The sequence below is a fragment of the Crinia signifera genome, chromosome 4 (assembly GCF_055691185.1).
Source record: "Crinia signifera chromosome 4, ASM5569118v1, whole genome shotgun sequence".
Classification (NCBI taxonomy): domain Eukaryota; kingdom Metazoa; phylum Chordata; class Amphibia; order Anura; family Myobatrachidae; genus Crinia; species Crinia signifera.
In genome coordinates this window covers 33,560,301-33,704,479 of record NC_139220.1, presented here as the reverse complement: position 1 = coordinate 33,704,479, position 144,179 = coordinate 33,560,301, and the positions used below count along the sequence as shown (strand labels likewise).

The window sequence follows — 144,179 nt, the reverse complement described above, 5'->3', positions numbered from 1 at the left end:
GGGAGGAGTCTGAAGGCTGACTCAATGTCTAACTTGGCCATCAGTGCCCTTGGGCCAAAACTCTTGACTAAACTCAAAACTTCATCAAACAACTGATAACGCACGCTCGCCAATTCTTCTGGAATGGTGTCGTTCACGGAATTGCCGGGGGGGTAAGACAGGTGCTGTATTAGGCGAAATTTTCCCGGGTCTTTCTTTGGCACTACCCCCAGTGGAGAGATGCATAAATCCGGAATAGGCGGGACCTCAAAAGGCCCTGCCATCCTGCCTAGCCTAACTTCCAATTGCACCTTTTCCTTAACCACTCCCGGCAATTCACTGGCCGATTTAAGGTTCCTATTTGTGAAGAACTTGTCTGGAATGGGAAGACGGAAACCAAAAGAGAAACCCTCTAACAAAAACTTAACATCTAACCTATTGGGGTATTCTCTTAAAAAATACTCCAACTGCCGTACATTAATAGGGGAATCAGCCTTACTTAGCGCCAGATGTGCCTTCTCCCGCATCGGCTGCTTTGCTGCTCCTGCAGGATTTGGCCGGGTGACCCGCTTCGCATATTTTGCATTCGTGCTTGAATCGGCACTTTGCACCCCTGTCACATTTCCCATCGTTAAAGGCGAAGCATCGCCCCTTCCCCCCAGACTTCCCCGACGTTTTACCACCTTGAAAGGACTTCTTCCCAGCTGACTCTGTCATGGGCTGACTCTTTCCTATCACCTCCCACCAAATCTCAACGTGTTTGGAACCCATGGGTATGATGGGTGTACCCTCATGACAAAGCCGAAATTTTTCATCATATTCCCTCCATGCCGGACCTTTATAATTCATAAACGTCTCGTTAATGAGATGAAGGTACCTAATGACGTTCAGGTATTCTGTCGGCCTAATAGTGAGGTAACATGATGTAAATGCCAGAAACCCTTTCAACCAATTGTGAAAACCCTTGAAAGAGGCTTCGCCACTGGGCGAAGCTTTTTTAACTTTGTCAAAATCTTTCTTCATCTCTGTGGTAATTGTGAAAAGGTCCACAAACTTGCCTTTTCTAATCTTCTCCTTGACCCCTTTTCTAAGCCCCCTAGCTACTGCTGTGTTGGAGCAATGTGATGTATCCCCCGTTGTTCCCCCTGACGCCACAGGGCTACTCTTTCGCCTGCGCTTCTTACCTCTAACCTCCTTTGCCACTTGCTTAGCTACAAGTTTGGCAAGCTTGCGCGGCCTTTTCTCAGCGCCAGACTCATCACTATCGCCTGAAGAAGCAGAAGACACTGACTCACCCGAAGAAGATTCCTCTTCGTCGCCAACACCTTCCTGAGAAGCAACACCCCCTTCATCGACAGCTGCCTCCTTCTCGGGGACCTTCTCCCTTTCAAGCGTTCCGCCCTCCTTCCCGGTCGTCTGGGAAACTGGCGTGACTTCCTCTGTCGTAGGTTGCGCTGTATGTGCCGATGCAGGTGTTTCGCCCGACGTCACTTCTCTCCGCAGCCGCGGTGAAGTGGGACGTGTCTCAAAAACTGAAATGACAGAACCATCATTAATGGACTGGTTGGCTGCTGGCGCTGCTTGCGCTTGCCTTTCCTGTGAGTCAGATGCTAAGTGTGAAACCACCGAAGGAGCCCTCGATCTCTGAGACTCCCCCACCCTTTCATTCTGCCTAAATAGAAGGCTATGACCTATTGAGGGACTCTCACGTGCCGGCGGAGCCCAGCCCCCATACGGCTGCATAGAGTAGTGCGGAAGATTGTAGGGCCCTTGTGGTGTGGAATGGCTATAATGATTCATCCCCTGGTTAACGGAATGGCCGGGTCCCGATCCCCAATAAGGGTACTGGGGCCCGCCGTAATTCCCAAAAACTTGTGTCTGATTGGGCCACTGACCCTGCCCCTGTTGACCCCAAGGAAAATGCTGTGGGAATGGATTGACCATGCCTCCTGGTGCCGTGTTGAAGTACGGGCCTGGAGGTAATAGAGGTTGTGCTTGTGCCCCGTATCCCTGAGCCCAGGGTGGGAAAACACCGTTCTGTACCTGCCCCCGCTGACCCATCATGGGGTGGTCATAGAAGCGCTCACCTGCCTGATGGTGAGTTGCCCCCTGCCTATAGGCCCCAGCTGCCTCGTGTGCCATCAGCCTGTCCCAGGGCCTGGACCCACCATCACTGTTACCACCATACGGGGGACCGCCTGTGATTTGAATGAGCGGGCTCATCCCCCTGCCCTGACGCAACTCCCCCACATCCCCTTGTGTCTGTCTAGAGGACTCACCCGATGTATTAACATTGGGCACACTTGTCCCCCTCTCTGACTCTGCTAACCGCTGTAACCCAGCCACTGAGGGGTTACTGCCAGCGGGGGGGGGCCCCGCTATCATCCTGCATGGTATGTGATGCACTGGGACCTCCGCCGCTCTGCAGAACGGGTGTCCCAGCGCGTGCTGCGGGCTCCCCAGCTCCCTGCGGTGACTCCTCCATCTCTACGTTGGGCGCCGCCTGCGACACGCTGGCATTAGCGCCGCCCGCCACTGCCCCCGTTGCCGTATACTCGGCAGCGTCTGGAAGCGTAGGAACGGAGAGGGGAGGGAGCGCCTGTACAGACTCCCCGCCCCTCGCCGACGCGCCTCGGCCCGCCGCGCTCTCCCCGGTGCCTGGCGATCCATGAGAGCTGGAGCCAGGCACCTCCCTAATACCTGCCGAGGTAGCGGGAGGGAGGGCAAGCCTGCCCGCCTCCCCGCTGACCTGAGTGCTCGCCCCGGATCCACCGCTCCCGGCCGGCGAGCTAGGCCGCGATACCACAGCCATGACGCCAGGGGACACAGGCCTGTAAGCTCCGCCACCCCCGCGACCAGGGACATGGCTGAGCGGGCGCGCTGCCTCCGCTAGCCAGCGGGGCGGCGGGGCTGATCTTTTAGGGCGACCAGACATGCTGAACAGGTAATTAATTATCAGGACACTTATCTCTGAGTACACAGATCCCACGCAGATCGAAACTCAAAGAGGGATAGTAGCCCTACAAACCCTGATTATATACCCTTGCTCATGGGTGCCAACCCCCAGGACTCCCATTGGTGGGGGCTTCCCGCCCTGTATAACCCCTCCTTCTATGCCTAGTCATTTTTAAACAACTTTATTTAACACAAGCTCAAATTCGCAGTCTCTTAACTACACTTGGGCTTATACAGCCCTCGTTCCACCTTATGGTGCCCACCTGCCCATCATTTTCTTCTGGATCCGCCCCTGCCTATAGCTATGTTCCGGGACTAACTAAAACTGGACCCGGACATCAAAGTCTGCATTCCAGAGCATGTAGTGTCCGGTCCAGCGGGTGTCCCTTCTGGGGGGAAGCATGTGATAGCTTTCATCAGGGACATGGGGAAGGGGAGATTACAGCCTCCCCGTGTGGTCCAGACCATTCCGTTTTTTGCTACATGCCCGGACCATAAAGGGAGGATTTATCCTCTCCCTCCTCCTCTCCCTGCTGCAGGTGTCACAGGCAGCCCCCCCAGACAGGACACCCCCGGACAGGACACTACAAGCTCCGGACAGGACACTACAGCCTCCCCGGACAGCACACTACAAGCTCCGGACAGGACACTACAGCCTCCCCGGACAGGACACCCCCAGACAGGACACCCCCTGCACCAGACATTACAAGCTCCAGAATGACAGAAATTGATGGATGGAGCCTGTCCGGTCCGGCGTTCCAGGGGTACTGTCCGGTTCTGGGTTTTACCAATACCCCTATTTTCCCTAACATGCATTGGCACCTCTATGCAGCGGGACATTGCAATGATCATTTACCTTCCGGCTGGTTTATTGGGGATTTTTTGATATGGGCAAATATGTCTTGAAATAAACACTTTGTTTAGCGCAGCAGGAAGATATTCTAGTCAGTCAGGATATTCTAGATTTTTGGGAGCCGACCACATCACAGTTTTGTTATGTGTTAGTCAAACTGTCATTTTTCAACAATTAATGTTTATCACACAAAAACTAAATTGTTATTTTTACAATAAAATGATCGAATAGGAAAATATACAATATACTGCACCTGCGCATTATTTTCCACATGGTTTTTTAATTTTTCAGCATTATCATAGTTTTGCTGCCCTCGTGTGGCCATTTGTAAAACAGCAGCATTTTATATTTCTATGATAACAGAATAGGAGGATCTATTTAAGAACCAGTGGGCCGAGGCCCGATTCAGACCTGTTCGCACCCAGGGCCGGCGCCACCACTAGGCAAACCTAGGCATTTGCCTAGGGCGCCGGCCACTGGAGGGCGGAAAATGGCGCCCGGGTACCTGTACCTGTCTATTTAAATCTGGCGGCGGAGGCAGCGGGGGTCCCTGCAGTCTATTAAAAATCACGAGCGCTATCCGCCGGGCTATGCGGAAGCGCTTCTAGTGTGAAAACTCTGGCAGCACGGCGCACGCTGATCTCAGCCAATCAGCGTGCTGCCAGAGTTTTCACACTAGAAGCGCTTCCGCATAGCCCGGCGGATAGCGCTCGTGATTTTTAATAGACTGCAGGGACCCCCGCTGCCTCCGCCGCCAGATTTGATTAGAGAGAGCGCCGAACGACAGGTACCCGTACCCCTACTCTACCCCCCCTACCCCTACCCCTACCCCCCCCCGGCACCGGGGCGCCCCCAGCCCGACTCGCCTGGGGCGCTCCGGTGCCTTGCACCGGCCCTGTTCGCACCTGTTCGCTGTCTCCGATGGTGGGGTTTTGTGCATGCGCATAGGTGCTAATGCGCATGTTAAAACCCAGGGGCAGGCGGTGGCGGATGATGTCACATGACATCAGCGCCCGCCCCCAGTTCGCAGAAAACTGTCCATCTTAAAGTAAGTCCAGGCTTTTGGCTGCGAACAGGGGAAAAATCATTTGATGTAAGTAACAATTGAATGATTTTTCCTCTGTGTGGGCGCATGTGAGCGGATGTGTAAGCATACAAATCCGCTCAAAGCGAAGTAAGGGATGGGTGTGCATTCACCAGTGCGGCAGGGCAGGGTTAACCTGCTTACTAGGCTGTAAATATACACATCCCATCGAGGAGGTAACCCTTTTGGAACCACTGTCATCAGTACCTGGCTAAAGATGCAAAGTGCGTCATTTAGCACCACCCCCTCCTGAAAGACCCGCAAATCACAAGGTAATGTGAGGGTAAGGCAATAATAGCCTTTCGCTGTTTTTGTCGCTATTTCGGCTCTCTCATGCGCGATATGACCCGCACACAGTCATTCGATAATCGTATGAATTGTGAATTCGCACAACAGCACAGCCTCTGAGATATGTGCTGCCTGTGGCCCCTGGATGGACAGGGGCCACCGGCAGCAAGGACCTCAGAGGCTGTGTAGTGTGTAGCTGGAGAACCACCAACAACAAACTTCCCATTAAATGGAAAATACAAAGGCCGGTTTTCTCTCAGGCAGAGATTTACTCAGTGTTGCCGACTTTCTTATTCTCCTCTCCGGGAGAAGCCCGGAGAGGAGAGATTCAGTAGCCGCTCAGGGGGCGGGGCTTAAGCGTGACATCACTGAGCCCCGCCCCCATGCATTTAAACCAGCAAATTCAGCGATCTCCGTGGAGGAGGCGGGGCTAAAATTATGCGATTGTGTCATTTTAGCTCCGCCCCCTCGTCTGAGACCCGAGGATTGCGGCATTTTAATGCCGCGATCTGGGGGTCAGCGGGGGTCCCCCCTGAATCCGGGAGGGTTGCCCACCCTTCCGGGGGGCCAGGAGGGGGCCCCGATTTTCGGGAGACTCCCGGAAATTCCAGGAGGGTTGGCAACCCTGGATTTACTGTTTTCTTTTCTCCTTTTATACATGATAGGATCATGGAGGAGAAAGAACAGAGGATCACAGCACGACAAATAACATCATAGGTTTCATATATTAAGTATCACCATATTGTAATGCAGTGGTCAGGGAACTCGGTCCTCATTACCCCACACAGTGCATGATTTGCTGGTAACCCAGCAGGTGCACAGGTGTACTAATTACTCACAGACACATTTTATAAGGTCCGCAGGTGGAGTTAATTATTTCACTTGTGATTCTGTGAGGAGACCTGCAAAACATGCACTGCGTGGGGTCCTGAGGACCGAGTTCCCTGACCACTGTTGTAACGTAAGCTATCAAACAGTAAAGCAAATGCTGCTTTTCAAGCACCAGAGGGAGCAGTGATGCTGAAGTTCTGCTTTACAGACACAAGAGGGAGCATCATTCACTGTCTTCTATTTTCTTTTTGAGAACGTGAAACTGAAGATGTGTTCCTGGATTTTGGTTGCTGGGCAGGTGCGTCTACTCTAGAATAAAGCCAAACAGTTTTTCTGTAAGAAAGCTTGAGGTTTGTAACTTTTGTTTTCAAAATTGTTTCTTATTGCAAAGAATGAGATATAATAATAAAAGGCATCATTAAATGACAGTGTACAATGCATACATTTTCAAATTTCTCTTTCCAAACAATCAGTAGTGAATACTGTACGTCTACAACTAAAATAACAAGAAGAAAAAGGAGGTTTGAATAATTATGAATTATCAGCACTAATAAATGTAAAATAATGAGCGTATAAGAGATAAGTTGTCTAGATATATAATTAAATAGTAATCTCGGTACTGGTGTACTAGCATGGCGCCCATCGGATCGCAGACCCTATCGCATGCTATGTGATGCGACGCGATATCGGCCGATGTTCTACAATGGCATACAATTTAAAAATTGTATGCCATTGTATATGGCATACAATGCCATACAATGCAATGGGATGTGATTATAAATTGTATAAGCACCCTAATGGGTGCTTACAATGCTTAAATGCACCCCCACGCCACCCCCCAAGTATAAACGTGAATCCGAAGCGTGGCGGGCGCAGCGAGCCCGCGAGGGGCAGCGGTACGCGTCCTACGACCTTTTCATACCCCCACTATCCACGTCAGCGTGGAGTTGATTTTATAAAGTGTGGCGAGCGCAGCGAGCCACCGAGCCCGAAGCGTGGCGAGCAGACGCGTATACCTTCACAGGTATACGTATCCCCTTGCGGGCTTCACAGGTATCCGCGTCCCCTCGCGGGGCTCGCTGAGCTCGCCACGCTTCAGGCTCGGCAGCTTGCTGCGCTCACCACACTTTATTGGGGGTATGAAAAGGTCGTAGGATGCGTACCGCTGCGCTCGCCACGCTTCGGGCTCATGTTTATACTTGGGGGGTGGCGTGGGGGTGCATTTAAGCATTGTAAGCACCCATTAGTGCTTAAGAGCACCCATTAGGGTACTTATACAATTTAATTTCCTATATGGGTCAAAATCGCATCGCATCGCATGCCATCGGGTGTATGGCATGCGACGCGATAAAAAATCGGACGACTAATTATCGTGGGCACCTTGCTAGTACACAAGTACCGTAATTTCTTATATACCTTAGTCTTGTATAAACAATCTTCAATAAACAGGAGTACAGATAAAAACTCTAATGTGTCTGTGTCTTTCTTCACTCTATTTTATTTGTTTTTTGTTTTTTATTATGAAGAGAAAAGATAGAGGTACCCTTTTATCAAAGTGCTCAAAAGGGCGCTCACAAACATTTAAGAAAATAAAAAAAAAAAGAGGAAAAATAGAAAGGGGAAAAAATTAAAACAAAATGGAGAAGGGGAAAAGAAAATTCGAGGAAGGGGGAAAGGGAAAAGGGAAAGGCTGCGCACGTCTGGAGAGACTCCCTCACATTATTAATGAGCAATTGGTGGGTCTTGTAAAAGTAGTCTGGTCTCATACCAGAGAGTCGTGTGAAAGCATTTATGTATTTGTCTTTTGGTTTCCACTGGTAATGTGTCTCCAAAACTTTCCCACACTTCCCAAAAAAGTTTTGTATTGGTTTCCTTATGAAGGGTTATTTCGGTCCATTCTAATTTATATATTTGGAACAATTTTTCTTTAAACATAAGTATAGAGGGAGGTGTGGTAGATATCCACTACTGCAATATACATTTCCTTGCCACTGAGGAAACATTCAGCAACAGCTTCTTACAACCGTCTGAAATCTTTGGAGTGGCCGGCAAAAATCCCAAAATGGCCCATTCAGGTGTTAGTAATAGGTAATTTACCAGGTGGTCTATTGCAAATTGTCGGACTGTCAGCCAAAATCTCTGAATAACTGAATACCCCAACAAACAGTGGTACAAATTCGCATCAGAGCGGCCGCATTTAGGGCACGTTAAAGGATCAGTCAAACAATCAAGCTACAATGTTGAGGAGATAAGTATATAAAATATCTTAAAAAACATGTCCTTGTAAGAAGTGGCCGATATTGTTTTCGTATAGTATAACAAGGTTTTTAGGATAGTCTTTTCGTCTAGGTTGGGGAAGTGTGTCCGCCACTTGGTGATACCTGTTTGGAATTGACCAGTATAATGAGGTTCTTTTAATATCTGATAGAAATAGGTTATGGCTCTCCTAGATTAACCTATATTTAAAAAAGCTTTGTCAAGTTGGTTATCCCAATCGACGTCACCCAAAAAAGTTATTAACTTATTGGTATAGTATTGGGCTTGAAGAAAAGCCAAAGTACCAGGATCGAAATGGTTGAACTGCCAAGCCGTGTTGAAAATGAGCATTGCCCAAAAAAGGAAGATGTAAAGAATATGAAGTATGTAGTTTAGCTTTGTTACGTATCGTATGCCATGTAGACCATGTAGACATAAGGAGGGGATTATCTTGTACCTGTTGAGGCAGGTCATATTTAGGCAAGTTTAAAGAGGTTTGTAACTTAAACATTATTATAATTAGAATCTATGCTAGACAAGGGATGTAGTTGCCAGAATCCTGACACCTGTGAGAATACCAACGCTGGAATCCCAGAAGCCAACATCCTTGAATGTAAGCATCTGGGCTAGGCATGCATGCAGGGAATAGGGTTAGGTTTAGGCTGCAGGAAAGGAGGGTTAGGGATAGTTGGGATTTACTGAGCTTTAAAAGTAATAAAATGGAGTGATATACTTCCAGCCAATCAGCTCCTGTTATCTGTAACACAGCCTGTAGCATGTGTTAGGAACTGGTTGGCTGGTAATTTCATACCTTTCAGGATGGCCGAGGAGGGACTCTCAAGTACACTGTCGGCACGTCCGTAATTTTGGGGGCATGGCCTAGCGGGAAGGGGGCCTGGCCTATACTCGTGATGCCCCCCATTTTTTCCGCTGTGTGGGAATGAATAGATGCTGTGCACATGCGCACATCGTCTATTAACGAGTGACAGAGGGGACTACCAACTGCCCCCCCCCCCCTGCAGCGGGACACTGCCGGCCCGGGTGTCAGACGTGGGAATGTCCACAAAAAACAGGATGTTCCACAGCAAAATTTAGAGGCATAAGCGTGCCGGCATAGACACCGTCCAGAGGCGGCTAATACACAGGTGGCAACGGCCGGCTACAGTGCTCTGCTTGAACTGCGATCGGCACAGCTGGTTGTCTATCCTGCAGTCTGGATACTACATTTACAAAGGACCTTTCGTAGCGACACTGCAAGCATAGGGTGGGATTCTTACTATACCTACAGGGGGCCAAATAAATGCTTTGAACTCAATATTGTTTTTGTACATTGCTATGATTTCTTATCCATTCTTGAGAAGTGCATCATTTCTATTTTTATATGTGTGTTTACTTTATATATTTCGTTATATTATATAGTTTACAATAAATATTTTATTATTAACATCCAATCAGTATTTTGGTGCTCCCTTCTATATTTCTATATAGCTATTTATAGAGCTATACATCTCTACACATATAAAATGGTCTAATAAATTTTTATATTTGATTGTGATAATAAACTCTTGTCAATTGACAACTGATTCAAGCACAAGTAGACTTGGCTAAATGTTTCTATTCCAGGATTTGAATATTTTTTCTGGTTTATTTTTTTTAAATAAATGTATAATAAAGGTTATGTTTTAAATTTAACGCGCCACTACAAGACAACGCTGGCCTGTTCTCTTTTCTACTCTCTGGACAATAGGTCTGATTCACAGATAACCTCAGATGACGCTTTGCTACGTCTTGTGCGCAGAGATGGGCACTGCTGGAACCTAAAATCTGTGCTCATGAACATTAGGAATATCGGACGCACACTGTTCAGGAACTTACTTTAGCATTTATAGCGCCTCTTGGGATTTCTTCCAATCAAGGAGCACTTCTAACAGTATAGTCATGCGCAGTGGGGTGTATTCAATGCTTTTTGTGAGCTGTGCAGGGAGCAGTGGTGCCCAGGGGAGCCGAGAGAGGGGGGGAGCAGGTACTAATTACCCGGGCCCAGGCTTGCTGAAGGGGCCCCGCAGGGGCCCTGGTTCGACCCCTCCCTTCCCCCTCCGTCCCTCCCGGGTATCACCAGTAGCACACACTTCTACAGCATGTGCTGTTCTGACAGCAGGCTCAGCATGAGTGTCTCACTGACAGCGTGAGAGGTTATGCTGAGCCTGCTGTCAGCACAGCACATGCTGTAGGTGTGTGCTGCGTCTGAGATTACAGTTTTTAGAGTTTTCTTTTGCGCACCTCTAAACATTTTGGGGGTGTGGCCTAAGTGTGGGAGGTGCCCACACCACACACACTTAGGCCACACCCCCAAAATTTTACCGGGGCCCGGCATTCCTCTCGGCTGCCCTGGTGGTGCCTGCTCACTGTCACAGCCCGCAGGGTCAGTATTCAAGCCTCTATGTTTAGGGGAATCCTCGCTGTCCTCTGACAGTGAGGATTTCCCCGGTTCATTGAATAGGGTGAGTAGCCGGCGTGGGGTTAAAACAGCGAGGATTGCTTGTTTTCCGCGAACCCGCCATTTAACCCCCTCGACGGCTGCATTGAATACGACCCTTTGTCTAACCAAATGCACAAGTGCTTTCTAAAGAGGGAAGGGCATACAGTGTAAGCTTTGGGCACAGGTGATGCCACTGGGCTACCTGCTGCACCACGGCTGGACTTACCATTATACCAGGTACTACACTGAGCAAGTCACCGGCTCTCCAACAGATTGGAGAAAGTGTAGAGCAGTGCTGGGGTGTGGAAGAAGGTTTGGAGGATTATGAAAACCTTCTTGACTGTTAGGTATCTGCTGTCAATGATATAAAACATGCAGGCGGTGGAGTGGTTACTCTTTCTCTCTCCTCGAACCCTCTCCTCCCATCTTTGGAGTCACAGTCTTTCAATCTCGCCCTACAGGAACACAAGGAGAATTTGGCATGTGTGTGAGTACTACTATACATATATCTATCTATATATATCTATAGCTATCTATATCTAACTATCTGTATATATATATATATATATATATATATATATATATATCGAAAAAAAGGAATGGTTCAGGTGTTGCGCTAATGAAAAAATACCAAGCTGCAACTCTAAAATGTCTCTCCTGTTAGTGAAAGACACAAACGAAAGCTAAAGAAAAAAGAATGATCAGAGTGCGCTCAAACTGTACCACCTAGCATCAATAAAGGCGTTTATTCAGATCTGATCGCAGTACAAATTTGTTCTCAAAATGGGCAAAACCATGTGCACTGCAGGTGGGGCAGATGTAAAATGTGCAGAGAGAATTAGACTTGGGTGAGTTATTTTGTTTCTGTGCAGGGAAAATACTGACTGCTTTATTTTTACACTGCAATATAGATCTCACTTCGAAGTAAAACCCCACCCAAATCTAACTCTCTCTGCACAAGTTACATCTTTCCCCCTGCAGTGAACATGGTTTTGTCCATCTAAGAAGGAATTTGCCAGAAGGAGTGAACCAAAATAAGGCCCAAAGTGAGGAATGTAATATTCCAACAGCATGTTCTAAAGTGATACAATTTGACCTTTTAAAGTCTTACACAAATCAAATTTTTTTTCCACAAATATCCACCAATTGGGACGAGAGAACCAGAGGGAGAACCTCGCCAGGGAACACCAGCATCTTAAAGAATCCCAGAGCTAAGTATTCCTCACATCATCATTCTCTCTAAGTTTTCACCTTGTTGACCAAGGCTAAGCGCCATTACACCATACCCACCTGTTTTTTTGTGTCTATTTGTTTTGTTGGTGTAAGGGATTCTACTCACAGTATAGTGCGGCAGCTTCCCCGAGTGAAGCACCAAAAGTGATCCCCACCACCATTTTTTCACTCTTGAGCTGTGACACAGGTTAACCCAGCAAGTTTGTTGCGGCATTAGAATTTCTATTATGAATTTTTCCCCCTAGAAGGCACCGTTAAAAATATATATATATTATATTATCCTGAGTTAAGTTATCTCTAATGTGCTCTTCACTTGCAGAAATATTTATCTTTATATTGCCAGGAATATCCATTCAGATCACAACGTATTACAGGTTGAGTATCCGGTATCCGGATATCCATTATTCCAAAAACCGTGGTTTTTTTGGAATAGTTCGAATTTTTTTTCCTCCCCCCACTGACCCTTTTTTTTATAATTACCTAGTCCTCCGGCGTCCACGGCAGGCTTCAGCTTCATCTCCGCCGTCTCCAGCGGTCCCAGGAGTGCATTGCGTGACGTCACCGGCGCGTCTGGGAACTTGCGCAATGCACTCCTGGGACCGCTGGAGATGGCGGAGATGAAGCTGAAGGCCTGCCGTGGACGCCGGAGGACGTCATGGATGCAGAGGGACCATCGGGGACCCACCAGGGGACAGGTAAGTATGTTATTAAAAAAATGATTCCAAAAACCGGAAAAATCCCTTATTCGGAATGCTCATGGTCCTGAGCATTTCGGATAAGGGATTCTCAACCGGTACTATTAAATTGTGTTTGATTAAAAGAGTAAACACTCCACAACAACCACAAAACAAAACGCATATGTATATTCACCTGCACACAAAAGTGTAATTGTATCTGCAGCTGTACTTTCCCTACCTCTATGCTTGGTTTCCTAGCTGTAAGGATCACCCCCCTACAATACAGGCCAAATTTATGAATGTGTATATTCACATATGTTTGTGAACTATATAAACTCCACAAGACACAGGGAACGGCAGTATATAACCACAGCAGGGCAATGGTAGCAAGATTATCTGGCAATAGTTTTAACTTTTGAAACAAACTTATTATACCACTTTTCCCGAAAAGAAATGGTGCAATATAAGCTATATATGAGAATTTTCCCTCACAATTTCCAGATTTGTTTTTTTGTAGGGAAATTTATATTCCGAGAACAATTAAATATCTGATATTAAATGTCTGTGCTGCTGTTCCCCATTTCAAACTCTGGATGGCACTGTTGTCCACAAGTAACTCTGTACTTGCTAAAGATACTTTGTCTCAGTGCATATCAGCAGCAGTCACTGCTAAAAAATTGTCTCCATCTTCAGCAACTCCTATTGTCCTGCTTCTAATTGTTAAGACAACTTCTGTGACTAGTCTCGGATTAATCCTAGTAAAGAATCCGGTCAGATTTCATAGCATTGGAGGATGAAGTGTGGATGGCAGCACAGATCAGGGACATGGCAAATTATATTTCTTTGGTTCTCTTTCGTCTGTGGCATTGTTACTGCTCAGCTTCAGTATTCGATATATGAAGAGGTAAAGCAAGGATCCATTGTAGGAAATATTGCCAATGACCTGAACTTGAATGTTAAGGATCTATACGTGCGCAAATTCCAGATTGTCTCACGCGGAAGGAAACAGTATTTTAAAGTCAATTTGCAGAATGGAGATTTGTATATTGCAGATCGGATAGACAGAGAAGGTTTATGTGGGGCTCAGCAGTTCTGCTTTCTAACCGTTGAAGCGGTGGTTGAAAACCCTTTACATTTTTATACGATTAAAGTTGAGATACAGGATGCGAATGACAACTCGCCAAACTTTCCGAAGAGCTTCTTTGAGGTCGGAATTAGCGAAACTGCTGCACTCGGAACCCGATTCGCTCTCGGTACCGCCAAAGATCCAGATCTCGGTAATAATTCTTTGCAGGGTTATAAAATCAGCGACAATGGACACTTTATACTGGCTTCCAAAATGGGTACAGATAGAAAAAAGCACCCCGAGCTTATGTTAGACAAACCGCTCGACCGTGAGAAGCAAAACTACTTTGAATTGACATTGACAGCCTTTGATGGAGGAAAACCAGTGAAAACTGGTGCAGCTCTTGTGAAGATCACAGTCCAGGACGTAAATGATAATTTCCCGATATTCAGCCAAGACACTTATCAGGTATCTTTAAATGAAAATATACCAAATGGTTTTTTAATCATTCAGATAAATGCTACCGATGAGGATGAAGGCTCAAATGCAGAAATAATGTATTTACTTAGTGATATTTCTGAAATCACACATCAGCTATTTGCAATTGATCCCTTGAAAGGAGATATTATACTAACAGGAAAGTTGGACTATGAAATAACAGATAGTTATGAGATAACTGTAGAAGCTAAAGATGGAGGGGGGCAGTCAGCTTATTGTAAGGTATTTATACAAATTATCGATGTTAATGATAATGCCCCAGAAATTACTATTACATCTCTGTCGGCATCAATTCCTGAGGATTCACCACCCGGTACTGTAATTGCACTTGTAAATGTCTATGATATGGACACCGGGGAAAACGGGGAGGTTGTCTGTGACATTGATGGGAAGTTTCCCTTTCATCTAGTTTCATCATCCACTAGTTACTATAAACTTGTGACTTCAACCATCTTGGATCGAGAACGTGCCAGTGAGTATAACATCACCGTGACAGCTACAGATCGAGGATCTCCATCACTGTCAGTGGCTAAAACCATAACATTAGTAGTATCAGATATGAATGACAATCCTCCTACTTTTGAGAAAACAAGCTACATTGTCTATATTCAAGAAAATAATTTACCAGGAACTTCAGTCTATGGCATTCTTGCATCTGACCATGACTACGATGACAATGCAAAAATTACCTATTCCATATTCTCCAACAATTCAGAAGACACCACAGTATCATCATATGTCTCCATAAACTCCATGACTGGGGTTCTGTATGCTCAGAGATCATTTGACTATGAACAGCTGAGGGATTTCCAGTTCCAGGTGATGGCTAAAGACAGCGGATCTCCTCCTCTAAGCAGCAATGTCACTGTGAGGATATGTATCATTGATAAGAACGATAATGCTCCTAAGATTCTCTACCCATCCCCAGACAATGAGGGATCAGCATTATTTGAGTTCATCCCTCACTCTGCTGAGAAAGGTTATCTAGTGACCAAAGTGATTGCAGTGGACGCTGACTCTGGACACAATGCCTGGCTCTCCTATCACTTTCTACAAGTTCCTGACCCAACATTACTTCTCATCGGCCAACAAACTGGGGAAGTCAGGATAGGACGAGACCTTCCAGACATGGACTTTTTCAGGCAGAAGATTGTGGTTCTGGTTAAGGATAATGGAGTACCCTCTCTGTCCGCTACAGTCACTTTGAACTTGGTTTTTGCCGAACACTTTCAGCAAGTTGTACCAGAGATAAAGCATCAACCAACTAATCATTCTAACTCATCTAATGTAACATTCTACCTGCTAATAGCGATAGCTCTGATCTCTCTATTATTCATTGTGACAGTGATGGTTACAGCAGTTTTTAAATGCCGAAATACTAGTACTCCGACATCTTTGGGAACTCAAAGAAGAAACGTGTATCCACAGTTCACCCTGGGATGTCCCTCTGAGATCAGTGATGGGAGCTTACCTTATCCATTCTCCTATGATGTGTGTGTGACCCTCGACTCACAGCAGAATGAAGTTGCCTATCTGAAACCGGTGCAGAATGTCCCCACCGACAATCTCATCGACACGGGTGACTCCGCTGCTGGAATTGAATCTTTGAAAGATTGCCTACCACCTACCAGCAGTGTACAGGTAAGACTTTGCATACTGTATGTATGTTACATCATATATGTACTAAAGTTACTTTTTTTTTTGTTTCAAATTTTTTTTATTTCTTATTTCAATTAAACACTGTAACATTATATAGCAGATTGACAGTTCAACAGGTATTCAATCGAGTCAATGTCTGTTTACCTTCTTGTTTCTAGGTGTAAATACTATTGACGTTATCTTGCTATATATTAACACGAGAAGCCTATGGCTTTTTTACTAAGAGTACACTTCAATTTCGAGGACAAGACAAAACATAGGGCAGAGGGGGGGGGGGGAGGGAAAGAGGAGGGGTGTGTGGGAATTTAGAGAAGTATCAGATCGGTAGATGCCGTTTTTTTTTTTTTTTTATGAACAGTCTAACTCGGATTTGTATTGTTGGTGTCTTAGGTCATGGCACAGATGACTGGTTTCTGTCTGGGAGCAACTGTTGGAGAGAGGACATGACTTGGGTATATTGAGTCATCTCTAGTGTTTTAATGTAGGGGTCCCATTTAGTCAGAAAAGCTTCGGTCTTAGAGTACAGCCCAAGCACCACTGAACGTTTGTCAAAGAGTAAAAGTTGGAAAAGTTTAGCTTTAAGCTCGCATAGGGATGGGGCGGATGATACTGTCCAGTGGATAAGTATAATTTTCTTTGCGAGCGTTAGGATGATTGTTATCAAGGGGATATATTTCCTAGAATTAGAAAGTATACACCAATTCTTGAAGTTCATACATAGACACGCTAATGGGTCTGGGTTGAGATTAGTTGAGAGAAGAGCATTGATGAAGTGGAGTACTTTTCGCCAGAATTTTAAGATCTTGGTGCAAGACCAGAAGCAGTGTAGAAATCTGGCGTTGGTCATTTTGCATTTACAGCATTGTCCCGTGGCTTCTGATGTCATATATTTACTCTGAGCTGGTGCAATATATAAGCGATGGATAGTCTTAAAGTGTACCTCTTGGAAATATGAGGATTGCAGAATTTGCATAGTCTTAGTATATCCGGCTAATAAAGTCTGGGGTGAGGTCACCTCGGAGATATCCCCTCCCCATGCTTGAGCTAGGTGAATCAGGTGTTTTTCCCCTATCGAGGCAAGTAGAATGTCATATATATAGCACGTTTTGAATCTGTGAGTGTACAATTTTGTGAATACTGTCTCAAGTGGGTCAGGATGTGACGGGAGTACAATCAATTTTATCATGGGCAAGACATAATGTCTTGTTTGAAGATACATGAAGAATTGATTTTTTGGTAACTCATATCGTGTACTTAGGGTGTCATATGTCAGTAAGGTTCCCCCAGGGTCAAAAAGCTTGGTTGCTAAATCCAGTCCCTTATGATGCCATTCTGAGTAGGTCGTATTAGTTACTTTTTTTTATAATCATGCAGAATTCTTTGTACAGTAGCCATAGTTATATTATTTGGTAAAATGCACATTTTTATTAAGTGAAAAACATTTTTATTAAAAATGTTTTTTTTTTTTTTTTAAGAAATTACTGAATTTAAGAAACATACAGTAAGTTTATGTTCTTATGATGTGTTGCATAATAGTCTTATTTTGCAGTGAAATATTCCTATGCACAAATAGCCACTTGTATAAGTGCCTTTTTATTTTCAAATATATTTTATTGAATGTAATCACAATGTAAAATTAACATATAACAGTTTTCGTCGGAATCACATATACAGAGCAGAAGACAGAAATATACTGTAAATGTATCAAACAACAGTAATACAAAGACGTATAAGTGCCTTTTATAACTTTTTAACTCATATATTCACGTCTAAATAAGTATAATTGTGTGTGTGTGTGTATGGATGTTCCACGATAACTCTTCAACGTTTAAACTAATCGTCTTCAAACTTTGCACACTACCTTATCATTTTAAAGGACAATCTAAGTTCGAAGTTGGGTTTCATCAGATAAGCCCTTAAGGGTGCTGTCATAAGGGTCCATGCTATTTCTGCTGTTTTCATGCATTGTGATTCGTCGTTGGAAAGCTTATGATTTTTCTGAATACAACCGGGGCTGCTGAAAGAGTCGCTGGGCTCTGGTAAAAAGGGGTGTGGTCAACAGGAGGGGCATGGTAAATGGTTGGGGGCATGGCCATGTCCCTGTAATACATTTGCTGAGGGTGTGGGCTGTGTGCTGGTACACAGGCTGCTCCTGCCTCTCTCCCCCACTCAGTACAGGGCACTGAGCAGAGTGTGCTGAGTGGGGGAGAGAGACTGTGCTGTGGCAACAGCTCTGCTCTCTACACCCACTGTCTGTACTCTGCATTGGGGGCACAGAACTCTTTCAGACCCGGGCCCGGGTAAAAAGTACCCACCTCCCTCTTTAAGGCAATGAATACTACACAATAAACAGATTCCCTTAAGTGGACCCTTCACCCCTTGAGTGGTGAGTTTTCTTGGGGCAGGATAAACCTACCAGGGCAGGTTTGTCCTGCCCCAGAAATACTCACCACAGAAGGGGCAGCCGCTGGCTTCTGCAGCAACCCCTGCTCCCCATGGGCTGCTGCTGCCAGCTTCGGCTGTTTGCGGCCGCTTGAAGAAATTCAGTGCCACTTGGGGGGGGCTCGGGAGCTATTGGTAGTTCAGGCGTTCATCTGTTCAGGCATTCCTTTGTAACACGAACAGTCAAGTGCAGCCGACCCTCCCTGAATGGCTCTGATCCTCCTGGAGCAACCCGATCCTCCCTGAGCAGCAATGTGGAGGATCAGCAATGGGGGGAGGGGAGGATCAATGTCAGGGGGCACGGTAATGCACCAGTAGTTTATTGCTGGAGGCACCACTGGCGCACCCTTTCTTTACAATGTCATATAGCAAGAAATAGGACCAACTAGGATATCAGCATGTATAAAAAGGGTTAGGGAAACTAGGGACTCAAAAGTAATTATGCCACTGTACAAAGCATTGGTTAGACCGCTTTTAGAATATGGAGTACAATTCTGGGCCCCGCACTATAAAAAGGACAACATAGAACTGAAAAAAAATCTGAAAAGAGCGGCAAAGCTAATAACGGGAATGGAGAATTTAAGCTATGAAGATAGATTGAACCATTTAGGATTGTTTCCCCTAGAGAAGAGACATTTAAGGAGGGATATGCTTAACATGTACAAATTTATCAGGGGCCAATATAAGGAACTGTCAGGCACCCTCTTTACTGTAAGGAAGGATTCTACAACACGTGACCATGAGTTTAGATTAGGAGAAAGAAGATTTTGTTCCCTTAGAAGGAAAAAATGTTTTGCGGTCAGGGCAGCCAAACTATGGAACTCTCTCCCTGGTGAGATGGTGTCGGCAGACACAATAAATACTTTTAAAATAAGATTGAACAAACATCTATTGGTTAAAAACATCCAGGGGTACAAACAATAATCAGAATTTGTCTTTAAAGATATTAGAATACACTACGTATAACAAGAGATGAAGCTAATAGATTATACTCGCTAAAACCAAGTTTGAACTCGATGGACTCAAGTCTTTATTCAGCCTTAACTGCTATGTAACTATGGGGTAGATTTATTAAGCTCGGTGAAGTGATAAACTGTCTGGTTTTTATCACCGGCCAATCAGCTCCTACCTGTCATTTTTCAAACCAAGCCTGTAACTTCACAGGTAGGAGCTGATTGGCCGGTGACAAAAAACAGACAGTTTATCACTTCACTGAGCTTAATAAATCTACCCCTATGTAACTATGTACAGTGGCATGCCTGGAAATTTCTTGGAAAGCCTACTACTCAGCATGAGAAATTTCCAGCCATACCACCGAACGGGTTAAAGGCATATAAAGGTCCATTAAATTAAAAACATTTTCACTGTACAAAACTTTTGAGAATTGCATAAGCATAAACTTTCACCCATCCATCAGATGGGCCTTTAGACTAGTCAAAAATAAAATGTACGGTGCCTGAAAGCATGTACACTTTTATATAAAAATAAAGTTATAGGGTTTGAACCACAAATGACTGTTTTTAGTAAATCCATACTTACTGTGTCAGGTCTTAAGGTGTGTACACATCAGAGGATTATCGCTAATGATATATACGATAACAATATCATTACCGATATTTTTGTGCATATCATCTAGTGTATACGCACTATATTGTTAACGATGCACGCTCCAACAAGTTGTTAACAATGTCCTCTGTTATCTGTACATGCAGTACAACATAGGATATCGCTAGTGAGGACCATGCCCCCACTCCCCTCCCCGCCATCGTATGTAACTTACGGCATTGGTAAATGGGTATGCATTAGCTGATGCCAGCACCTCACAGGATCCCCGACACTGCCAATATCATTAGGTACACATATTTTTATATGTGTACCCAGCATTAGAGATAACCTTTGTTTCCAACTTAATAAATTGTATAGTTAGTAGCGCTTAATACATTGCATTACCTGAAAATGTGTATTATATTTTTCAGTAATTAATAATGTTTTTCTTTTGCCAGCTCTACTATGGTTTTAGGTACACTGTGCTTATATGTTTGACAGGTTTCTTTTGTACCTTAGGACACAACTTTCTTCAGTAAAATAAAGTATATTTAGCTTAAAATCGTTATTTCTGGTATAAGCTCCTCTGCATTTACTGATGTTGTCCTCTGGGTGTCACTGTTGACCACAAAATGTTGTCTATTCGTAAAATACTGAGTTCTTGGAATGTTTTAGCACTCATACAGTTCACAGCAACTGCAAGCTCTGCTATATTGTCACTGCCTCCGACAGCTTGGATTACACTGGTTATAGAGACTAATGGAATATTCTATTTGCATCTATTCTGGATTTTGTTTTTTATAAAGAGGACACACCTAAACTCTAACATAAGCATAAGAAGATGAAGTGGGGACTCCTGCCCAGAGCAATCACATGGCAAGTGCTATTTTATTTATTTTCCTTCTGGTGTGTGTCTGTCTCTGCCCAGCTTCAGTATTCAATGCCTGAGGAGCTGAGACAAGGGTCTAGGGTAGGAAACATTGCAGATGACCTGAGCTTGAATGTTAAGGATTTATCAAATCGTAAATTTCAGATTGTCTCACATGGAAGGAAACAGTATTTTAATGTCAATCTCCAAAATGGAGATTTGTATGTTGCAAATAGAGTAGACAGAGAAGCTTTATGCGGAACCCAACAGTCCTGCTTTTTAAATATTGAAGCGGTGATTGAAAATCCATTACAGTTTTATTCAGTTACAGTTGAGATACAAGACGTGAATGACAATGCGCCACATTTTTCCAAGACCATCTTTGATCTGGAAGTTAGTGAAGGTTTGTTACCTGGAACCCGATTTGCCCTCGGTATTGCAAAAGATCCAGACAGTGGTATCAATTCCTTACAGGGTTATAAGCTCAGTGACAATGATTATTTTATACTGGGTGAAAAATCAAGTATAGATGGAAAAAAGGACGCCGAACTAGTGCTGGACAAGGCCCTTGATCGTGAGAAACAAAACTACTTTGAATTGATATTGACTGCTTTCGATGGAGGAAAACCAGTGAAAAGTGGCACAGCCCTTGTGAAGATCACAGTTCTTGACGTAAATGATAATTTCCCGATATTCAGCCAAGACACTTATCGCATAACTGTAAGTGAAAATATACCAAATGGTTTTCTAATTGTTCAGCTAAATGCTACAGATGAGGATGAAGGGTCGAATGCAGAAGTAATGTACTCACTTAGTGATATTTTAGAAGTTACACATCAACTATTTGCAATAGATCCTCTGAAAGGAGAAATTATACTAACAGGAAAGTTGGACTATGAGACATCTGATAATTATGAGTTCACCATAGAAGCTAAAGATGGAGGGGGTCTGGCTTCTCATTGTAAAGTGTTTATACAAATAACGGACGTTAATGATAATGCCCCAGAAATTACTATTACATCTTTGTCGGCATCAATTCCTGAGGATTCACCTCCCGGCACTGTCATTGCACTTGTAAATGTCTATGATATGGACACCGGGGAAAACGGGGAGGTTGTCTGTGACATTGATGGGAAGTTGCCCTTCCATTTGGTTTTATCATCCTCTAGTTACTATAAACTTGTGACTTCAACCATCTTGGATCGAGAACGTGCCAGTGAGTATAACATCACCGTGACAGCTACAGATCGAGGATCTCCATCACTGTCAGTGGCTAAAACCATAAAGTTAGTAGTATCAGATATGAATGACAATCCTCCTACTTTTGAGAAAACAAGCTACATTGTCTATATTCAAGAAAATAATTTACCAGGAACTTCAGTCTATGGAATTCTTGCATCTGACCCTGACTACGACGACAATGCAAAAGTTACCTATTCCATATTCTCCAACAATTCAGAAGATACCACAGTATCATCATATGTCACCATAAACTCAATGACTGGGGTTCTGTATGCTCAGAAATCATTTGACTATGAACAGCTGCGGGAATTTCAGTTCCAGGTGATGGCTAAAGACAGCGGATCTCCTCCTCTAAGCAGCAATGTCACAGTGAGGATATGTATCATAGATAAGAACGATAATGCTCCTAAAATTCTATACCCATCCCCAGACTCTGAAGGATCAGCATTATTTGAGTTTATCCCTCAATCTGCTGAGAAAGGTTATCTAGTGACCAAAGTGATTGCAGTGGATGCTGACTCTGGACACAATGCCTGGCTCTCCTATCACTTACTACAAGCTACTGACTCATCCTTCTTTAATATTGATCAACGTACAGGTGAGATTAGGGTCGGGCGAAAGCTGCAGGACATGGAGCCTTTGCAGCAAAAGATAGTTCTTATGGTGAAAGACAATGGAAACCCGTCCTTGTCATCTACAGTTTCTTTAACTATGGTTGTGGCCGAAAGCTTTCAGCAAGTTCTTCCAGAGATAATACCCAAACCTAGTAATTTGAAAACTTCATCTAATATAACATTCTACCTGGTGGTTTCCATAGCCCTGATTTCCCTTTTGTTCATTGTGACAGTGATGGTTACAGTAATCATTAAATGCAGAAAATCAAGTACTCCACCATCTTTTGGGGCACTGAGTAGAAACGTGTATCCTCAGTTCACCCTGGGATGTCCCTCTGAGATCAGTGATGGGAGCTTACCGTATCCATTCTCCTATGATGTGTGTGTGACCCTGGACTCAAAGCAGAATGAAATTGCCTATCTGAAACCAGCGCAGAATGTCCCCACAGACAATCTCATTGACACAGGTGACTCAACTGCTAGAGACGATTCTATAAAAGGTTGTGTATCTTCTACCAGCACAGTCCAGGTAAGACCTCATAATTATGCGTTGTGTGAAGTATTATTATTGCTTGTATTTATAAAGGACCAACATGTTACGTAGTACTGTACATAGAGGCCAACTCTATGGAAATACCTTCGCCGCTCAGATCGAGACGCTTCCACTCTGGAAACATTCAAAAATAGACTCAAGACTTTCCTGTTCACCCAAGCATTTCACTAATGTCCCTTGTTAAGTTTGTTTTGTATTGTGTGCTGTAAAAGGCTAATACGAACTTTGAGTCCTATTAGGATAAAAGTGCTATATACAGTAAATAACATTATTATTATTATCAGTATTACTATGATAAGAAACAGTGGGCACAGAAAAGGTGTCCTTGCCTAAATGAGCTTCCGATCTAAGTGGTGCAAGGAACACCACTTTGTGGAATAACTATTATAGCTGGTGGAGCGGAATTTGTGTGTGGCTGCCAGTGTCGGATTTTCGGAAGTGTTGAAAATGTGTGTTATGTTTTCTGTGACAAATAATGTTATTCTCTTACCAGCTCTACTATGGTTCGTTTTATTTAAATTGTGCTTATAAGCATTACATGGTTCCTATTGTTCCTTAAGAAACAACTTTCTTCAGAAAAGAAAGTAGATTTAGCATAAAATTGTCATTGCTGGTATAAACTCTCCTGCATTTACTGATGTTGTCCTCTGGGTGTCACTGTTGACTACAAAATGTTGTCTATTCGTAAAATACAGAGTTCTTTGAATGTTATAGCACTCTCACAATGCACAGCAGCTGCAAGCTCTGCTGTATTGTCACTGCCTTTCACTACTTGGATTACACTGGTGATAGAGACTGAAGGAATATTCTATTTGCATCTCTTCTGGATTTTGTAACGATTAAGAGGAAAAACCTATACTATAATCTAAGCATAAGAAGATGAAGTCCGGACTCCTGCTCAGATCAATCACATGGCAAGTGCTGTTTTATTCATTTTACTTCTGGTGTGATCCTGTCTTTGCTCAGCTTCAGTATTCAATGCCTGAGGAGCTGAGACAAGGGTCTAGGGTAGGAAACATTGCAGATGACCTGAGCTTGAATGTTAAGGATTTATCAAATCGTAAATTTCAGATTGTCTCACATGGAAGGAAACAGTATTTTAATGTAAATCTCCAGAATGGAGATTTGTATGTTGCAAATAGAGTAGACAGAGAAGCTTTATGCGGATCCACCCAGTCCTGCTTTTTAAATATTGAAGCAGTGATGGAAGGAAACAGTATTTTAATGTAAATCTCCAGAATGGAGATTTGTATGTTGCAAATAGAGTAGACAGAGAAGCTTTATGCGGATCCACCCAGTCCTGCTTTTTAAATATTGAAGCAGTGATTGAAAATCCATTACAGTTTTATCCAGTTACAGTTGAGATACAAGATGTGAATGACAATGCGCCACATTTTTCCAAGACCATCTATGATTTGGAAGTTAGTGAGTTTGTTTTACATGGAACCCGATTTGCCCTCGGTACCGCTAAAGATCCAGACATTGGTATTAATTCCTTACAGGGTTATAAGCTCAGTGACAATGATTATTTTATACTGGGTGAAAAAACAAATAAGGATGGGAAAAAGGACCCCGAACTAGTGCTGGAAAAGGCTCTTGATCGTGAGAAACAAAAGTACTTTGAATTGATATTGACAGCCTTTGACGGAGGAAAACCAGTGAAAAGTGGCACAGCTCTTATAAAGATCACAGTTCTTGATGTGAATGATAATTTCCCAATATTCAGCCAAGACATTTATCAGATAACTTTAAGTGAAAATATACCAAATGGATTTCTAATTATTCAACTAAATGCTACAGATGAGGATGAAGGGTCGAATGCAGAAGTAATGTACTCACTTAGTGATAATTCAGACATCACACATCAGCTATTTGCAATAGATCCTCTGAAAGGAGATATTATACTAACAGGAAAGTTGGACTTTGAGACAACTGATAGTTATGAGTTCAACGTAGAAGCTAAAGATGGAGGGGGTCTGACTTCTCATTGTAAAGTGTTTATACAAATTACGGATGTTAATGATAATGCCCCAGAAATTACTATTACATCTTTGTCGGCATCAATTCCTGAGGATTCACCTCCCGGCACTGTCATTGCACTTGTAAATGTCTATGATATGGACACTGGGGAAAACGGGGAGGTTGTCTGTGACATTGATGGGAAGTTGCCCTTTCATCTGGTTTCATCATCCACTAATTACTATAAACTTGTGACTTCAAACAGTTTGGATCGAGAACGTGCCAGTGAGTATAACATCACTGTGACAGCTACAGATAGAGGATCTCCATCACTGTCAGTGGCTAAAACCATACAATTAGTAGTATCAGATGTGAATGACAATCCTCCTACTTTTGAGAAAACAAGCTACATTGTCTATATTCAAGAAAATAATTTACCAGGAACTTCAGTTTATGAAATTCTTGCATCTGACCCTGACCACGAAGAGAATGCAAAAATTACTTATTCCATATTCTTCAATAATTCAGAAGAAACCACAGTATCATCATATGTCTCCATAAACTCCATGACTGGGGTTCTGTATGCTCAGAGATCATTTGACTATGAACAATTACGTGACTTTCAGTTTCAGGTGATGGCTAAAGACAGCGGATCTCCTCCTCTAAGCAGTAATGTCACAGTGAGGATATGTATCATTGATAAGAACGATAATGCTCCTAAGATTCTCTACCCATCCCCAGACAATGAGGGATCAGCATTATTTGAGTTTATCCCTCAATCTGCTGAGAAAGGTTATCTAGTGACCAAAGTGATTGCAGTGGATGCTGACTCTGGACACAATGCCTGGCTCTCCTATCACTTACTACAAGCTACTGACTCATCCTTTTTTAATATTGATCAACGTACAGGTGAGATTAGGGTCGGGCGAAAGCTGCAGGACATGGAGCCTTTGCAGCAAAAGATAGTTCTTATGGTGAAAGACAATGGAAACCCGTCCTTGTCATCTACAGTTTCTTTAACTATGGTTGTGGCCGAAAGCTTTCAGCAAGTTCTTCCAGAGATAATACCCAAACCTAGTAATTTGAAAACTTCATCTAATATAACATTCTACCTGGTGGTTTCCATAGCCCTGATTTCCCTTTTGTTCATTGTGACAGTGATGGTTACAGTAATCATTAAATGCAGAAAATCAAGTACTCCACCACCATCTTTTGGGGCACTCAGTAGAAACGTGTATCCTCAGTTTACCCTGGGATGTCCCTCTGAGATCAGTGATGGGAGCTTACCGTATCCATTCTCCTATGATGTTTGTGTGACTCTGGACTCAAAGCAGAATGAAATTGCCTATCTGAAACCAACGCAGAATGTCCCCACAGACAATCTCATTGACACAGGTGACTCAACTGCTAGAGACGACTCTATGAAAGGTTGTGTATCTACCAGTGCAGTACAGGTAAGACATCATAATTTCTCAATCATATAACTTAATTTAAAGCAATAAAATTACTACAATATGACATACTACCAAGGGTGCATTAAGAGAGAGGAGAAAGTCATGTGCCGTTTCCATCTGGACACTGCCCTTTCTAATCAGCAGCTCACTAGACCATACTTACCTATGTATAGCTTCTCCTCTCTGGTGGAAGCCTGGAGAGGAGTCTCTCCTGAATGAAATTCAGGTCTTGGTGGGAGGGTGTTTACATTATCAAGCTCCACCCCATTTTAGTAATGCAGTGATCGTGGCTCTTTGGGAGCTGGTGGGGCTAAAATGAAACATTTTGCATCACTTTAGCCCCACCCATCAGGCTAATCCGCAATGGTATGCAAGTATGCACTAGACTCTGAGAACTAGGATGACTAGGAGATGCCAGCGATGTTCCAGTTTGCATTCGCAAATCTCTGGAAAAGAGGCAAGACAGCCATTTTCCCAGGGATTTTTCTACTGCCGCAAGGATTTTGCATATGCATTTGGATAGTGACATGTGCTGTGCTTCTGCCTCTGTAGTTGGACTCTGGAGGGGTAAATATACCCAAGAAATGGGTGCAGAGTGTGTGGTGTTGGCCCTGCATGTAGGATGTATTACAAATTTTCTATCATATTTGAATGTCTTCTGGTAAGACCTGGCAGTTTTGTGCATCTCTCTGTGAATGATTTGTAAATAAAAGTGTATTTCTTTTGTGTAATACGAATCAATCAGAAACAATTAGGTTGCCATTCAAAAATGATTTAGTTTTAGGATATATACATTTTTGTAGTGAGCAGCATGATGGCACAAGTGGTTAGCTTTGTTGTCTCATTACACTGGAGTTGTGAGCAGGGCTGCCAAAGGACAGCCATGGCCTGTTAAATCAAATGAGCATTTTTATCAGCAGGGGTGGGGCATCCGGGAGAGGGCCCGCCCCATGAAAAAAAATAATAATAAAGAGGCAGAGATATTGCAGGCTACTGCTGCAGCTGTCTCAATGCCCAGCTTAGCACACTGACTGAACAATGTGTGCTGAGCTGGGGAGAGAGGATGTGCTGCTGCAGCAGTAGCCTGTCATCTCTCTCCTCAATGTGCGGCTCCCTGCAGCAGACCCAGGCCTGGATAAAATGTACCCACACCTCTTGCCCTGGCTTCCGATTGTGATACAAGCCAGGGCTATATCTGTCTATAGTTTTTATTTTATTTTGTTTATTTGGGTGTTCTTGTTTCCTCCAACAACCCAATCACATACTGTATTGTCAGTTGGCTTCTATTAAAAATTAACTCTTGTGTGTATGTATGTATGTATGTATGTATGTATGTATGTGTGTCCATTTATACATAGATTATACATAGATTATAAAATCATCTAGGACAGTCACTGATCTGAAAGCACTGTAAAGTGCTGCTGAATAGGTACGCACTATAATACCTATTAGTAATAATATTAAGGCAACATTTTAAGTATACAATGTACACTTATGGAATTGCCCTTTCTCCATATTGATGATTAAATCAATCAATCAATGAATCAATCAATTAAACAATCAATCTGCAGATTCTTGAATTAACATGAAGGCACAATATTTAGTATGTGGAATTTTGAGAGAATAAGAAATATAGAATTTGTTTAATTTTGCTCCTTATTCCAGGGGTTCCCAATCTTTTTTGAATCCCGGCACCCTAGAGTATCGGAATTTTTTCACGGCACCCCTAAGCCCCCCAAAAAATTATTAGATTGGGTTTATATGCAATTCTTAGGTTCAGTTATGTGGTAAAGGGCAGGATTTGCTTCTGTTTGTACACATTTTACCATTGGCAGCCACCAGCACTGGTTTTGCCCATTAATCATTAACCATAAATAATTTGAATTGGTCCTGGATCACCAACCCGGGGCACCCCTGCAAGTGTTCCGAGGCACCCCAGGGAGCCACGGCACACAGTTTGGGAACCACTGCCTTATTCGGTGATAGCAAGGGTAAAATAACCTTTATTTTGACCAGGCTTTATAATAGTTATGCAGATAAGATGTAACGAATGTACAATATTTTGTAACTATTTAGAAAGGCCTGCTTGCATTATAATATGAGAATACTTAAGCTGGTTTCACATTGCAAAAACCTGCTTTCAACCCGTTTTTGCAAACGTGTCTTAAAACGGGTCAAAAGCCAGATAAACCCCTTTCATATTGCATGTTGTAAAGGTATATTGCAGTTTCAATACCGTTTTTGTACCTTCAGATTCAACCCATTTCACCCATAGAAATCCATACAATGTAATTTTAAATGTTTTTTCCTGCTTGTGGGCGGGGATCAAGTGTGGTTATCATTTGTAGCAAATACCGTTTCTGAGCTGTTCAGACTGCAGGGAAAACGGCTCTGAAACGTGTAGGATCCTGCTTTTAACACGTTTCAAAATACCGGTAACCGGTAAATTGATTGTGCAGCTTTCATATTGCAGCTAGTACCGTTTTAAAGCAGTTAAAAATCGGCAATATGCCGTGTTAAAACTGCAATGTGAAAGGGGCTTCTCTTTCCTGTTAAGAGTTGAAAAATTGAAATTCATATACTGAATCCTTCTTTTGCAAGTTCTGGGACATATAAAATTCTTACTTGTAAACTGTGTTGCTTTGGTGAACTAGGTACAGTATTTCTAATTTTATATGGTTAAAATGCTTCTTACAATAGCTAGTCTTGTATAATTATGAGAACCGTATTGTATCTTTGCCGTACAATGCAGTGGAAACTATTAGGGAACAACAAGCTTGAATCTTTCAATAGATCTCTGTGAAGCCTCCTCTATTACTCACACCAATGCCAAACATTTATTCAGTCTTTTAGATAATGGCATCTTAAAAATGTATTTCAAATTAATTGGTAATTTCTGAAAATAGCCGTCAGTGTGTGAATGTACAGGTGTAACCCACCATGGTTCTAACTGTGTGGGGTTTGTAAATTCTCCCCGTGTTTGTTTGGGTTTACTTTGGGTACTCCGGATTCCACCAACAAGCCAAAAATATACTTCTAGGGTAATTGTCTCCTGAGAAAAAGATTGTAAGCTCCACTGGAGCAGGAATTAATGTGAATGGTAAATCATCTTTGTATCTGTATCTCTGTGGAATATATGTGTGCTATATAAATAACTGTTAATAAATAAATAAATAATGTAAATGCGTCATTCCTGTATAGCTACTCAGTAGATAGATCTGAAAAATATTGTTTTATTTTAGTCAGATGTAGGTCAATATTCCTAAAAATGCTTCTCTTAACAGGTCTTTTTGTATATTTTAATTATATTAGCATAAATTAATATAATATTTAATTCATAATACAGTATGTCATTTAAATATATTGTACTAGTTAAAAGACCCTCAAAATGACAGCTTTCGCAATGTGCTTTTACTTTGAGCTGTGACAGTTTTTGCTTTCACTTTGAGCTGTGGCAGTTTTAGCCCACAAACTGCCTCTGATGACGTCGGAGGCTCCAATGCACACATAATATACTCCTTTAATTACATCCAGGAAATGCTCATCAGATTTTCAGAGTTAATGCTAAAAATGGTGACATTAGAACCAATGGAATGTAGAATTTGAGGCCACAAAAAATAATGAAATGATGATGGTTTAGTTCAGGCATGTCCAACGTTGGCCCTCCAGATGTTGTGAAACTACACATCCCAGCATGCTTTGCAATAGTTTTAGCATTCTCTAATAGAAAAACAGTGGCAAAGCATGCTGGGATGTGTAGTTTCACAACATCTGGAGGGCCAACGTTGGACATGCCTGGTTTAGTTACTCACTACAGAATATAAATTTAAGTTATACTTATTGCACTAATAAACGCCCATGACCAAGACTCAGGAACCAGTGGCGCAGTGAATTGCCAAATTCTGAATAAGGTACCTTTTGATTTAATCATAACTTCTTAAAATTACCATAAACTGGTAACTACAGCTCCACTGGATAGAGAAAAAATATCTGAATACAATATCATTATGGCTGAAGATAATGGCTCTCCTTCATTGTCTACCAATAGATCTATCAGTTTAGTGATATCAGATGTAAATATCAATCCTCCAGTCTTTCTTGAGAAAAATTACATTGGTTATATCAATTGTTATTTGTGTATAGTATTTGTGTCATTAATGCTTTGTCTGTTATGTGACGTTTCTAATACCAATAAGATTTGTATTGTTTTCTTAAATGCTAATTAAGATGAACAGACAGTTATGAACAATTGTTTAAGATAATTTTGACTTGAACAATAGTCTCATACAATTTATTTTTGCAAAAGAATCTAAACAATGAAGGCTAAGAATTAAAAACAGAACATTAGCCACATTTTTGAATTTGTAAATCATCATCATTAATGCTTTTGCTTTATGAGTTTTATCCCTATGAAAATGCACCATAAACAATAATAACAAATCCAAATAAGCATCTCTTTATTATATATCGGGGTACTTCACATTTATGGTTATATTTATTTAAATTGAGGTAAATGGCCTGAAACCTTTTTTCCTTATTGTATAATCACTGCTATTTCAGTATATAGTTCACGGTTATTTTGGCTCTGAGCTTAGAAAGCTTCTCTATTAGGCAGCTGTTCCTTTGATTTAAAACACCTTTGCTGCTAATATTGTTTATGCTGACCTAGAAATTTGCAATATCCCCTACACAGTGCTGGATTACCAAAAAGGTTAAGTGGCCACTGGCCTATGACCATTTTAGTGGCCCCTCAACAATGAATCTGAATAATATCGATTTGATTTTGAAGGACAATTACAATAAAATGTTCATAAATTTTTTTCCAAAATATAAAAAAAAAATGAATCAACTCAAAGAAACGAAAACTTTATATGAAATTAAATACTATATTAATGAAATGTACCCATTAGCAATTTACAATTTCATAAGCCATAGACATCAGATTTACATTCCAGTTTCCAGGACATAGACTGTTGTTTGGTAAAATGAAAAACATATTAGAAGATAAGTGGCAAGGGGGGCACAAGGTTTAAACAGCATTACAGGCTTTATAATTAGCATCTTTCACTTTAGTCAGTGATTATCTACGGTAACTGGTAGCTAGGTTTGATAAATAGGCCACATTAATCCATATCTGGAAGTGATTTGAAGCTACTAAACCATAATACACTTTTCAAGATATGAATGTGTTAATTTTAGTCTAAAATGGGATCCTGTTTTATCCGCATGTGGTCCTGTAATATTAGATGTATCACATGCGACCCTGTTCCCTGCCACAGAGAGGAGGTCTGAGATAGAGGTCACACCTGCAAGCTAGTCTGACCGTCAACTCTGATTCGCATGAGACTGCGCATCAGATTGGATTGGATTTTAAACATATGAGATTTTCACAGATTTCACTCAATTCCGGCCCATATCGCATAAGTGTATGGGGCCTTAAGCATGTTTCACTTTATTTTCTTTGGACAAAATAGATGTTATTATATTTTTACCATGTTTAAGGGAATCGAAGATTACATATTTTTAGTTATGGTGCAACAAGAAAATGGGATAAATTGCTTATGTTTGTATATAGTGTACTGTGTAGTGTTACAGTTGCTTAACATAGGTATAAACTTTAACATCATAATTTATTGTGTCCTTTTCTAAGTAGTCATTGTTTAAGGATAAATTATCTATAGTATTACATGATTAAATCAGTTTCACACATTTTTTTAAATCATCTCTACCACATAGTTTACATCATTTTAAACAGTAAACATACTTTTAAAGATGCACAGAACTATCACATATGAAGATACATTTTTTTCAAGACAATGGGACAAAAGTGTTAACTAGCAAATTTAAAATTTAATCATCTATGTAAATATGATCCAAAAATTCATGTTTATTACAGAAAACTGAAGATGATTTTATAAACACAATCATATTTAATGTTTATTAATTATTGGATTTCATTTTTTCCATGTAACATATGTAAGGAATTCTAAGTAGTCATTTTAATTAGATCATTACTTATAGGATGTATAATATATAAAATATCAATACAACATGCAAACATGAATTTATGTAACTAGAGTATCTCTTGGTGTTTAACATTAGCATTATTTAAGCAATGAAATTGTAGTTCCACACTTTTGACATTGGCCAAAGTTGGCCAACTTGTTTTACAATAATAAAATGTGCATATTTTTACTTTTACTTTCATCAACATCATCATCAGAATGGTTATTTAGCAGTAAAGGAGAGTATAATTCGGAACCTTTACCACGTGAAGTGCTGGTGGCATATAGGTTAACAGAAATGAAAAATTTATTTTATATACTATATTCTGAAACTCCTGAAATATATGTAATCTGCAAATAAAGGGAAATTACATAAAAGTTAAAACAAAAAAAAACAGTGTTAAAAAGTTTAAAAACCAACTTTATAGTTTGGTTTTCAATGAATTATTTAATTTAATGAAAAACAAAGTATAAAGTTTAGGCTTGCAAATAGTTATAAAATAAAAAAGTTGCTTAAAAACATGTAGGATGTTGTACCAAAGCCACTTATGGCAAAGTTAAAAAAGGCTTTTAGAATGACATTTGATTTAATGTTGTTCTCTACTATGCTTTTCTCCAAAATAGTGATTACTCACTAAATTGTTTAAGTAATGTGTAGTTACTTTCCTAAAATTATATTAAGCTAATTTTTAATATATGGTATTGCAGTCAGCAATTGATATTTGAAGATATAAGGAAGTCACCAAATATTTTGGTTTGGTGTGCTCAACAGAATATTGAATATAGTTCATTTTATTAGATTTCAAAATCTGTTTACCAATTAGATGGAGTTTTTATGATCATTAGTATTATTATTATTATTACTACTAACAATAATAATAATAATAATAATAATAATACAAACAGAAATGTAAACATATTTTTTTATATACATAAGGAGATCCAGGAATCCACTATTGTTTTAGTACAGTTAAATTTCCACTTTTTATATAAGTGTCATGTTTAATATGCCAAAATGTTTGCAGTAGCCTATCCTGTCTTGCATTGCATAGTCTAGTAAGTCCCAACAATCTGTTTTAATTAGTATTAGTCAATGTACAGTACTTATAGTACTTGCCAAAATATTCAACTTCCTACAGTATCTAAAACATAATGCAATATGAGTAGTTATTGTATATGTATTGATATCGTCATTTATTTTATACTAAGTGCACCTGCCACTAATATTCTTCTGTTTTTAAGAGAAAGGCAGTGTCTTTGGTTGTAGCACACCGTTTGGTTGGAAGCATTTGTCATACTTGCCTACTCAAAATGGCTAGGACACCTTGACAAATCGGGTGACAGTCGTGGCCTCTCAGAAAAGTGGAAAAGCATCCAAGAGCTGGTCACTGCTGCTAGTTAACCACCCAATTACTGAGTAAAATGGGTGGTTCCAGCAGACAATTATGCTATTTGTGCTGAATTGTGTCGTCATAGCCATGCCCCCTGCTGTATGGTGCTGGTAATCAAGGCATTGTATAGCATGGTGCTTGGTCATGTTTATGTGATCATGGCCATCATGCCCAGTAACACCTTGTTACACCCTGCCCTGATTCCTATATATAGTAGTGACATGCTACCCCACACTGGTCCCTTCTCTGCTGTGATGACCGGATGTACTCTCCCATAGAGGGAAGCCAGAAAGTTGCCAACCATGGACAAGGCACATTACCAAGCACATAAGACCACACATCTAACATTATACGACTATGGCCAGTATTCAATGCCTCTGATTCTCCATATTTTCTGGGGAATCAGTCAATTCCCCGGGTTTACAGGGAATTTTCTCACTGGAAAAACAATTCGCCCTATTCAATGGACACAATTCTCTGCAAATGAAGAGCGAATGTCTGGCGATTCTCTGTTTGTGATTCTCCGTGATTCGAATGTGGTTTTCAATGGGGTTTTTAGTGGAATTCGCCAAGAGTGTATTCAGTGCTGAAGTGGAGAACTGCTTTCTCCAGTGATTTTCCCCGGATTCTCCATTTTACATTCGTCATCTTTTTCTGGAGAACTGGAATGTGATCTTTGAAAATAAAGCGTTTTTTATTTTTATTTTGGTGTCAAAAAATCAGATTTTTTTTTCTGTGAAGGGGCATGCTATTTTTATTCATGTACTTGCAGCACATGAATATATATATATTTTTTTTTTTACATTCACCAGCAGGGGGCCGAGCCGGGAGCCGTCCATTAATATTCATATATTCACTGCACACTCGTCCCGATCATTACACATGCGCGATCGGGACCAGTGTGTAGCGGCTCCCTAACACAGCCCACTGCCAGCTCTGTGGGCTCTCCCTCTGTCCCCCACAGCCCTCCTTCACCCCCGCAGTGTCCGGCGCAGGCAGGGAGGCTTCCATCTCCCTGCCTGCAGCCGTCCCCCAGCTCCCCGGCGGCATTTGCCGGGGGGGTTAAAATTCGCCGCCAGGGGCAGAGTGGCCCTGAGGCATTGAATAGGGAGAACTGGCGGCTGCCCAGCGAATCTCCCTACAGGGAGAATTGGGGAGAAAGTGCAGCGAATCCTACACAGGATTCGCTGCCGCCCCCAAGAGCAAGCATTGAATACCTGCCTATGTGTTTTCTGTGTACCGGTTACATCTGTTAAATTCAAAAGGTTTGGAACCAGAAGTATTTTTTATATCAGATTTTTTTGTATTTTGGAATATTTGCATATCATAATAAGATATATCACTGTCTGCCAGTAGGGAGAGCTGCAGCGTTAGTGCACAGTCAGCAGCTCTTCTAATGCAGTTCCCCCATGGTGGCTGCTCCTTTTCAACAGTGCTGGGCTGGCTGGGTATCATGGGACAGTGAATGACCGCAGCAGAGCAGGTGTGTGTGTCTCATGTGGGGGTAGTTATTGTGCTGGTCAGGTAGGCAAGGGGACACACAGTCCTGATAGCCGCAGCAGATGTTTGTTGGAGTCAGGTGTGCATGGTCTATGATTATTCTGACTGCAGTGTTTGTCTGACTTGGGGGCTAGTGGGCTAACAAAAAGTCATGTCCCACTGGGAGAAGTTTTCTATTAAACTTTTAAAGGAGCATCATTATTTTTATTACTGCAAAGCAGCAGCTTCCTTCAGCCTCATGATGAGTCTGAATGACAGTCAGGCCCCTGCAAGAGCTCACACTGGAGTAAGGGACAGTCTGCAAATTATTTGCCACTTTACAAGTGCATTCAAATGGATGATTGTATGGGGTGTCACCTATCATCTTATTTGTGTGTGTCCCTTGTTCCTATGCCAAATCCAGGTGTCCATACCAGGTGGGCATATCCTGGGCAAAAATATTCATGTTAACCACTTCCCCTATCGCAGTGTCCCCCTATGATTTTCTTCTGGATCCACCCCTGACTGAAATAGTTTTTAAATTAACCATACTGCTTTAATAAATTAAAGGGTGATCCATATCTCACGGGTTATTTTGGGGTCAATTTTGAGAAATGAATTCTGCAGGCTCTAGCGCTTAACTCCACATGCACCTGGAACTTGAATTGGAACAGTGCTCTTTTTTTACAGTTAAGCATTAATCCCATTCTTACATTTACCTGTGAGATTAGCAATATATCTCTGGTGCTGTTTATAAATATTAAGTTTGCACCCTTCTAAAAAAAAACAACAAAAAAAATAACTGCTGATAATATAAAAAAACATCAGGTCTTCCCATTTTTACAGAGGAAGGGAGATGTCAGCAAGTCACAGATGGTGCCGCTCATCTACAGTGACTTGGGGGAAAATATATGAAGAGGTGCTATTAGGAAACCCAATGTGAAAATCCTGCATTTGCCACTGCTGTGAATGGATCATAGGAAACAGGTGTGCCTTATAGAGACCTCATGTCTGTCAGGCCTTAATTATCACAGGTGTGAGGCTATTTTTTAGCCTCACACCTGTGATAATTAAGGCCTGACAGACTTGAGGTCTCTATAAGGCACACCTGTACAATTTGTGCCTGAACCAATTAAATGAATCTAAGCTGGGTATAAAAAAGCATTGAGCCCAAATGAAAAATATTCTTTGAAAAAGCCCTGCTTAAGGGTGAAACGCGTTAGTGCCAGCCATCCAGCTTACCAGCCAACTTCTTGCTTGCCAGCAGAATACTGGGTGATTACCATCTGATATATCACTCCATCTTCATCGCCATGCGTGGAATGGTACATCCGCCAGCCCCAGTCCATTGTGCAGAGTGGAGAACACCAGTAGGAACCAACACAAGCACCCGTGAGTGAAAGTCACGGTGGTGCACTGCAGGACCCTAAACATCTCCAGCAGCGTGGGTGAGAGACACGCGTACCGGCCATTACATCCAGGTCCGCACTGTCATTCTCCTCAGGCAGGACACTCCACCAAACAAACACCGCACAGGACTTTTTACCATCTGGCAGCACAGGTGATGTATGCGCTCACTGTGCTATGATCCATTGCTCCTGAAAAGGACATTGTTACTACCAGCATTCTACTAAAACATCCCCAGTATGGTCTGACACTAAACCCAGTCGACACAGTGTCAACATATGCAAGATTGCTAGTTTTTATGTAAATTCAAAGTTAATATTATTATCATCATCCCCTTTTTTTATCCAAAACTAAATATCTAGCTTGTTTTTATGTGCACATTGTTATTATAGCATATGCTAATATACATGTTTCATTTTTTAGCTGGCCACCCTAAATAGCTATATATTTATGTATACTTTATATGATAATTAAATTGTTTTTTTTTTTTTTTTGGTAAATCAGTTTGAAGCAGTCTCCAGTCTTTTGCTATAAATGTGATCCCTTCCATGGTGCATTGGAATTTATTGTATATATATTAGCGCAATCTTCCCATTTTATACAAAAAATGGAATTAGTTTGACTACTGTATGTTCTGTTTATTGATGGTTTCTGTAAGCAAAGCTGCAACATGTTGATATTCCCATAACTTCCAGAATCTACATTAATGACACAATAAATTGTGTAACCAACATTTTAAAATACAGTATAACAAAATTCAATACAAAACAGAGAAACAAAGGAATTAATTCCAATAGCTATGTTTTGGTTTTAAATATCTTGCCTTTGCTCACGTCCACTTTATTGCAATTCCAGTGTTTTTCTTTAATTAATTGCCCACAATTGTGGTCATCTGGGTTTACTACTTTAAATAAGGTGTGATAACTGTAAAATACAAATTTTATGTCAATCAATTATAGCTCAAAAGCTTAAAGTAAAAGTTAATTGATGTCATATATCGTGCTTATAGTGTTATGCCTATATTATATAAAAAAATAATAATAATTATATATGTAAGTATATGGTACAGTGTATTTGCATATCTTTGCTGCATATTTTTTAAATTGCATGTCAGTGTATGATTTATACTTGAGCAATAACAATGGAAGAGAAAAAAGGTGAATCAGTTTGACTGGGATGCACTCCTGTTCCACAGTAATAAAATATTATTTTTACCTATAAAAGGTGTATACTTTATTTGTTGACGTATTTGATTATTTTTAGAAGTTTTATTTATTAAACTTTATTAAGAGCTAGTAGGTCATCATTCTGTAATGGTGCTGGATAATACAGTTTGTCAATGATATGAGACCTTAAGGTAAGTAGTGAAAATATTAAAACAAGATATAGATTTAAAGAGAAAAAGAAATTTTAAAGATTAAAAATCACTCTGTGAATATTGTAGCTTGAGTATACTTGTCTAGTTACTGCTTAAATTCCACAGTGTGATAGTGGATTAATGCAGTGCCTGTGTAGGGTGTTTGATTAACACGGTGATATTCTCACTGTCTGTTGTCTAATCAAAGCAATGTATTGCCCTCTGCGTATATATTCCTCAAATGGGGTTGATTCTGCCCACGATAGTTCTATCTGAACCACTGCATATGGTGCAGATGTATAATCCGTACGGACAGGTTTGTCCTACACTAGTACTAGTGCTCACAATCTGTCAGGCAGAGTCACTGGTAATTGTCAAAGGGTGTGCACTCAATTAGTGCCGTGCACACTGTGCGATCTTCCAATTGGATCTATGCTGATCCTATAAGGTGCTCTACATACAATTCATGTGGCACATATACGTGGGTCGTACACACTGTGCAATCTTCCGATTGGATCTGTAATGATCCTGTGCTTCTGAGCTTAAATGGCTGATGTGCTTTATGGTGCACTACATACAGTTCATGTCAGGGACGTGCAGTCAGGGGAGGCAGGGGAGGCAGAGCCTCCCCTGTCATTAATGATTAATATAATAATACAAGTCAAAGAAAATACTTATGACACATATTATGTGTCATAAGTATATGCTTTGTATTATTATAATCATTTTTACTCTTTTTTAATTAGCTAAGGAGGCATCAAGAGCGATGCCTCCCGCTGTCTATATTAAAGCAGCAGACACAGGGGCGGGCAGTGGGCAGGGCTGAGCACCGGGCTGTAAAAGCCCATTAAAAAAAAGCTGAAGATACGGCACCTGTGGAAGTGCCTCAGTGACAGGGACGTGCTTTCTGCCTATATGAAAGCACACCCCTGTCACTGAGGCAGAAGTGATTGGGCACATTGGTGCTGTCACAGTGACAAGGGCGTGCTTTCATATAGGCAGAAAGCGCGTCCCTGACCGTCACAGTGGGTGCCAGTATAATGTAGCTGGGTCAGTATAATGTAGCTATTTGGGGCCGATGGCAGGTTCACATGCACATACAAGATTGCGAGACATAGTGTGCTCCCGGGCACTCTGATCTGATGAGACACAGTCACACTCAGTCAGCAGTCAGCAGCACTGTGGCCACGGAGGAAGGGGGCGGAGTTTTGGGTTGGGGGCGGAGTTATCTCGGATCACTGCAGCTGCTGGAATAAAGGGCTGCGATGTGGCTGAAGCTGTGGCTGTTAAGGTGCTGTATTGGCTGCTGCATTCTGTAGCATGTCAAACTGCTCAGGGCTGCTGTTAGTGCTGTCCTCCAGAGTTATTAGGAAGACATTCAGGGAAGCCATACTGTGAAGTAAGTAGCTGGACCCTCCTCAATAAGCTGAGATCTACTCCAGGCTGCCCCCTCCCCTCCTGTCCCCCATGCTCTTGCCTTACCTATCCCTCACCTCTCCTCCCTGTATTCCCCATGCCTCTGGCTTCTTTTTACTAGCACTACCCTCTGCTCTGACACCTGCATTTATTAGCTCCAAGCAGGGCTAATACATCACATTATGCAGCTAACCTTAGGACACTGGGACTGGGATATAGCCCCAGGGAGAAAGGAAAATGCAGCATTAAAATTCAATGCTAACAGTGAGAAGGACATGCAGGAGGTATGGTGACATCTTGCAGGAGCTGCACCCGACCAGCATTGTCTGCTTTTGAGTCCATGCTCTTGTCATCATTAACACCTGGGTATTGCCTGGCAAACATGGCCAAACCGCACTTGATGCGCAGGAGAAAAGCCAGAGTCTCTGGGCACAGGAGTATCTAATCCCAGGTGAAGAGAGACTTCCCTGGTATGTACAACGCTGGACCACTGGCGCAGTGCAGTCATGTCCCCAGGTCATGTGTTCCTCCTCACCCCCAGGTCCAGTGCCCCTCCTCTACACCCCCCCCTCTTATATTGGGCCCAGAAACCCCAGAGTCATCAATCCCCCCTTTCCACCCCATCCAACCCATTCTCTATTATGCATGCCCCACAACAATCTTACCCCCTCCCCCCGCAGCCTGACCATAACCCTACCCACTAGTGCCTAAACCCATAACCCCACTACCTAAACCTAACCCCCTGTCTAATTTCCTAACCTTCCCTCCCCAGCATAACTCTGTATATACACACTTGCCGAAGCAATCTGTTCAGACAGGGCTACGGAGGGCATTGTTAGTGACCTGTGGGAGTGTGCATATATGGCGATATTTAGCATACACACTGAGCAATATTTTAAACAATATCGTTCTCAGAAGGGGGGAAATTAGCAATATTGTTTAAAATATTGCTTAATGTGTGGGGGGCCTCAGTCCCCCCCCCCCCCCCATGTTCAATGTGAACGTGCCCCAATGGCTATTAAACCATACCCAAGGTAAACCCCCAACACTTTTTGCCATGCCTATTTTTTCCGTTTCATGCATTGGCAGAAATTCCGGGCCACTTAGTTGAGTCTGCCCCCCAGGCTGAAAGTTGCCAGCCAGCCCCTGATTTGGTGTTTGACTGACGTCACTTTGCCCAGCAAGCCAGCCCAGGCCATCGCCTACCTCGCTTAGCCAGTGCCCATGGAATTGCCCACACAGAACACAGGCCATGTAGCAAGACACTACTACAAACAGTAAGTGAAGAAGCAACTGCAACTCAGATGTCATGTCAGAGTGATAGAAACACATGTCTGTTACTTAAGTATGATATTGCTTTTAATATTTTTTCACCCACTTCAGTGGTCGAAGTGGGATTTTTGAAGTAGGGGTATGAAAACGTTTGATAAAATGTCAGGGGATCTGGTGGATAGCTAAAATTCCAGAAACTTTTGGGATATTGATATTGATAAAGTTAAATACTGTTAATGCCTCCTTTTGCTCTTTAACCATGCATTTTTCACTCTTCTTTACTCTCATCACTCACCCATACACTACACTTCCTCATTCATTTACCCCAACACTTTAGCCCCTGCTTCCATCATTGACCCTGGACCACAGCCCATCTGTCATTTACTCCAGCATTTTAATCCCTACTATCATCACTGACCCATGTACCAGCCCCTGGGCATAGGGCAGCATTGTACCCATGTGTTCCATGTGGCTGAGAAAACTTTTTTTTTAAAGGATCTCATAGCAGAACTCCTGCTACCCTGTCATTGCTGCATTCCCTAGCAGGCTCTATTCCCTCTCCATCACTCCCATCAGGGTCTAGAGCCCCTGCAGACATCCCGCTGTGTCAAGGTGCTGATGCTGCGATTATTTGTGGTAATGTGTGTCTGGGGGCTGGTTTTTTTAAGTGGCACAGGTGTTTGTGTGTGTTTGTGTTGTGACAGAGGTGTGTATCTTTTTATTTGTGTAAAGTGACAGAGGTGTGTGTTTGTGTAAAGTGACAGAGGTGGAGGTGTGTACTGTTTCTGTGTGTTTGTGTAAAATAAGTGTTTTTAAATGAAGTATATTTGCCCAACGTACTAGCCTCAGGATTTTTTAAAGAGTATTGGGCCAATATACTTAATTTAAAATCACACTTATTTTACACAATCATACAGAAACAGTACACACCTCTGTCACTTTACACAAATACACAGATACACAACACTGTCACAACACATACACAGACAAGTCTGCCCCTTAATAAACTATTACATTTGGCCGCATTTTTTTTTTAAATTGAAAAATGTATGTTGGCAGGCGCCATGGCGGCTGGGTACAGGTTGCTTCTTTCAGCGCTGACAGGCAGGAGCTGTTCTTTATGGCCACTGCTGCTTATGCAGGGGGCAGCTACCGCACCTGCCTGTCAGCGCAGAAGCAACCTGGACCCAGAGCTCCCCACAGAGCCTGTCGGCGCTGGCTCCACCAAGCCAGTGCCTCACCAACCACAAACGTCACCGCACGTCCCTGGTTCATGTGGCACGTATACATAGGTAGGAACAGTACTGATGGTATGTTGTGCACAGTTTAATGAATCACGTGTTCACATACATGCATTTCTTTATTGGGCAAGATCACTGGTAGGCTGCCAGTACGAATGTGTGATCGCTGGATGTCATACACACTATGCAATCCTCAGGTTGGATCTACACTAGCATTGTGTTTTTGTGCTAAAATAGCTACTGCATTTTGTAATGCGCTGTTAACAAGTTAATATATCACATATACATCAATGAAAGCAAATGCCAGTGGTGTACTGCACACAGTGAGTCACTGTTAACTGCCAAGATGGATCTTCAATCACTGATTGCCATACACACTGTGCAATCCTAAGATTGGATCAACACTCGCACTGTGCTTCTATGTTTTGATAACTCATACGCTTTCTGATGCGCTTATTAACGAGTTCTGATATCACATATACAAGAGTGAAAGCCAATACCAGTGACGTATTTGACAGGCTTAAATGGATTATATGTGCACAGCAAAACAGTTCTCTAACGGGCACAGTTACTGGTAGCTGTCGCAATAAATGTGCAAACACTGATTGCCCTACACACTGTGCAATCCTCAGATTGTATCCCTACTAGTGTTGCGCTTCTGTGTTTTAAATAACCAATGCGCTATTAAGGGTTAGTATAACATATATATGTGAATGGAACTTGTGTCAGATCGTATACACTAGATTCTATGCCAGGATCTCCTTTACTATTGACAGTGATCCATTGCCTGTGTAGGGTGTTTGATTAACACGGTGATATTCTCACTGTCTGTTGTCTAATCAAAGCAATGTGTTGCCCTCTGCGTATATATTCCTCAAATGGGGTTGATTCTGCCCACGATAGTTCTATCTGAACCACTGCATATGGTGCAGATGTATAATCCGTGCGGACAGATTTGTCCTACACTTGTACTAGTGCTCACAATCTGTCAGGCAGAGTCACTGGTAATTGTCAAAGGGTGTGCACTCAATTAGTGCCGTGCACACTGTGCGATCTTCCAATTGGATCTATGCTGATCCTATAAGGTGCTCTACATACAATTCATGTGGCACATATACGTGGGTCGTACACACTGTGCAATCTTCCGATTGGATCTGTAATGATCCTGTACTTCTGAGCTTAAATGGCTGATGTGCTTTATGGTGCACTACATACAGTTCATGTGGCACGTATACATAGGTAGGAACAGTATTGATGGTATGTTGTGCACAGTTTAATGAATCACGTGTTCACATACATGCATTACTTTATTGGGCAAGATCACTGGTAGGCTGCCAGTACGAATGTGTGATCGCTGGATGTCATACACACTATGCAATCCTCAAGTTGGATCTACACTAGCATTGTGTTTTTGTGCTAAAATAGCTACTGCATTTTGCAATGCGCTGTTGACAAGTTAATATATCACATATACATCAATGAAAGCAAATGCCAGTGGTGTACTGCACACAGTGAGTCACTGTTAACTGCCAAGATGGGTCTTCAATCACTGATTGCCATACACACTGTGCAATCCTAAGATTGGATCAACACTCGCACTGTGCTTCTATGTTTTGATAACTCATACGCTTTCTGATGCGCTATTAACGAGTTCTGATATCACATATACAAGAGTGAAAGCCAATACCAGTGACGTATTTGACAGGCTTAAATGGATTATATGTGCACAGCAAAACAGTTCTCTAACAGGCACAGTTACTGGTAGCTGTCGCAATAAATGTGCAAACACTGATTGCCCTACACACTGTGCAATCCTAAGATTGTATCCCCACTAGTGTTGCGCTTCTGTGTTTTAAATAACCAATGCGCTATTAAGGGTTAGTATAACATATATATGTGAATGGAACTTGTGTCAGATCGTATACACTAGATTCTATGCCAGGATCTCCTTCACTGTTGACAGTGATCACTGAGTGTACACGTGCTGCTAGCGCTGTCAGAACATGACACTATGCGCTGCTGTACACGAGTAATGATTGTGGCTATACGCCAGTGTGGGCAAGGACGCTCACTCTCCTATTAATGCCTGTTGCCAGGGATGTAATCCCCTTGGCCGGCGTGTGCTGCTGCGCCTCAGCGCTACTCGCACAGGAGCTGCTGAGCTAACTAAACAGAGGTATTTTTACATGAGACAAACAGACATTACATAATTTAACAGGCTAAATTGCTACAATTTCACAGAGTTGGGCTGCCAATGCGCATTTCACTAAGTAGCTTTTTCAAGGCTATCACCTAAGACTTAGGTCTCAGAACTCGTTAATAGCGCATCAGAAAGCGTATGAGTTATCAAAACATAGAAGCACAGTGCGAGTGTTGATCCAATCTTAGGATTGCACAGTGTGTATGGCAATCAGTGATTGAAGACCCATCTTGGCAGTTAACAGTGACTCACTGTGTGCAGTACACCACTGGCATTTGCTTTCATTGATGTATATGTGATATATTAACTTGTCAACAGCGCATTGCAAAATGCAGTAGCTATTTTAGCACAAAAACACAATGCTAGTGTAGATCCAACTTGAGGATTGCATAGTGTGTATGACATCCAGCGATCACACATTCGTACTGGCAGCCTACCAGTGATCTTGCCCAATAAAGTAATGCATGTATGTGAACACGTGATTCATTAAACTGTGCACAACATACCATCAATACTGTTCCTACCTATGTATACGTGCCACATGAACTGTATGTAGTGCACCATAAAGCACATCAGCCATTTAAGCTCAGAAGTACAGGATCATTACAGATCCAATCGGAAGATTGCACAGTGTGTACGACCCACGTATATGTGCCACATGAATTGTATGTAGAGCACCTTATAGGATCAGCATAGATCCAATTGGAAGATCGCACAGTGTGCACGGCACTAATTGAGTGCACACCCTTTGACAATTACCAGTGACTCTGCCTGACAGATTGTGAGCACTAGTACAAGTGTAGGACAAATCTGTCCGCACGGATTATACATCTGCACCATATGCAGTGGTTCAGATAGAACTATCGTGGGCAGAATCAACCCCATTTGAGGAATATATACGTAGAGGGCAACACATTGCTTTGATTAGACAACAGACAGTGAGAATATCACCGTGTTAATCAAACACCCTACACAGGCAATGGATCACTGTCAATAGTAAAGGAGATCCTGGCATAGAATCTAGTGTATACGATCTGACACAAGTTCCATTCACATATATATGTTATACTAACCCTTAATAGCGCATTGGTTATTTAAAACACAGAAGCGCAACACTAGTGGGGATACAATCTGAGGATTGCACAGTGTGTAGGGCAATCAGTGTTTGCACATTTATTGCGACAGCTACCAGTAACTGTGCCCGTTAGAGAACTGTTTTGCTGTGCACATATAATCCATTTAAGCCTGTCAAATACGTCACTGGTATTGGCTTTCACTCTTGTATATGTGATATCAGAACTCGTTAATAAGCGCATCAGAAAGCGTATGAGTTATCAAAACATAGAAGCACAGTGCGAGTGTTGATCCAATCTTAGGATTGCACAGTGTGTATGGCAATCAGTGATTGAAGATCCATCTTGGCAGTTAACAGTGACTCACTGTGTGCAGTACACCACTGGCATTTGCTTTCATTGATGTATATGTGATATATTAACTTGTTAACAGCGCATTACAAAATGCAGTAGCTATTTTAGCACAAAAACACAATGCTAGTGTAGATCCAACCTGAGGATTGCATAGTGTGTATGACATCCAGCGATCACACATTCGTACTGGCAGCCTACCAGTGATCTTGCCCAATAAAGAAATGCATGTATGTGAACACGTGATTCATTAAACTGTGCACAACATACCATCAGTACTGTTCCTACCTATGTATACGTGCCACATGAACTGTATGTAGTGCACCATAAAGCACATCAGCCATTTAAGCTCAGAAGCACAGGATCATTACAGATCCAATCGGAAGATTGCACAGTGTGTACGACCCACGTATATGTGCCACATGAATTGTATGTAGAGCACCTTATAGGATCAGCATAGATCCAATTGGAAGATCGCACAGTGTGCACGGCACTAATTGAGTGCACACCCTTTGACAATTACCAGTGACTCTGCCTGACAGATTGTGAGCACTAGTACTAGTGTAGGACAAACCTGTCCGTACGGATTATACATCTGCACCATATGCAGTGGTTCAGATAGAACTATCGTGGGCAGAATCAACCCCATTTGAGGAATATATACGCAGAGGGCAATACATTGCTTTGATTAGACAACAGACAGTGAGAATATCACCGTGTTAATCAAACACCCTACACAGGCACTGCATTAATCCACTATCACACTGTGGAATTTAAGCAGTAACTAGACAAGTATACTCAAGCTACAATATTCACAGAGTGATTTTTAATCTTTAAAATTTCTTTTTCTCTTTAAATCTATATCTTGTTTTAATATTTTCACTACTTACCTTAAGGTCTCATATCATTGACAAACTGTATTATCCAGCACCATTACAGAATGATGACCTACTAGCTCTTAATAAAGTTTAATAAATAAAACTTCTAAAAATAATCAAATACGTCAACAAATAAAGTATACACCTTTTATAGGTAAAAATAATATTTTATTACTGTGGAACAGGAGTGCATCCCAGTCAAACTGATTCACCTTTTTTCTCTTCCATTGTTATTGCTCATTTTTGAATCAGGGGATCAGCACCCTAAATTGCCAGGAAAGATATTTATAAAAATTTCCAGCGAATATAAGCACAATTATTCCACGATACCATACATTGCTTCAAAAGCACCTTATGGTGCGGGTCTCTCCACTTCTTCTCTTCTATGATTTATACTTGAACATTTTTTTGATTGTTACATATGTTTTGGATTTTGCTAAAATTAATAAAAAAACACATAAAACACGCACAATATTTCTTAACACTTGCAAATATATTAAGGCTCAGCTAAGTGTCAAAGTAATTTTAATATGTTCTCATAAAGGGCAGGATGTACTAAGGGGAAAATGCGGTAAAACCCCCGTTTTACTGCATTTTCCTATGTATTAAAACCCAGCTGCCTCGTTAACGCAGGGAAGGGTATCGCCACCTTTGGGTGGCGATACCCTATAGAAGCCTATGGGCTTCTTTTCGCCGCCCTACGCCTCCGTCACAAACCCGTCGACCCCCCTCTCCCCCTCCCTCTGGGTTACCTGGTCTAGGTCCTCCTGGACCTGGAAGGTAAGCCCTGCCTCCCCCTAGTAATGCAGCCGGATGTCCTTCGTGCTGCAGGGGGAGGAGGAGGTGCTGGGGACAGCCTGCTTAGCTGTCCCCGGTGTGAGGGGAGAGCCAGGCGGCAGGGAGGTGATGGAGACCCCCCGCACACCAGAGTACAGGTATCGCGGGGGGGGGGGCTCCGTCACTGCATCGCGATGCCAGCAGCATATGTTAGTGGCATCGCAGCGGACAGCCGGCAAAGGGCGGCGATGTATATTAATACATCCCGCCCAAAGTGACTGTCCTCCAGCTGGTCACAGAGTTCTCCATATTTAAAGGTTCTAGATTCTCTAGATACATAAATGAGAGAAATGCAAAGATATAAAAATATAATTTTAAACATTAACATTTTATTTATGAAGTAATGTGCAACCCTGAATTCAAATAAAAAAATCATTTTTTGTCTGCAAGAAACATATGCAAACTTGAGAAACATTATTCCATTTAAAGGCTTTTTAAATATATTATATAATAAGTAAACTCAATGCAAACATGGTATATTTTATAATTCATTGATAACATTTAGATATATATCTAGCAATAACTGAAATTGAAAATTTTCTATGAAAGAAACACTTTTAAAACAAACAAATGTTTCCAAAATATAAATTGTAAAGTTTAAATGTAGTTCTCAAATTCATCCTCATGGTGGTGCTCTTGCCTAACAACATCTTGTAGATCAACAAGAAGCCAAGTTACGTTTCACCCTTCTCTTGCATTGAGGATATCAAGCATCATTTTCATCATTATTTGGATGCTAAAGAAACAGTTGCAGCAACCCAGCACATCATTATATGGAGGACATGGCTTGGCAAGTAATATTTTTCTGCTTTTGTTTCTATACTGTGGCTGCTTCGAATCAGTTTCACTACTCAATTCTAGAAGAGATGAAGCTGAATTCTGTTATAGGGAACATTGCAGAGGATTTGGGATTGAACAGTAATGAACTGACAATGAGAAAATTAAGGATTGTTTCCCAGAACAGGAATTATTTCAACATCAGTTTAAAAAATGGTAATTTATATGTCAGTGACAGGATAGACAGGGAAGAGATATGTGGATCAGAGCAGAGCTGCTTTCTGGAGCTTGAGATTTTGGCTGAAAATCCTGTGAATGTTTATTCGGTTAAAATTGAAATTAAGGATATAAATGATAACGCACCAACTTTTTCCAAGGATACCTTTTATATAGGAATAAGTGAATTTGCTTCTCCAGGAGCGCGATATGTTTTGGGAAATGCTCGAGATCCGGATCTAGGGACTAATTCTTTACAGTCTTATAATCTTAGCCCCAATTCACATTTCATGTTGGTAGATAAGTCTGAAATAGAGTATCCAGAACTACTTTTAGTGCAGTCTCTGGATCGTGAAAATAAAGAAAAGTATCAAATATTTTTAATTGCTTTTGATGGAGGCCAACCTGTGAAAACTGGAACTGCCACAATTAATATTCTGGTTCAGGATGTTAATGATAATTATCCAGTATTCAGTCAAAAAAGTTATCAAGTCAACTTAAATGAGAATTTACCAATTGGTTTTGTAGTTCTTCATCTAAATGCCAGTGATAAAGATGAAGGCTCCAATGCAGAGATTACATATTCATTTAGTCACATTCCAGAAACTGCTCGTCAAGTGTTTACTATGGATCCAGAAACCGGCATCATTAAAACTATAGGAGAACTGGACTTTGAAGTGACACAAAATTATGAGATGACTGTGGAAGCAGCCGATGGTGGTGGCTTAGTAGGGAAATGTACTGTATTGATACAGATTGTGGATGTCAATGACAATACACCTGAGATAGTGCTTGCATCACTATCTACACCAATCCCAGAGGATTCTGCACCTGGTACACTTGTGGCATTAATTAATGTTAAGGATTTGGATTCTGGAAAATATGGGGATGTGAGTTGTCACATAAGAGATATAGCAGCACTTAAATTAATACCATCCTCCAATAATTACTATAAGCTAGAAACTGCTACTCCTCTGGACAGAGAAACCAATTCTACTTATAATATTACAGTTATAGCTGAAGATGAAGGATCTCCTCCAATGGTAACTAAGAAAATGATATATATAACCATTTCAGATGTGAATGATAATCAACCGGTCTTTGATAAACCAATGTATATATGTTACGTTCCAGAGCACACCCCAGCAGGAACTTCAGTACATAGTGTCCATGCTTCAGATCCAGATGACAAAGAAAATGCTCAGATAGTATATTCTATTGTAAATACAAATGTCGATAACATTCCAGTGTCATCGTTCATCTCCATAAACTCAATGACCGGAGTTATTTATGCTCAGAGATCATTTGACTATGAACAGCTGCGAGAATTTCAGTTGCAAGTGCTGGCTAGAGACAGCGGATCTCCTCCTCTAAGCAGCAATGTCACAATGAGGATATGTATCATTGATAAGAATGATAATGCTCCTAAGATTCTCTACCCATCACCAGACACTGAGGGATCAGCATTATTTGAGTTCATCCCTCACTCTGCTGAGAAAGGGTATCTAGTTACCAAAGTGATTGCAGTGGATGCTGACTCTGGACACAATGCCTGGCTCTCCTATCACTTTCTACAAGTTCCTGATCCTTCTTTATTCACCATTGGCCAACACACTGGTGAAATCAGGATAGGACGAGACCTTCCAGACACGGAATCTTTGAGACAAAAGATTGTAGTTCTGGTGAAGGATAATGGTGTACCCTCTCTGTCAGCTACAGTTACTTTGAACTTGGTTGTGGCTGAAAATTTTCAACAACTTCAACCAGAGATAAAGCGCCAACCTCGTAATTCAGATACTCCATCTAACGTAACATTTTATCTAGTAATAGCCATAGCTCTCATCTCGATATTATTTATTGTGGCAGTGTTGGCTACAATAATTTTTAAGTGTCACAAATCAAATATGCCAACATCCTTTGAGGCTTTGAGCAGAAACGTATATCCACAGTTCACCCTGGGATGTCCATCAGAGATCAGTGATGGGAGCTTACCTTATCCATTCTCCTATGATGTGTGTGTGACCCTCGACTCAAAGCAGAATGAAATCGCCTATCTGAAACCAGTGCAGAATGTCCCCACAGACAACCTTATTGACACAGATGATTCTGCTGTTGGAACTGTAGCTACAGATGCCAATTTGTCTTCCAGCATTGTACAGGTATGACAAAATCTTTCAAATGTATTGCCATTACTAGTATGTTGCTTAAAAGAAATTTTATTGCATAATTATGTTTAATTAATATAATTAGTTGCAATTATGTCCGTCAAAATGTATAATATACAGTAGCAATATAAATAATTTCTTAATGTCACTTTTAACATAATAACATAACTCTGACATGTGGATACTTGAAATCTTTAAAGAAAGAGTTGGGGGTGATACACTGCGCTCACTTATGCGTTGGTGTGTTATCTAAGGTGCTGCCAGGCTCTTAAGGGTTTCCCAGTCCCTTATGGGTTAGAAGTACTTATTTGGTTGGGCTTTGGCGCTGCCTATCTATTGAGATCCCTTCGTGGGTGGGCTTGATTGCTGCCTGTGTGGTGCGTGCTTGATTTTGGTGTAGAAATAGGTAGAAATGAAGACATGAAATAAAATGAATTTATGTAAATGTTTTTTTTTTTCAATATGCTGTAAGGTGTTGGTTTAGAATGTTAATTTTTTTTTTGGGGGGGGGGGGTTTGACTTTATTGGTGTTTTCATACACCTAAATGGGGTTCCCGGTTGCGGGAATTTTTTCAAAGCCGTGCCACCCTTAGAAGATCCCCAACAGGGGTTCAGGTGACCCTATAGGGTTCCTTTAACCTCCGTAGGTCCCTTGTGTCTAATTACTGTCTCCACTTAGGTGGTGGTGTGGGTTCTTAAGTTAAGTTTGCCACTTTAAGGTGGAGAGAGCCTGTGCAGGCTTCAGGTGATCTTACAGACCCCTTTACAATCCCATAGGTATAACCTATGCGCTCCTCCTTACGTTATATTCAGTATTGTACATCTCAGCCTGTATTGTAAGTGCAGTGTCAGTTTGGGGTATGCACTTACGTTTAGCTGGGTTGTTCTTCTGTGCTGCGCTGTGTTGTTGCTTGTCTCTAGGGGAGCTGGGGTGTCCCCACCGCCGGAGCTTCTGCGCCGCGGTGTTCGGGTCTCCTAGTGTGCACCTGCTGATGACGTCACTCGGTACCAGGAGCAACGCCGGGGAGCTCCGTGTCCGGCCGTGTGTGCTGGAAACCTTCTTCCTGTTGATGCAGGAGAGGTCTTGGTTCTATGTGCTGTCTCCTACACGTTTCGGCTTTTCATAGCCTTTTTCAAGGATGTTTTTTGTGGATGCCAGGCGTAGGTCCCCACAAGGGACCTACGGAGGTTAAAGGAACCGTATAGGGCAGGGGTGGCCGGACTTTTGTATCCTGGGATCTACTTTTTGAACTCTTACTTACCGGAGATCTACCGGCGTCAATATGTTGGGAAATCTTGCAAATTTAGGTATTATCGTTTGGTTCACAGGATGGCACTCTGTATTAAGATGGTGTATCCGGTGCCAGGAACATACAAAGTAGAATAAAGAAAGCCCTTACCCCCCTTGTTTGCAGAAGGATAGGAACGGACACTCGAATGGTAGATGAAGAAAATAAGAGTTTATTGTACAAACATTATTGCATAAACAGACAGCTGTAGTTTTCATCAGAGGTGAAATCAAATTTAGGTATGAGATGACTTGCACTGCATGGCATCAGCAAGCTTTGAATACTCAGGGCAGTAGGTACTCGTTCCTAATCGTAAGCAGGCGTCAAGGTGGTCATCAGTTAGACTTGATCTGTATTTGGATTTGATTATTTTCATATGCGAGAATGCAGACTCACAAAGATATGTGGAGCCAAAAAGTGCTGTTATGTACATGGCACTTTTTCTTAGGTTAGGATATTTTTCTTCAGCAAGAAGCTTCCAAAAATTTCCTTCAGAAGACCGGGCTTTGATAAAAATATCATTTTGCAAAGTCATTATTTCATCTGCAACTGAAGAGGTGTCCATATGAAAAAGAGAGGACATTTGGGATGCAATATCATCAATATCCTTGTCTGTACCAAAGGGAAAAGACAAAAATGTTGCTAGCGGTTCAAGAAATCTGAAGTCCTTGAAACGTCTTTCAAAGTCTGATTGGAGGTTTTCAATCTGTTCCATATATCTGGAAATGGCAAGTTGCGAATGTTCTTTTTTTTGAGCATCTAGCTCAGAGAGAAGATTTTTAAAGTCACGCAGGTTGTACTGCTGGAGACGCACACACAGCATTTTCAGTTTCTGCTTAAAGAAGTTAATAGACCCAATCATTTCAACATCATTTTTGTCTTTACCTTGAAGCTGTATATTCAGTTCATTTAACAGGGCTGTGATGTCTGTTAAAAAAGCTAAATCTAGCAGCCACTGTTCGTCATCCAACTGCCTGTATTCCACATCTTTGGACTCTAAAAAATCTTTGATTTCGGGTAGTAGTTCTCTAAATCTTTGCAGAAATGCACCTCTACTTAGCCATCGGACATCAGTGTGCAATAAAAGATCATTATGTGGTGCTTCATTATCTTCAAGTTGTGATCGGAAGAGACGCCTCTGAAGACTTCGTGCTCTAATTGAATTTACAATTTTGAGTGCTATATCCATGACATCAGCCATATTTAGCATTTTACCACACAAAGCTTGCTGATGAATTATGCAATGATAATTCAGGAAGTCAGGAAATGTTTCATCATGTTTGCACAGGGCAATGAACCCATTGGTCCTTCCGGTCATAGACGGTGCTCCATCAGTGGTTATGGAAACAAGTTTGTATATTGGTAGTTGTGTGTCCTTTATGTATTCCTTGAAGGCCTGAAAAATGTCTTCCCCTCTAGTTTTTCCCTTTAGTGGCAGGATTTTTAGCATCTCCTCTTTAGCAGACATATCTTCAAAAACCATTCTAGAGAATATGCAAAGTTGTGATGTGTCTGTCAGGTCTGTTGACTCGTCAAATTGCAGAGAAAAGAAGACACACTCTTTTTGGTCTTTTTGCAACTGCTCCACTAAATTGTCAGCCATAACTTCACAGCGTCGCATCACAGAATTTCTGGAAAGCTGGATATCCTGAATAGAAGACATAATCTCCGATTTGTTTTTAAAATCTTGGAATAATACATCTGCTGCCTCTAAAAAAGCCTCTTTCACTATTTCTCCATCTTGAAAAAAAATTTTTTTCTTTGCAAGTATGTGGCTGACACGCAATGATGCAATAGTAGCTGCCTTTGATTTAGCACTAGGTCTTGTAAAAACTGACTGCTGAGTGCCAAGGTGCAGTTTTAGCTGGTGAACTTTCTTCTTCCGCAATTCACTTTTAGGAGGATAATCGGTGTCAAACTTATTGTGCATGGTTTTAAAATGCCGTTCCAGATTCCCTCTTTTTGCAATTGCAACTTTAGAATGGCAGATCAGACATACACATTTTGAGTTTGACATTGTGAAAAAAAAGTCATTCTCCCATTCAGAGTGGAAATAGTACGTTTTTGGCTTCTTGGCATTTTGTGCAGTACTCATGGTGATAGCAGGCTCCTAGGAAACAAAACATCATGATAAATATCAGTCCCCACGTCATATTAGCCACCATAGCAGCACACTCAGTGGATATACTTACCAATAGTTTGCCTGTTCTTCCTTGAAGACTCTCGTGGAGGTGATAAAATGCTCCTGCACTGTGACCGCTCAGACTTGTAGACAATGGCTTGCCTTGCTCAACCCTGCACCTCAAAGACTCTGTGACCTAAGTGACAACACATTTGGGCACCCCTGAAATTATACTGCACACATTTGGGGTACCAATGGAATTATACCGCATACATTTGGGCACCCTTGGAATTATACCGCACACATTTGGGCAACCCTGGACTGATAGGGGACACATGGGGGTACCAATGGAATTATACCGCACACATTTGGGCAACCCTGGACTGATAGGGGACACATGGAGGTACCAATGGAATTATACCGCACACATTTGGGCACCCTTGGTACAGCACACATTTGGGCACCCTTGGTACAGCACACATTTGGGCACCCTTGGTACAGCACACATTTGGGCACCCTTGGAATTATACCGCACACATTTGGGCAACCCTGGACTGATAGGGGACACATGGGGGTACCAATGGAATTATACCGCACACATTTGGGCAACCCTGGACTGATAGGGGACACATGGAGGTACCAATGGAATTATACCGCACACATTTGGGCACCCTTGGTACAGCACACATTTGGGCACCCTTGGTACAGCACACATTTGGGCACCCTTGGTACAGCACACATTTGGGCACCCTTGGAATTATACCGCACACATTTGGGCAACCCTGGACTGATAGGGGACACATGGGGGTACCAATGGAATTATACCGCACACATTTGGGCACCCTTGGTACAGCACACATTTGGGCACCCTTGGTACAGCACACATTTGGGCACCCTTGGAATTATACCACACACATTTCGGCACCCTTGGAATGGTACAGCACACATTTGGGCACCCCTGGCTGATATGGGAGACATGAGAGTACCAATGGAATTATACCGCACACATTTGGGCACCCCTGGCTGATATGTGACACAAGGGGGTACCAAAGGAATTATACAGCACACATTGGGCACCCCTGGCTGATAGGGGACACAAATGGAATTATACCGCACACATTGGGCACCCCTGGCTGATATGTGACACAAGGGGGTACCAAAGGAATTATACAGCACACATTGGGCACCCCTGGCTGATAGGGGACACAAATGGAATTATACAGCACACATTGGGCACCCCTGGCTGATATGTGACACAAGGGGGTACAAATGGAATTATACCGCACACATTGGGCACCCCTGGCTGATATGTGACACAAGGGGGTACCAAAGGAATTATACAGCACACATTGGGCACCCCTGGCTGATAGGGGACACAAATGGAATTATACAGCACACATTGGGCACCCCTGGCTGATAGGGGACACATGGGGGCCACCTCCCTCCATGTAACAACCACCATAAATGAAAAAGGCACCTTACAGAAAATGCTTGCCTTGTTAATGCTTGCCAGATTTTAGAACCCCCCCCTCATTAACATGAAACAACATCCAATTTGCTGGGTTATATATGTGCTTTGAAAACAGTTCTCAGTTGTTTATTCACATTTTCTAACACCCTTATGTTTGTGGCACCCCCCTCCCCTCCAGCACAGGTCCGGGCTTAATTATCAGGAGCCGCTTGCACACGCTGATGATACAGTACCTTGCTGCCCGCTCTGCCCGCTCAGCCCGCTCTGCCCGCACAGCCCGCTCTGCAGTCTGCTAACTCTGCAGCTCCCTCCTTCTTCAGCGTTCCCAGTCCTACACTGAGCCGATGCGCCGGAGCGCAGTGACGTCATCCGTGCACCCGCGCCGCCGCGCAGTGCACCACTGGGAACGCTGAAGCCCTGAGAGGCTTCAGCCAGCACACGGGCAGCAGCAAAGGGGACTGGGCACAATACCGATCGCGATCTACCGGCGGAAGGCCCGCGATCGACTGGTAGATCGCGATCGACCTTCTGGCCACCACTGGTATAGGGTCACCTGAACCCCTGTCGGGGATCTTCTAAGGGTGACACGGCTTTGAAAAAATTCCCGCATTTAGGTGTATGAGAACACCAATTAATTCAACCCCCCCCAAGAAACAAATTAACATTCTAAACCAATACCTTACAGCATATTGAAAAATAAAAACCATTTACATAAATTCATTTTTTACATTTCTTCATTTCTACACCAAAATCAAGCACGTACCACACAGGCAGCAATCAAGCCCACCCACAAAGGGATCTCAATAGATAGGCAGCGCCAAAGCCCAACCAAATAAGTACTTGAAATCTTTAGTTTTTTTACAAATGGCTGCTATAATGAATATATCAAAAGGACCAGACAGCAATTATAATTGTATAAATCTATATTAACATGGATGCGCAGAAATACTACCATGTTATTGTTTATTTGAGCAATGTTTTATTTAGGATTTTAAATATTTACAAACCTATAGTTTTTTTTATTATGTACAGCATTGTTTTGTCTTGGTTTTATATCTGTGTCATTGATCACATTCTCTCTGACATCACTGTGACATTACTGTGGTAGTTTTGTGTTTTGATGCAATTCTATTTTTCAAACTCGGTTGCTTTGTTTTTGACACACATGATATGTCCATGGCACACTTATGATTCTTTGTTGGGAGGTTTGGTTTTAAGCTCTGCTCAGTTGGCATTTATGACACATATAAGGGTGAAATCTCTAACAGAGAAAATTTTAGAGCATAAAAGAATTCTAGGACTATAATTTGGAGAATGCCATGATACGTGTTTGCCCATAGCACATGCACTACAGGTAAGGATTGGCATCCCTAAAAAAAACACTCCCTGTCCACCCCAGAGATTTACTTACATGGGCTGATGGGTGCGTGGTGGCCGGGAGTGGGGCAGAGAGCAGCGCTGCGGGGGTGCCTGTCTGGTGCCTCCGGGTGGCTAGCGGCAGCATCAGCTGGGCAGGAGGGGAGGTCATGAGTTAATGTGCGACCAGGAGTGGTCAGCTGTAACAGGATGCTGCAGCCTGCACATGCGCAGTCTAATCCCGAAATCCGGGGATTGGATACTCCAATTCCAGGATTGAAATCCCGGACATTTTGGGGCCAAATCCTGGGATCCCGCCGATCCCGAGATTGCCCACCCTAACTACAGGCAAACCTGTATATCTTCACATACTGTATAATGCAGTGTATTGATTTGTATGTCATTGTGTGATTGTTTATTGTTTACTTTTGGAGTTTTAAGTTACATGTGCAAATGACTTTAAACATAGAAACATAGAATTTGACTTTGCACTTATACAATGCGTTGTCTGCTATATATGTAATTTTACACTCAACTGATCCTGTATTTCATATACAGAAATAATACATTATTTGATACACTAAAAATGTTATATGGGTTTCAAAGTGTCATAATCATCCCACAATACTGAAATAATAAAATTATTTGAAAATATATTAATAAGAGAAATAAACAATGAACAATTAAGTTCCTAATGACTGTTTATTACAAACTTCTACTTAATATTGTTTTATGCTGACAAAGACAAAACTACTTAATTTATGCGGTTGTGTACACATGTTTGTATCTGCCATTAATGATATTGACAAACTATTTTAAATAATGTGTGATAGTTGTAAAATACAAACTATACTTGGGAATCAAATATATCTTGTACGTTTAAAAGAAACTTTGTTGAAACAATCAACATAATGATTGCAGCTACAGAATTGTGACAATAAACATTACTGGTATCATTTTTGGTATAGCATAGTTTTAGTACATGTGTGCATTGTTGCTAAAATATGTAAAGCATTAAAAATATTCTCGACTTTAGGATAGATCATGTGTACAGTAAATAACTGCAGATATGGAAAGATTTAAATGAATGCAAGGTACAATAGTAATTTCATATAGCCCCTACATTACATTTCTGATTGCTGGTCATAATGTGCAAATGCTCTATATTCTTGATTCTTTAGAAATAGGAATAAAACGTTTAAAATTAGAAACATGTATTCTGCACTTTTCTAAATGATCTGCTTATCCTTTGTCATTATATGCATGCAAAAAACTTTAAATACATTATACACATAAAATGTATTTTAAATACTTTACAAAGTAAATAAACACAAAATAAACTTTTTGTATTTAATACTTTGTAAATTACATTTAAATATATATCTTGAAGTGTTTATAGATAATTATTTTATATTGATAAAATATTTTAAATCAAATATATGTTCTAAACAATCAATTATATATTTCAAATGTACTTCCTACATTTATCCTCATGGTGGTGCTCTTGCCTAACATAGCAGAGAAGCTGGCTGTACAATGTGAGGAACTACTGATTTTTGTAATACTCAGACACTGCAGATCATCAACAAGAAGACAGGTTATTTTTCACTCTTCTCTTGCATTGAGAATATTAAGCATTATTTTCATCTTTATTTGGAAGCTAAAGAAACAGTTACAGAAACTCAGCACATCATTGTATGGAGGACATGGCTTGGCAAGTAATATTTACCTATTTTTGTTTCAATATTGTGGCTGCTTCTAATCAGTTTCACTACTCAATTCTAGAGGAGATGAAGCTGAATTCTGTTATAGGGAACATTGCAGAAGATTTAGGATTGAACAGTAATGAAGTGACGGTGAGGAAATTAAGGATTGTTTCCCAGAACAGGAATTATTTCAACATTAGTTCAAAAAATGGCAATTTGTATGTCAGTGACAGGATAGACAGGGAAGAGATATGTGGATCAGAGCAGAGCTGCTTTCTGGAGCTTGAGATTTTGGCTGAAAACCCTGTGAATGTTTATTCAGTTCAAATTGAAATTCAGGATATAAATGATAACGCACCGACTTTTTCCAAGGATACTTTCAATATAAGAATAAGTGAATTGGCTTTGCCGGGCGCACGATTTGGTCTGGGAAATGCACGAGATCCAGATTTAAATTCTAATTCTTTACAATCTTATGCTGTTACTCCCAACTCACAGTTCACATTGGTAGATAAATCTGAATCCAGAAAGGAATATCCAGAACTACTTTTGGTGCAGTCTCTGGATCGTGAAAAACAGCAAAAGTATGAAATCATTTTAACTGCTTTTGACGGAGGTAAACCTGTGAAGACTGGAACTGCCACAATTAATATTTTGGTTCAGGATTTTAATGATAATCACCCAGTATTCAATCAAAAAAGTTATCAAGTCAACTTAAATGAGAATTTACCAATTGGTTTTGTAGTTCTTCATTTAAATGCCAGTGATAAAGACGAAGGCTCCAATGCAGAGATTACATATTCATTTAGTCACATTCCAGAAAATGCTCGTCAAGTGTTTACTATGGACCCAGAAACCGGCATCATTAAAACTATAGGAGAACTGGACTTTGAAGCAACGCAAAGCTATGAGATGACTGTGGAAGCAGCCGATGGTGGTGGCTTGGTGGAGCAATGTACTGTATTGATACAGATCAGTGATATCAATGACAATGCTCCTGAGATAATGCTTGCATCACTATCTACACCAATCCCAGAGGATTCTACACCCGGTACACTTGTGGCATTAATTAATGTCAAGGATTTGGATTCTGGAAAATATGGGGATGTGAGTTGTCAAATAACAGATATACCCAATCTTAAATTAAAACCATCCTCGAAAAATTATTACAAGCTAGAAACTGCTATTCCTCTGGACAGAGAAACCAATTCTACTTATAACATAACTATTATAGCTGAAGATGAAGGATCTCCTCCACTAGTAACTAAGAAAATGATATATATAACCATATTAGATGTGAATGATAATCCACCGGTCTTTGATAAACCAGATGACAAAGAAAATGCTCAGATAGTATATTCTATTATTAATACAAACATTGATAGCATTCCAGTGTCATCGTTCATCTCCATAAACTCAATGACCGGAATTATTTATGCTCAGAGATCATTTGACTATGAACAGCTGCGGGAATTTCAGTTCCAGGTGATGGCTAAAGACAGAGGATCTCCTCCTCTAAGTAGCAACGTCACAGTAAGCATATGTATCATTGATAAGAATGATAATGCTCCTAAGATTCTCTACCCATCACCAGACAATGAGGGATCAACATTATTTGAGTTTGTTCCTCACTCTGCGGAGAAAGGTTATCTAGTGACCAAAGTGATTGCAGTGGATGCTGACTCTGGACACAATGCCTGGCTCTCCTATCACTTTCTACAAGTTCCTGATCCTTCATTATTCACCATTGGCCAACACACTGGTGAAATCAGGATAGGACGAGACCTTCCAGACACAGAATCTTTGAGACAAAAAATTGTGGTTGTGGTGAAGGATAATGGTGTACCCTCTCTGTCAGCTACAGTTACTTTGAACTTGGTTGTGGCTGAAAATTTTCAACAACTTCAACCAGAGATAAAGCGCCAACCTCGTAATTCAGATACTCCATCTAACGTAACATTTTATCTAGTAATAGCCATAGCTCTCATCTCTATATTATTTATTGTGGCAGTGTTGGCTACAATCATTTTTAAGTGTCACAAATCAAATATGCCAACATCCTTTGAGGCTTTGAGCAGAAACGTATATCCACAGTTCACCCTGGGATGTCCATCAGAGATCAGTGATGGGAGCTTACCATATCCATTCTCCTATGATGTGTGTGTGACCCTTGATTCAAAGCAGAATGAAATTGCCTATCTGAAACCAGTGCAGAATGTCCCAACAGACAACCTTATTGACACAGATGATTCTGCTGTTGGAACTGTAGCTACAGATGCCAAATTGTCTTCCAGCATTGTACAGGTATGACAAAATCATATCAAATGTATTGCCATTATTATTATGTTGCTTAAAATAAATTTGATTGCATAATTATGTTTAATTAATATAATCAGTAGAAATTATGTCCGTCAAAATGTATAATATACAGTAGCAATATAAATAACTTCTCAATGTGACATTTAACATAATAACATAACTTTGACATGTGGATACTTGAAATCTTTAGCTTTTTATTTTTTACAAATGGCTGCTATAATGAATATATCAAAAGGACCAGACAGTAATTATAATTGTATGAATCTATATTAACATTATAAGAAAGTTGTGACTGTCAGTTGGTTTTATGTTGATACAAAGATCCATCAAGCTAAAACTGTGCAATAACAAAAACAAAATGTTTTGTCATCAATGATAGAGAGATCAATGTGACACCAATGTGCACGGCTGGTAGGGGGGACTGCGTTGGTTCCAAATTTTCTTGATTAAGATAGGCTACATAGAAGTCTATTCATAGGGCACACAGGGACCTTGGTGTGAGTGGTGGGTGAAGGCGCTGCTGGCACCAGTCTGTATAGCACTACTGGTTATATGGGCCACTCAGATGACTGGGCCCCTATGCACAGCAATAAAACTATAACACCTCAAACAAAAAAATATGTTGGCAGGTGCAAGCCGGTAAATTGGCAAATGCTTGTACTAATATAAAATGGCAGATTTGAGCTCCATTGCCCACTTTCATATATGCACCTTTCCCTAAATTACATCTTTTATTTATATATTGTCACAATGGTTCAACAGCACCAGCAAAATACATCCAACACGACCTCAACGCTCCTCCCAAGATCTGCGTCTCTCATCCACACTCATTACTCGCTCCCATTCCCAACTGCAGGACTTTATTCGGGCTGCACCCACTCTGTGGAATGCCCTCCCAAGCACAATAAGACTCTCCTCCAGTCTCCAAACCTATAAGCGTTCCCTAAAAACTCATCTCTTCAGGCAAGCTTATCAAATACCAGAACCAGTCGTAGAACCTTGCATTCTGGTGGAATCGATGCAATAAAGAATACAGTATCTATCCTTATGTATCAATGCCTATTTCCCTATAGATTGTAAGAGTGCGAACAGGGCCCTCCTACCTTTTGACTGTCTGTAAATACCCTGTTTGTTGTATGACTGTCTCCTTTGTAAAGCGCAACGGAATATGCTGCGCTATATAAGAAATAAATACATTTACACTAAATAAGAATATGCTGCGCTATATAAGAAACTGTTAATAAATAAATAAATAAATGAGCCAACAAGACATCGCTTAGAGTAGAAGAGAATCCAAGACAAGTATATTGCTGGAGCAGCTGTTATAACACTTATATAAGCAGTAGGATGGAACACCAATGGTTAGGAGCCATAGCATGCAGAATGGAGTAGATAAAAGTATAAATAAGGGAAGGCAATGCACATGAGGGTTAGAGGGCCATGTTCATAAGAGTTTAAATTCAAAAGAGGTGGGCAGACAGATATGGGTGACACACAAGGGGAAAACAGTGAGCATGGAAAAAAGGGTTAGGGTGAGAGCTGGCTTTGTTTGATGAAGAAATGGTTCTTAGGAAGCCAGTTGAAGGTTTATATAGATATGAAGACTCTGATATGGAGAGTGAAATAATTTTAGAGCAGTACAAGCCAACTCTTGGAGGCGAGAGTGGGAGAAAGTGATCAGTTGACAGGAGAGAAGATTTTTTTTTTTCATAGCAAAGACTTGCAAGAGTGTGAAAGAGATGATTTCAGAAATTGAGTTGGCAGAGGAACTCATAGCAGCTTTGTAAGTACGTGGGATATATTTGAATTAGGATCTGAAGGTGGATGAGAGCCAATACAGGGATTTTAGGAAATATATGGCTGATGTGGTATGTTTGAAGAGGAAGATGAGCCAGGCAGCAGCATTGAGGAAAGATTAGAGTGGCAAGATATTCCAGATAGGAGTTGGTTACAGAAGTCCAATCTGGAGATGACCAGTGAGTGGATGAGGGTCTCAGTAGAAACTTGGGGGTAGGAAGAGTCTGATCATAGAAATATTTTGAAGATAGGAATGGCATGGGTGTGAAATGTATTGAGTGTTTGGCTTAAAGGAGAGGGAGGAGTCAAGGATAACTCCAAGGCAGCACACTTGGGACTAAATGAGATCATTGTGTTGTAAATAGATAATGAAATTAATGAAAGTGAAGTTATATGGGAAGGTGGGAAGATGATCAGTCTTACCATGCATAGTTTAAAAAAAGCATTGAGACATTCAGGAAGGGAAAGAAAGACAGTTAGAGATGATATGGATGTCTTCTAATAGTGTTAGTGCAAGTAATAATTTAGCTCCATTTTGGGGCTGTAGGAATCCTCGGACATGTCTGCCGTAATATCTAACTCGTTATAATTCACTCTTACAATTTGAAAACTGCTCAATCTCCTTAACTATAGTGGTTGAAGAGAGAATTGATTGTATTAGATATACTTGATGACGTTAGTGGATGGTGGAAAAAGAAAAAGACAAAAATGATTTTACTATGCGGAGAAAGGAATTTTGCAAGATCCAAAGGGAAATTTACTTTTAATATTAAGCTACATTTTCTGTAAATTTTCGATATCTTCCATGAGTATCAAGGTTAATATGTTAATATTCATCAACTTCTTAAGGATCATACACACAGTGTGATTTTGGCTTAACTTCCCTTATGGTTTTGGCTATATAACTGAATCTGCATGGACAAAAAGCGTTAAAAAATGGCCACATTGAATAGTTGTGTGCATATATTTCTGACTGTCAGAAATATCGGTACACATTGAATACTCCCCTATAAGTTTAAAGGAAACTTTGTTGAAAACAGAAACACAATGATTGCAGCTGTTTTGATAATATGAACATATTGAACTCATATATTATGAGTGTGTGTTTGTGTCTGTGTGGTACATTAAAAGTTTGTTAGATTGGTACATGATTTAAATTGTTGCTAAAATGTATTATTAATGTATTATAAAAAAGTTCTAGACTTTTTTAAGAACGTTCAACTGCTGTGTCTTTGTGATTGCTTCAGTGGGCATCTCTGTCCCTGGGGGTTTTGCTTTTTTTTGTACTTGCTTAACATGCACAATCTCAATTGCAATCATCATAGTATCTGTCAATGAACCAGTCCTGATGTTAATAACATCGTAGGAACAGATGCAGAATGGAAACACTTGCGAACCCAACCATACGGTTCAAAGAGGAATTATGGCCTGTTCAGAGATGGATGCATTGCTGCTGTGTCTGTGGACGATTGGCCCCAACTGCAATGTAGCTGAGGTCAGGAAGTTTGTATCGGAAGACCAGATCATGGGTCCTGCACTTGGAGAAAATAAAGGTGACATACCCCTGTTTTAAGGGACACTGCCCAGCTCTGCCCACTGCCTGCCCCCACTACTAGTAATGACACCAGAACTGTTGTGCACATTAACATAATGGGTCCTATGCATGTACTCCACCAATGGAAATGTTCAAAAATCATCGGATTGGAGTACATTTCTGAATGAGGCCCTATGACAAATGAAGGCTATGAAATGCTAGGCAGTTTCCTGTAGTATGCAAATCACTTCCTGTCTGAAGAGACCCATGGGTCAAATTAGAGGAACCACAAAATGGGTCCTGTGCATGCGCAGATGCACTACCGTGTTTTTGTTTATTTGAGCAATGCTTTATTTAGGATTTAAAATATTTACACACCTGTAGTTTTTTTTATTATGTACAGTATTGTTTTGTCCTGGTTTTATACCTGATGTCATTGCTCATATTATTTCTGACATCACTATGACATCAGTGTGGTAGTTTTGTGTTTTGATGCAATTCTATTTTTCCAACTCATTTTTGATGCACATGATATGTCCCTGGCACACAGGATTCTTTAGTGATGTTTTTAGCATTTTAAAATGTTGGGAGGTTTGGTTTTATGCTCTGGTCAGTTGGCATTTATTACAGATTCATTATAAGGCTGATATCTCTAAAAGAGAACATTTTCGAGAATAAAAGATTTCTAGGACTATAATTTGGAGAATGTCATGATAAGTGTTTGCCCATAGCACATTCACTACAAGCAAACCTGTACATCTTTACATACTGTATAATGCAGTCCATTGATTTGTATGTCATTGTGAGATTTAGTGAGTTTTAAATTACATGTGCAAATGACTATTTGCACTAATAAAATGCATTGTCTGCTATATATGTAATTTTACAGCCAATTAATCCTGTATTTCATATACATAAATAATACATTATTCGATACACTAAAAATGTTATATGGGTTTCAAAGTGCCATAATGATCCCACAACATTGAAATAATAAAATTATTTGAAAATAACTTAATAAGAGAAATAAAACGGGGCTGAACAATTAAGTTCCTAATGACTGTTTATTAAAAACTGTTACTTAATAGTCTTTTATGCTGACAAAGACAAAACTACTTAATTTATGCGGTTGAGTACACATGTTTGTATCTGCCATTAAAGATATTGACAAACTACTTTAAATAATGTGTGATAGTTGTAAAATACAAACTATACGTGAAAATCAAATACATCTAATACATTTAAAAGAAACTTATTGTAACAATTAACGTAATGATTGAAGCTACAGTATTGTGACAATAAACATTACTGGTATCATTTTTGGTATAGCATAGTTTTAGTAGAATGTGTGCATTGTTGCTAAAATATGTAAAGCATTAAAAATATTCATGACTTTAGAATAGTGTATTTTGCACTTTTTCTAAATTATCTGGTTATCATTTGTCATTATAAGCATGCAAAAAAACTTTAGGTACATTATTTACCTAAAATGTCTTTAAAATACTTTAAATAGTAAATAAGCACAAAATAAACTTTCAAGTTAAACAAGAAATGTATACAGGTTGAGTATCCCGTATCCAAAATGCTCGGGACCAGGAGAATTTTGGATAACGGATTATTCCGTATTTCGGAATATTTTAATGTTTCAGTGATGTATTTTGAAGTATCTTGCATTTATGCTGTATAAACACATCAAACACATGAAATTCACACAAATATATATTTTATTTTTTCAAAAAACAAGGTTTCAAAACATGAAACAAAATTTGTGTACTATCTCAGATATTGAATTTGAATGCCAAGCAATCATTTTCTTGTACATATATACTGCAGTTACATATCATGTCCTTAGTAGGGCTGTTACAAATGTCCCCAGTGAGTTTTTATCAAAAAAAAATATATATATATTTTCACTTTCTGGAATGTATGGTTTTCGGAATAATTTGGATAACGGATATTTGGATACGGGATACTCAACCTGTATGTACAGTTATCAATAACTGTACATGTACATTTCTTGATTAACTTGAAAGTGCTTAATAAAAAGAAGTTTAAAAAAATGCAAGAAGAATATATACAGTACCAAATTACAAATATCAGTTGGAAATAAACAATTTAGCTTTTTCAGAGACAAGCAACATTCAATTATTTTGCCTTCATTGTATGATCGTACAGTAGATATAGTGAAAATTCAATCTTGTTATTTAGAGAGACGTCTCCTTTTTTTTCCTTCTTGCAATTGAGTCAAGCATGAAATACATTTTCATTCATTTTTCCAAACTTTTTGTATGTATTACTTTGTAAATTACATTTAAATATATATCTTGAAGTGTATATAGATAATAATTTTCTATTGATACAATATTTAAATCAAATATATGTTCTGAACAATCAATTATATATTTCAAATGTACTTCCTACATTTATCCTCATGGTGGTGGTCTTGCCTAACATACCAGAGAAGCTGCAATGTAAAATGTGAGGAACTTGTGATTTTTATAAGACTCAGACACTGCAGATCATCAACAAGAAGACAGGATATTTTTCACCCTTCTCTTGCATTGAGGCTATTAAGCATTATTTTCATCTTTATTTGGAAGCTAAAGAAACAGTTACAGAAACTCAGCACATCATTATATGGAGGACATGGCTTGGCAAGTAATATTTATCTACTATTGTTTCAATATTGTGGCTGCTTCTAATCAGTTTCACTACTCTATTCTAGAGGAGATGAAGCTGAATTCTGTTATAGGGAACATTGCAGAAGATTTGGGATTGAACAGTAATGAAGTTACAATGAGAAAATTAAGGATGGTTTCCCATAACAGGAATTATTTCAACATCAGTTTAAAAAATGGTAATTTATATGTCAGTGACAGGATAGACAGGGAAGAGATATGTGGATCAGAGCAGAGCTGCTTTCTGGATCTTGAGATTTTGGCTCAAAATCCTGTGAATGTTTATTCATTTAAAATTGAAATTCAGGATATAAATGATAACGCACCAACTTTTTCCAGGGATACTTTCAATATAAGAATAAGTGAATTGGCTTTGCCAGGCACACGATTTGGTCTGGCAAATGCACAAGATCCAGATTTAAATTCTAATTCTTTACAATCTTATGCTGTTAGTCCCAACTCACATTTCACATTGGTAGATAAATCTGAATCCAGAAAGGAATATCCAGAACTACTTTTAATGCAGCCTCTGGATCGTGAAAAAAAACAAAAGTATGAAATTATTTTAACTGCTTTTGATGGAGGTAAACCCGTGAAGACTGGAACTGCCACAATTAATATTTTGGTTCAGGATATTAATGATAATTACCCAGTATTCAATCAAAAAAGCTATCAAGTCAACTTAAATGAGAATTTACCAATTGGTTTTGTAGTTCTTCATTTAAATGCCAGTGATAAAGATGAAGGTTCCAATGCAGAGATTACATATTCATTTAGTCACATTCCAGAAACTGCTCGTCAAGTGTTTACTATGGACCCAGAAACTGGCATCATTAAAACTATAGGAGAACTGGACTTTGAAGTAACACAAAGCTATGAGATGACTGTGGAAGCAGCCGATGGTGGTGGCTTAGTGGTGCAGTGTACTGTATTGATACAGATTATTGATGTAAATGACAATGCTCCTGAGATAATGCTTGCATCACTATCTACACCAATTCCAGAGGATTCTGCACCCGGTACACTTGTGGCATTAATTAATGTCAAGGATTTGGATTCTGGAAAATATGGGGATGTGAGTTGTCAAATAACAGATATACCCAATCTTAAATTAAAACCATCCTCGAAAAATTATTACAAGCTAGAAACTGCTACTCCTCTGGACAGAGAAACCAATTCTACTTATAACATAACTATTATAGCTGAAGATGAAGGATCTCCTCCACTAGTAACTAAGAAAATTATATATATAACCATATCAGATGTTAATGATAATCCACCGGTCTTTGATAAACCAATGTATATAGCCTACATTCCGGAGCACACTCCAGCAGGAACTTCAGTGCATAGTATCCATGCATCAGATCCAGATGACAAAGAAAATGCTCAGATAGTATATTCTATTATTAATACAAACATTGATAGCATTCCAGTGTCATCGTTCATCTCCATAAACTCAATGACCGGAGTTATTTATGCTCAGAGATCATTTGACTATGAACAGCTGCGAGAATTTCAATTCCAAGTTATGGCTAAAGACAGCGGATCTCCTCCTCTAAGCAGCAATGTCACAGTGAGGATATGTATCATTGATAAGAACGATAATGCTCCTAAGATTCTCTACCCATCCCCAGACACTGAGGGATCAGCATTATTTGAGTTTGTTCCTCACTCTGCTGAGAAAGATTATCTAGTGACCAAAGTGATTGCAGTGGATGCTGACTCTGGACACAATGCCTGGCTCTCCTATCACTTTCTACAAGTTCCTGATCCTTCTTTATTCACCATTGGCCAACACACTGGTGAAATCAGGATAGGACGAGATCTTCCAGACACAGAATCTTTGAGACAAAAGATTGTGGTTCTGGTGAAGGATAATGGAGTACCCTCTCTGTCAGCTACAGTTACTTTGAACTTGGTTGTGGCTGAAAATTTTCACCAACTTCAACCAGAGATTAAGCGCCAACCTCGTAATTCAGAGACTCCATCTAATGTAACATTTTATCTAGTAATAGCCATAGCTCTCATCTCTATTTTGTTTATTGTGGCAGTGTTGGCTACAATCATTTTTAAGTGCCACAAATCAAATATGCCAACATCTTTTGAGGCTCTGAGCAGAAACGTATATCCTCAGTTCACATTGGGATGTCCTTCAGAGATCAGTGATGGGAGCTTACCTTATCCATTCTCCTATGATGTGTGTGTGACCCTCGACTCAAAGCAGAATGAAATCGCCTATTTGAAACCGGTGCAGAATGTCCCCACAGACAACCTCATTGACACAGATGATTCTGCTGTTGGAACTGTAGCTACAGATGCCAATTTGTCTTCCAGCATTGTACAGGTATGACATAGTAAAGCCAAACAAATTATCATTATTATTGTATTGCTTCAATGAAATGTAATTGAATCATTATGTTTAATTAATATAATGAATAGCAATAATGTCAGTGAAAATGTTATTATATTATATACAGTAGCAATATAAATAACTGTTTAACGTGTCTATTAACATAATAATATTATTATGACATTTGGATAAATGAAATCTTTAGTGTTAACAGCATCATTGTGTTCAGTGACGTAACTATGGTGTGGCAGACCCCACGGCAGCTTGGAGGAGCCGCGCCGGCAGGGTCTGCGGGGCACCCAGCACAATGAAAACAGTCTCAGCTGCTGCTGCACCAAGAAGCCCCAGGCCTGTGGTGGGCGACATGCTCTGCGGCACCGGCTGTGCTCCCACAGTACAGTCACACACAGAGTCGGAATCCCCCAGGGCTGCTGGCTCGTGAGCCCAATCAGAGCTTGCATCTCGGCAGCCGCTGTGATTGGCTTCTGGGCTGCAAGCTCTGATTGGCTAACAAATCGGTGCTGCATTTAAAATCACCGGGAACTGCAGCTGCCGGAGACATTCTCAGCAGGCACTTGGGGGGCCCCTGTCATTCACAAAGGCTGCTGGCTGTCAGTCATTTAGCCTGCCAGTCAACCAGCAGCTCCGGGGAAGAGACCCGCAGCGGATATTTGAGAGCCATAGCAGGGCAGCATCACCACGCTACCAAGACTAAAGCATTGCATTGCTATTAGCCAGGAGAGATGACTCCTGCAGCCACAGCACTGCTGCTAGGTGGGCAGTGAAAATTAAAGGGATTGGCCAGAAAAGCCGGCCTGCTACAGTACCAGAGCAGAGATAAAACAGATAACTAGGGTAGGGCTGGACTTGCTTTGTGGTATGAGGCAGGGTGAGGGGCTTGGGTATAAGTGTATGAGGGAGGGTGAAGGGCTGGGGTATAGGTGTGTGAGGGTGCAAGGCTAGGGTGTGGGCATGTGAGGCTGGGTGCAAGGAAGGGGTATGGGTGTATGAAGGAGGGTGCTGGGTGCACCGCATGTAACCCCTGACAACAAGCATGTAACTGCATGTAACCCCTGGCAATGAGAAAGTAGGGAAGATTATGTATATGTTAATTCTTTTTTTTATGGGGGGGGGGGCATCAGAGACTTTTTTGGCTTGGGAGAGCAAGATTTCAAGTTACGCCACTGATTGTGTTCTACAAATGAAGAAATATTCAGTGCTCTTTTCTGTTTTATGAGATATACTTTTACATTTATTTATTTTTTACTAGTGGCTGCTATAATCTATATATCAAAAGGACCAGACCGTAATTCTAATTTTATAAATCTGTACTATTATTATAAGAACATTGTACCTGTCAGTTGGTTTTAAGTTTACGACTGAACTGTTTTTCGTGAAAACTTAAAAATATTGTAGTATATACTTCTAAAAAAAAAACCTGCACATTTCATCTACTGTAGATCCATCAAAAGCTGTGCAATAACAAAAACAAAATGTATTGTCATCAATGAAAGAGAGACTGATGTGACACCATTGTGCATTACTCGTAAGGGATAGGGGGCAAATGCTTTGTTCCAAGTTTACTTGATTAAGATAGGCTACATAATAGACTGTTCATAGGGCACACAGTAACCTTGGTGTGATTGGCGGGTGAGGGTGCTGCTGCCACCAGTCTCTATAGCACAGCTGGTTATGTGGGCTACTCATATGACAGGGTCCCAATGCACAGCAATATAACTATAAAACCTGAAACAAAAAAATGTTTGCAGGTGCGTGTAAGTGAAGTCATCGGCAAATGCTTGTACTAATTGAAAATGGCAGTTGTGAGCTCAACTACCCACTGTAATCTCTGTACCATTCCCTAAATGACACCATTAATATCTTTTATTTTTAGATTTTTACAATGGTTCGACAGCACCTAACAAAGTACATAAACAAATGATCCAACAAGAAATCACTTACAGTAGAAGAAAATCCAAGAGAAGAACATTGCGGCATTAACACTCAAATAAGCAGTAGGATGGAGCACCAATGGTTAGGAGTCATTGTATGCAGAGTGGATTAGATAATAGTATAAGTAAAAGAAAGGAAAAGCACATAAGGGTTAGCGATCCATGCTCATGAGAGCTTAAATTCTAAAGGTGTTGGCAGAGAGATAGGGGTGACACACACAGGGGAAAAAGTGAGCGTAAAACAAAAGGTTATGATGAGAGCTGGTTGGGTTTGATGAAGAAGTGGGAACCCTTCTTGAGAACCCAGATGACGTTTATATAGAGGGGAAGAGTCTGGTAGGGAGAGTGAAACAAAGAGGTAGGGAGCAACACAAGCAAAATCTTTGAAGGGAGATTGGGAGATAGTAATCAGTTGCCATTCATTTGCATATCGAAGACTTATGGGAGTGCGAAGGAGATTAGGTCAGACCTTAAAGTGGGAGAGAAACTCATAACAACTTTGTAAGTGTATGCACTAGCAAATGTCCCCATGGCTGATGATATTGGCAGCTGCAGGGATTTTACCATGTGTTCAATTATGGGCAAATTATTTCTCTTTATGGCAGCCTGATCTTATACAAAACTGTTCTCTACCCCACAGTTGGGAAAAGAGTGCAAGATGCAGTGCCACTGATGCCATTTAAACACTGCGGCAAATGCGATTCACACTGTTCCTATATGTCTAATTTCTGTTTATAGATATTCTTACAGTTTTTCTGTGTTTTTGACTTTGAATAACTCATTTATTGTATCATCTTATGTAATTCATTGAGACTAGAACACACAGTACTATATCAATGGTGTTGTTATTGTTTAGGGTTGTGTTTTACATACAGTACACTGAACCATTGCAAGCAGTCAGTAAAATTATAAACTAATCAGAAAAATCTGTTGTTATAGCCGGTAACTCCATATCTACTTCTAGTTGTTTTAGTTTCTACATGTCACTTTCCTGATAAAAACTGATCCAATACTTGTGTTGCATGGCCCAACAACTGTATATTTTTATTATTACCTAATTAATGCAACACTGTACAAAAAGTGCAATCTGTTCTCCTGTAAAGTTGAGAGTTTCAGGCAAAGAATCAAAGACAGTACTCCCTAATATAATATACTGTTGTGTACTACGAGAGACTGTATGTATTTCATGTAGATTCTTGCTAATTTATTTTATACTTTGTGCTTAATAAAAAAAATGAAAACTTCGAAATATAGAATTGGCAAAAATTTAGGTGGAATAATCCCACTTGTTGTCACCTTTGTCCTGGAAGTTAGGAAATTTGGATTAGGGAGAGTAGGAGGCATGGGCTACCTGGATTTTCTATCGGGAGCGGAACTATTTAGAAACAATCTATACAGTACACCCATGTGGATGTGTAGCATGCTAATGTACATACAGTTATTCCAGTAATCTATGGGAAAATTATAGAAGGTAAGGATTAGGTACAATAGGAAATAAAAAATCTGCAAGTTAAAACTGCATAAGTGGGAAAGATGGCCAAGACCAAAAACTCTAATATTGCTAAACCAGTAAAAAAATGAATGGTATAATATATAATAAAAAAAAATAATTGCTGTTAATATATATGAACAACTATAGACATGGGGTGGCGGCCTGGCACTCTCCCAGATAGGGTTCACTGACCCCGGTGCCCTCAGTGATGGATTCAATAGGTGCGAAGAAACTGCGGCACTCAGGGGAACTTTTTCAATAAATAATTCAATAAGTAATTCTACTTTTCAAAATACAATTTTAAAATTGGGACTGTAATCTCAATTTGCCTCTACTTCAAGTCCTACATGACATCTGTTATGTATCTAGCCATTGATTGATTTTGTTCTTGGTCCACCAATTGAAGAAAATCAGTGCTTAATTGGACATTTCTTACTAATTTACATGGATTTCATTCTTCTTAGATCATTTGAATATATATAGTATGTTCCTACCTTCACTTTTTAAACATTCTTCCTCATCAGAGCACAGGGAGAACAATCTGCATCTACCTTACATCTTTATATACTACTTGTGCTATATTTACTAAAGATTGATTTTTGATTATTTTGTGAGGGGGAAGGAGGCAACTATACAAATTGTAGTTTTACTTATTAAGTAATGGGGTAAAGAAAAAAATCGACTTTACTCAACTAAAATACATTGATGGATTCACATTACAATGCTGAAAATCTGAAATTTACTAATGACCAGTTCCCACGTGAACACTGAAAATCTGAAAACACTTGAGAACCCAACCATAGGGTTCACAGTGACTGTAGAAATGATGGGCCTGATTCACAGATGGATACAGTGCTTCTGTGTTGGTCCCAACATCAAAGAAGCTGAGGCCATGAAGTTTGTATCAAAAGACCAGACCATGGGCCCGGCAGTCCCAGGAAATAAAGGTGACATACAGATGGAGGTCCTCTAAAGTTTGCTCAGCTCTCGACAGAACGTCCCCGCTGGCGAGAGCCAGGGGAGAGAGACTCCATCAGACTGAGACGTGCGTGCATCTTAGGCGCACGCGCATCCCAGTCTCTCGGCTGCTGGGTAGCGGGTCCCTGCCCATCTCCGCTTCAGGGAGATGGGCAGGGTTAGGGGGGGTCGGGGTGGTGATGGGGATCATCGATGGTCGTGGGGGAGGTGGCGGGGAGCTCCATCGCCACAGTGAGCACAAGCATCTTGGGTGTGCCCTCTGGCGGGAGCAGCCGGCTGGCGGGGGCTGGTGATGGAATCGCCAGCCCTGGCAAGAACCAGGCTGGCTCCATCTGTACATATGTTTTAAGGGACTCTGCCCAGCTCTGCCCACTCCCTGCCCCCAATAATAATAACCAGAACGGTTGTACACAAAAACAAAATGGGTCCTATGCATGTGCTCCACCCCTGGAAATGTTAACAAATCATCAGATTTGAGTACATTTCTGAATGAGACATATGACAGATTAAGGCTATGAAATGCTAGGCAGTTTCCTGTAGTATGCAAATCACTTCCTGTCTGTAGAGACCCAACGCAAATTAGATGAACCATGTTTTATTTAGGATTTTAAATATTTACAAACCTTAAACCTATAGTTTTTTTTAAATCATATACAGCAGGGGTTCCCAAATGTTTTTGAATCACGGCACCCTAGAGTATCAGAATTTTGTTCATGGCACCTTATAAAAATAATAAATTAAGAAAATGTTGTTTATACAGTAGGTCATCATTAGGGTTAGTTATGTGGTAAGGAACAGGATTCACTTCAGCTTGTCCACATATTATATTATGGGAAGCTACAAGCACTGGTTTTGCCTTCTATACTGACCAATATCAATTTGAAATACTCATGGACCACCAAGCCAAGGCACCCCAGCAAGTGTCCCAAAGCACCAAGGGTGCCAAGGCACAGTTTGGGTACCACTGATGTACAGTATTGTTTTGTCCAGGTGACATTGATCACATCTCTGACATCGCTGTGGTAGTTTTGTGTATTAATGTGCAATTCTATTTTTGAAACCCGGTTCCTTTGTTTTTAAAATGATAAGTCCATGGCACACTTATGATTCTTTAGCGATGTTTAAGGCATTTTTAAATGTTGGGAGGGTTGGTTTTATGTTATGGTCAGTTGGCATTTATTTCAGATTCAGAATAACGCTGAAATCTCAAAAAGTTGAACATTTTGGAGAATAAAAGATTTCTAGGCCTATCATTTGCAGAATGTCATGATAAGTGGTTGCCCACAGCACATTCACTGCAGGCAAACCCACATTATATACTTAAATATACAGTATATAATGCAGTATATAATGCAGTCCATTGATGTCCTTCCCAACAGCAAGCAATCACTTGCATTTTCTGTGATGACACCCCCCAAATGCCTGCAGGGTGTCGATCACCCTGCTAGTGAAGGCGAGCCTTTGCTCGGTGCCTTTGGCGGACAGCTCACGCTTGTGCACTGCATACCACGCACATGTACTGCTGTTCGATTATTGATTAGACTGCAAAGTTGCTGCCCTTTTGAATGAACCTGAATTGGGCCCAAAATGTTCTCTATGTAATTTTACACTAAAATAATCCTGTATTCCCTATACATAAAAATACATTATTTGATACACTAAAAATGTTATATTTGTTTCAGTGTCATAATCATCTCACAATACTGAAATGACAATTAAAAATATCTAATTAAAAATATCTTAATATGAGAAATACTGTACTGTATAAGGGTGGCTGAAAAACTAAGTTTGTAATTGCTGTTTATTGAACGTTTTACTAAATAATCTTATAAACTGATAAGACTAAACTACTTAAATGATTTACTTTAGTAAACATATGTATCTGCCATTAATGATATTGACAAACTACTTTAAATAATGTGTGATAGTTGTAAAATACAAACTATACTTGGGAATCAAATATATCTTATACATTTAAAAAAACAATCAACATAATGATTGCAACCACAGTATTTTTATAATAATTATTACTGGTATAAGTTTTGGTATAGTATAGTTTTGGTTACATGTGTACATTGTTGCTAAAATATATAAATAAGTAAATACCTACAAACATGAAAAGGCCGAAATGAATGCAAGGCAGTTATAGAATATACTGTAGCCCTCATATTATATTTCTGATGGCTGGTCATATTGGCCCTTATTCTGATCGGTGCGGCCCGATCAGAATATGCGGCCGCAACCGTGCAGGCGAATCCCCGCCTTCCATACGGATCGCCACCTGCCGTCCGTATGCGGATATGTGGCGATCCGCATGAAATTGGACGGGGATACGCCTCCTCCGTCTTGGGAGCAGCCCCTGCATTCGATGGTCGCCGAACATCGAATGCAGGGCCGCACGCTCCACCAGGTCCCGCAACACAAGACCACACGGACACTTGTCCGTGTGAAATCATGTATGGGGGCGGGCAGCTGACATCCGGCGATGTCAGATGCCCGCCCCGTACCCACGCGTCACGGCCTCATTACCATGCATACGCCCCGCGTTTGCATGGGAACGCCCATGAAACGCGGGGCGTATGCATAGGGTAATGAGGCTAAGTAGCCCCTCACGCCCCTCTACGCCCCCTGTGCGGCGTATAAAGAATCCGTGCGGCGAAATCGCCTGCACATGCGCAGAGTGACCTCTGCACATGCGCAGACGATCAACATCGGCGGTCCGTCCGCATGCGGGAATTTCCGCACCGATCAGAATAAGGGCCATTGTGCAACTGTTCTATATTCTTGTTTTTTATTTTATTTTTATTTTAATAAAAAGTTTAAAAGTGGAAAAGTGTATTTTGCACTTTTCTAAATTATCTGCTTATCTTTTGTCGTTATATTCATGCAAAAAAACTTTAAATACATTATTCACATTATAAAATGTCTTTTAAATACTTTACAGAGTAAAAAAGCACAAAACAAACTTTTTGTATTTGATACTTTGTAAATTGCATTTAAATATATTGTCATTTTTGAAGATAATTATTTTCTACTGATAACATATTTTAAATCAAATATAAGTTCAATTGTATATTTCAAATGTACTTCCTACATTTATCCTCATGGTGGTGCTCTTGTCTAACAAGACAGAGAAACTGGCTTAACAATGTGAGGAATTAGTGAATTTTGGAATACTCAGTCACTGCAGAACAACAAGCAGCCAGGTTATTTTTCACCCTTCTCTTGCACTGAGGATATCAAGCATCATATTCATCTTTATTTTAAACTAAGAAAACAGTTGCAGCAACCCAGCACATCATTATATGGAGGACATGGCTTGGCAAGTAATATTTTTCTGCTTTTGTTTCTATACTGTGGCTGCTTCTAATCAGTTTCACTACTCAATTCTAGAGGAGATGAAGCTGAATTCTGTTATAGGGAACATTGCAGAGGATTTGGGATTGAACAGTAATGAAGTGACAATGAGAAAATTAAGGATTGTTTCCCAGAACAGAAATTATTTTAACATCAGTTTAAAAAATGGTAATTTATATGTCAGTGACAGGATAGACAGGGAAGAGATATGTGGATCAGAGCAGAGCTGCTTTCTGGAGCTTGAGATTTTGGCTGAAAATCCTGTGAATGTTTATTCATTTAAAATTGAAATTCAGGATATTAATGATAACTCACCAAATTTTTCACAGAATTCTTTCAATATAGGAATAAGTGAATCTGCTTTGCCAGGAGCACGATTTGTTCTGGGAAATGCTCGAGATCCAGATGCAGGGACTAATTCTTTAAAGTCCTATGCTCTTAGTCCCAATTCACATTTCACATTGATAGATAAATCTGAATCCAGAAAGCAATATCCAGAACTACTTTTAGTGCAGCCACTGGATCGGGAAAAACAAAAAAAGTATGAAATAATTTTAACTGCTTTTGACGGAGGCCAGCCTGTGAAAACTGGAACTGCCATAATTAATATTCTGGTTCAGGATGTTAATGATAATTACCCAGTATTCAGTCAAAAAAGTTATCAAGTCAACCTAAATGAGAATGTACCAATTGGGTTTATAGTTCTACATCTAAATGCCAGTGATAAAGATGAAGGTTCCAATGGGGAGATTACATATTCATTTAGTCACATTCCTGAAAATGCTCGTAAAGTCTTCACGATGGACCGAGAAACTGGTATTATTAAAACTACAGGAGAACTGGACTTTGAGGCAACGCAAAGTTATGAAATGACTGTGTCGGCAGCAGATGGTGGTGGCTTAGTGGAGCAATGTAATTTGTTAATACAGATTGTGGATGTCAATGACAATACACCTGAGATAGTGCTTGCCTCACTATCTACACCAATCCCAGAAAACTCTGCACCCGGTACACTTGTGGCATTAATTAATGTTAAGGATTTGGATTCTGGAAAATATGGAGATGTGAGTTGTAAAATAATAGATGTGCTAGCGCTTAAATTAATACCATCCTCAAAAAATTACTATAAGCTAGAAACTGCTATTCCTCTGGACAGAGAAACCAATTCTACTTATAATATTACAGTTATAGCTGAAGATGAAGGATCTCCTCCAATGGTAACTAAGAAAATTATATATATAACCATTTCAGATGTTAATGATAATCCACCGGTCTTTGATAAACCAATGTATATATCCTACATTCCGGAGCACACCCCAGCAGGAACTTCAGTACATAGTGTCTATGCATCAGATCCAGATGACAAAGAAAATGCTCTGATAGTATATTCTATTGTAAATACAAATGTCGATAACATTCCAGTGTCATCGTTCATCTCCATAAACTCAATGACCGGAGTTATTTATGCTCAGAGATCATTTGACTATGAACAGCTGCGAGAATTTCAATTCCAGGTGATGGCTAAAGACAGCGGATCTCCTCCTCTAAGCAGCAATGTCACAGTGAGGATATGTATCATTGATAAGAATGATAATGCTCCTAAGATTCTCTACCCAACACCAGACAATGAGGGATCAGCATTATTTGAGTTCATCCCTCATTCTGCTGAGAAAGGTTATCTAGTGACCAAAGTGATTGCAGTGGACGCTGACTCTGGACACAATGCCTGGCTCTCCTATCACTTTCTACAAGTTCCTGATCCTTCTTTATTCACCATTGGCCAACACACTGGTGAAATCAGGATAGGACGAGACCTTCCAGACACAGAATCTTTGAGACAAAAGATTGTGGTCCTGGTGAAGGATAATGGTGTACCCTCTCTGTCAGCTACAGTCACTTTGAACTTGGTTGTGGCTGAAAACTTTCAACAACTTGAACCAGAGATAAGACGCCAACCTCGTAATTCAGAGACTCCATCTAATGTAACATTTTATCTAGTAATAGCCATAGCTCTCATCTCTATTTTGTTTATTGTGGCAGTGTTGGCTACAGTCATATTTAAATGTCACAAATCAAATACTCCAACATCTTTTGAGGCTCTGAGCAGAAATGTGTATCCACAGTTCACCCTGGGATGTCCCTCTGAGATCAGTGATGGGAGCTTACCTTATCCATTCTCCTATGATGTGTGTGTTACTCTCGACTCAAAGCAGAATGAAATTGCCTATCTGAAACCAGTGCAGAATGTCCCCACAGACAATCTCATTGATACAGATGATTCTGCGGTTGAAAGGGATTCTACAAATGTCAATTTGTCTGCCAGCAGCATTGTACAGGTAAAACCAAATTAATAACCATTCTGAATTTGTTCCTTAGATGAATTGTATTGTATCACTATCATGGAGGGGTCCAGATGAGGGGTGCAGCACAGTTCAAAATTCAAATAGGGGAGCTACACCCACTGCCACTAACTGACATTCCACACTGACTCACTGGCAGTTGGTGTGGCTTCCCTATTTGAATTTTGGTCTTTGGCTCTCCTATCACTCTGGAGCCACCACTGATGTATGCTTAATAAATATAATTACTAACAATCGTGAGAGTTAACATGAATAATATAAGCTTTTACTAACTGATATGTTATTTAAAATATTAAATTTACATGTATAGCTTTACTGTGTTCTAGAATTCTTTTTATTTTTTTAGTAAATTTAAAATACTCTTTAAACATATAACTGATGTAATCAATATGCAGAAAGAGTATCATACTGTAATTATATTTTTATACATACTAATTAAAAATGTGGAATGGGAGTTCTATTACCCAATGCCATCTCTATTCCAGGTCAAGTGACATCTCTAAGGTCCTGTAATTCTTTATGGTCCAGTAATGTATCTAGCCATAGACTAATTTTGTTTTTGATCCAACTAAACAGTGCCCAATTGGAAAATGGATGTTAATCAAAATATATTTCAATCGCAATTTTTTTAGAAATTACATGGATTTCAGCTTTGATACTGTAGCTCTCTTTTATTTACAGTATATTATCACCTTGTTTTTTCTTTTTAAACAATCCATTTCATCAGCGTACAGGAAGATCAATCTGCATTTTCCTTACATATTTATACATTATTTTAAATATAAATAAATTGCCCCATGCTAGGGGGTATATTTACTAAAGATCAATATTAAGGGGGTAGGAGTCACATTTGCAAATTGTAGCAAACTTTCCAATGAAACAAAATTGGGTAAAAGAAAAAAATTCAAACCTGAAAGAATTATTCGATTCCAACTTCTTCACTGAATATCTGAGATTTACTAATGATCAGTTTAAAAAAATCATCCTAAAATCAGCACAAAAAAAGGTTTGATAAACACATTGACATAATAATAGACCAATACTGTAAGTGACAGGCATTTATAACTTGTATAATACATTCTATTGTCTAAACTTTCATTATGAGTCCTATAACAAGTAGAGATGAGCAGTTTGCATAGTTGAAAATGAAATTTTGGATTTCACTTCAAATGAAATCCCAAATTGCTCGACCATGTCTTGGATCTAAATCTGAATCTTGAGTGTTTTGGATTGCAAGTTGTATGGAAATTCATTTTTTTGTTTGGCCTGATTCATACACAGATGCTTTGCAAACTTTTTTTGTAATTGAGCAATTACCAGTTAATCTGAGCATGCATATGCTTCACCCTGTGCATGCGCTACTCGCAGGTCTTTTCTTCATGCAGAGTCATTGACAGTCAGGCACCGCTTAGTAGGGATGTCCATTGATGTGTTCACTATGGATGGTTGTCATCAAAGGCAAAACTGCAAGTTGTCATTGATGTCCACAATTATAAAATTGGACACCATCAGTGGTCATCCCTGTTCCTTAAGTGAATGACCTAAGGGCAAATCAGAGCATAGGGGCAGGCTTACAGATGGAGTCGCCCTCGTTATTGCCGAGTGCTCACCAGACTTCACTAGCTGGCGGAGGGCTCGCGCGTCCCATTGTCGAGAATGGGGCGCACAAACATTTTGTGCATGCATGCCCCATTCTGGCGCACAGTGCAAGCTTGCGGGGGCTGGCGATCATCATGCTGGGAGCCGCTCTAAAAAGAGTGGCTCCATCTGTAGCTTATCTATGCTCCTGGCACCTTAACAAAACAAAACAATTATTTATTTATTTTGTGGCATTGATGGATGGGAATCATCTTGTTCTCTCCCACTGATGGCAAAACCATTCAACATTGGTCATAAAATATTGATGATTGTGACTCATGGGTAGTCGATAGCTATCCCTACTACTTAGGGTGCTGACTATGTAGTGGTGGTAAAAATGTTGGCATGTAGCAGCGGTTTTGGAGCAACATACACAAACTGCATGTCGCCACCATCTAAGTTCAGGCTGCCATGCTGCAAGCTGATCACTATCAAAGAACCTGTTTATATGCTGTGAATGTGTTCACAGCTGCTGTGACTTTTATGGCGCCAATGGGTGTCTCTGTACTCTACAGGGTGGCTGGGGTGTAACATCATTTTAAACATGCTCATCATGCAGAATCACAATTGCGTTCACCATAGCATTCATCAATGAACCAGTCCCAGTGTTATTATAAATGATGAACCTCATACAGGGGGAGATTCTCTAAGCTAAAAATGCGGTAAAAACCCCGTTATCGGGGTTTTTATCGCATTTTGGGATGCTGTAAGCATCCCCTGCCCCATAGAAGCCAATGGGCTTCTATCGCAACCCTCTGCCGCCCCGCGCCGACCCCCCGCCGCCCCGCATCGCCCCCTCACCTGTGTCTGGGCAGCACAGCGCAGTGCTGCCTGGACCTGTGACCTCCTCCCTGCACTGATCCTCTTCCGGGTGCAGGGAGGAGGAGAGCCCGGCGCAGCAGCAGCAGCGCCGGGTGTGGGAGGGAGGGGAGAGCCGCCGGGACTTGCTGGGACCCGGCGACTCTCACCGCAAAGGACAGCTCTTAACGCAAGAGCTGTCCTTTGCCTTAATTATCGCATATGTTACAGCATATGCGATAATTAAATATGCGATGGGCGACGAATGGGGGCGGAGATTCTTAGAGAATCTCCCCCTCAGAGATGGACACAATGCACATGGATGCTGTATCTTTGGATGCAGCAGCAATGTGAAAATATGATAATATCGCAGGAGGCATCAGAGGGAAAATGACACCTTCTGACTGCATCACAGATCTGATTGCTGCATCCTATGATCATCTTGTAGACAATCGGTCATCTGAGTAAGACTGAGGTTAGTTGGATTAGACTTTGCAGCTCTATAACAGAGGTCAGGAAGTTTTAATTGGAAGAGGCAAAGCCTTGCCTCAGCACTCCCAGAAAAAAAGGGTTGACATGTTCCTGTTTTAAGGGACACGAAAGCAGGCAAGGGAAATGTAGAAATCATTATTGGAATAAGTTATAGTATAGCATAGGCTTTTTAGATTGGAACAAGTTTAACATTGTTGTTACAATATATAAACAAAGAAAGTCTAGATTTTAGGATAGATCCAGTGTACAGTAAACACTTGCAAATGTATACAAGGCACTGTAGTACAGGTTTAGTATCCCTTAACCAAAACGCTCGGGACCAGAAGAATTTAGCAAAACGGATTATTCCGTATTTCAGAATATTTTTATATTTCAATGTTGTATCTTGCATTTATGTTGTATTTATGTTGTATATACACATCAAACACATGAAATACACACAAACATATTTTATTTATGCATAAAACAAGGTTTCAAAACATGGCAAAAAGTTTGCGTACAATTAAAACATGAAACAAAGTTTGTGCACAATCTCAGATACTGAATGTGAATGCCAAGCAATCATCTTATTGCACATATTTAGTGCCAGTTACATATCATGTCCACAGTAATGCTGTTACAGATGTTCCAAGTAGGTTTTAAGCAAAAAAAATATATATTTTATTTACTTTCTGGAATGTATGGTTTTCGGAATAATTTGAATAAGGGATATTTGGATACTCAACCTGTAATAACATGCAGCCCTAAAATGACATTGCTGGGCAAAGTATCCTGCAAATTATCTAGATTCTTGGTATTTTAGAAATCAAAGAAGTTCAAAGGTAGAAAAGTGAATTTTGTATTATTCAAAATTATCTGCTTATCTTTTGTGATTATAAACAGTACATGCAAAACACTTTGAATACATTATTTGCTTAAAATGTCCTTCAAATAGATTACAGAAGTAAGCTTAAAATCTTTTTGTAATTGATTCTTCATAAATGACATTTAAATTTGTGCCTTGTATTAGTTAAAGATAAATTTTTAGTACTGAAAAAATATTTTAAATCAAATATATATTCCAAACTATGAAATTTGTAAATTTCAAATATGCTTCCTACGTTTATCCTCATGGTGGTGCTCTTGCCTAACAAAGCAGAGAAGCTGCAATGTACAATGTGAGGAACTAGTGATTTTTGTAATAGTCAGACACTGCAGATCAACAAGAAGACAGGTTTTGATTCACCCTTCTCTTGCACTGAGGACATCAAACATTATTTTCATTGCTATTTGGATTCTAAAGAAACAGTAACAGCAACTCAGCACATCATTATATGGAGGACATGGCTTGGCAAGTAATATTTTTATGCTTTTGTTTCTATACTGTGGCTGCTTCTAATCAGTTTCACTACTCAATTCTAGAGGAGATGAAGCTGAATTCTGTAATAGGGAACATTGCAGAGGATTTGGGATTGAACAGTAATAAAGTGACAATGAGAAAATTAAGGATTGTTTCCCAGAACAGGAATTATTTCAACATCAGTTTAAAAAATGGCAATTTGTATGTCAGTGACAGGATAGACAGGGAAGAGATATGTGGATCAGAGCAGAGCTGCTTTCTGGATCTTCAAATTTTGGCTGAAAATCCTGTGACTGTTTATTCATTTAAAATTGAAATTCAGGATATAAATGATAACGCACCAACTTTTTCTAAGAATACTTTTAATATAAGAATAAGTGAATCGGCTTTGCCAGGAGCACGATTTGTTCTGGGAAATGCACGAGATCCAGATGTAGGAACTAATTCTATTCAGTCCTATAATCTCAGCCCTAATTCACAATTCACATTGGTAGATAAATCTGAGTCTGAATCAGAATATCCAGAACTACTTTTAGTGCAGCCTCTGGATCGGGAAAAACAACAAAATTATGACATCATCTTAACTGCTTTTGACGGAGGCAAACCTGTGAAAACTGGAACTGCAATAATTAAGATTGTGGTACAGGATGCTAATGATAATTATCCAGTATTCAGTCAAAAGAGCTATAAAGTCAACTTAAATGAGAATTTACCAATTGGTTTTATAGTTCTTCAATTAAATGCCAGTGATAAAGATGAGGGTTCCAATGCAGAGATTACTTATTCGTTTAGTCACATTCCTGAAAATGCTCGTCAAGTCTTTACTATGGACCCAGAAATTGGTGTCATTAAAACTATAGGAGAACTGGACTTTGAAGCAACTCAAAGTTATGAGATGACTGTGGAAGCAGCTGATGGTGGTGGCTTAGTGGGGAAATGTACTGTATTGATACAGATTGTGGATGTCAACGACAATGCTCCTGAAATAATTCTTGCATCACTATCTACACCAATTCCAGAGGATTCTGCACCCGGTACACTTGTGGCATTAATTAATGTTAAGGATTTGGATTCTGGAAAATATGGGGATGTGAGTTGTCGAGTAAAAGATACACAAGCGCTTAAATTAATACCATCCTCCAATAATTTCTACAAGCTAGAAACGGCTATTCCTCTAGACAGAGAAATTAATTCTACTTATAATATTACAGTTATAGCTGAAGATGAAGGATCTCCTCCAATGGTAACTAAGAAAATTATATATATAACCATTTCAGATGTGAATGATAATCCACCGGTCTTTGATAAACCAATGTATATATCCTACATTCCGGAGCACACCCCAGCAGGAACTTCAGTACATAGTGTACATGCATCAGATCCAGATGACAAAGAAAATGCTCAGATAGTATATTATATTGTAAATACAAACATTGATAGCATTCCAGTGTCATCATTCATCTCCATAAACTCAATGACTGGAATTATTTATGCTCAGAGATCATATGACTATGAACAGCTGCGGGAATTTCAGTTCCAGGTAATGGCTAAAGACAGCGGATCTCCTCCTCTAAGCAGCAATGTCACCGTGAGGATATGTATCATTGATAAGAACGATAATGCTCCTAAGATTCTCTACCCAACCCCAGACACTGAGGGATCAGCATTATTTGAGTTTATCCCTCACTCTGCTGAGAAAGGTTATCTAGTGACCAAAGTGATTGCAGTGGATGCTGACTCTGGACACAATGCCTGGCTCTCCTATCACTTTCTACAAGTTCCTGATCCTTCTTTATTCACCATTGGCCAACACACTGGTGAAATCAGGATAGGACGAGATCTTCCAGACACAGAATCTTTGAGACAAAAGATTGTGGTTCTGGTGAAGGATAATGGAGTACCCTCTCTGTCAGCTACAGTTACTTTGAACTTGGTTGTGGCTGAAAACTTTCAGCAACTTGAACCAGAGATTAGGCGCCAACCTCGTAATTCAGAGACTCCATCTAATGTAACATTTTATCTAGTAATAGCCATAGCTCTCATCTCTATTTTGTTTATTGTGGCAGTGTTGGCTACAGTCATATTTAAATGTCACAAATCCAATACTCGAACATCTTTTGAGGCTCTGAGCAGAAACGTGTATCCCCAGTTCACCCTGGGATGTCCCTCTGAGATCAGTGATGGGAGCTTACCTTATCCATTCTCCTACGATGTGTGTGTGACCCTCGATTCAAAGCAGAATGAAATTGCCTATCTGAAACCGGTGCAGAATGTCCCCACAGACAACCTCATTGACACAGATGATTCTGCTGCTGGAATTGATTCTACAAATGCCAATTTGTCTACCAGTAGCATTGTGCAGGTAAAACCAAATTAATAACCATTCTGATTTTGTAGCTTAGATGAAGTGCATTGCATCATTATCAGGGGATGGTCCAGATGAGGGGCTGCAGCACAGTTAAAAATTTAAATAGGGGATGCCCAGCAACAGCCACCAACTGTGTTCCAAACAAACTCACTGCCAGTGGATGTCGCTCCCCTATTTGAATTTTGGACTGTGCTGCATCCCCTCCTCTGGAGCTGCCACTGATCAGTATGCTTAGTAAATATAATTACTAACATTGTGTTAGTTAACATTAATAATATAATAATTTAAATAACTGATCTGTTATTAAAAAGTAGTTTTACATGACATGGGTAGTTGAAATCTTGAGCTTTATTGGCATTGTTGTGTTCTAGAATTTATTTTTAGTACATTTAAAAAACTCTTATAATGTGTAACTGATGTAATAAATATGCAGAAAGAGGATCATACAGTAATTATACATGTCCACGAGACGCTTGGACGCCCCATTCTGATGGAGCTCCCTGACGATCCCAGCCGCCTCGCCTTCGGTCCCCATTGGCCACTGCTGCACCCCACACCCCCCCAGCCCTGCCCGTCTCTATGAAGCTGAGAAAGACACTGACCCAACGTCCAGCCGCTGACTTACTAGGACAAGCGTGCTTGTGAGACGCTTTTCCATACTAGTCTAGCAGGGCCCCGGCACTCACCCGCTCCAGGGGGGGGGGATGAGTCGTACGCTAAGGGGATGGTATGTGTGATGCAGCTGCAGCATCGTGCTCCACGGGGTGGGGGTTGGAGATCCGGCGATGGCCGCAGCTCCAGCTGGGCTCTAGGCGGTCAGTGCGGCCACAGCCACTATGTGGGAGGGGGGTGTTGGAGGGAGATGCGGGCTCCAGGGGCGGTGTTAGACTCTCTCACCTGCTCCCAGGTGCTTTCCTTAGCACTGGCGGGAAACTCCCTGTTCCTGCTGCTGCTGCCGCTGCTTCTCCTTGCTCCTGCAGCTCATTACCACCCTCCAGTGGCCTAGTGGTGGCGCCAGCCCTGCAGTGGGGACATTCTGGGGAGCGCTAGCAGTGAATGAGAGGTGCTTTATCTGTACTAATTAAAAATGTGTTATATGAGTTATATTACCCACTGTCATCTCTATTCCAGATCCTAAGTAACATATTTTAAGATTCACTAATTCTTTATGGTCCAGTAATGTAGCCATTGACTGGTTTTGTTTTTGGTCCAACTAAACAGTGCCAAATTGGAAAATGGATGTTAATCAAAATACACGTCAACCCCAAATTCTTCAGAAATTAATGTATTTCATTTTGGATAGCTCTCTTTTATATATAGTATGGTTTCACCATTCCTTTTATTTTTAAACAATCCATTTCATGAGAGCAAATGGAGACCAATCTGCATCTACAGTACCTTACATAGTTATACACTATTTTACATATAAGTTAATAGTGCTACACTAGGGGTTATATTTACTGAAGATCAATTTTAAGGGTGAAGGAGTCAACTTTGCAAACTGTAGATTTAATAACCAACAAAACAAAATTGGGTAAAAAAACAAAACCTCAAACCTGAAAACATTAATGAATTCTCTTTAACACTGAAAATCTAAGATTTACTAATGATCAGTTTTAAAAATCATCCTTAAATCAGCCTAAAAAATATCAAAATCGAAATAGACCAATAACATTTATTTTTTACCTGTAGAACACATTCTATTGGCTTAACCTTAATTATGAGACCTATATAAAGAGATAATCAGTTTGGTTCTGCTGAAAACTAAACTTTGGATTCAAATGAAATCCCGGTTTGCATCACCAAGTTTGGATTTAGTATCTAAAACTGAATCTTGAGTGTTTTGGATTGCAAGTTCCTCTCCCATGATTGCACGTGCCATTTCACACTGGAAATGATTGTTTATCAATTAATGGGCCTGGTTAATTCACAGATTATATGCCAATATATTTGCAATTGAACAATTACCGGTTAAACTGAGCATATATATGCTTCACACTGTGCATGTGCTACTTGCAGTGCTATTCTTCATGCAGAGCGATTGACAGTCAGGCACCACTTAATAGGGATGGCCATTGGTGTGTTCACTATTGATGGTTGCCATGAATGGCAAAACTACATGTGGTCATTGATGGCCACCAACTTTGAAATTGGATAACATCAATGGTCATCCCTGTTCCTTAAGTGAATGAATCAGAGCATGGGGGCAGGCTTAGCTGAGCTATGCTCCGTGTCTTGGCACCTTGAAAAAATAATTATTAATTTATTTTGTGCTATCGATGTATGGGAAACCATCTGGTTCTCTCCCACTGAAGGCAAAACGATTCAACATTGGTCATACACCATTGATGATTGTGAATCATAGATAATCAATGGCCATCCCTACCATTTGTAGTTGTGGTAAAAATGTAGGAATTTAGCAGCAATTTTGAGGCAACATACACAAACTGCATGGCTCCGTCATGTCAGTTCAGGCAGCCATGCTGCAAGCTGACCACTATCAAAGAATCTGTTTATGTGCTGCGAATGTGTTCACAGCCGCTGTGACTTTTTGATGGTGCCAATGGGTGTCTCTGTACTTTTCAGGGTGGCTGGGGTTTAACATAATTTTGAACATGCTCATCATGCAGAATCACAATTGCGTTCACCATCAATGAACCAGTCCCAATGTTATTATAAATGATGAACCTCATTCAGAGATGGACACAATGCACATGGATGCTGTATCTTTGGATGCAGCTGCAATGTGAAAATATGATAATATCGCAGGGGGCATCAGAGGGAAAATGACACCTCCTGACTGCATCACACTGAGTAAGACTGAGGATAGTTGGATTAGACTTTGCAGCTCTATAATGCCCCTTTCAGACCGCACTTAAAAACTGGTATTTTGCCGATTTTTAACCGTTTTAAAACGGTAATCTGTGCGGTCTGAAAGGTGCAGGACCACTTTACCGTTTTACAAAAGCCAATTTTGTAAAATGCTAAAAATGGAGGGTCCTACCCATTTCAGACCCGGTATATTGGCATCAAAATCGGGTCTGAAACGGTATTTAGGACCCAGCCAATGAGCTGGGTCCTAAATTCAGCGCTGTGAATATTTAATGAGCGCTCATTAAATATTCACAGAACTGGAGCGGCTTCCCGCCGCCCCCCCCCTGCGCGTGGGTCGACTCCCCCTACCCACCCCCGCAATGTGTTAAACCGCCCCCCCCGTGCAGCCGGTACCTCCATAATTTGCGGATCCCGGCAGTGCAGTATGGTCGGAAGCACTCATGAAAAAAGTGTCTTTCAGAAAATGGCTGCCCCATAGGAAAGCCTGCTTTAAAAAACTTTCTTTCGTATGGGGGCAGCCATTTTCCGAAAGTCACTTTTCTTATAAGAAAAGTGACTTTCGGAAAATGGCTGCCCCCATACGAAAGACAGTTTTTTAAAACAGGTTTTCCTATGGGGCAGCCATTTTCTGAAAGACACTTTTTTTCATACGTGCAACCGTCCATACTGCAGTGCCGGGATCCGCAATAACTGAGGTATCGGCTGCACACGGGGGGCGGGGGGGGGGCACTGCAGTTAGTTGGGACAGTACATTGCAGAGCTGGCTGGCTTTGACCCTGTTTTTGGAAAGTTTCCAAAAACGGGTCTGCCAGTGTCTAAAAACCGCACTTAAACGGTAATATACCGTTTAAGAGATGCGGTGTGAAAGGGGTTTTACCTGGCAGACCCGTTTTTTGGAAACGTTTTCAAATACAGGGTCAAAGCCAGTTTTGCGGTCTGAAAGCAGCATAACTGAGCCCAGGAGGTTTCAATTGGAAGAGGCAAATCCTTGCACATCCAGAAAAAAGGGGTGACATGTCCCTGTTTTAAGGGACACTAAAGCAGGGAAGAAAAACATATAAATTATTATTGGCATAAGTTATGGTATAGCGTATGCTTTTTAGATTGGGACAAGTTTAACATTGTTGATACAATGTATAAACAAAGCATTACAACAAGTCTAGATATTAGAATAGATCCAGTGTACAGTAAAGACTTGAAAATGAATACAAAGCACTGTTGTACAGGTTGAGTATCCCATAACCAAAATGCTCATGACCAGAAGAAGCATCACGGATTATTCCGTATTTCAGAATATTTTTATATTTCAATTATGTATCTTGCATTTATGTTGTATATACACTTCAAACACACAAATACACACAAATATATTTTATTTGTGCATAAAACAAGGGTTCAAAATACACAAAGTTTGTGCACAATCTCAGATACTGAATTTGAATGCCAAGCAATCATTTTATTGCACATATTTAGTGCCAGTTACATATCATGCCCCCAGTAGTGCCAGTTATCTATCATGTCCTCAGTAGTGCTGTTACAGATGTCACAAGTAGGTTTTAAGCAAGTTTTTTTTTTTACTTTCTGGGATGTATGGTTTTCGGAATGATTTAAACAAAGCTGTGTACACACGGTCATTTATCGCTTGCAATATGGTTGCTGAGCGACCATATTGACAGTGATTGAAGTGTGCACTGGCGATAAATCGCCGGGTGAGCACTTTACCGTTTTCAGCACCCCATGCTCCTCCAACCAGCGACTTCCCCTGCCTCTTCTCCCGGCAGACTGTCATTTTCATCAGCGACCATCTCTGGTCACTAATGAAAATGGGACACTGAGCAATATGATTGCTAAGGAATATATTGCTAGCAATATATTGCCAGCGATCATATTGCTCCGTGTGTACGCACCTTAAAGGATATTTGGATAATGGATACTCAACCTGTAATAACATGCAGCCCTAAAATTACATTGCTAGTCAAAGTATCCTGCAAATTCTCTAGATTCTTGGTATTTTAGAAATCAAAGAAGTTTAAAGGTAGAAATTAGAATTTTGTATTTTTCAAAATTATCTGCTTATTTTTTGTGATGATATACAGTGCATGCAAAAAACTTTAAATACAATCTTCTCTTAAAATGTCCTTTAAATAGATTACAGAAGTAAGCTAAAAAACTTTTTGTACCTTATAATAGATAATAGATATAGATAATTTTTTCTACTGAAAAAATATTTTAAATCAAATATATATTCCAAACTATGAATTGTAAATTTCAAATATGCTTCCTACATTTATCCTCATGGTGGTGCTCTTGCCTAACAAAGCAGAGAAGCTGCAATGTACAATGTGAGGAACTGGTGATTTTTGTAATAGTCAGACACACTGCAGATCAACAAGAAGACAGGTTATGTTTCACCCTTCTCTTGCACTGAGGATACCAAGCATTATTTTCATTGCTATTTGGATTCTAAAGAAACAGTAACAGCAACTCAACACATCATTATATGGAGGACATGGCTTGGCAAGTAATATTTTTCTGCTTTTGTTTCTATACTGTGGCTGCTTCTAATCAGTTTCACTACTCAATTCTAGAGGAGATGAAGCTGAATTCTGTAATAGGGAACATTGCAGAAGATTTGGGATTGAACAGTAATGAAGTGACAATGAGGAAATTAAGGATTGTTTCCCAGAACATGAATTATTTTAACATAAGTTTAAAAAATGGTAATTTATATGTCAGTGACAGGATAGACAGGGAAGAGATATGTGGATCAGAGCAGAGCTGCTTTCTGGATCTTCAAATTTTGGCTGAAAATCCTGTAAATGTTTATTCGGTTAAAATTGAAATTCAGGATATAAATGATAACGCACCAACTTTTTCTAAGAATACTTTCAATATAGGAATAAGTGAATCTGCTTTGCCAGGAGCACGATTTGTTCTGGGAAATGCACGAGATCCAGATGCAGGGACTAATTCTTTACAGTCGTATACTCTTAGTCCTAATTCACATTTCACATTGGTAGATAAATCTGAATCCAGAAAGGAATATCTAGAACTACTTTTAATGCAGCCTCTGGATCGGGAAAAACAACAAAAGTATGAAATAATTTTAACTGCTTTTGATGGAGGCCAACCTGTGAAAACTGGAACTGCCATAATTAAAATTGTGGTACAGGATGTTAATGATAATTACCCAGTGTTCAGTCAGCAAAGTTACAAAGTTAACGTAAATGAGAATTTACCAATTGGTTTTGTAGTTCTTCACCTAAATGCCAGTGATAAAGATGAAGGCTCCAATGCAGAGATTACATATTCTTTTAGTCACATTCCGGAAAATGCTCGTCAAGTCCTCAGTATGGATCCAGAAACTGGTGTCATTAAAACTATAGGAGAACTAGACTTTGAAGCAACACAAAGTTATGAGATGACTGTGGAAGCAGCTGATGGCGGTGGCTTGGTGGAGCAATGTACTGTATTGATACAGATTGTGGATGTCAATGACAATGCTCCTGAGATAGTGCTTGCATCACTCTCTACACCAATTCCAGAGGATTCTACACCAGGTACACTTGTGGCATTAATTAATGTTAAGGATTTGGATTCTGGAAAATATGGGGATGTGAGTTGTCGAGTAACAGATACACCAGCGCTTAAACTAATACCATCCTCCAATAATTTCTACAAGCTAGTAACGGCTAGTTCTCTAGACAGAGAAACCAATTCTACTTATAATGTAACAATTATAGCTGAAGATGAAGGATCTCCTCCAATGATAACTAAGAAAATTATATATATAACCATTTCAGATGTTAATGATAATCCACCGGTCTTTGATAAACCAATGTATATATCCTACATTCCGGAGCACACCCCAGCAGGAACTTCAGTACATAGTGTACATGCATTAGATCCAGATGACAAAGAAAATGCTCAGATAGTATATTCTATTGTAAATACAAATGTCGATAACATTCCAGTGTCATCGTTCATCTCCATAAACTCAATGACCGGAGTTATTTATGCTCAGAGATCATTTGACTATGAACAGCTGCGGGAATTTCAGTTCCAAGTGATGGCTAAAGACAGCGGATCTCCTCCTCTAAGCAGCAATGTCACTGTGAGGATATGTATCATTGATAAGAACGATAATGCTCCTAAGATTCTCTACCCAACACCAGACACTGAGGGATCAGCATTATTTGAGTTCATCCCTCACTCTGCTGAGAAAGGGTATCTAGTGACCAAAGTGATTGCAGTGGATGCTGACTCTGGACACAATGCCTGGCTCTCCTATCACTTTCTACAAGTTCCTGATCCTTCTTTATTCACCATTGGCCAACACACTGGTGAAATTAGGATAGGACGAGACCTTCCAGACACAGAATCTTTGAGACAGAAGATTGTGGTCCTGGTAAAGGATAATGGAGTACCCTCTCTGTCAACTACAGTTACGTTGAACTTCGTTGTGGCTGAAAACTTTCAGCAACTTGAACCAGAGATAAGGCGCCAACCTCGTAATTCAGAGACTCCATCTAATGTAACATTTTATCTAGTTATAGCCATAGCTCTCATCTCTATATTATTTATTGTGGCAGTGTTGGCTACAGTCATATTTAAATGCCACAAATCCAATACTGCAACATCTTTTGAGGCTCTGAGTAGAAACGTGTATCCTCAGTTCACCCTGGGATGTCCATCAGAGATCAGTGATGGGAGCTTACCTTATCCATTCTCCTATGATGTGTGTGTGACCCTCGACTCAAAGCAAAATGAAATTGCCTATCTGAAACCAGCGCAGAATGTCCCCACAGACAATCTCATTGATACAGGTGATTCTGCTGTTGAAACTGATTCTACAAAAGCCAATTTGTCTACCAGCGGTATTTTACAGGTATGACATACTAAAACCAAATTAATAGGAATTACTATATGGTTGCTTAGATGAAATGTAAGTACATTATTATGTTTAGTTATGAGAAATTATGCGAGTTAATATGTATAATAATTTAAGTAACTGTTAAATGTGCTTTTAAAATAACGGCATTACTGTAACGCATATATGCTTGAAATCTTCAATTTCTAATGTCATTGTTATGGTCTAGAAATGAAAAAAAAAAATAACATTAGTGCTTTTTTATGTTTTGTTTGACAATTTACATTTAGAAATCTTTTCACAAATTACATCTATAATCAATATATCAAGAGGACCATACAGTAATTATTACTCTTATAAATATTAATTGAAAATGTGGAATGGGAGCTCCATTGCCCCCTCCCATCTCTGTTCCAGGCCGTGAATGACATATAGCATTTTGTTCTTGTTTTACCAGCTGTGTTGTATTGCAAAATGGATCAGTGCTTATACAGTGTATGTGTAACTCCCAGACAATTGGGTGTAAGTCTGGGAATACAGGTACTAACCAGAAGTCCACGTGAAGATCCCTTTTCTCAGCTGTCAATAGACGTCAGATTCACCTCTGGCTTTTCCAGGGAAAATAACGTCTGCATCGTGGAGCACTCGGGTTTACTGAGGGAATAGTTGGAATACATTCATGCCATTGAATAATGGACACTTAACTAAATTACCACACAGTGCCTTTATGACATTGTACTTTAAACCACTAGTAGTGAACTTATTGGCTTTTAGTTTCAATGCAATCTCCACATAACAAGTACACATTCAACACAAAAAAAGGGGGTGTAATAAAGAAGAGCGCAAGTGGCTAGAGCATGCAGCTTATCAGACACACTTAGTGTTTGTCAACCCACTAAAAATGAAATGTAAAGGAAAAGAGCAGTTGGTGATTGATTTAGCGCCATCTAGCTGTTTACAGAGTTCAGGACAAATCACCTTAGGTGAATGTAATAAAACAATACATAATGTTTGGATATCTCCAGCAGTACAGGTGTAATAGCAATTATCTGAAATGATAAGGAATGTGAGGCACCCCTTACCCAATAATGGGTATTTATAGTGGGGGTGAGACACAAAAAAACATCATCGTGTAGTATTATGATACAAGAATTTTTTTTAATTTGTACATAAAACTCACAATACATAGACATTTAAAATTGCATGATCAAAAATCCCAATGGCAACAACTGCAAACAAGATGGTAGTTTCGGGTCCGGTCCTTTAAGATGTCATCAGAGTGGAGTAGGATGCATCAGAAATGTGATGAAGGACCTTAGCGTCCGAAACGCGTAAAGTGTGGTTATACTGGATTCAACTTTCCCTGCCGACTGCTCTGTGTTCCTGGTTTTCAAGAGGAGGATCCCGATACCGGTTGTGTGCATCATTATCCACTCTGATGACATCTTAGAGGACCAGACCCAAAACTCCTCATCCATCTCATCATAGCACAGAGTGATCAATTTGCATCTCCTTTCTATATTTATACACTATTCTACATATAAGGCAATTCAGATGTGATTGGTTTTATGGCCTTTTTACAAACTTAGTTGAATATTCTTATACCGATGTGTCCAGATACATCTATCCGCCATTCACCACAAGTTGCATCACACATAATGTGTGATCGTAATGACTCATTAATGCCAGGCTTCCTCTTGTGCAACTTTTTACAGTAAAAGGCCTCCACAAATGTCATGTGAATATGATGCACGAGCAGCTTGTGCTTATTAAAATATTTTGTGGCATGCCTATATTCTGTGCGTTTGCAGCTGTATCTGCATAGAAAATGGTACATTCAGTGTTTTCTAATAAATACTAAATGTGTTACAGTGTTTTTGTTGTATCTGCATTTTGTATGCAGATACAGAGGCAGTCACACAGAATATAGGCATGCCACATATCATTTTTTCAGCATAAGCTCTTGTGTGTTCCATTTGCATCACTTTGTATATTTAAATGGAAAAAGTTGCATGGAAAGAGGCTTGGGGCACCTAAGTCACACAACGACATGGTGTGACTAGAAGGGCTGTTTAACATTCAAGGAGGCTAAATGTATGTGAACACATATACAGTATACATAGTTATAGGGAGTACAGTATTATTGAATAGTCAAGCTCAGCTCCATTCTGGGGCTGATGAGAACCCTCCGAAATAAGGTATGCCTTTAAATCTAAGGGGGAGCATTATCAAAATTTAGAAAGAGATACAGTACCAAACAATTAACCCCTAGCTGTCATTTAACAGGCTGTGTATGAAAACATCATTGGCCCTTATTCTGATTGATGCGGACTTTACCGCGTTCTTACGGATTGCGTCTTTACGGCGTCTGCGCATGCGTGGAGAACGCTACGCGCATGTGCCACGCCTTGACTCGGTACCAGTTCAGACAAAGCCCGTCCAAAACTGGTCACCGCAATCAGTCGGGAAATAGGGGCGTATTATGGGCGTCATGCGGAATGACACATGGGCGTAGTTTCAAAGTGGGCAAAACGGGGCGGAAACATGGGCGGACACGGGGGAGTACACTTATGTTGGGGGGCGTACATTCGGAAACCACTCCGAATGCACGCGAGCAAAAAGGGCTGAAATGTGCGGTGTCCACAAGTGTACTATTGCTTTGCGGACACCACTCGTTCATGCGGTAGGCGAACGTACGCCTAATGACTACAACCATTGATTCCAATTCCAAATAAGCAGTTTTTTATGAGGATAGGTAATTGAATAAGTGGGTCATGTGATGTCTTGCAGAAGATACTTCATAGTGGGTTGTTTGGCGTAAATCCTCCGCTTACGTGCGGTAGCACCGCTTGGCTCCCGTTCGGATGCGGTATTCCCGAGCATACCCTGTAATACTCTGTAATACCGTGCAGAATCGGAGTGTTTCTCCCGCACACGCATGGTTTGTATGTCGTCCGTAAACACGCCCTGTTCTTAAAGAGTGAGTCCGTCCGAATGCGGAGGACACGTGGGCGTTTCTACGGACGATGGCCGCATGCGGCAAAACACCGTGGCGTGCGGACCGCTCCGTAAGAATGCGGGAATTTCCGCACAGATCAGAATAAGGGCCATTGTTAGCACTGAAGGTGATTAGCTACCACTAATATTTAACTTTACCAATTTGGGCACTTTGCACATCTACATTTTACTGGAATATTTGAAAATAGAAGTTGATTGGGTTATCGTATAATTCAAAAAAAAAAGTTAAAGAAATATTTTAGGTACTGTTGCTGACCTCAGTGGAAGATCAAATAGATCAAATAGATGACAAAATCTAATATTAATTTATATGACAAGGGATTTGTTTTTGCAAATTCTGAATGGAATTTTTTTTTTAATAAACAGTATCTCTCATAGGGGCAGTTGTATTAAGCCTTAACAAGAGATAAATGCAAGGGTGATAAAGAGAGATAAAAATCCAGCCAATCACCTGCTAACTGTCATGTTACAGGCTGTGTTTGAAAAAAGTCAGTAAGGAGCTGATTGGCTGGACGTTTATCTCTCTTTATCACCTTTATCCATTTATCTCTTGTTAAGGCTTAATACATCTGCCTCATTGTTCTCTCTTTATTTAGTATTTTCCGTCTCTTTATATATATATCAGTGCTAATCTGCATCAGTCTTAGGGGGAAATTCTATTTGCAGTGATATTTTAACACTGCTATTGGATTTCACTGTTATCCCCTTAAGGCAACACTTATTGGGGATTCTGCTCCGCTTGCCTCAGACACTTATTTCCCAATAAGCAGCCACAAGAGACCCTTTTTTATAAGCCAATAACACAACTTATCCCGAATCACATAACACAACTTATCCTGAATCACATATTTTATCACCTGATAACGGGTCATTTACTGCATGGTAAAAACAGGCTATAATTGTATAGCCCAATAGAGATTTCAGGCTAAAAAGACCATTATTACCGTACTGTAAATGTGTTGTCATTTGAATCACTTTTATCCACTGTAAGTGTCACTAATAAAAAAATAACGTTACAAAACTTTCGTCACCTTTTGACACTACAGCACACAGTAGTGTTACAATAATGTTGATACTGGGCAGGGTTGTGATCGACATAGACTACAGTACACTGGGCCAATAGTAAAGAGTTTTGATTATAACAATGATAAAAAAATGCAAAAATATATTATAAATATCTTCTTTTATTTATTTTAATCATTTGTATAGTCAAAACTCAGGAGCATACTTGCCTACTTTTGAAAACTAGTTTTTAAGGAGATTATAGCTGGTAGTAAAATTTTGCACAGCTCCCCATTGAGGGGGCATGTCATGCTCCACCCAAAGGCATGGCTAGTTCTATATATGGAGAGACTAAAGCTGGTTTCACATTGCAAAAACCTGCTTTCAACCCGTTTTTGTAATAGGGTCTTAAAACGGGTCAAAAGCCAGTTAAACCCCTTTCATAATGCATGTTGTTAAGGTATATTGCAGTTTCAATACCGTTTTTGTACCTTCAGATTCAACCCATTTCACCCATAGAAATCCATACAATGTAATTTTAAATATTTTTTTCCTGCTTGTGGGCGGGGATAATGTGTGGTTATCATTTGTAGCAAATACCGTTTCTGAGCTGTTCAGACTGCAGGAAAAAATGGCTCTGAAACGTGTAGGATCCTGCTTTTAACACGTTTCAAAAGAAATTTAGCATAGAAAAAACAGCAATGTAAAAAAATGCGAAGCTCATTAAAAAATTGCCTACATGTGTTATCGCTAAAAAAACCCGGAGGAGTCAGCAGGCAGTACCCAACGCGTTTCGCCTTGATGAAGTCTTAAATGACGAAACGCGTTGGTACTGCCTGCTGACGCCTGCATAAATAGATAATTTCCGTTTTTACATTTTATCTTAAAACCTTTTAGTATATCTCCGTTTTTTTTTTTTTTAGTGATAACACATGTAGGCAATTTTTTAATGAGCTTCGCATTTTTTTACATTGCTGTTTTTTCTATGCTAAATTTCTTGTACTGTTTGTTCTTATATTCAATGCTATTGTGCATTTTTTTATATGTATAAAATAAATTCTTATATGTTTTAAAAAGAAATACGTTTCTTATACAGGTATTTGTAGTCGCTTAGACCTTTATCCAATCCATTATATATATATATATATATATATATATATATATATATATATATATATATATATATATATAGGTGACCAGCGCTGGGAGATAACCGGTGTGAAACCTCCAAAAGATTGAGATTTTCCTCAAATCTTCTGAAATATTAGCGATCCCCTTGTGTGTAGGTGCCAGAAGGAAGTCAACTTACTTCAAAATTCTATTCTGGTGTGCACATCAAGGTATCTTTAACATGAGACTTCAAGATGTAACAGGATCGTGAACTTACTTTATAATTCTGCCCCGCGTTCCTATAATGGTTTCTTTTTCCAATGTAACAGCAGGCAGGCGGTGATGTGAAAAAGCAGGATTTATTGAAAAAGAAACCATTATAGGAACGCAGGGCAGAATTATAAAGTAAGTTCACGATCCTGTTACATCTTGATGTCTCATGTTGAAGATACCTTGATGTGCACACCAGAATAGAATTTTGAAGTTGACTTCCTTCTGGCACCTACACACAAGGGGATCGCTAATATTTCAGAAGATTTGAGGAAAATCTCAATCCTTTGGAGGTTTCACACCGGTTATCTCCCAGCGCTGGTCACCTATATATATATATATATGTATATATATACAGAAAGATGTGACTCCAATAATGCGCTTTATGTATATATATGTTGTCTAGGATTTTCTCTTTAGGTTCGCCGCAACCTTTTTTAGTAGACCAGCAGCTTCTTGTATTAGGTTTGAATAATTTCTCTGTATCAGGTGAATAGATTTAAAAACTTCCTTATGAAGATATTATTGACCATGAGCGGCCAGGTGGCATCAGCAGCGGCTCCAGCCAGCGGGCAACCAGTTGATGCAGTGTGCAAAAAACGGGAAGATTACTTAGAATGGTGTGAGTATTTTATGGCTGTCGCCTTTCTATCAGCTCAGAGGAGTAAAGATCCAAGTTCCCAAGTTGGAGCATGTATAGTAAATCCTGAAAATAAGATTGTTGGTATTGGGTACAATGGGATGCCAAATGGCTGTCATGATGATGTCCTTCCATGGGGGAGGACTGCAAAGGATAGACTTGACACAAAATATCCATATGGATTACTAGCTCTATACAATCAGGAAAACACTAACTATATTTTCTGAGAGCTGGGATTGGAGGACACCGTTACCCTTTTTAAATAAGCCATTCTAATTTATTCTCCCTCCAAATTGCTGAAATAGAATTTGTGCTGTGTTTGTCATGCAGAGTTTAATGCCATAATGAACAAAAATTCTGCCGATGTTAAAGGCTGTGTCATGTATGTTGCTCTGTTTCCATGCAATGGACAATGCAAGTTAATCATCCAAGCAGGCATTAAAGAAGTGATATACATGTCTGATAAGTCTCACGATTCCCCAGAAATTAAAGCTTCAAGGCACATGTTTGATCTCACTGGTATCAAATACACGAAATTTGTTCCCAAGAGGAGAAATATAGTCATTGACTTTGATTCGATCAATAACAGCAGACAGAGTCCAGCACCTTTGTGAAGACTTGGAAGTATTTCTAGTTACTGTCATATGATCCATCCTGGCTTTACATCCGTACACCAGCAAGAAGCTGCAGAGTCAGATGTTCTATATACCTACATAAATTGTCCCTGCTGCTTTTGTGTCACATTTACTGTAAATGCAGCCTCAATACACCAAATGGGGCAACATGGGTTTTGTATACATATGATGATGATAATAAGTACTTCCAAGCTGTTATTGAGTGGTTGTATTTATTAGGCCAATATTTACATCTGTCTTGTATCTAAAGGTTTTTTTTTCCTGTAATATATTCCAATTATTTTTTTTTTTTTTTTTTTTTAGTCTTGTTCAGTATAGCTATCTCATTGGATAAATACATGTAAAATGTTTGAGCTAGTAGATTTTACTCGTATAGATTATTTGTAATTTGTTTTTATTAAAAACTGAATTATAAAAAAAAAAACTTGCTTCATGGAGTCACAGATCTCACCTTGCAGCAAATGGATATCCCTCAGGTCCCAGAAACCAGTTAGCTACCTACTGTAGCAGCAGTAGTGGATTCCTGTTCAGTAATCTCCAAAAGTGGCATACAGTCACCCACTTAATGCATTTCAGGTATAAATATTTGTGTCCCAATAATCTCAGACGAAAGGAGAGGAGGGATGGCCAAGACACAATAGGGAATAAAAAATGCAAGTTTAAACTGTCAGCGGGAAAGCTGGCCAAGACCAGAAACTCAAACAGCTCTAAAAAATAAATCTTGGGAATTAGAAATTAGAATAAACAAAATACACATATGTTAACCCTTTGTTAACCCTTTTGTTAATCCTGACCTGTTTGGGTTTTGCTCAACAACAAATCGTCAGGTGATGTCCTACCTGCCGATCAATATCCCACCTGCCGATCAGTGAAAAGGGGGTGTGTCCGCGTAAACGGCCGTGGATTGTCGAGATACGGCCGTGATCACAACAATCCATGGCCGTTCTCGGCAGAACGGGCCCGTCAGTTTTTAAAGTCGGGCTCATTCTGCCATGATGCCTCTTCAATGCTGTCAGTAAAGACAACTTTGAATAGGCACCTGCCAATATTTCCCCCATCGGAAATAGCGGTGGAGGATTGCATGCCCCCCTTTGAGTGCCAATATCTCTGTGAGAGATGCGCAAAATATTGGCTAGAAACGCCAGCGTCACTAACAAAAAATGTTAGCGACCAGTTTGGTTTGCAGTGTAAATGATTTCCGCTTTAAAGAACTGGAGATTTCTTACTAAATTTCTCACTTTCTGAATCTCATCCTATTACATTTCACCCTGTATTTCCTATATAAGGTAAACATTACAGGTCATTATAATGAAAAAATTTTGCCAATTTTCACACCAATTTTGACAAATTCACTTGGCACTCAAAGCGTTAACAAACATGCCAACTATTTCAATGCCACAGGTATTTGGTGACTTTGAAATGGAAGTTAAAACTATCATCTTCTTACTTTTAAATATTAGCCTAATACAATTATATTGTGCGGAAATACGCTATTATATATTTTAATTGAAATTTTAATTTAGTTTAAAAATACTTACAAACCTTTTCCGTACAGTACTGTAGATTTTGTTACTGTTTTGTACAGGTTTTATATCTGGTGCCACTTCTCACATTCTCCCTGGCATTGCTGTGGTGGTTTTGAATTCTTATGCAATTCTATTTTTGAAACTTTGGGCCTGATTCAGGTATGAGTGGCCCTGTTTCCGATGGTGTGGGTCTGCGCATGTGCGAATATATGCATGTGCAGAACCCTGTGTGAACACCTTTGGCAAGTATCACAGTCGCTGAGGAGTACACACGGTCAGGGGAGGGAAGTGGGTGGACAGGGGGCTGGTGTAGGGCAATGCTCAGCACTTTATGGGAGTCCATATGAAAACACTGCGAGGCCACCTGCGAGGCCAGGCAGCTGAGGTCACATGGCATCAGTGCCTGCCCCCTTTGCGACCATCTCTGGTGGAAGTAAAAGACAGCCTAGATTGACTTTTATTTGTGACTGGGAAAAAATAATTTGATGACTGCGAGGGGATGGTAAAGCATACACATGCCCTCTCATGCCAGGTAGACATTCGCTCGGGCAGTGGACAGGCAGTAGTGTGGCCAATCCCAGGATCAGTGGGATCCTAAGATTTAGCCCCTAAAACACCAGGGTTTTCAATCCTGGTATTGGAGTTTCCAATCCCAGGATTTCGGGATTAGACTGCACATGCACAGGTTAATGCTGGGGCAATGCTGCACAGAGCAGTGTGGCTCTGTGCAGCTTTAAGACACCAGAGGTCATGTTGCGCAGGCCACAGCCCGCCTCGTCCTGGGTGCGCTGCCATCCCACCTCCATTAGCCACCCAACCCACCCTGATTGCATTCACCCACCCTTCAAGCTTGATTGCCTGCCCACCCACCGGCCTGGCTCCATCGCCGACCCGCCTGGCTTCACCACCCACACTTCTGGCCGCACCACACCCTGCGGGCGGCTGGGCGGGTTTTATTATTGGGGAAGCCAGTCCCGGGAATCCAAGAATTGTGCATTTTTCAATCCCGAATTCCGTGATTGAAAAAATGCCCCGGGATTGGCATTCCTAGCCCTGCTGCTTAGCGAGCAGGTCTGAATTAGGACCATTGCTCCTATATTGATTCATATGGTTCATGCTGGACAACACCACATTTCACATTTGGTGAACCAGTCCAGAAATTGGTGCCTTTTGGCAGCAGGTTATTTCTATTTTAAATCTCTCTTGACCCGACATTCTGAATACCTTTGAATTTAATTATTTTCCCATGCCTATTTCTAAATATAAAACATTGCTCGACCACCAGAACAATGCCGCAAAGGTGGTGATCCTGGTTCATTGGATGTCCACTGTCACTGAATGGTTCCACCGCATGGACATGGAGGCCATAACACTATGCTCTCTGGATAGATATTCTTGTTTATCTGCATATGGTATTATACCTAATTAAAAAATCTCCCCAAAATATCATACATTGGTAACTTGCACATAAACTCAATTGTTCTCCATTAATCCTTTTTTTGTGTTTTAGGTATTAGTTATTAGTTTAGTTATATTTTAGTTATTACCTATGTGTTTATTTGCTATTTGAATTGACACATTACCGTCATTTTTCTGAGCCCTTTGAATATGGCATCTTTATTTGCTCTCTTTGTAACCAAATATTTCATACATTTTGATAAAAAAAATCTCTATTTGTATAAGTGTGTGGTGTGTGCAAGTTAACAATAAAATCTAGCCCTAAACTCACATTTCTGATGACTGGCCATAGTGTATGGCAAATTATCTAGTTTCTTTGTTCTTTATAAAAGATGTGCAAAGGTTTTTTTGTCATTGTACAGTATGTATGCAAGAAAGTTTACATTATTCTGTGAAATTCATTTAAAATACATTACATAATACTGTAAGTAAACACAAAAGAAACTTTTTTGTGTTTGATACTTCAATTATATTTAAACATATATACTGCAGTATTTCAAAATGATTATTTTTAACTGCAAAAAAATTGAAATCAAATATACATTTTTAAACTCTGAATTTTAAAATTTAAATGTACTTCCGAAATGTATCCTCATGGTGGTGCTCTTGCCTAACAAGGCAGAGAAGCTGGCTGTACAATGTGAGGAACTAGTGATTTTTGTAATACTCAGACACTGCAGATCAACAAGAAGACAGGTTATTTTTCACCCTTCTCTTGCACTGAGGATATCAAGCATCATTTTCATCTTTATTTGGATACTTAAGAAACAGTAACAGCAACTCAGCACATCATTATATGGAGGACATGGCTTGGCAAGTAATATTTTTCTGCTTTTGTTTCTATGCTGTGGCTGCTTCTAATCAGTTTCACTACTCAATTCTAGAGGAGATGAAGCTGAATTCTGTAATAGGGAACATTGCAGAGGATTTGGGATTGAACAGTAATGAAGTGACAATGAGAAAATTAAGGATTGTTTCCCAGAACAGAAATTATTTCAACATCAGTTTAAAAAATGGTAATTTATATGTCAGTGACAGGATAGACAGGGAAGAGATATGTGGATCAGAGCAGAGCTGCTTTCTGGATCTTGAGATTTTGGCTGAAAATCCTGTGAATGTTTATTCATTTAAAATTGAAATTCAGGATATAAATGATAACGCACCAACTTTTTATAAGAATACTTTCAATATAGGAATAAGTGAATCTGCTTTGCCAGGAGCACATTTTATTTTGGGTAATGCACGAGATCCAGATGTAGGAATTAATTCTATACAGTCCTATAATCTCAGCCCTAATTCACAATTCACATTGGTAGATAAATCTGAGTCTGGAACAGAACATCCAGAACTACTTTTAGTGCAGCCTCTGGATCGTGAAAATAAACAAAAGTATGAAATAGTGTTAACTGCTTTTGATGGAGGAAAACCTGTGAAAACTGGAACTGCAATAATTAAAATTGTGGTACAGGATGTTAATGATAATTATCCAGTATTCAGTCAAAAATCTTATAAAATCAACTTAAATGAGAATGTACCAATAGGTTTTATAGTTCTACATCTAAATGCCAGTGATAAAGATGAAGGTTCCAATGCAGAGATTACATATTCATTTAGTCACATTTCTGAAAATGCTCATCAAGCCTTCACTTTGGACCCAGAGACTGGTGTTATTAAAACTATAGGAGAACTGGACTTTGAATCAACGCAAAGTTATGAGATGACTGTGGAAGCAGCCGATGGTGGTGGCTTAGTGGGGCAATGTACTGTATTGATCCAGATTGTCGATGTCAATGACAATGCTCCTGAGATAATGCTTGCATCACTATCTACACCAATTCCAGAGGATTCTGCACCCGGTACACTTGTGGCATTAATTAATGTTAAAGATTTGGATTCTGGAAAATATGGGGATGTGAGTTGTCGAATAACAGACAAATCAGCACTTAAATTACTACCATCTTCCAATAATTACTACAAGCTAGTAACGGCTATTCCTCTAGACAGAGAAACCAATTCTACTTATAACATAACTATAATAGCTGAAGATGAAGGATCTCCTCCAATGGTAACTAAGAAAATTATACATATAATCATTTCAGATGTGAATGATAATCCACCAGTCTTTGATAAACCAATGTATATAACCTACATTGAAGAGCACACCCCAGCAGGAACTTCAGTACATAGTATCCATGCATCAGACCCAGATGACAAAGAAAATGCTCAGATAGTATATTCTATTATTAATACAAACATTGAGAACATTCCAGTGTCATCGTTCATCTCCATAAACTCAATGACCGGAGTTATTTATGCTCAGAGATCATTTGACTATGAACAGCTGCGAGAATTTCAATTCCAAGTTATGGCTAAAGACAGCGGATCTCCTCCTCTAAGCAGCAATGTCACAGTGAGGATATGTATCATTGATAAGAACGATAATGCTCCTAAGATTCTCTACCCATCCCCAGACACTGAGGGATCAGCATTATTTGAGTTTATTCCTCACTCTGCTGAGAAAGGTTATCTAGTGACCAAAGTGATTGCAGTGGATGCTGACTCTGGACACAATGCCTGGCTGTCGTACCACTTTCTACAAGTTCCTGATCCTTCTTTATTTACCATTGGCCAACACACTGGTGAAATCAGGATAGGACGAGACCTTCCAGACACAGAATCTTTGAGACAAAAGATTGTGGTCCTGGTGAAGGATAATGGTGTACCCTCTCTGTCAGCTACAGTTACTTTAAACTTGGTTGTGGCTGAAAACTTTCAACAACTTGAACCAGAGATAAGACGCCAACCTCGTAATTCAGAGACTCCATCTAATGTTACATTTTATCTAGTAATAGCCATAGCTCTCATCTCTATATTATTTATTGTGGCAGTCTTGGCTACAGTCATATTTAAATGCCACAAATCCAGTACTCAAACATCTTTTGAGGCTTTGAGCAGAAACGTGTATCCTCAGTTCACCCTGGGATGTCCATCAGAGATCAGTGATGGAAGCTTACCTTATCCATTCTCATATGATGTGTGTGTGACCCTCGACTCAAAGCAGAATGAAATTGCCTATCTGAAACCGGTGCAGAATGTCCCCACCGACAACCTCATTGACACAGATGATTCTGCTGCTGGAACCTATTCTATAAAAGAAAATGTGTCTGCTGGATGCATTCTACAGGTATGACAAACTTTTGTTGAAATAAATAAGCATTACTCTTTTTGTTACTTAGATGGATATGCATGCAGTAATAAAGATAATTGATGTTTTTTGTACTCTAAAATAGCATACCTTAAAAAAAAATTACATTTTAACTTATTTTCCAATATGGCTTTTAAAATAAATTTTAAAGATGGGAGTTGCCTAAACTTTAAAGTCTAGTAATGTGTCCAGTAATTCAATTATTCCATTATTGGGCCACCAAATAAAATAGCATTAGATTGTCAGCTTTAATATATGTAATTTATATTAGGTTATTCAGTATTAAATTCTAAGCAGATGCTTATTTCCCACAATTCAACCTAGGCACCTGTCTAGGGTCCAGCAGGTCCAAAGGGGCCCCGTAAAGATATCCTGGCTGGCCAAAACATTCCCAGAGGAGAATTGCGCAACTGTCATGTGATGTCATGACATTTGATGTTCCTCCCGGGACTCCCAAAGTCCATTTGATGTCCTCTGATAGGATAAGAAATATGTTGATACCCCAAATGGTTCATCCAATGTATGTGGGTAGTCAGTTTACTTTAAATGTGACATTTGTATTAAGCCTACTTCCAAAAGACCTAGATCCTGATTCAGATTTGTATGCAATGCTGATGTTCATGCAGTAGAGTATTTATCAGTAGACTGTGCATGTGCCAAGGTACACTAAGGATAACGGCTGCATACAGCAGCAAAAATATAGTTCTATGGATTGTTTGAGGGAGGTGGTCCCCAAACCAGTCTAAAATCACATCTGATTCTAAGTAATTGTGTTTTAGGGGTATATTATGTGGTGTCATTAGGCGGGTGTCGCCCACACCTGGGTGTCACCCTTCAGGGATGACACCCTTCAGAGATGACACTAAAAAGAGCTGCATTGAAACACCACCCCCCGGTCCACACGACACCGCCCCCCCCGGCAATTTTTACCCATCCCCCCAGTGGCTGTGTCACACTCACAGTTCCGTAATTGGGGGCCAGGACCAGGAATTATGCTGCCGCGGTGAGGGAGCAGTGACAGGAGACTCACTGCTGGAGTCTCCCATCACTGCTCCCTCCCCGTGGCAGCTTGATTCCTGGACCCGGCCACTGCAGCGTGAGTGTGTCAGTAATTGCCGGTGATCAGGGCCGCTGACAGAGCGGTGGGTAAAGTTTACCCAGACCCGGCCTGTCAGGGGGGGGGGGAAGAGGCAATACCGGACACGGACGCACAACTTTTAAAAATGTATTTATTTGGGCGACAGGCCTGGAGCTGCAGCGATGGGAAGGTGAGCAGCCCTACGCTGGGTCTGAAGGACTAGGAGCTGTCATGTGCCTGACTGTGCAGTGGCAGCAGTCAGTCCACCACTGCTGCAGAGCTGTGCATATACTCTCACGAGATGATGATGATTTCATCATCTTGCGAGTCTGTGTCTGCAACAGTTGCAGCAGCCAGCTCTGTCCTGCTGGGGGATGCCGGGACTAAATGTTGTCTAATGCCCAAACTAATGGCATTAGACAATGCCATATCAATTTGTTGTTTGATCATCTTCATAGGGATGGATCGGATAGGGAGGTAGGTGTTCCCATCACCCAATTGCCTCTTCACCTCATGGTCAGGAAAGCAGGAAAGCAGGATTGGTATGTGCTCTATGTATATTTTAAGGTACTTGATGCTGATGATATATTTTTGGACTAGAGATTTGTTTTTTTACTGATTTCCGGTAGGTGTGTCCTGGAGGCTGTTTGGTGGATATAAGGGCTCACAATGCAACTAGAGGGTTATGCACTTTAGGAGGAGATAGTGGGGGCCTTGAAGAAGGTCTGGGGGCAGACCGAAATGTTGGCCCATGGCCCACTGTCATGCACATGGCACTTTAATATGGATTTGATTGATTAAAGAATGGCTTGTTAATGCAGAAGACCGGGAAGTGTCCTAATTTTTTCAAAAGGATATATATATATATACGGAGACTGGAGGAGCGGCACTCGTGGCTTAGATGTTGATAAATCAATAAACACACCGTGACACGGTAGTAGTGATCAACATTTCAAATAACTTTGTATTTTTCTTCAGGATCACCTGACCCTGAAGAAAAATACAAAGTTATTTGAAACGTTGATCACTACTACCGTGTCACGGTGTGTTTATTGATTTATCAACATCTAAGCCACGAGTGCCGCTCCTGCAGTCTCCGTATGTATCACCCTTGAGAGGGCACCGGCTGCAGCCAAAAAGCTGTCCCACGGGAGTGCCAGACCTCTGCTTCATATATATATATATATATATATATGTCAATGCAGTAACTGCCACTCAGTAAGCACCAATATGCTGTGGTCACATCCCCTCCAAATAAATGAATGAAATAAATTTATATGCTCAGCACTCACAGTGAATAGTTTAAATATACAGTATGGTCCAGTGCCTTCCAATATTGGTGTCCAATATAACTCTGCATGAAAGATCAGCAATTTGAGTCTTTGGTATAACTTTAAAACACCTTTAATTGCTTCAACGGTTTGGGTGTTAGCTGATGAAGGTGTAACTTGGAGTTCCAACATTTCATGTATATATGAGGGAAATGGGGTAGGGGGGTGCCATCATAAGTTTCTATACCGGGTGACACCAACCCTAGTGACGCCACTGGGTATATTTGTCTTTGTTTCATTTCTACAAATGTGGGTGACAATCAAAAATGTCTTCAATCTGTATACTGTAGAACAGGAAAGCAGGGGAAGTATTTAACACTTCTGAAAAGCTCTCTCCAGAGAAAGTGATACTTTAGCAAGAAGATAGTGATGAATGTTGTTTATTTCCCTCTTCCAAAATAGAAATAGAAACAGTGGAATTTTCATTGGAGATCAACAAATTAGTGGGAAATCCACAGCAATAGGGAATGTTTGCCTTCCTGATGACAGAGGAAACTGGTTGAAATAATCATCATTTGAGGCGCATAGCAGGAGATCACCAAGGATTGCAGGGTTGCCGGACGACTCCCCGACAGTCGGAATTCTGACAGTCATTACTCCGACGTCGGAATCTCGACTGCTCCCTCGTGGGGGTCCACGACCCCCATAGAGGGAGAATAAAATAGGTGGCGAGCGCAGCTCGCTACCATCCCCGCAAGGGGCTTAATTGCACTCCCCACGCTGTGCAGTCGGGAATCCGACATCTGACTAATGACTGTCGGAATCCCAACTGTCCGGCAAATATACCACACCCGGATCGCAGACGATTCAGTTGACAGTCTGGCAGCCTTTAGTAGAGAATCTTTAAAATGAAAATAGTGCATCTTCATCAGCGCATCCCTGGGGCCATTATCAAGTGCAGCCCTGGCCTTAGGAAATCTGTGAATGCGGTCAATAAATAGATCTGTGGATGAGGCAAGTGGTAAAAGCTTTTTAAACAATTCCACTGCAAAGTCGTGCAAACTAATATTTGACACAGTCACAGGAACTGTTAACTTGAAATTACTGTGACAGGATCTATCCTCTAGATCATGGGTCCTCAAACTGCGGCCCTCCAGATGTTGTGAAACTACAAACCCCAGCATGCCTTGCCACAGTTTTAACACTCCCCTATAGCAAAACTGTGGCAAGGCATGCTGGGATTTGTAGTTTCACAACATCTGGAGGACCGCAGTTTGAGGACCCATGCTCTAGATCTTTAACCTTTTCTTGTAAGGTATTTGACCTATGTCTGCTGATTGTCTGTGTGGATTGATCTAGTATTGGGTATTCAGGCCCTTTCTATTTAGAATATCTTTAATTTTTATTCAGAGCTATTTTGATCCTCTATATCTAGTTTTTCTATATTCTGTACCCATATTGTTGCTATTATCATACTAGGTATTTTCGTATCTGTTGACTATCTATATTAAATGTCTTTACTGAATTTTCTTCTGTGCGCTTCAATAAAAGAAATGTTATAAAAAAAGAATATGGGATGTTGCTATGGGCAACCAATCAGATTCTATTATTTTCTAGAAGGTGCTAAATTAATAGGAAGTATAATCTGATTGGTTGCTATGGGCAACATCTCATCTTCAATAATCATTTTAGTAAATTTAGCCCCTAGTGTATGAATATAGCATTATTGCTGACTGCAGATATCAGAGTTGTTATTAGGTTTAAATTGTAACTAAAATAATGATATTCGTGGCCAGGGACTGATTTATTGCTTGAAATGGAAAACTATTTTAAAAGTTGTTTGAAGAAAAATGTAAGAATAAAACTTTTTTTCTGCAAAAATAAAATGTATAAAAACTACTAATAACAGAAGTTATGTGTCGGCTTTATTAAAATGTTAAATTTGATTTGATACTTAATTTATTTCATTTCAATATTATTAATGTTCCATATTTGATTTGCCATTAAAGTTGGTCAAGCAGATAAAACATATAAACACAACAAAATGTAGTTTAGTTGCAACATCTCATTTCGAACGCTAAGTGTCACTATTGGACTGTGTATTAAAAAAGGTTTGCATTCAGTCTGGAAGTAGAATCCAAATGCATTTCACTACAGTCTCACAGTGCAGATCAGGAAAATAGCACTGCAACATCTCCACTGTACATCCTGCAATTTGGATTATCCTGATTTTCTTCATGAAATAACCTGCAATTCATGGATGTCTTCTCTTTTCATATATTGGATTTCTAAAATATCACAACAGTATATCGACTTCTGTCTAACAATGAATAATAATGCAAGACACAGAAGCACACAATGGACAAAGATAAGGCAAGTATTTTGCTTTTTTTTATTTCTTATCAATGATGTCTCTGGCCAGTTACAATACTCAATATCTGAAGAAATGAAGATGGGATCTGTAGTTGGCAATGTGGCAAAAGATATTGGATTGAATGTTAAGGATTTAGCATTTAGAAAATTCCAACTTATCTCTCAGGTGAAAAAAACAATATTTCAATATCAATATGGAAAATGGAGACTTATATGTGTCAGACAGAATTGATAGAGAGATATTATGTGAAGCTAAGCAGAACTGCTTTATAAATCTTGAAGCTGTCATTGAAAATCCTTTGAATTTTTACACAGTCACCATAGAGATACAGGATGTGAATGATAACGCACCTACTTTCTCTAAGAAACAGTTTGATATAGAAATTAGTGAGCATACCTCACCTGGGGCACGCTTTACCTTAAGTAATGCAAAAGATCCAGATCTAGGCACCAATTCAATACAAAGTTACACACTTATAGGTGATGATTGTTTCAGTTTAGGAGAAAAAGTTACTAGAGATGGAATTAAATATCCTGAAATTATCCTTGAGAATTCACTGGACAGAGAAAAGAAAAGTTTCTATGACTTAACTATAACTGCTACTGATGGAGGTAAGCCTCCAAAATCTGGCACTGCCATAATTAACATTGTTGTGCAAGATTTTAATGATAACTTTCCAATATTTACTCAAGACACCTATCACATAAGACTATATGAGAATGCTCCTCTTGGTTTTCTAGTAATTCGGTTGAATGCAACAGATGAAGATGAGGGTTCAAATGCCTTGATAGCTTATTCTTTTAGCCACATTCTTGAAAACGCCCAACAAATATTTAGTATCAACTCCTCAAATGGTGATATTAAGGTAAAAGGCCATTTGGACTATGAAGCATCAGATACTTATGAAATGACTGTTGAAGCAAAAGATGGTGGGAGTCATGTTGCTCTTTGCAAGGTATCAATACAAGTGATCGATGTAAATGATAATGCTCCTGAAATAACAATCACATCTCTTTCAGCAACACTTCCAGAGAACTCCCCACCTGGTACTCTCATAGCTTTGATAAATATCCGTGATCTGGATTCTGGGATAAATAGTGAGGTCATTTGTCAGATCTCTGACACACTGGATTTTCAATTAATGCCCTCCTCTAGTAGCTACTACAAACTAGTAACAGCCGCAAACATGGACCGAGAGAAGAAGTCAATGTATAACATTACAATTGAATGTATGGATAAAGGATCTCCTTCACTGTCCAGCAATAAAACCATTCAGTTGTCTATATCTGATGTGAATGACAATCCTCCTACATTTGAGAAAATGAGCTACATTGTCTACATTGTGGAAAATAATCAACCAGGGAACTCAGTACACAATTTCCATGCTTCAGATATCGATCATGATCAGAATGGTAAAATTACATACAGCATTCTAAAAAGCATGATAGAAAATATTCCAGTATCATCATACATCTCCATAAACTCAATCACTGGCGTTCTATATGCTCAGAGATCATTTGACTATGAACAATTGCGGGAATTTCAGTTCCAGGTGATGGCCAAAGACAGCGGATCTCCACCTCTAAGCAGCAATGTTACTGTGAGGATATGTATCGTTGATAAGAATGACAATGCTCCAAAAATTCTCTACCCATCCCCAGACACTGAGGGATCAGCTTTATTTGAATTTATTCCTCACACAGCTGAGAGGGGTTACCTAGTGACCAAAGTGATTGCAGTGGATGCTGACTCTGGACACAATGCCTGGCTCACGTTTCACTTATTGCAAGCTTCTGATTCATCAGTCTTTAGCATAGATCAACGTAACGGTGAAATTAGGATAGGAAGAGACCTTCAGGACATGGATTCTTTGAGACATAAAGTTGTGATTATGGTGAAAGACAATGGACATCCATCCTTTTCATCTACAGTTTCTTTAACACTGGTTATAGCAGAAAGTTTTCAGCAAGTTTTACCAGAGATAATACACAAACCTAGTGATTCAAATAAATCATCTAATATAACATTCTACCTGGTGGTTTCCATAGCCTTCATTTCATTTCTGTTCGTTGTGACAGTGATGGTTACAGTAATCTATAAATGCAGAAAATCAGATACTCAGACATCTTTTGGAAACATTAGTAGAGATGTGTACCCGCAGTTCACCCTGGGATGTCCTTCTGAGATCAGTGATGGAAGCTTACCTTTCCCATTCTCCTATGATGTGTGTGTGACCCTCGACTCAAAGCAGAATGAAATTGCCTATCTGAAACCAGCGCAGAATGTCCCCACAGACAATCTCATTGACACAGATGATACAGCAGCTGAAAGTGATACTTTAAAAAATGATTTGCCTACTAGGTAGATTGTACAGGTATTTTAAAGTGCCATTTAATGTATATACTGTATTGTAATCACTATTTTTTTAGTTACCATTTTTAAATACAGAAAATCTGTAATATATAGCTACTCAATGGAATTCATACATTTAAGTTTCTATAGGTAATCACCAATGTTTCCTAAACTCAGTTCTCAAGCACCCCTAACAGTTCAGGTTTGCAATGTCACCCAACAGCTACACTGTATATCACCAGATTTAAAAACACCAAAGGTGACCTAGAAAACATGAACTTTTACGGGTACCTTGTTTGTAGTTAAATAATATCTAAAACACACAATTTTATTGAAAAACTGCAGCTTTTTAGTGTAGTGCTATAAATTCTAGTTTTTAGTATTTAACTTCCGTAACTTTTTTGTTATGTTTGATTGATAATGCTTAATGTACTGTATACTGTCAATTATACATTTTCTAAAATGATAGAGTGAATGAATGAGTCACATCTTTGTTTTCATTATTTGCATTCATTTGACAAGGAGAAAAAGTTGAATTGTCAGATTTTTTGTTAAGCTTTAAACATGAAAAAGTTGAATTGTCAGATTTTTGTTAAGCTTTAAACATGAACAATTTGACTATCAGTATGGTATATGAAACTAGTAATTTGGAAATGAGTCTCTTCTGTCTATATCATTTTTTAAGTATTGAAATTTAAATATGAAAAATACAAATTAATATAAAACTTGTATAGTAAAAACTCTAAAACCCAGCTGATTGCAATCAGTAAATTAATTGGTTAAGAAAAATACAATCAGTAAATGAATTGGTTAAGAAAAATACAGCTGAGACAATTCAAATGAATAAAACAGATTTGTACTATAAGGTTTGTTTTACATGAGCAAAGAGAAAGTATTCAAAAGGTTATAAATTAACATTAAAGAAGCAAAGCAAAAAATAGGCAATTAAACTAGAAAAGCTACTTTTTTACACATATTTTATTATGGAAATGTAGAACTGTAGGAATACAGCATATCAACAAAAATACAGACTATGAAAAGCTTTATTTTTATTTTTAAAAGGCCCTTTTACACTGCACGTTGTTATTTGTGATATGTGAAAGGGGTATAAGTAGAAGATTGGATATGTTTTTGATGCCATTTTTTATTTTTTGCTCATTGAAAGTGTAGATTGTAATACATTTATAATTGAGTAAAATGTATTATTATTTATTCTTGTACAGTATTTTCTTTTTAGATGATATTGTTATCAGATCTCCAAACACCAGTTTGAAAGTATCTCCAATAGTCTCCTTTGATATTCTGAAGCCAATAGCTCTCTATAAAACAAAACAATAGTGAACCATTGATTAATAATGCTTAGTAGTCATTAAGGAGGGTATTCAATCTTGGATTCAGCTGTCGGAACGCCCGTTTTCACTGGGTTCGACAGTTTTTTGACAGGCGAAATTCAATGTTCCGCCTGTCAATCAGCTGAAAGGGGGTGTGTCGGCAACAGCGGCCGTGTATTGTCGCAATACAGCCTTGACAATCCAAGGCCGTGTTCAACAAAACAGATCTGAATGGTTTGAAAGTTGGATGTTTTGTAGAGTTTTGCCTTCAATGCTGTTGGAAACGGTAGAATTGCTAAGTTCTTATTAATACTGTTCTCAAAAGCACAGAACTTTATATACAGATAGAGCCATCGTCATCGAGCCCTTTAATAGGATTAAGTGAGCCAGAGCTATCGGACTTAATCCTATGCTAATCCCCTACTGTATTTTCTATGTATTGTATTGCAGCTGAGAACAATAGGCCTTGGCTCACCAGAGCTATCCGGAGAAGGTTAGTTGAAGAAGGCTCCTTCTGTACTGTATGATGTGATTTCCACAGATTTAAATTGAGATCATATTTTATAATAATAATAATAGTACACAGAAGTTGTTCAGAATTTTGTATCTTGTTAAAAGTAAAAAGTAATAAATATACATAGGATATTAGCCTTTGAGGAAAGTTGTGCCCAGTTGTTTCCATATTATTGCTCCTTATGATTTAAAAACATGACTGAAGTCACATGACTTACATATGTTCCACCATCGTTTGCACTGTGCACTGATTTATGCCGCATATTTATATTATGTGACATAAATATTAAAATGAGCTATTGCGAAAACTTTTAAACCCATGCATTAGCAAACACAGCCCACTCTGCTGTGAAAGGAAGAGTGATCCACTGCATTATGCTTTACCTGTAACCAAAATCTTTTACTCAAAGAAAAATACACCAAAATAATTGTATGAATACGCATTGTATATGTGTTGTCATACTTCTGTGCTGAAACAAATAACTTTTCATGGCACGCTATGTCCCATCAGACTCTGCTGGGGCCAGGCATCTTTTTTTTTTACAAAACAATGGGCCTGATTCAGACCTGTGCGCTAGTCTTCATATGTTTACAGCACAGTGAACAGGTAAACAAAGCCCACCCCCCCCACCGAACAAATCCCTTCGGTAACATGCGAGGGGATGTGTACTGTAACACATCCCCTCGTATACGGCAGCAAGGTGGAGAAATCAATTCATGGTCTCTCACCATTGAATGATTTTTCCAGCCTTCGGTCTGAAAAGTATATTTACTTTTCAGATGGCCACTGTAGTCCGAATTCGAGACGATCGCTGATGTCATGTGATGTCATGTGTCATGTGACCTGGCAATGCAGGCATCGCCACATCTGTGGCGCCAAAGGAATGCCCAGGAATTTTATGGGGACACCCATAAAGTGCTGGGCATTCCCCTGTTGTAGCCCCCTGCCTGCCCCCCCTTTCCACACAGTGCGACTGCCTTGGTGAGTGTGATACTCAATGAAGGCATCAGCACAGGGGGTTTTCACATGCGCATATTCATGTATGCGCATGCACAGACCCCCACCATTGAAAATGGGGTCGAATTCAAACCCAAACAAAGGGTTCTGAAACAGCCCCAATGTTTCTAGGTTGCACCAGGAGACTGCTGATTGATTTGAAATGAGACACCTGTGTGGGACTTACTTTCAGGGCAGTACGGACGGTGTAGGTGTAACGGTTGGCATTACTGCCTCACAGCACTGAGGTCATGGGTTCAATTCCCAACATGGCCCTAACTGTGCGGAGTTTGTGCATTCTCCTCCGGGTACTCTGGTTTCGTCCCACATCCCAAAAATATTTTGGTAGGTTAAGTGGATTCCAACAAATTAACCCTGGAATGTCTGTGTGTGTACATGTTGTAGGGAGTATAGATTGTAAGCTCCACTGGGGCAGGGACTGATGTGAATGTTCAAAATATTCTCTTTAAAGCAATGTGGAATATGTGTGCGCTATATAAGCAAGATTGAACAGCAATTGGAGAAAGTTAATGAGCAGAAGAAGGAGTTATATGAAAAGTGCAATGTGCACTATATTAGCTCACCCTGTGACTTTTAACCTATAGTTGTGTAACCTATATTAAGGCCATTACTAACTATATCAATGTGTGGGATGTGCGGACCGATAACTACCAATAGTAATATTGGTTAGCAGTTGTCTCTCCCCCACCCTCCACAGCTATCAATCTAAGTGTCCTAATTATTATAGTGTAATTGTAATGGAAATAATGGAGTCCGTCTGCGGGGACTCCTTACAGAAACCAGGACTGGAGTTTATAAAGTAGAATTTGTCATAAATAAAGTTCAAATTTCCCATGAAGCAATGTGGAGGTTAAGTAGTGCGGCCAGTGCTACAGACACCGGATGTCTCACCAGGCATTCCAGGTAATCCAGAAAGGGACGGGGGAGGCCCTGCTTATTTTGTCAGTCCTGGGCCCCACAATTTCTGATGACAGCCCTGATTTTATTATAGCTTACAGTACTAGCTGGGAAATCATTGTGTGTGTTGAAGACTAGAACATGAAGTACACCTGCAGTCTTTATTTTGTTATATTGTGCTCACTTATAACACCATTCAATTAATTTGAGCAGCATCCCACTGTATTCTAACATGGTCTTAGACATTTGTATGAAGTATGTAGACACTGTTACCACAACATTGACATGTAACAATTCTGTGCCCACTGACTGTGGCACTGTGTGGCTGGGATCAATCTCCCCTGCTGTTTTAAATAGTCCTGTTTAAATTGTAGTGCTACACTGTCTAATCTTGACTGTGGTTACCTTGATGTTGGTGGACCAGATGGTTTTCCACCAGCTATGGTAAACTGCACAGTTCTGCTAGGCTGTCAGATAGCAGCTCAGTGCAGGCTTCGGCTCTTCTGAAAACTGTTTTGCTGCAAAAGTTCAAACCACTGATGGTAAAACTGTTGATGGTGCCATATAAAATAGTTTTCATCCATTGATGGTTTACACCATAATCTCCACTGATGGTATACTAAAATGGTGGCTATGCCAATGACCATTAGTTTGTAATCTCCATATGAAAATGTATAGTGTAATTCAGAAGGAACGAAGATCGGCCAGGATTCCGACTGTCGGAACGTCCCAACAGTTGGAATCCTGGATTGAATACCCCCCTTTATGTTCTAAGAATATTCTTTCCAATATGGTATTGTAGAATTTCCAGGTAATAGCTAAAGACAGTGGATCTCCTCCTCTAAGCAGAACACCATGAGGATATATAATATAACAATGAGGGATCATCATTATTTGAATGTATTCCTTACATTGCTGAGAAAGGGTATCTAGTGACAAAAGTGATTGCAGTGGATGCTGACTCTGGGCACAAAGCCTGGCACTCCTATCTAGTTTTTTTTTAAACTTTGGTTGTGGACAAACGTTTTCAGCAAGTTCTTCTAGAGATAATCAGGGCCGGTGCAAGGCACCGGAGCGCCCAAGGCGAGTCGGGGTGGGGGCGCCCCGGTGCCGGGGGGGGGTGTACCTGTCCTGCGGCTGTGTATATAAAGCTTGCGGCGGCAGCGGGGGGTCCCACTCCCTGCAGTCAAGAAATAACGAGCGGTATCCGCCTGGCTACGCGGAAGCGCTTCTGTTGTGAAAACACTGGCCGCACGGCGCACGCTGATTGGCTGAATCTCCGCCAATCAGCGTGCGGCCAGTGTTTCCACAACAGAAGCGCTTCCGCGTAGCCAGGCGGATACTGCTCGTTATTTCTTGACTGCAGGGACCCCCCGCTGCCGCCGACGCAAGCTTTATATACACAGCCGCAGAACAGGTACCCCCGCGGCACGGGGGGGGGGGGGGAGAAATGCCGCCCTCCAGTGGCCGGCGCCCTAGGCAAATGCCTAGATTTGGCTAGTGGTGGCGCCGGCCCTGGAGATAATACACAAACCTAGTGATTCAAAAAGATCATCTAATATAACATTCTACCTGGTGATTTCATTTGTATTTATTGTCACAGTGATGCTTACAGTAATCATTAAATGCATAAAATAATATACTCAAACATTTTTCAGAAATGTCAGTAGAGAGATGTATCCTCAGTTTACCATGCGATGACTTTATGAGATCAGTGATGACAGTTTACCTTTCCCATTCTCCTTTGATGTGTGTGAGACCCTCAACTCAAAGCAAAAATTTAAACCAGTCCAGAATGTACCCACAGACAATCGAATTGACACAAATTATACAGCAGCTGTAAGTGAATCTTCAATGAATGTGCCTACTATTTTTTTAAATTTTAAATCTTTCTATAAAATCTAGTTACCCATTGTAACACATGAATATATCTATCTATAGGTATCTATAACTGTAACATATATGTGTGTGTGAGCAGTATGTACTGTATGTGCATACTGTATATAGAAATAGAGGATAATGACAGAAACCAAAAAGGTGTCTGTCACTTTAAGAAGCGCAGTCCTGTTCAGTAAATTAAATGTCCATACTGATTATATACAAAAAAATAACATTTATTAAAAACATACATAAAATAATTCATATACAATATATATACCAATTGTGCACACTATTCAGACCAACAAGACATACAACATATAACATATAAAAGATTGCGGCTTTTAGACAACAATATATGAGGCTGTATAATGTGCTTTTTGGATGAATGGAATAAGGGTCAGTCTCTCAAAACTTTTACCATATCTGTAATCTGGAAATCTTTAAATTGGAAGTGTTGCGTTTGCTGAGACCACCCAATTGGGTATTTGTAATCCAGACACGCGCTGTGTAGCTTGTAAATGCAGGACCAGCACAGTGGGGCTCACACAAAAATGCAAGGCTGAGGCCTTTTGCTCTGCTGGGCGGCTTCCTCAGTCACTGAGACTGAGGAAGCCGCCCAGCAGAGCAAAAGGCGGAGGCTTAAAGTGACAGACACCTTTTTGGATTTTGTCATTATCCTCTATTTCTATTTCTGAAAGGGCACACACCCTAGATAAGAAGTAGCAAATCCTGCACAGTCAAAAAAGGTGTAATTTGAGATTGCTTACTACATTTTCTTTGGTCTGCATATATGCATAGATTATAAATTAATTATTGAAGGTTAAGATCTAGAACGATTAGCCCTTCTGAGTGAACCTAGGGCCACCACTCTTTCTTTTCATACTATATATAGTTGTTGCTGAAAAATAATACTTAAATCTTAGCTTTATGGAGTCTGCCCACAGTAGCTGCTATTTTTCACCAATAAAGGTGCAGTGTCCTCTGTGTAGGGCATCATTTCACTGCTGAAATAAGCTGTGCATGGCAGGTGTCCCGGCAGCTCACATGGTCATGATTTCCAAACCTTTTCCCTCAGAGTCTCATGATGACACAATTGTACTGTAAGTGCAATTGTGAGGAAATGATATGATGTCGTAATTATATATTTCATTATGTACTACTTGTAATGAATTGCCGTTCTAAAATATAGTCATGTAATATAACCGAAGTGCACATTTCAGTATACCTAATCTACTATTTTCAGAATGTAACAAAATGTCAGTGGTACTGTATGTTGTTTAAATCTCCCTTTTGTTTTGTTTTTGCATATCGAACATTGGGTGGAATTGTAGAAATATGCAATAATCTTGTCAGGGTGACTCCATAAACGTGTAAATATGTACCTTTTTATTTTACTTCTCAGTTGTACTAATGCTCTTTGGGCGGTATTCAATCCCGGATGCTATTTCCACTGGCAGTAACAGCGGCCAATGCCTATTCAATGCTGCCTTTACCGACAGCATTGAAGGAATATTCCGACCAAACAGATCCGACTTGTTTTAAACACAGATCTGATTTGTTGGAAGCGGACACGGATTGTCAAATTCACTGCTGTTTTCTGACACTCGACAGTCAGTATAATATTAAATACTGACTGTTGTGTTTCTGTCAGAAGGAACGAAGATCGGCCAGGATTCCGACTGTCGGAACGTCCCAACAGTTGGAATCCTGGTTTGAATACCCCCCTTTATGTTCTAAGAATATTCTTTCCAATATGGTATTGTAGAATTTCCCTAGCCCAACTGAAATGAAGTTGTCTATTTTCTTTAATCATTTTTCATGGTCTGTATATTATAAATATTTATTTCCAGTTATGTACACTATTTAATTACAAATATTTAGATTTGATCTATTATTAATCTTTTTATTTAGCATATTTAAAAACAGGGATGTTTATTAAGATTATTGCACAATGCTAATTAGTGTTCTTTAAGAGGAGATGAAAGCTTTTGAGTAAGCTCAAAATTCAGTTTACTAAGGTCAATTTGACAGCCTACTGTACAACAGTGTCCTTGCATTTGGGGCTGGTTTATTACTGGAACAAGCTACATTAAATATGTAAAGAATGCTAAAACTGAATTTAAAAACTCATCATTTAATCAGACACATTTCCAGAACTTTCAAAGCAAGTGAGCCTGATTTAGAGCTACGAGCAAATTTTATAATTGTGCAAAACACTAAAAAAGGTGTAATTTGCCCCTGAAATAAACTATATTGCAATTCAAAAAATGCATACAAAAGTGAAGCTCTACTGAGGCCTTTTTTTACACTGACATCTACAATAAAAATAGGACACACCTTCCTAACTATAAAACTCTCAATATTTAGCATTTCTACCACTTGCAGAGGAACGTGATTTTATTGAGATACAGATCTTACCTATTTTGCACTTTTTCTATTCACTCCTAACTGTGAATTAGATCAACATTGTCAAATGTCAACCACTCTAAGGTAACTTGTAAGCTTAGAGTCGTTGACATTTGACAATTTTGATTAAAAGAGTGGTACAGTATGCACAATATATTGATATTGGCCATATATTTGCTAGACACTTTGTAGCTTTGGACCACCTATGGTTGGCCAAAATGATCAAGGAAGAAGAAATTTTCATATCTATACTTACTGTAGGCTTACTATATTATCCCTTTTTCTATCTATAAATAAAACATTTTATAGGATGGAGACTGCAAGTTAATGATTTTAAATTGATTTAACACATAAGAAACAGATATTCTGTAGCTTCACTTGTTGAGCAATTACATTTAAGTGTTTGAAATGCTACCCTGTAACTGCAGTGCTAAATGTAAAATTAAAATAATTTACTATTTAAAAACAGATTGTAGAGTTTTGTTTATATTTCAAACTATGTAGAATTGTCTTTAAATACAATGAAAAATATAGCATTTTCAGCCAATTATTACTCAATTTCAAAGACAGAAAATCAGTTAATACATTTCTGTAACAAATACAGTAACTTGCAGTATGTTAACAAATGAGTAATCTAAATAACACACAATTGTAAAGTGATAAAGTGGAGAGTGATAAACAGCCAGCCAATCAGCTACTACTTGTTATGCTACAGGCTGGGTTTGAAAAATGACAGGTCGGAGCTGATTGGCTGGTTGTTTATCACTCTCCACTTTATAACTTTTTGAAGCTTGATACATCTGGCCCTATATAAAAAAAAACCTCAAATGAACTCTTCATCTAATGTACAAGTTGGTTTCTAAAGCTGTGTACACATGGGGGCGATTTCAGCACATATCACTTGCAATATGGTCGCTGAGCACCAGCGACCTGCGATTTCTAGTCAAAATTAGCCATTTTTCAGCCAAAATCGCTGGTCGCTAATGAAAAAAGTACACCGAACAATACATTGAGCAATATATTGCTGAGAGATATTAACAGTACACTGAGCAATATAATGCTGAGCGATTTTAAGGCAAAATTGCTTAACGACCATATCGCACCTTGTGTACACAGCTTAAGAAAAGTGGAAACATCATATGTTATTTCAATATATGTCTTTAAAATTAAAAGCAATATCTATTTTTATTAAACTCTAATTCACTAAAATACAAATAAAAACAGTATAATATTTAAAGGTTTAAAAAAGAGGGGGAAATAATAAAATACTGAAATTTTGCAAGTGTGTTTGATGTGGAATTTTTCTCCATATTTGACTTAAGTTTAAAGCTTTATAACTAAACAAAAATAGGAAAGCTATTCTTCCCCAAACTAAAATTAATTTGACTTATCAGACACATACACTAATAAAATATTTCTAATGTTGGAAATAATGAAAATTATTTTTTTCCCCCGAAAATATAAATTGAATGAATACGTAGTTATTCGTAGTACAGATGTTGTATACATGCTTTTATAACATTTTGCAAGTCTGCATGATGTGCTACTAATTGTTCAATGTATGAATGAAAGATCTCCGTCTCTGTAGTCCTTCTTCAGCACAAATTCCCTGAAAAATGGAAAGCAGGCTTTTTTTCTGGTGATCTGTACATGTGCAGTAAAGCAATATCACTGTAAAAATGTCCACCACAACATTTTCTCAAAAATGAGCTCTGCCACTGCACAGTCTATTGCTTGTACTGCCCTCTAGTGAAAAATGGGCACATGAACTTCAAATGAGCTGTCTCCTTGTTACATATACCCTCAATAGAATTTGAGAGATATATATAGTAATTCTTAAACTTTCAGATGATGTCTAATGTCCTCATAAGAATTTAATACAAGGGAACTTCACTGTTTACAGATATTTCTTTTTGGTGGGATTCAGGTGACTTGAGTTTAATTTCTAAAACACTATTATGTTATATTTTAGGGTAGAGATATTGCAAGCTTTCAAATATTATATATTTTATGAATGGGTGCAACTAGTACATTCATTCTTTATCCATATCTGCAAACATTTTATTTAAGAGGCATTTAAAAAAATTAGTTTGTCAATTTTATTTTGTATTGTAACAATGCACTTGTGCAATATAATTATGAGCATATATAAGAATGTCCAGGGTGGAGCACACCACACTCTCAGCAGCCATAATTATACTTTATGGGCCCCATACATCAGCAATCACAATTTATGGATTTCCAGATCCAGGGATTTTTTAGCCAGATAAATGGATTTTACAATCTATCTGACTTTGCCCACACATTACAGATTTTTTTCAGTGATCGGCAGATTTTTCCATCTAAAGATTGCATCTTCATATCTGGAAATTGCCCAATCGATTGCTGTTCATAATGTAAATATATGAAGAAGACGAATTGGGAATGCCCACACATATAAAAAAGATCTGCAGATAATACCAGATTATTAAACATGTTTAAAAACCTGATTAAGCAATCGATTGGCGATTTTGATTGGGATTGCCAAAAGGGGGAGTCCACACATCTAAAATTAATTGTGGCAATCATCTCCATATCTGAAAATTGTCACAATTAATTGCTGATGTATAGGGCCCTTAACTCTCCGTAGTCCCTTATTGACTGGCACTGCAGAACAGCCATTTTCCCAGTGATTTGCACTATGGCAAAAGAGAAGTCATTGGAATTGTGGGAAGGGCACCATGTTTCACAGCAGACTCTGGCACAAAACCTCTAAATATAGTGTTATGATTTGCATATTGCATACTGACCTTTTTCTTAAATATGTATCTCTTAAGAGAGCTTCTGCTTCATATAATTCCTAATGACAGAGTTTTGAAGGATGCCTAGTTGTCTTTTCTAGATTTCAGTTAATTAAGACTGTTCTTAGTAGCTACAGTATATCTATTTTAGTTGATGAAACTGCATATACTGTAGGGAAACAATTTGTTGATTGTCTTCAGCACACATATGTTTGGTTTAGCAATTTGTTGTCTGATTCAATGAATACAGTATATAGATTCGTTTTTATGTGATAGAAATAATAACATTAGCTATTGGGCAAGCTTGATGTTATTCCATAACTAGCGAATAAGACACATATATGATATATGTCATTATTCACAACTTTTCTTAAATCGTTTTTACAAAATATTAACATTTAATGTAAGTCAGATATGGACACATTTCTGTATACTTGAGCCCATCTTTTTAAAAATAAACAAATTGCTTGAAGAATATTGCTTTAATCTGATTTGTTTTTTTACCTTTGCTTAGGACATTGATTGCAATTTTAGAAGTGTGTAATATATTTGTCAAAGAACATCCAGAAACATTGTAAACATGTTCTCAATTGTGAAACACCCATACAATAACAAGTAAGCAATGGTATGGGTGCACTAGAAGTCGTATGATAACAAAATATAACTTTTATTACTCTTCATAAAATTTGTGAAATATTAAAATACAGTAAGTGAAAAAAAGAATGAAAAAGTATATTTAAATGTAGGTGGCCAGTGCCTACATTTTATTACTGTATGTTTTTAGATCCTGTTTAGTTAAACACTTTGTCGCTCTTGTTTGTTCTGGCTAGAGTTAATAGAGATCTGTGAGTGTGCTGATTTGTGTCAAAAATGTTTTTGATGTTTGTTTTTGCTTCACAGGTATTTGAAAGTAACATTCAATACTGTATATATCTTATTAATGATAATTCTTTTCAATATGATTTTTTTTTTAATTAAAGTTAGTTACCCACTGAAATGTGTATGTAGGTATATGTATATATGGATGCATAATCATACAAAAATTTGCATGTGTGTCTACAGTATCTTAATTTATATTGTAGTTTCCAATTAAATATTTACCAAGATCTGTCAATGATAGCAGTCTTTTAAACTGCAATTATGGAGTACATAGTTATTTAAGATGGAGAGTGCTGGTCTTTAAAATATAATTTTGTATTTATCAAGTTGTGCATATTGACACCAGGGATCCAAGTGTTAAATTTGTAAGTTTTGCTTGCTACTATAGTTAAGAAACTTTAAATATACTTTCCCTTTTACATTGAAGGATACATTACATACAGTATATCTTATTATAAGACACAATAATAAGTATAGCAATTTGTGTGTCTGAAACTCTCTCCATATTTAAATACGTTTTGTTTCAGTCAATAGACTAAACAATGAAAAATAAATCTGCACTATGGAATATATATTTGGTGTTATGTGATAAACACTAAATTCAGAGACAGTTATATGTGTAGGCTAACTAGGCAAATGCCTAGGGCATTTGTAATGCCTATGGGCATTCATTCCAAGGGAAGCCAATGGCATCCGTGTCAATTTTCCCTTTATCTCATATGTTATTTTTAAATTACGAAACACACTTTTTACTGAAGAACTGACTCTGTGCAGTACGATGATGACAATGGCTGATTATTAATTTTTAAGTATGCAACTGTTAAATAGTTCAATATATAATTATAATGGTAGGTTTTTTTAAATGGCACAGCTGTACTTCCTAGAGTTAGCTTTGTGCTTTTTACATGAGTTTTTATCATTGGCGATTTGGCTCATTTTATACAGTATAATTCCTTGTGGTAAATTAGGTACAGGAGATACAATTGTGTCCAATTCTTCTCAAAAGATGGCCATACACTTGGATGGTGGGCCTGATCCAGGTGTTTTTTTTAATGGCAAAGGTGAGGAGAGGCCAATGTATCACATCAACTCCCCCTGCAGCTCCGTGGGAGTCCTTTTACATGCGATAAATCACATGTGATTTATCGCATGTGAAAAATGGTACATCAAGAGCCAAATCCGATGTGAGGTCCTGGGAAGCCACCAGGGAAGTTCAAGGGAGATCATGCCCGACTAGTGGCTCAGGCAAGTCCTACAAAATTATGAGGGCCTTCAATGTTGCTCTTTTATGAGACAAGTAAGGTAGGTTCAGGTTGTGAAGTAAAGTGTCTATATTCTGTACAATGATTTGGCCTGCAATTTATGTTATATTAGGGAAATATTAAAATAAGGTATACAAAAATAGTTTACAATATTTTACAATTAAAGGTGTTGTGCCATTTTTGAGGCATACTGTTGTTCACTAGTAAAAAGATGCAGGTATGAAAGGAATTTTGATCTACTTTAGAGTTTATTCAGCAAGGTACTTGTGAGTTATCTGGACGCCCGATTTTTTGATTGTATGCCTTAAGTTAAGGCATACAATCAGATGCGATGCGATGCGATATCGCATCGCATCGCATCGCATCGCATGCGACCATCGGATGCGATGACCCGATTTTTCCATAGGAATCAATGTTAAAATGATTCCTATGGAAAAAGGGGTCCTTTTCATACCCCTACTATCCAAGTGGGCATGGAGTTGGATATAAACCTGTGGCGAGCGTAGCGAGCCACCGAGCCCGAAGCGTGGCGAGCGAAGCGAGCCCCGCGAGGGGACGGTATTCCGTGTCCCCTCGCGGGGCTCGCTACGCTCGCCACGCTTCGGGCTCGGTGGCTCGCTACGCTCGCCACAGGTTTATATCCAACTCCATGCCCACTTGGATAGTAGGGGTATGAAAAGGACCCCTTTTTCCCATTGAATTCCATGTTAAAATGGACTCAGTCCATTTTAACATTGATTCCTATGGAAAAATCGGGTCATCGCATCGCATCGCATCGCATCGCATCCGATGGTCGCATGCGATGCGATGCGATGTGCCCGATCCGACCCGATTTAGAAATCGGGCGTCCGGATAACTCACAAGTACCTTCAGCAATATATTGGTATTCAAGACAAAGGAATTGCACATTTCAGTATACCTATGGCAATGTTTCTTAAAATGATAAAACCATAGGAAATCAAACAAAAACGTTGGAAGGACTTGTAGAACTAAAAAATAATCTTTTGAGTATAACTTCAAACATACTGTAATCATGTAGATATTACTGTGTGCTTATCAGTGGTGCTGTAAGCAACACTCTGTCAAGTGATAGCATAATGGATTACAAAGAGAGCATACTGTGTAATATATTAATTCTGGTACATTGCTGTCAATGGTGTATATTATATCACAGCAAAGGGCAGTGAGGGGGAGGGGTGTTTTATTATGACACAGGCTTTAGAAAGAGGCCTCAGTCAACTGTTGGTGGGTACATTGGGCCTTATTCTAGTTCACTCTTTCTGATAAAATCCTTCTTAGATGGACAAAACCATGTGCACTGCAGGTGGGGCAGATGTTACTTGTGCAGATAGAATTAGATTTGGGTGGGGTTGTACTTCAAAGTGAGATCTATATTGCAGTGTAAAAAAAGCAGCCAGTATTTACCCCGCACAGGAACAAAATAACTCACCCAAATCTAATTCTCTCTGCACATTTTACATCTGCCCCCCCTGCAGTGCACATGGTTTTGTCCATCTAAGAAGGATTTTGTCAGAAAGAATGAACTAGAATAAGGCCCATTATCTCTCCACACATCACTGCTGAAGAGGATAAATGTCCCCATGTGCAATTTTCAGTGACCCCTCTGTGGAAACAGTACACAGTTTTTTAAGGAGGCATGACCATTCCTCCGCAGATTTGGCCTTGCCTCCCCTCAGCACCCACGTCAGTATGGTCTTGATTACAAATAGACAAACAATTCAAATGAATCAAAAAATCATTTTATCAAATACACAATTTTGGAACTACAGATGTGTCCAGTTACAACATTGCAAACTGCGGAATAGCAAGTGGTAGCAGGGAGCATGCATACGTATGCTTCCACTACCCATTGCTATCAAGGAGGTTGCAAGAGGCTGTGGTAGGCAGCACTTTGCAGTGCTGGGATACACTGTCTCCCACAGCAACAACATAAATGGACAAAAACAAACATATGGTATGTCTATGTTTCTATGATATATATGTGCTCATTTATGCATTTTAGATTTTTATTGAAGAAAACTGCACATCATAAGTAACTGCTATATAGTATGGCCTAAATTTAATAAGATGTGAGTTTTATTGAAGATGGGATGTTGCCCATAGCAACCAATCAGATTTTACTTTTTATTTATTTAGCACCTTCTAGAATATAATAGATAGATACTGATTGGTTTCTATGGGCAACATCCCACCTTCAATAGAACTCCCATAGTTACATAGTTACATAGTAGGTAAGGCTGAAAAAAGACTTGCGTCCATCTAGTTCAACCTGGTATAGATATCCATTGCTGATTTGGTAGGTTCTGGTATTTTACAGACAAATTATATTTCCTATTTGTACCCATGGATGTTTTTCTCCAGTAAATGTTTGTCCAACTTTGCCTTGAACGCATTTAATGAGCCAGCCGTTACCAACTCTCTCGGAAGAGAGCTCCAGAGTTTGACTGTTCTGACCGTAAAGAAATTCTTTCTACTAGCTGAATGAAATTTTTTTTCTTCTAATCTATACTCATGCCCTCATGTCCTAGATTCCTTTCTAGTAAAAAAAAAGGGTGTGTGACAGTTCCTTATATTGGCCCTTGATATACTTGTACATGTTGAGCATGTCCCCCCTTAAACGTCTCTTTTCTAATGTAAATAGTCCCAAATTGCTTAATCTCTCCCCGTAGCTTAAATTCTCCATTCCCCTAATAAGCTTTGTTGCTCGCCTTTGGACTTTTTCTAATTCTATGATGTCCTTTTTATGTGGGGCCCAGAACTGCACTCCGTACTCGAGGTGAGGTCTCACCAATGCTTTATACCAGGCATGTCCAACGTTGGCCCTCCAGATGTTGTGAAACTACACATCCCAGCATGCTTTGCAATAGTTTTAGCATTCTCTAATAGCAAAACTGTGGCAAAGCATGCTGGGATGTGTAGTTTCAAAACATCTGGGGGGCCAACGTTGGACATGCCTGCTTTATACAGTAGCATAATTACCCTTGAGTCCCTAGTTTCCATTCCCCTCTTAATACATGCCAGAATTTTGTTGGCCTTTTTTGTAGCTACATTACAATGGGCACTACATCCCAGTTTGCTGTCTATTTGGACTCCTAGTTCCTTTTCAAGTATGGAATTACCCAGTTCCTCTCCACTAAGGTTGTAACTTGCACACTGGTTGTGTCTCCCAAGGTGCATAACCTTACATTTATCTACATTGAACCTCATCTTCCATTTTTTTGCCCACTCATCTAGAATTGCAAGATCATTTTGAAGCATGGTGACATCTTCTGATGATTTGATGACTTTGCTAAGTTTTGTATCGTCCGCAAAGATGGATACATTGCTGAGTAACCCTATCCCAATATCGTTAATAAAAATGTTAAACAAAATGGGCCCCAAAACCGAACCCTGGGGCACTCCACTTAGTACCGGTATCATATCTGAGACGGCACCATTCACAACCACTCTTTGTTCTCTATTACATAGCCAATTCCCTACCCATCTTAGTAAATTTACCCCAATGTCCGACAGACCACTGACTAATTCATTGTATCTTGAATAATTTGATACAGTACTGTATTTCAAATATTGTGAAATAATTGTGCCACTTGGTGAACAGCTCCTTAGAATATACCCTGCTTGGTCCCCTTTACACTTTTTTTGCAAACACTGTGCAGCCTACAAATTTGTTGAAATCAAGCAAGCTACAGTATTTAGAATATGTATCATACCTTTTCAACAATAATAGTAAATGGAATCAATGTTTTTTAAATATACTTATTGCTTTAGGTATACCAGATGGATTTAATGTCCGGGACTAATATTTTTGGAAGAAATTCTGACATTCTATATACTTTTCAAGATTTTCTAAAACATGGTAATACTTAGTTAATTTGCCGAGTTATCTACAAAAAATTCGGTACTTGTGTAGTTTCACAGCGGTTACATAGTTAGCGTAGCATACCTGTCTGAATCAGCATACTGTTCCCGCGGCCAGTGGACACTGACTACGCTGCGTAGTCAGCTTCCCTGTCAGTATCAGCGTAGTGTTCCCGCCTGTTCGTGGCTAGCCGGAGCTTACGTATTTAGCGTAGTCAGTCAGGTGTCCCTGTCAGTATCAGCATTGTGTTCCCGCCCGTTCGCAGCCAGACAGATGGAGCGCCTCCCCATCGGCGCCTGCATGATCCCCTCTCCGCCGGCATCCACCAGCCCAGGGCACTGTGTGAGAGGCTTACCAGGGACAGAGCTGCAGCTCCCGGGGACAGTACGGTGACTAGCTGCCTGACGGGGGCATTACGCTGACTTTGCAGGGCTGCCGCGGAGTCACTATGCTGACTACACTAGGCAGCTGTTGGGCTACGCTGACAACGTAGGTTAGCCTATGCTGAAAATGTAGCATAGCCTGCAGCCATGAAACTACACAAGTACCAAAAAGTCATCCGTTACTTAATTTATCAGAAATTCAAGTAATGTATTATTTATTTTATTTATTAACAGTTTCTTATATAGCGCATACATATTCTGCAGTGCTTTACAGAGAATTGTTGAACATTCACATCAGTACCTGCCCCAGTGGAGCTTACAAACTATATTCCCTACCACATGTACAAGCATACAGACATTCTAGGGTTAATTTTGTTGGAAGCCAATTAAGCTACCTGTATATTTTTGGATTGTGGGAGGAAACCGGAGTACCTGGAGTAAACCCATTCAAGCACAGGGAGAATATACAAATTTTGCACAGTTAGGGCCATGGTGGGAATCGAACCCATGATCTCAGTGCTGTGAGGCATAAAGGCTAACCATTACACCATCCGTGCTGCTCAATGTATGAAAAAAAATACAAATGTTTATATATATACTTACAGTACATTAGTACATTTTGAGAAGTTACTGCATTTCAAACATGGAAGAAGAATTAAGATTATTTGCAGAATTAAAATGGGTATTATTTCTAGCATAATTGAACTTTATAAGTTAGTTAGAAATTTAAATTAACCAGATCAATTTGACTGCCTTAAACTAGCTTGCAGTTTAGTTGTGATCAAGGCCACTTTATATGTAGTTCATTATAAAACATGTCTACAGAACAATTTAATTGTACTCTGTCAAACACACTAAACATACATGTACTTCAATTAACATATTAATACCCATATAATTAATAGGGTCTTAAAAATTAAGGATATGGTCTATTGGATGATGGTAATTAATAAATACTAATTACAGATGTGTCCAGACTCTTCTATGCTGTGATTGTGAACACTCATTGCAATGTGGGCACAATTAGTGTGCACATGAATGGGCGCATGTGTTACATTCACAGCCATGTCCCAAAGGAATTCATGCTGCATACACACTTTTTGTGGTATTTAGACTCGAATTCTGACTGTTGGAACATCGCAACAGTCGGCGCCCGGGTCATTATTCGTTATTTCAGACAGGAACTAGACAGTTGGTATTTAAAGTACTGACTGTCGAGTTTCAAAAGTCCACAAATCGGTGAAAATGACAATGGATTGGCAACAATTGTCTGTGAATTCGACAATCCGTAGCCGTTTCCGACAAAGTAGATCCGACTTGTTTTAAAGTTGGATCTGTTTTGTCGGAAACTGCCTTCAATGCTTTCAATGACGGCAGCATTGAATACACGATGACTGCTATATTCACCAGCGGAAGTAGTAGCCTGGTCTGAATACCCTCATAAATGCATGTGCTGGTAAATAGGCACATGCCACACTTGCGGGAAAGATGAGGCTGGAAACATCTGAATAAGTAATTATAAAACAAATAATAACAATTATTAATATAACTAAAAGCTATTTTTTTAAATAAAATATCATATATTCAAGCTCAGCCTTTAAGATCATATGTGTAGCTGTTCTATATACACAATTTAGTATACTCAATTCTGCCTTAAGTGTACTTATTTTTTGTTTCTTTTGTCCATGAAATAAATATGATTACTACCTCACAAGCACATTTATGCAGAACATAAAAAAAGATGTATTGTATAATATTTTAAAACAAAAATATAATTTTTTTAAATATCAACAACTAGATTTTAAAACATGAAAACACTTATAAAACTAATGATAAATTATTTATGAAATTAAAGGAATTGGTAAATTTATTTAATTAACAAAAACATTAAAACTGAATTAATTTGAAGTGGGTGAAGAATACCTTCTTACTGAATGAGATACTGTATCACTGTTGATATTAATTTTGGATCAAGAGGTTAAACTATAACTAAACATTCTAATGATCACCATGATTTAGCACTGACCTATTGCTTTAACTGGATACAATGAAAATGATATCCTTGCAAATTTTCCTAAAAACTATCAGTAATTTACCCAGAAACTACAATCACTAATAAAGGTTTCCACAGAGTTTATGTATATAGAAAATAAAGAGACTTTTTTTTCCCTGCAAACATAAATTTTAAGAATTCATAGCATTTCATTGCACAGACATTTTGTCAATGTTTTTATAGCATTTTTAAATTTACATTTTAGAATTGTCTATATTTAATTTTACGGTATTATAGACACACAGAAATATAAAGAGAATCCAAATTTAGTTGCAATACAACATTTTAAACGCTGTGTGTCATTCTTGGACTGTTTGTAAATTTAGATTATAATTCAATCTATATGTAGAAAACCAAATGCAATTAGCTACAGTTTCACACTACAGAGCTGAAAAAAAAAAACACTGCTACATTTTCACTGTACATCCTGCAATTTGGATTATCCTGAATTTCTTCACAAAACAACTTGCTGTTCAAAGATTCAAACATATAAACACAAGAAAAGTTTAGTTTAGTTGCAACATATCATTTTAAACTCTAAGTGTCGCTATTGGACTGTGTATTAAAAAAAAGGTTTGCATTCAGTTTGGAAGTAGAATCCAAATGCATTTCACTACAGTCTCACAGTGCAGATCAGGAGAAAAGCACTGCAACATTTCCACTGTACATCCTGCAATTTGGATTATCCTGAATTTCTTCATCAAATAACTTGCAATTCATTGATGTCTTCTCTTTTCTTATATTGGATTTCTAAAATAACAAAACAGTATATATATTTCTGCCTCACAATGAATAATACAAGATACAGAAGCACACAATGGACAAAGAAATGGCAAGTATTTTGTTTTATCTTATTTTTTATCAATGATGTCTCTGGCCAGTTACAATACTCAGTGCCTGAAGAAATGAAGCTGGGATCTGTAGTTGGCAATGTGGCAAACGATATTGGACTGAATGTTAAGGATTTAGCACATAGAGAATTCCAAATTATTTCTCATAGCAAGAAACAATATTTCAATATTAATTTGGAAAATGGAGACTTATATGTGTCAGACAGAATTGACAGAGAGATATTATGTGAAGCTAAGCAGAACTGCTTTATAAATCTTGAAGCTGTTATTGAAAATCCTTTTAATTTTTACACAGTCACCATAGAGATACAGGATGTGAATGATAACGCACCTACCTTCTCTAAGAAATATTTTGATATAGAAATAAATGAAGTTACCTTACCTGGGGCACGATTTGCTTTAAGTAATGCAAAAGATCCAGATCTAGGCACCAATTCTATACAAAGTTACACACTTATAGGTGATGATTGTTTCAGATTAGGGGAAAAAATTACTAGAGATGGAATTAAATACCCTGAAATTATCCTTGAGAAGTCACTGGACAGAGAAAAGAACAGTTTCTATGACTTAACATTGACTGCTACTGATGGAGGTAAGCCTCCAAAATTTGGCACTGCCATAATTAAGATTGTTGTTCAAGATTTTAATGATAACTTTCCAATAGTTACTCAAGACACCTATCACATAAGACTATATGAGAATGCTCCTGTTGGTTTTCTATTAATTCATTTAAATGCAACAGATGAAGATGAGGGTTCAAATGCCTTGATAGCTTATTCTTTTAGCCACATTCCTGAAAATGCCCAACAGATATTTAACATTGACTCCTCAAATGGTGATATTAAGGTAGTAGGTCATGTGGATTATGAAGCATCAGATACTTATGAAATGACTGTAGAAGCTAAAGATGGTGGGAGTCATGTTGCTCATTGCAAGATATCAATAGAAGTGATCGATGTAAATGATAATGCTCCAGAAATTACAATTAAATCTCTTTCACCAAAACTTCCAGAGAACTCCCCACCTGGTACCCTCGTAGCATTGATTAATATTCATGATTTGGATTCTGGGTTAAATGGCGAAGTCATTTGTCAGATTTTTGACTCAATGTATTTTCAACTAATACCCTCATCCAGTAGCTACTACAAACTAGTAACAGCAGCAAACATGGACCAAGAGAAGATGTCTATGTATAATATTACACTTCAATGTATGGATAAAGGATCTTCTTCACTGTCTACTAATAAAACTATTCAGTTGACTATATCTGATGTAAATGACAATCCTCCTGTTTTTGAGAAAACGAGCTACATTTTCTACATTGTGGAAAATAATCAACCAGGGAACTCGGTAGAAAATGTCCATGCTTCCGATCTTGATCATGGTCAGAATGGAAAAATTACCTATAGCATTCTTAATAGCAACATAGAAAATATTCCAGTATCATCATACATCTCCATAAACTCAATCACTGGTGTTCTATATGCTCAGAGATCATTTGACTATGAACAGTTGCGAGAATTTCAGTTCCAGGTGATGGCTAAAGACAGCGGATCTCCTCCTCTAAGCAGCAATGTCACAGTGAAGATATGTATCATTGATAAGAATGACAATGTTCCTAAAATACTCTACCCTTCACCAGATAATGAGGGATCAGGATTATTTGAATTCATTCCTCACACAGCAGAGAAAGATTACTTAGTGACCAAAGTGATTGCAGTGGACGCTGACTCTGGACACAATGCCTGGCTCTCATATAACTTATTGCAAGCTAGTGACTCATCAGTGTGTATGATTGATCAACGTACAGGTGAAATAAGAATAGGACGAGATCTACAAGACATGGATAATTTGAGGCAAAAGGTTGTAATTATGGTGAAGGACAATGGACATCCATCTTTTTCGTCTACAGTTTCTTTAACTTTGGTTGTAGCTGAAAGCTTTCAGCAAGTTCTTCCAGAGATAATACACAAACCTAGTGATTCAAAATCATCCTCTAATATGACATTTTTTTTGGTGGTTTGCATAGCCCTGATTTCCCTTTTATTCATTGTGACAGTGATAGTCACAGTAATCTATAAATGCACAAAATCAGATACTCAAACATCTTTTAGTAACATTAGAAGAGATGTATATCCTCAGTTCACCCTGGGATGTCCTTCTGAGATCAGTGATGGAAGCTTACCTTTCCCATTCTCCTATGATGTGTGTGTGACCCTTGACTCAAAGCAGAATGAAATTGCTTATCTAAAACCAGTCCAGAATGTCCCCACAGACAATCTGATTGACACTGATGATTCAGCAGCTGCAAATTATTCTTCAAACAGTCATTTGCCTTCTAGCAATGCTGCACAGGTATGTATTATTAACATATAATGTATATGTATGTATTTATTAACATATAGGCCCTTATTCAGATCTGATCGCAGTGCAAATTTGTTCTCAAAATGGGCAAAACCATGTGCACTTCATGTGGGGCAGATGTCATATGTGCAGAGAGAGTTAGATTGGTGTGAGTTATTTTGTTTCTGTGCAGGGTAAATACTGGCTGCATTATTTTTAGACTGCAATTTAGATTTCGGTTTCAACACACCCCACCCAAATTTAACTCTCTCTGCACATGTTACATCTGCCCCACCTGCAGTGTGCATGGTTTGTACTGCAATCTGATCTGAATAAGGGCCATAGTGTGTATATATATATATTTATATATAAACAAATAGAGGAGAAGGGCGCCCAATAGTGCAGTATCAAATGATTTATTTAAATGAGTTTTAAAAAGGTTCAAAGTATATCAAGATTACCACATGCTTCTTCAGCGGTGGACTTTAAAAACCACCTGGCATTAAAATAATATCCACACTGGCAAGCAGCATATACTGCGGACAGAGAGAGACCCTTTTGGTGCACTCACGGTCCCCCGGCTACACACTGGATGTGTGCAGGGACGGATTCTACTCGCGGCACAGCTCTCGGGATTGTAACTCTCTTCTCTGCTCCAAAAGTTGCGTCAGTCAGGCCACACCCCTACGCGTTTTGTCAGAGACTTTATCAGTGGGGTTTAATATATATATTTACTATTATTTCTGAGTTTTAACATTTTCAAATAATATGCTGTATTCATAATCCTTAAGCCTCATACAATATATATCTATATATATATAAATATATATATATAGATATATATATTAGAATAGATGAGGCGGCACTCAAGTGCCGCTTCATCTATTCTACTCCACAAATTTGCAGCAGATGGCACTGGACAAATAAATCATTTGGAAGCGAGAGTGCCGGATAGACAATTCGTATATATATATATATATATATATATATATATATATATATGTGTGTGTGTGTGTGTGTGTGTGTGTGTGGAGAGTCGGTCGCCACTCGTGCTTGGGGTCCAATGCACACCTCGAAGAAGGGGCGCACTGCCTCGAAACATTGGGCTATCTGATGTGACACCTTGTTGTATTACTGAATACACATGTTTTGTTTTTAAACCCGTGAGTGCTGCCTGCTTTATTCCAGTATCATCAGCACTGTGTTTATCAAAGGCCCTGCTGCACCTGGGATACAGCAATTGGCTTCTCTCTTCTTTGAAGCCTACCCCATGTCTCATGGGAAACCTTGCCAATGACAGTCTGTGGGTAGGCATAGAAGAAGATTGATGTCTCATGCTGAGTCCCGGGGGGCTGCATGGCACCTGTGATAGACACTGCATCCAGTACATGTGTTAAATACAACTTTGCATTTACAGTATGTTTATATGTACTAACTGGCTCTGCCCTTGCATTATGTAGTTGATGTTGCTGCTGTCTTTGAACCATAAACTTGTGGGCAAATAGCCAGTAGCATCATGTTTGTTGTGTCAGCTGTACTGATGATAGTAGTGGCTGTTGCTGTCCTAAATCAGTGTTTGGACACAATGCAGAGGTCATAACAACTTGTTTTCTTAGTACAGGTTGAGTATCCTTTATCCGTATATCGCAAAACAGAAATATTTCGAAAACCGAGGGGTTTTCCACCGTGCACATTTTTTATATACTCAGCTCATCCCCCAGATTTGTCTTCAGCGGCATCCGTGGTCCCAAGACTGCATTGCACAGGTACGCCATTGATATTACCTGCGCACCTGTGCACATGTGCAATGCATCCTTGGGACTGGGATGTTGAATAGCTCTGTCTGGCTAAGAGAGCATTAGGCAGCCAATTGGCTGCAGATTATGAGCGTACACTTAGTGGCTTTGAGGCTAGAAGTTGTAATACAGCAGTGTGCACAGGGCAGACCATGTGACCGGTACTTCCAGTCTACGTTGGCATATGTTCCACCTGCGTTCAACCTGATATATTATAGATAAGATGGGGATGGCCTGTGGTGTTATTGAACTGCTGTGTTGATACAAGAGTGTACTGTGATTAAGTGCTTTATACTTTAATGAACTCCATTCCACTTTTCAATGTATCAGTTGTTTGCTATGGATTTTGTGGGGGAAGGCGATATGTTTATATTTGGAGATTTTTATAATGGTCACCTACAGTTCACATTTAATTAATAAAAACAAACAAACTTTCTTTGGCTTTGCTGCTGGCAGAGAGGCTTTCACACAGTACAGGAGGACATGAGATCTGACCTGCCACTGAACACAGTGATCCCTATGCATGGCATAACAGGGATCCCATATCCCGCAGGCTGCAGAGGCACATACAATTGATAAGTGCAGTCATCAATCAGCATCCCAGTAATGCTCTGTGGTTTCGGCAGCTATCAGTTGGGTACACTGGGTGAGATTTAATAGGATGAGAGATTCAGAAAGTGAGATATTTGGGAAGAAATCTCGGTACTTGTTTCCTAGTACGGCCACAATCGTGGCCATCGGGTGTCATTTTTAGTGGTCTGCAACGCGACCGACGCGATGCCCCCGATTTTCCCAGTGAAATGCATTGAAAAAAGTCAATATCGCGTCGGTCGCGTCGTATGCGGCTAAAAAAGGCTTAAATGGTCCAGACGCGATGCCCCCGATTTCCCCATAGGGAACAATGTTAAATGCCTCAATTTACCCGCGATGCCCCAGATTTACCATAGGAATCAATGTTAAATGGCTCAATTTACCCAAATCATCATAGGGAACAATGGTAAATGGGCCAGAAAACCCCAAAAACACCCCTGAACAGTGAAATGTCCCCCCAAAAGTACTTGACGCCACCCCACGATCAACGCGAACCCGAAGCGTGGTGAGCGCAGCGAGCCCGCAAGGGGCGGCGGTACGCGTCCTCCGACCTTTTCATACCCCCACTATCCACGTCGGCGTGGAGTTGAGAATAGAATAGTGTGGCGAGCGCAGCGAGCCACCGAGCCCGAAGCGTGGCGAGCGCAGCGAGCCCCGCGAGGGGTCGCGGATACCTTCACAGCTATCCGCGTCCCCTCGCGGGGCTCGCTGCGCTCGCCACGCTTCGGGCTCGGTGGCTCGCTGCGCTCGCCACACTATTCTATTCTCAACTCCACGCCGGTGCTCCCCCTTATGTTGGCTCTTTCCATGAGGCCACCCATGGCCATAAGATATGAGTGGGGAGATTGAGGGTGGAACAGCATAGGCCCCTTGAATTGTAGGGCTATTGGGCAACTGCCCATGTGGAAAGACAGTCCTGGTACCCCTGTGGCATAAGCCAATATAAATGTAGTTATATTTAAGACTCTACATCAGTGGTCAGGGAACTCGGTCCTCATTACCCCACGCAGTGCATGTTTTGCAGGTCTCCTCACAGAATCACAAGTGAAATAATTAACTCCACCTGCGGACCTCATAAAATGTGTCTGTGAGTAATTAGTACACCTGTGCACCTGCTGGGTTACCAGCAAAACATGCACCGTGTTGGGTAATGAGGACCGAGTTCCCTGACCACTGCTCTACATCTTCTCAAAACGGAATTTTAAGAAGAACAAGGTTTCCAGATATGTGTATAAAACATGCTAGACATACATTGACAAATGTCAAACACACTAAGCATACAGATGGGGCTCCTCTCATTATTGGCCGGCTCACGCCAGACCGTCCCCGCTGACAAGAGTCGGCGGAGATGGACTCCATTAAACTGGGATGCGCGTGCATCTCACGTATACGTGAATCCCATTCTCTTGCTGGCGGCACAGCGGGTCCCTGCACGTCTCCGCTTCAGGGAGACGGGCAGGGTTAGGGGGGGTTGGGTAGGCGAGGATGACCGTCAGTGGGGGAGGTGGCGGGGACCCTGGCGGGGCATGTGAGTGTCTCATGCGCGCGCGCCCTCTGATGGGAGCTGGCGGCTGGTGGGGCTGGCGATAGTTTTGCCAACCCTCGGCAGGATGAGACCTGCTACATCTGTACATATAGGGGGTTATTCTGGTTGACTCACTCGGATGTGAATTTGCACCGTTGCAACTCAACCAGAACCCACCCTGTGAATGGTGGTATCCCCCCCCCCCTTTGCACGCCAGGTTTATTCGCCCATCATGTGATTGGATATTTTACATAAACATCCATTCGCAGGCCAGGGGGAACCTCCCACATCTTTTGATGGTTTCAAACCTTCAAAAGATGTGGTACTTGCTTGCGTATCAATATGGACTCTCAGGCCTCTCAGATATGCGTGCACATTTTATTATGGGTGAGCAGCTGACATCCGGTAATGTTTGCTGCCCCCCGCCACATCACCAGGCAATTACCATGGGAATGCCCATGAAACACTGGGCGTTCACATGAGCATATACCCCGGCCCACAACCCCCCCGCTTACCACCCGCAATGTTGGGTGCGTGCACCCGATGATCAGTCTGTTCGCCGTGGCCACAGATACCTGGCTAATGCATATGTGCACAAATGCGGTTGCGCATGCTCATATGCCAAACATTGGTCCCCGTGCGAATGAACGGCCACTGCGAACTGACCTGAATAAGGTCCATAGTGTACATTGGCTTCAACTAATGTGTTCAGATAGCAGTATACATATTAGTTATAATATACTAGCTAAAAGAACGTAAACATATTTTTCTTATTATTCCTTCTTAATATTTCTTAAAAAATTACTGAAAGCAAGAAAAAGTGTAATTTTTGAGTAAACTCAGAAAATCAAATACAGATTGTATGCAGAGCTACGAAAGATACATACAGTATAAGTTTGAGGGGAAAAAATAAATGCATAAAATTCAACTTGAAAATTACATACTGTTTTTGAATTGCTGGTCAAAGAAAAATACTGCAAATAGTTTAAAATACAGAACAATTATATTTTGATGCCTGAAATATTTATTAGTACAGTAAATGTCAAAATTTAACCAAACATAACAATTTAATGCTTGGAGCATTTGTGTATAATTTGAAATATGTTTTCAATTCAGATGGTTTGGCAATACATTTCATTAACAAAAACATTAATTGAGAATGTGTTTTTAATTGGATGAAGAGAACTTTCTACGTATGCAGATATAACTGCTGTTATGTATTTTGGATTGAGAGGTTACAATTTGATTTACCATTTTGATAATTATCATATTCTGGCACTGACCAATTGATTCAATGAAAATGTAATGATATAATTACAAAATCAGTATTAATAATACTCTTTGATTTCTCTGCGCTATTGGAGAAAATTGGTTTTATAGTAGAAATCTGTACAATACTTACATGCAAATGTTAGTGAAACAGAAATACAGTATTGCTATTTTTTTTAAATCAGCTAATCTAATGCATAATCAAATAGTATATGTTCGTATATGTTTCCTTAACAAATAATTAATTCTAATAAATAACATGCAATTTAGAAAAACATTTAAGCATTACATTTACACTTATTGAGCCAATCAGATCCTCTCTATAATAACAAAAGTCTGCAAAAGAAATGAAAGGAATTTGAAAAAAGTTAAAAGAATAAAGTGGTGAAAATAATAAATGTAAGATAATGTATTACTGCAAGAATACAGTACATGCAATTGATAGTAGTTTTCATATCATTTTAAAAAGATAAGTAATATAATATTAAATGTCATTTAAATTGTTGTTACATATTTGAATTCAGCTTAAAGCTTTATAGTCACAAAAAAAAAATAGAGATAAAATGCAGTTTACAGAAGTTGCACTACCTCTATTCAAACTCTAAGTGTCGCTATTGGACTGTGAGTAAAAAAAGGTTTTCATTCAATCTGAATGTAGAAACCAAATGCATTTCACTACAGTCTCACAGTACAGATCAGGAGAAAAGCGCTGCAACATTTCCACTGTACATCCTGCAATTTGAATTACACTGAATTTCTTCACAAAACAACTTGCAATTCATGGATGTATTTTCTTTTCTTATATTGGATTTCTAAAATAACACAACAGTATACATATGTTCTGCCTAACAATGAATAATAATGCAAGATATCGAAGCACACAATGGACAAAGATATGGCAAGTATTTTGTTTCATTTTATTCCTTATTAATGATGTCTCTGGCCAGTTACAATACTCAATACCTGAAGAAATGAAGCTGGGATCTGTAGTTGGCAATGTGGCAAAAGATATTGGATTGAATGCTAAAGATTTAGCATTTAGAAAATTTCAAATTATTTCTCAGGTAAAAAAACAATATTTCAATATTAATTTGGAAAATGGAGACTTATATGTGTCAGACAGAATTGATAGAGAGATATTATGTGAAGCTAAGCAGAGCTGCTTTATAAATCTTGAAGCTGTCATTGAAAATCCTTTGAATTTGTACACAGTCACCATAGAGATACAGGATGTAAATGATAACGCACCTACCTTCTCTAAGAAATATTTTGATGTGGAAATAAATGAACTTACCTTACCTGGGGCACGCTTTACTTTAAGTAATGCAAAAGATCCAGATCTAGGTTCCAATTCTATACAAAGTTACACACTTACTGGTGATGACTCTTTCAGTTTAGGAGAAAAAATTACTAAAAATGGAATTAAATATCCTGAAATTATACTAGAAAAAACACTAGACAGAGAAAGTAAAAGTTTCTATTACTTAATGTTGACTGCTACTGATGGAGGTAAGCCTCCAAAATCTGGCACTGCTGTTATTAAGATTATAGTTCAAGATTTTAATGATAACTTTCCAATATTTAGTCAAGACACGTATCACATAAAATTACATGAAAATGCACCTGTTGGCTTTCTAGTAATTCAGTTGAATGCAACGGATGAAGATGAGGGTTCAAATGCACTAATAGCTTATTATTTTAGCCACATTCCTGAAAACGCACAAGAAATATTTAAAATTGACTCTTCAAATGGTGATATTAAGGTAATTGGAAATTTGGACTATGAAGCATCAGATTATTATGAAATGACAGTGGAAGCTAATGATGGTGGGAGTCATGTTGCTGTATGCAAGATATCAATAGAAGTGATTGATGTGAATGATAATGCTCCAGAAATAACAATCACATCTCTCTCAGCAACACTTCCAGAGAACACTCCACCTGGTACTCTCATAGCATTGATTAATATTCGTGATCTAGATTCTGGGGTGAATGGTGCGGTAATTTGTCAGATCTCTGAAATGCTGGATTTTCAATTAATGCCCTCCTCTAATAGCTACTACAAGCTAGTAACAGCAACAAACATGGACCGGGAGAAGAAGTCTTTGTACAACATTACAATTGAAACTATGGATAAAGGATCTCCTTCACTGTCCAGCAATAAAACTATTCAGTTGATTATAACTGATGTGAATGACAATACACCAGTTTTTGAGAAAATGAACTACATTGTCTACATTGAAGAAAATAATCAACCAGGGACCTCGGTACACAATTTGCATGCTTCTGATCTTGATAGTGATGAGAATGGAAAAATTACATACAGCATTTTAAATAGTAACATAGACAATATACCAGTATCATCATATCTTTCAATAAACTCAATCACTGGGGTTCTTTATGCTCAAAGATCATTTGATTATGAACAGTTACGAGAATTTCAGTTCCAAGTGATGGCCAAAGATGGTGGATCACCTCCTCTAAGCAGCAATGTCACTGTCAGGATATGTATCATTGATAGGAATGATAATGCTCCTAAAATTCTCTACCCATCCCCAGATAATGAGGGATCAACGCTATTTGAATTTATTCCTCACTCTGCTGAGAAAGGGTATCTAATTACCAAAGTGATTGCAGTGGACGCTGACTCTGGACACAATGCCTGGCTCTCTTATTACTTACTGCAAGCTACTGACTCATCATTCTTTAGCATTGATCAACGTACAGGTGAAATTAGGATAGGGCGAGACCTTCAGGACATGGATTCTTTGAGGCATAAGGCTGTGATTATGGTAAAAGACAATGGACATCCATCTTTTTCATCTACAGTTTCTTTAACTTTGGTTGTGGCCGAAAGCTTTCAGCAAGTTCTTCCAGA

At 39.7% G+C, this 144,179-nt stretch overlaps 2 protein-coding genes and 4 pseudogenes across 2 annotated transcripts; 5 read left to right on the top strand and 1 right to left on the bottom strand.

Moving 5' to 3' along the window:
• Positions 1-48,308: 48,308 nt before the first annotated feature.
• On the top strand, positions 48,309-50,600 carry LOC146072929 (protocadherin gamma-B4 pseudogene; annotated as a pseudogene).
• Positions 50,601-52,124: 1,524 nt separating this feature from the next.
• Positions 52,125-53,552, bottom strand: LOC146072928 (general transcription factor II-I repeat domain-containing protein 2A-like). Its single transcript, XM_083180100.1, has one exon. It carries the CDS (start codon positions 53,550-53,552, stop codon positions 52,125-52,127), a length of 1,428 nt encoding a protein of 475 aa, XP_083036226.1.
• A 4,992-nt stretch (positions 53,553-58,544) lies between these two features.
• Positions 58,545-60,854, top strand: LOC146072927 (protocadherin gamma-B2 pseudogene; annotated as a pseudogene).
• Positions 60,855-62,733: 1,879 nt separating this feature from the next.
• LOC146072926 (protocadherin Fat 4-like) lies at positions 62,734-100,355 on the top strand. Its single transcript, XM_083180099.1, has 7 exons — positions 62,734-62,839; positions 66,920-69,216; positions 77,019-79,337; positions 83,672-85,990; positions 91,401-93,719; positions 99,591-99,825; positions 100,072-100,355. The coding sequence occupies exons 1-7, from the start codon at positions 62,734-62,736 to the stop codon at positions 100,353-100,355; spliced, it is 9,879 nt and encodes a 3,292-aa protein (XP_083036225.1).
• A 3,810-nt stretch (positions 100,356-104,165) lies between these two features.
• LOC146072925 (protocadherin gamma-B4 pseudogene) lies at positions 104,166-106,550 on the top strand (annotated as a pseudogene).
• Positions 106,551-111,094: 4,544 nt separating this feature from the next.
• Positions 111,095-113,939, top strand: LOC146072277 (protocadherin gamma-B2 pseudogene; annotated as a pseudogene).
• The last annotated feature ends 30,240 nt before the right edge of the window (positions 113,940-144,179 follow it).

Excerpts from the sequence above, each read along its gene's own strand:
- LOC146072928 (XM_083180100.1), bottom strand. The coding sequence starts at position 53,552 with ATGTCTTCTATTCAGGATATCCAGCTTTCCAGAAATTCTGTGATGCGA.
- LOC146072926 (XM_083180099.1), top strand. The coding sequence starts at position 62,734 with ATGTTTGAAGAGGAAGATGAGCCAGGCAGCAGCATTGAGGAAAGATTA. Across the intron at positions 62,840-66,919 it reads GTCCAATCTGGAGATGACCA|AGGAGATGAAGCTGAATTCT; the intron begins GTGAGTGGATGA and ends ACTCTATTCTAG. Across the intron at positions 93,720-99,590 it reads CTACCAGCGGTATTTTACAG|GTGAATAGATTTAAAAACTT; the intron begins GTATGACATACT and ends TCTCTGTATCAG.